Genomic DNA, 111,480 nt, shown 5'->3' on the forward strand with positions numbered 1-111,480 from the left:
CCGACACTCCTGGGGAGAGACTCCGACCAGACCCCCGACACTCATGGGGAGAGATTCAGACCAGACCCCCGACACTCATGGGGAGAGACTCAGACCAGACCCCTGACACTCCTGGGGAGAGATTCAGACCAGACCCCCGACACTCCTGGGGAGAGATTCAGACCAGACCCCCAACACTCCTGGGGAGAGACTCCGACCAGACCCCCGACACTTATGGGGAGAGATTCAGACCAGACCCCCGACACTCATGGGGAGAGACTCAGACCAGACCCCCGACACTCATGGGGAGACACGCTGACCAGACCCCCGACACTCATGGGGAGAGACTCCGACCAGACCCCCGACACTCATGGGGAGACACGCTGACCAGACCCCCGACACTCATGGGGAGACACGCTGACCAGACCCCCGACACTCATGGGGAGAGACTCCGACCAGACCCCCGACACTCATGGGAGGTCATCATCACCAAGCTCAAACACATCACCAAGTGTTAGAAGTAACTAGACTGACGTCTCAGCCTGGGTCACCAATCTCTCAGGGATTACAAGAGACACCAATAATAAAGAGTTACAAATACTATAATACACGAGTAAATTTTAAATATGTTATCAGAAAAAATGTCAATTAATTATACTTTTTTTAAAATTATAAGTTGTTTATGGAAAATTATGGAAAAGCAAATATCATACTACTTGCATGAATTACTATGCATCAAACATATATTCCTTTGAAGTAAAAGCTTAATTCTTGAGCATAAAAATCACAGATCACCCCCCCCCCAACACACAACTTCCTTCATTCGCATGTCCTTCTCCCCAGTCCCAGTCCTTACGCCACGCCCCCAGAGGACTCGTCATTCCACCTCCCCTTCCAGCACAGTTCCCAGTTAGCCCATTTACCCCAGCTGCTTCACACTCTCCCCTGTGCTTGGTATTGGGGTTTGTCCTGGCTAGAGCTACTTCCATTTTCGCTACGATTTACTACTTCGTTTTTGGCTTCCTGACCCCGGTTTGTTCTCGGACTACGTCTCCTGGTTTTGGGTTTTGGTACTTTGGTTATCGTTCTGGTTTCGACTCTCGGCTTCCTCGCGGCTGACGGCTCCACTTCTGGTTTTGTACTTGTTTCCCTACGGCTTTCGGGCTTCGGATTGTTCTATCGACGACGCCTCTGGAGATCCTTCTGGTTTTCTGCATAGGGTCCTCTCTGCTGTTCCCTAACACCCAGCTGCTGATGCTCACCCAGCCACAGCATCGGTCTGCGCCTCATTCACAGCCCCTGGGGTCCCCAGTGTCTGCGGGGTCCCCCTGCCCCACTGGCGTCCAATCAGTGGACTTCTTCACCCTGTGGCTTTTACACACAGCCCCAGCCGAGACCCTCTCAGACGTGCTGAATCCCTACTCGGCCTCAAGGACCACTGCTGTAGCCTGAAACCCACCCCCAGCGGGTTCAGCTGCAGCAGACGGACAAGACAGGCCAGGGCGCGTCCATTCTGTACGTCGAGCTCGGCTCCACCAGCAGCCCTGCACATCTCCGTTCTCACGAAGTTCCTAAACTACCCCCTCCCTGGGTTCGGCACAGCCAGCCACAGCCACATGTGTTCAGGATACTACTTCCAGGTCAGTGTGAGCCTAGGCACAGCAGCCATCTTGGAATCCCAGTCTCTGCCAATCAAACCTGGGACCGGCGTTCCTCCGAACCACTGCACAAGTGGAAACGTCCCGCTCAGCCATTAACTAGCGCTCTCTGACACAAGCTCTGTCTTTGAATTATTCTGCATCAATGTTAGGGGGTTCCCTTTACCTCTTTCTGGGGTCTTATCCGCCTTGACCTTATAGTCAGAGTGCCATTACTGCAGCCAGGCGAGTTAGGCCAAATTCAAATAGGGTATCCATACAAACTCCATCATCTTGCTGTGTTACTTAAGATATAACCAATTCTGACCCCTACCGAAATACATCTTGACCTTTCTAAGAAGGTCTAGAAAAGCCTTCCTCTAATATAATATAATAATATATAATTGGTGGTTTACACATATAGCTCCCTCTACTGGGCGAGACAGTAAGAGCAAGTGAACAGGAGCGGTAACAGAAGACAGGAAGTCTCCAGTTCTCAACACCGTGGATGACTCCCAGTCTTTATTAATACTGTGGCTAATGTTTTTAAGGCCAGTCAGAAAACATGGTTTAAATAAAACAAAAAAAAAGGTTCAAATGATGTGATTCTGCACGTGCAAACCCTGCGGCAGAACGAGATATTTCCGCGAGTAAGGAAGCAGATGTTTAATATTGAGCAAATTTAGTGTAAAAACAAAACAGACGGAGACCTAGTTTTATTTTTACCAAACAAAATCTGATTAACACCTGCAGTTAACGAGTTCATTATTTTAACTATTTAAACCTAGAGAAAAACAAAAGAAACTAAATATACCTAAATATGTAATCAGTTCAAAGTTACTAATGATCAGTTTAGTGCTATCGAACAAATGCCTTGTAGTCACAAGATAAAAGTATTCTAAATCGAAAGAGAAAACTAAAATCATCAGGAAACACTTATTTCCATATGTATCCTCATTGCTTTAAGCGGCGAGATTGTTTCTACTAGGAATAAATCATTACACCGAGGCAGCAAAAGCAAAGTATGAAATAATTACAAACAATCCAAGTTCGCGAGATCTCTATCAAACACCTGTGTGCGTGTTATATCAAGGTGGAAAGAAACTGACCAGATTTAGAGTAAGAATTCCATAACTAAACCTGTAACATTAACATAGATGGCAAAGTGTTCAGATGAAGACACGGCCAAATGCAAAGGTTATTATTGGAGCATCAGTATTAAGAATAAGAGACTGATATGAGTACAGTACACAGTGAAAGAATCTGTTCTGCCTCTGTAGACAGATTGAAGTATCATTCAGTCAAAAGACTCGCTTCAAACAGCTTCCAATGTTTTACTGCTCGGACAATGAAGCAGATTGCCAAATTCGTGAGATCTTTCAAGACTGGCTTCCACAATCAAGAGAACCCGAATTTTATTTATCAAACTCTTTGACTGAACATTTACATGGGTGAAATTGGTTGTGCAGGCGATACGATCATGTGGGCAAAGGATGTTTATCCTCTAACATCCATTGAATTCTTAACACTTGCTGGTTTGACGTGACAGGAGCCGTTATATACAGTACTGTATAACCAATACGCTTAATTCAAATATTTAAAAATAACACTCACTTTTCAAATTGAAAGGCACGTGTAAGGCCTCTTATTGCTATTCTGTTTTTATTCTTGTATGTTGTTGTTGTTTTTGCACTTTCAACCGTTCAGAGACAATAATGAGAAAATGTTCAATAAGATAGGTTCCGAGAAACAACACCAGCTGTATTCCTAATCTCTTATCAAATAAACAGTTCAGAACTGACTAAGAAAAGCCTCGTTAAATGAGTTATCTGACACCGTCCGTTTGTACTGGAAATCCCCCCCAAAAAAAAAATTAATAGACTGAAAATAGATCGAAAGCCAACTTTGTCTTCTCTGTGAGCCTCGGGCAGTAGTACTCCATCTCTGTGCTGTGAAGCCCAATGCAGTTGTAGGCTCATATCTTTGTAATAAAACCTTGTTCACACCGTTATTTCCTCTCGAGGGCTAAACGCCTGTAATTGCACTGTAGGTACGAGCACGTGAAATTAAAACTAATGATTTAAGGCGGACGTCAGCGCGGGAAAGGCTGTTAAATACCATTTTTAACGGGCCCTGGGTTGTTTTTTTGTGTGTAAACTGATACTCGGGTCATAAACCACTGGAGAAAAGTATTCCTCTCCAGTGTCCGGCCTGCTGTCCTAGGTCTCTTCTAATTATAAATTCATGTTCATTACCTATGCGGCATATTGCGCCTTCAGTACACCTTTCACGACGCAGTTCGGTCACAATATCAGACTTTGCCAGCCCTGTGAGTTCTGTTCATGTCCTGGCGGTCCCTCTCCGAGCTGAAGCCTTTTCATGTTCACGAGTCACTTTCTATTTGAATTGACGGCCCAGTATAACGTTTTTGCTTAACATCGGATAACGAATACTGTATAATGGCGTCTCACCGGGTCGTTGTGGTGCTTTAAGCAATCTACAACGACACAAAGCTGCCGACTAAAAAAAAAAGAAATTTACGGAACACCAAAACACAGATCAATAACACAGACAGACAGACAGACAGACAGACATTAATTGACAGGCTTTTTTTTTTTAATTACCCAGCAATTATGCTGCGGTTGTGGAGATACAAAGCCTACAAATAGCTTGTACAGTCTTCGTTTGTCACTAGTCCTATTAAACTAGATCTAGGAATTGGAGCACCTTGTAACAAAAAATGTCATTAGGGTAACGGTGTAAAACACAACGGCCTTGTTTACCGTGGAGAATAAAATTTTTGCGTGTTAAACAATAAGGGGCTAGGTGACAAAAAAATATATATTTTTTTTTTAGTTCCGATAAAAGAATTTCCACTTCTGTGCCTCAGTTCCTAATTGTGCTAAGCCACAACAGGTGCGCGCAGACCCTCAAATCAGCGTCGCGGTACATCCAGCCCTGAGAGGCGGATTGCGAGCACATTTCAGCTAATGAAAACAGGCTGCACGTGTAAGGCCAGCTGTTTTCCACTCGAACCCAATTATTGAGGAAAGGAGGTTGCCATCTGTATTGGTTGGGGTTTTGTTGTTGTTGTTGTTGTTGTTTCTATAATATCTGTGTCAATATAAATGCAGGAATACGTGTGTTAACAGTTTTTTTTTGGCTGTCAAAAAAAAAAACAATGAAATTGAAATCGAATGCGTTGCGTGTTTTTAACCCTTGCAATTAGAGTAATTTGTAAGTTTCAATGAATATGAAATGTTCGTCGAGAAAAATAAAGCGTTATGAGCGCCAATTAATATAGAATGTCAGTTCATCGCTCGCCCGGCTGCCTGCGCGGTGAACACGGTTATTTTACTTACTGCTTTCGGCTTTCTCTGAGTCATTTCCGCCGTACTTGTACTTTAATAACCCAACAGGCAGGGCTGCTTACAACTACTCACAGAAAGTGTGATAAAAATGTAACTAATATACATTAACTACTTCTTAACGCACTGAAATAGCAGTCCCGTCGTGAAAGGCAATTAGTTTCGCGTGACGTGACGCGCCTCCAGGGCCAGTATACTGGCGACCAAATATTCAAGTGGCCTTCGCAAATCACCTGCTGCATTCTGATATGTCCCAACCAGCTATCGATCACCCTTCAGAAGTGACAGGAAATGATTTCACGTCAGAGTGACCAATAGCCTTCAGAGAGAGCTGGGCATTGTTATATACTGAGCGACATGCAGGACCCAGTCAGTATTCACGCGTCCATGCAATTACTGTCGTTCAGAGCAAATCATGTTTAAGAGGAGAAACAGCTTTTTAATTTTATTCCACAGCATAGATTCTGGTGTTTTTTGTCATTCATGAAACAATATCACGATTCAGAAGAATGAACGGGATTTATTGATGTAAGTGAGACCCGTTGAGCTATTTGTTAGCTATAATTATTTTATATTTTATATACTGTTATTCTGAAATTATGCGATTCTTTGCCTTATTTTTCTGTAATAGTTTTGTGTTTTGTAGTAATGAAAAATTAATGGGTAATGTTGTGGCGCATTGGATCTGCAGTAGTGCTCCCAGTGTTTCCACTAGTGTTAACATAATATACTGTTTTGCTACCTCGAATTTTAATATCCGGATTTTTAATTTAGGGCAGTGACCTGATTATTCAAAAAGTGTGTTTGTTTAGTCATGGTTCAGACTAAAGCTGGGTTATTATTGTTTTTGAGCAAGAGGTACGTTACTTATTGGAAAACAAAAATCTGGTTTGACTATTGTTTCCACAGGAAGCGGACGGTTTAAAAATACGAGTGACAAACCGCGATAAGGGAGGTGGTGGCTGCTGACGTCAGAGGTGTGTTTTCCGCCCGGGCCGGCTGCGCGGGCCAGACGTGCCGACAGGAAGCTCGTGGGAGGCCTGCGGGGGGGAATATAGTGCAGGGCACGCAGCACGCGGCAAGACTCTGCAGCTGAGGTGCCTGCAGGAGCCGGAAGCGCAGGCACGCTCTCATTGCAACTCCTCTGCGTGCATTCGGCTGCACTGTGCATTCGAGCCGTGACAAGTGTTTATTCCCTGACTGCTGTACAGAATCCACATGGTCCTAATAGTGTAACTAAGTATACAGCCAAGTATTGCAATATATGTTTCAAATACAGCATATTGTCACTGCAAAGTCTCAGTGTGCATTCTTCCACACTTTCCAGTAGAGCTATGGCACAGCATATGGTCATTGCAATTCTTCTGTGTGCATTCATCTACACTTTCCATTACAGCCCTGACAAGTATTTATTCCCTGACTACTGTACTGGATCCACATGTTCATAAGAGTGTAACTAAGTATGCAGCAAAGTATTGCAATATCCTGGTTGAAAATGCAGCATATTGTCACTGCAAAGTCTCAGTGTGCATTCTTCCACACTTTCCAGCACAGCTAGGGCAAGTATTTATTCTCTGACTGCTATACAGGATCCACGTCTTCATAATAGTGCAATAAAGTGTACAGCCAAATATTGCAATAGATGTTGCAAATACAGCGCATTCTCATCGCCACTCCTCTGTGTGCGTTCATCTACGCTTTCCATTAGAGCTGTGACGAGAATTTACTCCCTGACCCTATACAGACGGGTATACACCCTGACCTTCTGAGAAAGACCTACAGTTAGAAATAGCTTTCGTTTTTCAAGCAATTTATACGTATTCATATAACACGTCTAATTAAGTGTTGAAACCGTGTCGTTGGGACCTAGTCGAGAGAATTAGTGTGCAGTTCTACACTAGTGGATCTGAACTCAATCTTGCATTTTGCAATATCTCAAGAAGGAGCAGCAAAGTGTATTTCTCTGAATATTGTTTTATGGTAAAGTACTACTTAATGGCACATATCACAAAATCGTTTGCCTTCCAACAAAATGGAGAAGAACCAACCCAAATAAGACTCATCTGGCTCCCTGACGCTTGAGGTGTAGAAAGGCTGGAGGTCTTCATTTCGTTGAGCTTTACTGACCTCTACCGGCGGATAAATATATTGCGACAGTACCGCTGGGGCGTGGATGTCTTTGTGACAGGTCTTAGGCTGCCATCTAGTGGCGCTGTACCAACATTATTGCAATAATAATAATAATAAAAATAATTTCCTACATTTATATAGCGCTTTTCTGGACACTCCACTCAGAGCGATTTACAGGTAATGGGGATCCCCTCCTCCACCTCCAGTGTGCAGCCCCACCTGGATGATGCAACAGCAGCCATAGTGCACCAGTACACTCCCCACACACCAGCTCTCAGAGGGATGAAGCCAGTTCAGAGACGGGGATTAGCTGGAGGCCATGATTGTTAAAGGCTAGGGGGAAACACTCGGGTGGTGTGAAGCTGAGACGGGTGAAGAGAGGTGCGAGGTCAAAACCCGCAAACGAATAGAGAGGATTAGAAGGGAACGAGTCTGTCATTGAGAGAAGGGGGAAGGTGTGATCCTGGTGTTTAGGATCATTTTGGTGATAATTTTGGTGGACACCCGAGTATCCACTCTGCTTCTCTCCTGCTCCCTCCTCCTCTCCACTCCCGGCTTCTGTCCTCTCCTGCTTCATCAACTGCCGGTTTTCCTCTCTCCCTCACACCTGAAGACTCCACAGCCCAAACGTTGTGTCTCTTCTCTTTTCAGCAGGGAATAAACCTTCACTTGCTCCTTTGCAGCCTACGCCTGCTGCCACAGCCACCTACATGAACTACTTCATCATCATAATCAAACTCTCTGCAAACAATGTATTCATTGTTCACCAGTCGAATGCCTTTAGGCATAAAGGAAGTAAATGCTCTCTTAGTCTTTATACAGAGGATCTGGTAGCTCCTCCAGAGGGGAGGAGAGTGGATGAGAGGGGTCATCTAAGATCTTACTTGCACGATTAATAACATATCGCTCCATTAGACGTTACTAGTCCAAGAGTGCACCAGTAGTCTTGCCACCAGTCCTGATCACCTTGTTCAACTTGTTTTTGTTCTGAAAGGATAAGGCACCTCCCCAGCTCCGAATACACAAGGCTAGAGATGCTGTGAGTAAAACACTTGTCATCAGTGTGCTGTCTACATTAAAACTCCTTAACGTCCTTAAAAAACTCATCCTTTGTTGAGCCTTCGGAAAAGTTGCCTCTGTATTGGTGGTCCCAGTCAATTTACAAGGGTTTTATATTCGTTTCCTGTCTGGGTGTCGGTTCCATTGAAGGTTATTGATAAGCACCGGGGGCAGGTGCATGTGGTCTAGACGGCGATGTGAACAGTCAACAGCAGAGGGCGCCAGAGACATGCCGAGGCCTGTGAGCTGTCCACAGCACCGTGAGTTTACAACTGCTTGAAGCTGAGCACAGCACAAACATCGGCTCGTGGTATCCATTCTGTTTTTTACAGAAACATATTGCTCCGTAATTATTATGTAATAAATATGTAATTAAAAAAATAACGCTGATCATTTGACTGTAAGATCAAGCTGTTCCATTGTGCAAGGACAGCACTTCCAGGCTACCAATTACTCAGCTGGAACTGTGGGTTAAGTGTTCCTGTCAATGTGCAGCTGTCCACAGAAGGACTTTCTGCTGGGGTTTGTTCATGATGAAATGCTAATAGTAATAATTAATAATAATTCCTTACGCTCATTTAGCGCTTTTCTGGACACTCCACTCAGAGCGTTTAACAGGTCATGGGGATTCCTACCACCAGTGTGCAGCCCCACCTGGATGATGCAACAGCAGCCATAGTGCACCAGTACACTCCCTACACACCAGCTCTCAGAGGGATGAAGCCAGTTCAGAGACGGGGATTAGCTGGAGGCCATGATTTGTTAAGGCCAGGGGGAAATTTAACCAGAACACCCCTACTCTTTTCGAGAAATGCCCTGTGATTTTTAATGACCATGGAGAGTCAGGATCTCGGTTTTACATCTCATCCGAAGGACGGCGGCATTTTTACAACACGGCGTACCCACCGCTATACTGGGGCATTAGGACCCACACAGACCACAGGGGGAGCGCCTCCTACTGGCCCCACTAACAGCTCTTCCAGCAGCAGCCTCAGCTTTCCCAGGAGTCTCTCATCCAGGTACTGGCCAGTCTCACACCTGCTGAGCTGCAGTGGGCTGTCAGCTGGGAGCTGCTGAAATGTGACAGTCTGTACCTCACGTGAAGGCAGTTTTAACCACGGGGACACTCGCACATATATTTAATCCAGAGCAAGAGTGTCATGCCATCGATTCAAATTGAAAGTCAGATTACGATAATGTGTTGCGAGACAGCTGTGCGATCGCATGATGATCACACCAAGTACACAAGAATGTGCTAGCTCGTAATTTCTAAATAATTCTCTTTCTCATGATAATGAGATAAATCAGGATTTTGTCCTTGATGACAGCAATGGACCTCCGTAGCTCTTTTTGGTATATTAACACTTTATCACCTCTGGAAAGAGAGTCAGTTTCTGCCTCGTTTAAAGTCCCCTCAAACGGTTTGGAATATCTCTGGGAGTGTCTACAGTAGAAGCCTGGTTTATGGTTTAAATTCAGTCTAAGGATGTCTAATGGAATGACGTCTCTCAGCCCCCAATACCATGTTGAAGGAGAACAGTCTCGTGCTTTTACAAACCAGCAGTCATGCTACTTTGGGTTCCTGATCCTTTTAATCTTACTTTTTAGCTCTGATCTTTGGTATCAGGATGAGTACTTCATTTGTTCAGTTGGTAATAACCACTGAGTACTGTTTGGTAGTGTTCTAATTGGATCGCACAGAAAAAAGGCTTAAAAACCATTCTCACTCACTGGAATTATTTTGTTTTAGGCTATGTTGATGCGTAGCTATTGGAATATAGGTCCTGGTATTTGCAATACTATTTATCGAGTTGACAAATATATACTGATAATATATTGGTAGTTCTGAATGAAAATACATACTTTCCATGGGTTAAAACATTGACTAAAGGTTATTTAAATTATATCTCACTGGGTAATGCAGATATTTGAGTTGTTATTGCTGTAAATCTGTGTGCATTTAAAATGATCCCTTGTTATTTTTACACTCCTGAAGTCTTTGCATAATCTCTATGTCATCAGGGAATATGGGGAACACCAGCAAGTGTCAGTGATATCACAGGAAGATCCTACCATCTTATCGAGGCTTGAAGATGTCTTCCTCCTGAAATAAGGAACATCTGTGTGAAATGAAGATGCTGTATATAAGCTTTAACAGAGCTGTTTTATTTTTCTGTCCAACACTATAATGTGTACCGTGCATTATAGAGCTGTTGAGGTCTATATTCAGGGACATTAGTCAGGTGCCTGGGCCTGCTAAGGGACTCAGTATTGCCTTTAGCAGGGTTTTTTAATGCTTACTCAGTCTTTTACAGAATTGTACTGCAGACACAGGCTGTATTATTCCCACCAATAATTTTTCTCTCGTCTCTAACTGCTGGGCTGTGGGCTTGAGTGCCTGCTGCAGAGCTCGAGCGAGGTCTGTAGGGTTTTCCTGTGTGCTGCAGAAGCAGACACGCTGTGGTCTTCACAGAAGGACTCGACAGCTCAGAAGAGTGAGGCCTATTGTTGTCTCACAACCATGGGAATCTGTAGAAAGATCAAAAGGCTAACTTTAAATACACTGGCCCTAAGAGGCCTGCTTCTCCGAATGGCATTTAGATCATTGAAGGAGGTGTAATAGATATACCTGTATATGGTGCCAGTGAACAAGAGTACGCAGAGGGAACAAGGGTCCAAGAGAGAAGGTGAAAGGTTGGTCTGATCTCCGGGTCTCTGTGTTACAAATTAAACCTCTTTTCAAACTTGTTAGCTGTGACTCCCATTATCCCTGCAGTACTGATCCCAGTGGCTCCAGTCCACCCAGCTGGGTGAACAAGGAGCAGCAGTATCCCAGCGATTGGATCACGGGATTATGCAAGTACTCCCGACAATGGATTGGCACCTGTTGTTAAATTTTCTGTCCCCCATCAGCAAAGCACAGCTCCGCACAGCCCTGAGCTCTGCTGTCTTTAATCATAAGAATCATCACACCTTTTTTTTAAAAAACCAGCAACTTGGGCCTGAGCGGGTTGGGGGGGGGGGAGTCGTTTACAATATAAATGTGTTCATTTTAAGATGCTCTGACTTGTGATCTAAAAATAAACATCTTGAGAGTTCTACAGTATATATATATACAGCAGGGCTCCACTATATCAGATGCAGACCTGCTGTTAAGATCTCACTAGTCTCTTCTCTGCACAGCTCCCTGTAAGGTATGTGACGCACCAAGAGCTGATTTATTTTGAAAACTATGTAAGGAAAATCGCTTTGTTCTCTAATGTTTTTTTAATTGCAGTTTTTTGTAAAACAATTGTAATTGAGAGTCTGTCCTTCAATGACACAGTAGATGTTTCAATATTGACTGTATTCAGGAATCATCAGCAGTCTGGAGTATATGACTTGGAGCATCACTATTGTTACATACTGGAACAGTATCTGATCTGTATCTGTTTTGTTAAGGGTAATACAGGGTGACGCAGTGGTTAGCATTGCTGCCTCACAGCGCTGGGTTACGGGTTCAATTCTGGACCTGGGGTGCAATCTGTGTGGAGTCTGCATGTTCCCACCAAGTTTGCATAGGTTTCCTCCAGGTGTTCTGGTTTCTTCCCACAAGCCAAAGGCATGCTGGGATTTTAATGGGCTTTTGGGAAAGCCGGCCATGGTGGCGAGTGTGCCCTGTGAAGGACTAGTGTCCCGTCCACGGTGTATCTGGCTTGCTCCCCCTGCGACCCTGCATTGGATAAGGAGGTTAGAAAATGAGTAGAGGGATCACAACAAAATAAAAAAAACAGCCAATTAACAAAACTACCGAGTCAAAACATAGATGTTCAAGTAGGCAGCTCTATCGAACTATCGAATCCAGTCTGCCTTGGCACATGCAAACTATTAGAAGAATTTTACTTTCTGCATTACATGAAATGCACACATCACATCCAATATAGTAATTGCTGGATTGAAGGTATTGATCTTCGTTTTTAAACCATCAGTGTAAGATGTCTTATTGACAAATTTAATATGATTTTGTCCCTCGCTTCAACATACTGATCCCCGAGGACAGATCTGTGAAATTGATTCACTGCGCACAACTGGTAGGTAGGCAGCTGTGCTTTTGTAATAGGGCAAAGTGGCCACAAAGCCTGCCTCAGCGCCTGTATGAGAGCTCTGACCGATGTACAGTATTCAGCACACAGAGCAGAGTGTGCGAGCGCCTGTCACTGCAAGGTTGTGCGGACAGCTAATCAAGGTTCTGTTTCTTGTAGAGGTTCTAGCTTAGTAGCAGGTCTACATCGGTGCATTTACTATCCACTTCATCCAATTCAAGGTCGCTGGGGAGCCAGGGCCTAAACTGGCATACAACGGGCACAAGGCAGGGTATTCCCTGGCTGGGATGCCAGTCCATTACAAGGAACACACAGACACGCACTCTAACACACACTCACACCAGGGCCAGTTTTCCCACTAGCCAGTTAACGTACCAGCATGTGTTTGGACTGGTAATCGGACAGTCTGGAGGAAATGGAGCACCCAACAGGAAACCCATGCAAACATGGGGAGAGCATACGAAATTCCACGCAGACCGCACCCCAGGACTGGAACACAGGGCTCCAGCAGAGCGAGGCAGCAGTGCTAACCACTGTGCCATCGCGCCGCCCCCAGACCTCCACCCATCTTCACTGAAGTCTAGTTACAGGTTCAAAAACCCTTCTCTCTTTTTGGCACCACATACTGAACTATTGTGGAAATATTTCTTCTTGTTGTCCAGATCGTTCCCCTGCCGTACAGGATGTGGCAATTTCTTCTGCCGTTTTGGGCCCTCTCTCTCTCTTCTCGGCCGGGCACCTTCGCCAGGGAGTTGGCGGGCACACCCGCCGAGTGCGAGACGGCCGAATTCGTGCCGGGCTACAACCTGGCGGGCGAGGGCTTTGACATTGTAACGATGCAGCGCAAGGGGGCCTACGTGGTCAACATGGAAGACTGGAAGAAGGCCAACGGCTCCTGTAACCTGAGGCAGAACCGATACCTAAAGGGGAAGAAGCAGAAGATCCCCTTGGCCATAGTGGACTGGAGAACCCTCCCCAACTGCAAGAGGCAACTCTCCAGCACCATCTATGAGTCCAGCGAATCCCTCGTGAACGACAGCACCTCTAGCGTGGAAAACAACTGGAAGGTTGGCCTGGATCTCAACGTCAACCCCAACGTCCAAGTAGGGGCGGCTCTTGGGGGCACCCACTCCCGGGACGCCACTTACGCCACGCAGAAGTCGAAGCAAGACAAATACAGCTTCACCAGCCATGAGGTCAGCTGCAAATTCTACAGGTACAGAGCAGCAACATTGTCAAAGGTTTCCCTCTTTTCTGAGCTTCCAGAGTCTGTATATCATTCCCACACAACTAATCCTGAGGCACAAATCATTTATTTCATTAGAATTATTTCTGTATATGTCAGTCAAGAAATATTAGTTAGATTGGACATCTGATGAAATAAAGAACAAGATATGATCAGCTTTTAAGAGGGCTAGACATTTCTGATGGAAGCAGTAATGATTCGGGGATCTTATCTCAAAGTGAATGTTTATTACCAGGCAGAGATGCGGTTCACTTTCTTTAAAACACCGCCGTCACAATACGGTTTCAGAAGGAAGCACAAAAACCCACTACTGCATGTCAAAGCGCTGAAGCTCGTTCATGACATGGACCTGTACCCAAACATGCAAGTTTTTCAACTGCGTGGAGGACAAACAAAAAATATTGTGTCCATGGAAATAGTCCATCCAATAGTTCATCCATGCTGCTACTACAAAAACATTCTCAACCTGCATCATGTAGTGTAAGGTAGGTGCATTTAGAATCGCATAATAGGATCTTTTATATTTTCAGAAATGTTAACTTAAAAACATTTTTAAAAAGCTTCATATTCTTAGCTTCAAAAATATTTATTTTATGTGAGCACATTTTGGTTTAAGACATCTTTGGGAAGTGAAAACAATATAGCATGGGTGTTTTCTACCCTGAAATAAATGCATCAAAAAGACAGACAGCTGTGAAAACTGTGTTGATGTGGGTATACATTTACCTGAAGGTGTGGTATTTCTAGGTATCATGGCAGACTTCTTTGAAGGACAGCATGAAACAATGAAAGCTTCAGCTGTTAGCTATACTTGACTCCTTTTAAACAAGATACAATGTAGTGATCTGAGAAATTATTGTTTCCTCACAAGTTCTATTCTGTTTCTAGTTTAAATAATAAAGTTAATTTATATATATATGGAACTATATCTCACTTTTTGATATCTTTGTATTTGAAGAAATATTATAATGGAAAGATGTCACATTTAATACTACAAACTTGGAGTAGCAGTTAATGAAATGTTACTTCAGCAGTAGGTAAAATCTGAGGCAAGCTTATGTTCTCTGACACAGCTCTGGTGAGATAGTAACAAAATCACAGAGTCAACACTCGAACAAGAAGAACAAGACTCGAACATCATTTGCAGAATTACACATACTGTTTATTCAAGCACGTTTCTGTGCTTCAGAGACGTACATCCTGCAGTCCCAGAAACCATAGCTCTGGATCCGGCAACACAGTACAACACTTGAACACTCCAACTGAGAAGAAACTGCACTGAACAAATACTAAAAAAAGGAATATGCCTCGGAACTAAAACTCCCTCCCAGTTACATGGAAGTGCCCAAAGTAAATGGGAGTCAACATTCCTGTCCTGAAAATGCATCGTCAAACTAGGAGAGAATGTTTTTAGCCTGAGGATTCCATAACACAGGAAATCAGGATTTCCTCAAATAAATAGGACAGCAAACTCTCTGTAACAAGGTAACACCTGGATTGTAACGATAACATACAAAGAATCCTATAAAATGCTTGCAAAATGTCCATTTCAGGTGACTGAATGCAAAATAAAACAACAGTATAAAGGGAAAGATTTTTAAGCCCTGTGAAACTTTCTGAAGAAAAACTTCCAGGTAAATCTTCCAGGTCAAACCATGCTCAACTCAATTTCATTTCTTTCACTGTTTGCATTTTCCAGGTATAGGCTGGTTACAAAGCCGCCAGTCCACACCGAGTTCCTCGAGTCCCTCAAGATGCTCCCCCAGAAGTACACCTGTGACACAAGGGAGCAGTACCGCGGTCTGATCAACACTTATGGCACCCACTTCATCAGGCAAGTCAGCCTGGGAGGGAAGGTGAAGAGCATCACCTCCATCAAGTCCTGCCAAGCCACCATGAACGGGCTGACGGACACGGCGGTGAAGGACTGCCTCGATGTGGAGGCCTCTGCCACTATTGGGACGGTTGCCACGGTGAAGACCGAGTTCCATCGCTGTGAAAGTCTGAAGAAGAAAATGAATTCGGCGCAGAGCTTCAGCAGCATGTTCAGCGACCGCCAGACCGAAATCATCGGAGGGCAGATCGACGCAGCTGATCTCTTCTTTTCTGGGGCGTCGGATCCCAGCGCGTACAAGCAGTGGCTCGAAACCTTGAAGACCGTCCCGGATGTGGTGTCCTACTCTCTGGAGCCCCTACACAAGCTGATGCCTCCCAACGACCCCAGGGCGAGACAGCTACAGCGGGCGCTGGGAGACTACGTCCTGGAGAACGCCCTCTTGAAGAAATGCTCGGAGCCGTGCCAGGTCGGGGACAGGGTGAGCGCCAGGGACTGCTGCGCCTGCGTCTGCAATGGCAACAACAACGTCAAGTCCAACTGCTGCCCAGCGGGGAAGGGCCTGGCGCAGCTGCAGGTGTACGGGCTAAAGGCAAAGCAACTGTACGGAGACCGATGGACCAAAACCGACGGTTCTGTTAAGGTTACGTTTGGTGAGAAATCAAGACGGACTGAAGTTATCAATGAAAACGACAATCCTGTTTGGCCTGAAAAATTTGAGTTTGGAAACATTGTGATAAACATGGCGACTAAGCTCCAGTTTGGAGTCTACGATGCCGATAGCAGATGGAACAGCGACCTGCTGGGAGAGTGCTCTTTTGCTCTGAAGAGTGGAACCAATAAGGACGTGTGCTATTTTAAGTACGGCACCTTCTTTTTCTCCTATACAGTGGAGTGCGCCCCCAGCCTGGGTGGCCCGCAGTGCAATGATTACGTCCCCTCTTCCATGAGTCCCAGCCTGGCAATGCAGTTCCACTCGAGGAACGGAGTTCTGGCCTCGGAGAGCTGGGTGGCAGAGTTCCGTAAAAATCAAGCCAAGAGCCGGAATCTGAAACGCAACTCCAGCGCCAGCCACGAGGAAGAGATCGAGTACAGCATGTGCCATGGTTAGATCCCAGGAGGCTTCCAAGAGGAAATGGCCACCTCCACGCTTCGCTTCCTTGTCCTTATCCAGCTCACAGCACGCTGGAGACACTACTAGCTTCAGCGCTTTGAATGCACCTCCTCAGGTTTCATCATTTCACATTTCTTCAAATTCTAGTCCAGATGAAGTGCATCATCATGATCATCATCATAAACACCTTATGAAAATAATCCAAAAAGGGTAACGGTTAATATACACAGTTTTCGTTAAGGACTCTTCTCCGTTTGAAATGAACACAGACTCCAATGTTTAATACAGCCTGTAATGAGAATTTTGTGGTGTTTGATACCCCATTAGGGGAAACAAAGGCATTAAAACCCATTTTTTGTTTGCTATAAAGTTGCAAGTTAAGTTTGTAAGTGGAAAAGGTCTACTGAACATAAAAAGAACAATGATAGATTATAATTGCAATCAAGAAAATATTATAATACAACATTTCCTAGATGAAAATATGAGTTTTATGCAATTGCACAGAAGTCTTTTTATAATATTTCCTCAAAACTACTGTTAGAAAATGGATATACAGCAGTGGTACAACTACACTGTTCCAGTCTCATTTTGTCACATTTTGCAGACAATATCAAATCGTATATAATATAATATTGAAACCAATTCTCTCTGTACAGACTGGCCGCCTGCACAGTGGAGACCACAGAGCCTTTGCCCTGGAGGACAAGGGTACTTATCCACTAAGATTAAAACTGTTTTTATACTCCCCGGGTTTATTCGGTTGTAATAATGATTTGCATTTACAGTACTGTTTATAGTTCTTTTCATCTCATCAGATTTAAATGTGCTTTGTATATAGGAAGGGACCAAATGAGAAATGACCCCATTAAGTGAATGAAAGGGAAAGTTTAGGCAGTCAGACACAGAATGGAATTTAGCCAGAGGACCTGGGCTAACAGAGTCATCTTTAATCACCAGTTAGTCAGAACCACGATTTAACATCCCATCCAAAGTGCAGCAAATCACACAGTACTTAGTCCCCTGTACTGTTTACTGGTTTGAAAAGACTGCTCTAGGGGGAGTGGGCATGAGCGCCCTAGTGGTCACTTGAGGGATCAGTACCACCTACTGGTCCACCAACACCACCAGCACCCTGGTATCCATCCCAGTACTGATCAGCCCATGCATGCCTGCCTTCTGATACAGGCTGTGGGAGGAACGAGACACTAGTGTTGCAGTAACTCCTTCCACTGCTGTCGTGTGGCAGAAGAACAGGACTGTCTTCTTTGCATTTTGCTGCATGAGCTATATGCCTTAAGTCACACAATAAAGCATTTTAAAATGACAACATTCCACTGTGTCCACATTTCTTTCAGTAAAGGATATTACTTCAGAAAAGGGGGATTCCAGAGTAAAGAAACACAGAAATTGAGTTGGGAATCGAGCTCCAGTCAAATCACCAGCCTGACGTGTCTGGGACTTGCCAAGCAGTAATGTACAATAGACTTGAAGCAGTGCAGACAGTAGGGGTTGGTATGGGGTTGGTTACTGGACAATGAAGACTTGAAGCAGTGCAGACAGTAGGGGTTGGTATGGGGTTGGTTACTGGACAATGAAGACTTGAAGCAGTGCTGACAGTAGGGTTTGGTTACTAGACTTGAAGCACAGCGAGTGTGAGATATGACGCCAGTCCTCACCCAGTCCTCCCAGAGGGTGGGTGCTGAAAGGAGCACAGGTGTGTGGGGAGATCAGTGGAGCACAGTGCAAGTGAAAACAATGAATTAAAGAGGCCAGGACTTCACTGGTGATGATATCTGCTTGGTTAAAGGGGATAAGTGTAGAGACAGGCAGTTATGAGACAGGGTTGCGGCCTCTGCCCCGTCTCCCTAGTCAAGACCAGATTGCTATTTTCAAGGCACCTTGAAACCCAGTCTCCTACGACAAATCTGACATCCGTTACAGCAGAACTCCAGCCCTGCCACTCACTGCAGGCTAACGGGAGTCCAGGCAGAGACGTTCCCTCAGCAGCCCCATCTTACCCTGAGTGCTGTTTCACCTACAGCCCACTATCAGTGGAGCCAGTCACCAGCCCGCTAATATCCCCGGCCTTTAGGAGCCATTTATTAATTAGTTAAGACATCTTGAAGGCCTGGTGTTTGACCTGAGCTTAAAGACAAGATTGTAAAAACAAAATGCAACGTGGGCAGGTGGTGTCTGCTTTTGTTTAAAGCCCGAGCTGGAAAGCTGAATTATTCTGCAGAGTTACAGGCAGGGCAGTGTGCATGAACTGAGGTCAACGTGCAGATCCCATATGGTCAAGGCTTTGTTTACTGGGCCTGGCTTTGGGAGCTCTGGCAGGAAACGGGGGTGACTCAGCCCTCACACCCCAGCGACGTGACAGCTACAGCTTTCACCCGCAGGAGAACCAACCCCAACCCGGAGCCACAGGAGGAGGCTTCGCGCCTGGTTCTTCTTCCTCTCCGTCCCCAGGCGGAGACACAAGGTCACACATCAGCCCCACAGCGTTGGCCATGGACCAAGACAAGTCCATAGCCAGAAGGACAGGAAGATTTCAATCAATCAATGGGTTGTTCTCTTAGATCGTGTCTTTCAATCCAGAGCACTCTTCAGACAGTTGACTTTTACGGTTTACAATTAAAGAACAGTACATCATCGTTATCTAGAAACTGCTGATCTGATTCCATTCCTTCAGCACTGAGGGCTCATTCTGAATTGAAGCCAATCGCTTTTTACCAGTCTGGTGCAGCATGTCAGTCAAATTCAACTCCCATAGTCAGTAGCATCCCAATAGAACTGCCTGCCAAAAAACAGAAGGCACCAAGGGACATGAAGCACCGGACTGTGGATCAAAGCGTGAACTGGCTTGTTCATTTTAAAATCAGACACAGGAATCTTTTCCCCCCCAGCCAAAAGCACCTACTTTCTCCTTAATGCATTTGTCCGTTTCTTTTGTCCTCTCCCCTGCTTCCACTTGCTCACTGCAGAGTGAAAACCACTGGTTTTCGCATTAATGCGAGACGACGAGGTGTGAAAACCAGTCTTTAGAAGAACCCCACCCAACAAGACAGCTGACTTCTTGCGAGAAGAACCTCAGGCAGCCACACACTGCATGAGACCCCGAGCTACGTAGCCATGTTTCCTGCTGGTCACCTTTCCTGTCAGAATGATCACGCACATCTAATCAGCGTAGCACCCAGGCTGCCGAACTCTCAATGTACAGTACAGTGGAGTTAATTTAGCACCACAGCAGATACCCACTGCCGTAGTTTAACCCTGATTAAATAAAGGCACAGACAGTACGTAGTCAGGAAAAACAGAAAAGAGGGGAAGAATAGTTATAAAGTTCTGTCTGATATGAATCATAATGTGGAGATATGGTGGCGCTGCACTCAGTGTTGCTGCTTCACAGCACTGGGGCCCTGGGTTCGATTCCAAACCTGGGGTGCTCCATCCAGGTCGCTCCAGTTTCCTCCCACGGTGCAAAGACAGGCTGGTGGGTTAATTGGAAGATAATCCTATGTGCAAGTGTGTGTCTACGTCCGTGTCCTGCTTTGAGCCTGTTGCTTGCTGGGATAGAGCGCCCCTGCAGCCCTGAACTGTAAGAAGTAGTTAGAAAACGGATGACGAATGGATATGAATCATAATGCAGTCTTAAATGACAGAATGAGAGATGTACAGTGCCAGTCAAATATTTCTTATTGCCCCCACTGAGTTTCCACTATACATACAGCCCTACTGTGCATGTGATACAGAAGTAGACCCGGTAAAAGAGCATATGACATGTCAGCCAGAGGTCACCATGTGTCTAAACATGGGGCTTGCTGGAAGAGAGTTGTCCTGACCAATTTCCCCCCTCCAACATAATATTCTAGATGTATTAGACTTTAAAAACCAAAGTGGAGAAAAATGTCAGCATTTTTTTTTAAGTGGTCTATGGAAACTTGTGAGAACCCTGCCTTGATCAGTGGGCTCTGGTGTCCCAGGGGTAGCTGACCCCTCATTAGGCATGGTCAGACTCCCACTGACGTTCCTTTTCTTCCTTAGGTCTTACACACCTTCTCTCCACCCAGAGTGGCGATCACACTGACCCCCCCTCACCGGGGTAACGGGACACAAGTGCACATTCTGTTACTCCTGGGCTCTTCGTCTTCACAATCCCAGGTTCATCCTGTTGTCCTCACTGCTAGGAGCCTCCTGCTCCCAGACACCATCACGGAGCCTCCTGCTCCTGCTCCATTAGGCTACTGTTTCACACACACAACCAGTGCCTCGGCCTCCCATGTCCACCTCCAGCCCTGACGTCCTCTTCCTCGACGCCACCAGGTTGGGCTCACAAACACACACACTACCTACATCACCGAGTCTCTTTGGCACTACACACCATGCCGAGACCCAACACACTGTCCCTCTCTAGCACACTCTCACACCCTTAGGCTGTGAACTCACAGCTGCCAGCGCGCCTCACATCGTGCCCAGCCTCCACCACACCATCTCCCAGAGGGTGTAGCTAGACAGACCCCACTCGCTTCCCTGATATCACGTATTGCCAGGGAGAGCCGATTTTTAAGAACTTTATTTTCTTTTCACAAAAAAGTACAGGGCATCACAATTTAGAAAGCTTTACATTAATATACATACTTAAAACAGTATATATGATCACATCTCATTACATTTGACACGGTACCAGTTACATAGCAACAATTTCTTTTTTTCTGGTGCAAATCACATTCTTTACTTAAACATGATAATGTTTTTCACAGTTTCTTGAGATATTGACCTATGCTCTCTATTTCCCACAGATTTTCTGCTTCCTCCCTCCCTTCTCTCCACAGATCTCTGAGGTAATAGTTCTCTCGGGTGATGAACAGGGCCAGGCTACCTGCTGCCTTGACTGGGACCTCGATGCCTTTGAACAGCCCCATGTTCCTCACTCTCCACAGGGCGTCTTTCCCGCTGTTCACCACGGCCCAGATCCTGTCAAACACGTCAGGAGGAAGTTTGACAGGAGAGATGCCGTATATGACGAAAGCAGCGGTCAGGGTAAATTGGGGCGAGAGAGCTTGCAACCAATCTTCAAACTGTGCCCAGAAGGCCTTAGCAAAAAAGCAGGACCACAGGAGATGGGTCACAGTCTCCTCCTCGCCGCAGCCCACCCTAACGCAGCGAGGGCTGGGGGTGAGGCCCCTACGGTACAAGAAAGTTCGTACCGGTAAGCACTGGTGGACGACACTCCAGGCTAAATCTCTGTGAATGTTGCACAGAAACTTAGAGGATGTGTGTTTCCACACCTTCCTTGTTTGGGCTGATGTTAAAATGCCCACAGGGGTCTGCCTATTGTTCTGGGGTGCAACAAAATCTTCCAGTTTTTGGACGCTGACATCTCGGAGGGGAATATGGCCAATTGGGTGAGATCTTAGAAAACTTTTAACTGTCCCATAAATTGCAGGGCATGTGTCAGAGAGTGGGACATCCAGCTTGGGTCTGACACCCCACACTCTGAACACCTCCCTACCTATCCAGAGCCTGGAAAAATAAGTCCAGGTACGCGCTGCAGGTGCTGTTGCAAAGCCTCTCAGCACAGAGGCCAGGAAAATGCACAGCAGCTTCGTAGCAATATCTGGGACAGACTTCCCCCCTGAGGGTAGCGGCCTGTACATTATTTCCCTTCTGAGTCTTTCCTGCTTCCCACCCCATAGAAATTGAAACATCAATCTCCTCAGCACCGCCGCAACACGGTGTGGGATTGGGAAGGTAGAAGCCAGAAAATTCAAGATAGGCAAGAGCTCAGCTTTGATGACCAGCACCTTCCCTGTCATGGTGAGGTCTCGGTCCTTCCATTGCATCAGTTTTTTGTTTAAGATTGGCAATTTGTTCTGCCAATTTACTGTTCCCATCTCTTCTCCAAAATACACCCCCAGGACCTTAATTCTCTTCTCTTGCAGCCTGAGATCATGTCCTTCTTTTGGCTCCCTCCAGTTCTGATAAAAAATCTCACTCTTAGATTTGTTAATTTTTGCAGAGGAAGCCAAAGAGAAACGATCACAGCACTGCAGAGCTCTGCTAATTGAGGCATTGTCAGAGAGGAGCAGGGTGACGTCATCCATGTATAGAGACGTCTTTACCTCTCCTCCCCCACTTCCAGGCACTGGTATCCCATTAATGGCCTGATCCTGGCGCAAGGCACAGGCTAAGGGCTCCATAGCCAAAACAAATAACAAGGGGGATAATGGGCAGCCCTGCCTCACCCCTGAACAGACTTCAAAGGGGCGTGATCTATTGCCATTAACCATTACTCTGCTGTTGCTACCTGTGTACAGCAGGTTAATCCACTTTCTCATGATGGGGCCAAACTTCATGTGCTCAAGTACCGATGTTAAGTACTGCCGGTTTAGGCGGTCAAAGGCCTTTTCTAGGTCTACACCTAAAATGCACAGAGGGAGGGAGCGATCCTCCGAGTACAGACAGACATCCCTCAACAAGGCCAGGTTGTCGCTCATCAGGCGTCCTGCTATCCCACAAGTCTGTTCTTTCCCTACCAGTGAGGCCACTACATTTTGTAGGCGCAGGAAAAGGGCTTTGGACAGGATCTTAGTGTCCACGCCTAACAGGCTGAGGGGTCTCCAGTTCTTTATGTCATTCTTTGCTCCTTTCTTAAACAAGAGAGAGATAGTGCCTTCTCTTAAGGAGTCAGGCAGCAATTCTGTCTTATAGCTTTCCTCGAATAGGAGCAGTAGCGGATCCTGAAGCAGGTCCCAAAAGGTGCAATAAAATTCTTTAGGGAGCCCGTCAGCACCCGGAGTTTTTCCCTTCTGTAAGCTCTCCATAGCCTGTCTCAGCTCTTCTACTGTCAAATCCCTCTCTAGTACTTCCCTATCTTCTTCACTCAAAACGTTTTCTAGCTTTGAGGTGAAAAAAAGAATTTCTTCATCCTTTACCTCTGTAGAGCTGTACAGTCTTGAGTAGAAGGCCTCGGTGCAGGAGAGGATAGCACTCGGCTCTGTTCTCTCTCGTCCCTCCTCATCAACTACACTTTCCATGACAGACTTGGAGCCTACCACTTTCCTGAAAAAGAAGCGAGTGCACTTCTCATTTTCTTCTAAGAACTGCACTCTGCTTCTTAACAGCACTCCTCGACTACTTTCTTCGGCTATGCTCCGGATGTCCTTTTTTAAAAGGGTGATATCCTCGAGCACATCGAAGCCACTGTGCAGCATCGTGTAGAGGCGCTGCAGCTGCCTCTGTTTCCTGGCTAGCACTCCTCTCCGTCTGGCAGCAGCCTTCCTTCCCTCAGCCATGAAAAAGGCCTTTGTCCTCACCTTCACCTCCTCCCACCACTCTCCTACTGACCCGTACAGACACTGCAAGGACAGCCACTGTGATAGTTTCTCCTTGTAGCGGGATACTACCCCCTCGTTATCTAGCAGCTTTGTGTTGAGTTTCCAGAGGCCTGGGCCAAAGACAGTCCCGCCCTGGAGTTCCACTCTACACCCTAAAGCCTGATGATCTGAGAAGAAGACAGGCTGAAGAGTGACCCCAACAACTTTCACTCTCGCTGAGACAAAGCAATAGTCAATTCTGGAGCTGCTATTCCTCCCTGACCATGTATATCCTGCTGTTGTGGGATATATACATCTATATGTGTCTGAGAGTTTAAAGTCTTGAACTAAGTTTTGCAGGGCCAGTGAGCTGGAATCCAATTTTATCGGAGAGCTAGACTGCCTGTCTGTGTGCTCTAAGATACAATTAAAATCCCCTCCCACTATCACGTCTGTGCTACATAACAATAGGGGAGAGAGTGCCTTGAGTAGCTCCACCCTTCCTCCCACGTCAGTAGGACAATACACATTGATTAGCCGCAGGTTAACGGTCCCCCATTCCACATCCACACACAGCAACCTGCCATCTATGACCCTCTGAATACTTTTCAATTTGAAAGCCCATCCTTTGAAAAGAATGGCCACGCCAGAGGCTCTGTTGTTATTGTCCCCTGACCAAACAGAAGGCCCTTTATCCCACCTATCTTCAAAGCTTTTATACCTCTCTTGATAGGCTAAAGCACACTCCTGCAACATCAACACATCTCCCTCTCTCTGCTGGAGGTAATCAAAGACAGACTGACATTTAACTCTGTCATTGATACCTCTGGTGTTAAGAGAAATTATGTTTAGAGCCATATTACATAAGAAAGTGCCAGGGAGAGGGTCCCTCTATCACACGACCCACTCCGGTCCACACACACACACTCACAACTCGCTCCTACAGCGGACGCGACAGCCCTGCTCTCGCACCCATGGGAGGACGCTGTCCCTTTAAATCTTTCGGCGATCTCATAGAGCTCCGTTTCTCCCGTCAGTCTCCTTCCAAACTGACATTCTCACTTCTCCTCGCAAGCTATTCCTCTCACAATCCCCTCCGGAATTGTCCTTCTTCCCCACCCGCTCACGGGGTTGTTACTACAGCGAGCTAATCAAGTCTTTGTTCACTCATCCGCCCCGACTAGTAGCGCCTCACACCCGCTACCTGCATGCTTCAGCCTGGCTCTCTCACCACTACAGCCACACCCAAACTGGGGTCCCGCTGCATCTGCCCCTGCAGGACGTCTTCAGGCTGGTTTTAAACCCCTTCTCCACCTGCCGTTCATTCCGCTTACTCACGTCAGGTGTGGTTTCCACGCCAACGCGTCTCCCTTAATCCGGGGCTCCGCCCCTCCACACCAGACACTCCCTGCATTGCGCCACAAGGCCTTAAAATTCGTCCTTAAACACGCCTTAAACAATAATAGGCTTGAATTGTGTCTTAAACAGGCTTTGAACAGGGCTCCAGGGCTGGAGACCTTGAGTGGTGACTCCATTAACCCTGCAATTACACATGTTAATTCTGAACAGGTTTACCTACCAGGCGGCAGTGAAAACGGCCTGGGTGATGTGTTGTTCTCTTGTTGGTAGAACACAATCAATCCTTATCATGCAAGCCTGTTTACAACGTTGTAGCTTTCTGACTATTTTCTTTTTAAGAAACATTACAGTAACGCTTAAAAACTGAACAGTGGTGTGATTAAAAAAACTGTAAAAATAGTTAGGGCTACATACAGTACTATTTACAGAAGCGCATTGCTGCTACCAGGGAAAAAAATTAATATGTTTCATGTAATTACATTATATGATAGTTGATCATTATGTCATTATGTGATGCCAATTATAATCTGAGTGTATGAAAGTGACACGTTCTGTAAACCATCACAGTACCTCCTTCAGTAGAGTCTTGTTTAATATTCGTGAGTGTCTCAATGCTTATAACGATTCTGTTAATGTGAGCTGGACACTGTAACATTTCATCGCAGGACTGGGAGCTGTTCTGGTTCTGAGAGGTGTGGGAACTCAGGGATCAGTGTCTATGTCCAGGCTGTGGTCACTGAGCCTGTCCTCTCAGAACAGCCAGGTCTGTCTGTGTCCAGTGTCTATGTCCAGGCTGTGGTCACTGAGCCTGTCCTCTCAGAACAGCCAGGTCTGACTGTGTCCAGTTTCTCTGTCCAGGCTGTGGTCACTGAGCCTGTCCTCTCAGAACAGCCAGGTCTGTCTGTGTCCAGTTTCTCTGTCCAGGCTGTGGTCACTGAGCCTGTCCTCTCAGAACAGCCAGGTCTGTCTGTGTCCAGTTTCTCTGTCCAGGCTGTGGTCACTGAGCCTGTCCTCTCAGAACAGCCAGGTCTGTCTGTGTCCAGTTTCTATGTCCAAGCTGTGGTCAGTGAGTCTGTACTTCCTCAGGGACTGTTTCTCTTTCTTGTTTTTTACCCTGGTCAGATGTGTGTGCTGGTCAGCCTGTAGCTGTGCGTTGTCCTTCAGGCTTCTCTTGGTTGCTGTGGAAACTCTCTCCTCCGCCTGCTGCGGAAGATCAGCGGACGCACTTCAGTGCGAACTTTAAAGCAGCCCTCGATAGACTCGTGTGTAACTGCCGCCACCCAGTGGCCATGTATCGGAAGTGTCACACTCTACTGGATAGACGGTTAAATCGACGAAAACACGTAATTCCCGTTGATCAAATACAGCGCGGTTTTCTTACGTTTTCATCTTAATGTACAAAGCTTTCTGTAAAAAAAAAAAGATTTTCTCGAAGGTAAAACTATTATTTTCATCATTTTAAATATCTGGCGTGTCATCAGAAGTCGTCCCCAGTCTACACAGCGGACCGTAACAACATGGCTGCCTGGTGGCCGTTTCCTTAAGCCTATCTTGTCTGTTTTGAAATATCTATGGACTAGCAATTCTGTCTCGTGAACGGGGTTGGCAGACGGGAGCAGAAGCCAATCCGATGTCCGAGATTGATGGAAACCGGAACATGATTGGTCCAGTGGCGGGGCTAAAGTGTGATTGACAGCCCCCCCCCCGTCTCGTTACGAGAGGACGCGATTCTGACGTATTTCCGGTGCTCTGTGAAGTTTCCGGCAGAGCGGTGTCGCCGGAGAAGGTGAAAGAGAAGGTGATGAGATTCGCTGTCTTTATTTTTGCATCGGATTTGTTGTGCTTTTAATGCAATCGCGAAGAGAGGCGAGGGGTCGAGCTGCGTGAGCCACACGAAAGCGGGTGCGTTCATAAAGTTTGATAGCTCTCTTCTGTAAGTAGTGCTGATAAGCAGTCCAATAGCGGGTTAATTCCGTGAATAATTATCTAATTCGTTATGGGGGTTTTTTTCGCACGCTTGGTTCTGGTTCCGTGACGTGTGATATCAGTGCACTGCTGGGTCTGGTCTGCAGGCCGGTACTGATTCGGTTACACAAGTCTGTTACCAAACCCAGACTCACGTGGGTATTGTTATGAAACCTGTTCCTGTTAGATAATTTAGCTCAAAGACGACAGCGGCCTCCTGGAGTCGCTGATGTTCACCTGTATGCAGTTACCTTCTTCTCTCTCCGTAGACTGGTATTCGTGAGCTTGTCTTTCTCTCTGGTGTCTGTATTTCTGTCTGTCTCACTTGCTGTAGGCTGGTGTTCATGAACTTGTCTGTCTCTCAGTGTCAGTGAGCTGGTGTCTGTATTTCTGTCTGTCTCACTGGCTGTAGGCTGGTATTGATGAACTTGTCTGTCTCTCAGTGTCAGTGAGCTGGTGTCTGTATTTCTGTCTGTCTCACTGGCTGTAGGCTGGTATTGATGAACTTGTCTCTCTCTCAGTGTCAGTGAGCTGGTGTCTGTATTTCTGTCTGTCTCACTGGCTGTAGGCTGGTATTGATGAACTTGTCTGTCTCTCAGTGTCAGTGAGCTGGTGTCTGTATTTCTGTCTGTCTCACTGGCTGTAGGCTGGTATTGATGAACTTGTCTGTCTCTCAGTGTCAGTGAGCTGGTGTCTGTATTTCTGTCTGTCTCACTGGCTGTAGGCTGGTATTGATGAACTTGTCTCTCTGCCAGCAGTGCTTATTAAGTGTATCCGTCTCTCTTGCAGCTGTAACGATGCTGTCCCTGTCTCGACTGGTTCTGAGCTCCGGATCGCGCTCCCAGGCTGCAGTGAGTCAGTGTGGCTCTGTGGTTCTGACCCGCTTCACCAGCACAGCAGCCGCGCAGGTACAGTACCCATAAGATGTGATCCAGTGGCCCGGAAAGCTGCGCTGATCCGAGTGTCATTGTCTGCCTTAAGACCACAGCTGGTCGGGTGGCGTCAAAGGGGCCAATCCTGGACTACCTAGAGGGCCGGGACCCCTGTAATCGGGGCAGAATGGAGAATGCTGAAGCCCATCAGATAGAGGTTATTAATACCACAGGGGTATCGCTGGGGGGTTGAGCCTGACTTTCGCACCAGGTGGATATGGTCCCCAGTCCTGGTGACCCACACACCTTCATGAGGTCATTGAAGCCTTGCCTGACCTCAGTTCAGTTTAATATTTGCATTTTGTTTCTGGTTGCAAGTCTGGGATTGTATTGCACTTTAAGAATACAAGGGTTGAAGCTCCAGCATGTGTTGGAGCTGGGAGCAAACAGTTCACACTGATCTTCCTGCTGGTGAGTCAAGGAAGGGCTTGAGTGTGTGACTGAGGGCTCGGCTGGGTGTGTGGGTCACCAGGACCAGGACCGGGAGACGCTGGTGTCACCTGCATGGGTTCGCAGCCCAGTCCGAGACCAGCCCGCCACGCTCTGGGGCTGGGATAGAGACTCAGCGCTGGAGCCCTGGCGGACCGCGCCCCTCGGAATGCGGCCGGGTGCCGTGTCTCTTCCTGTTGCCCAGCGCCCACGACGGCCGAGAGAAACATTCCTGCAGCTTCGCCTGCAGCCGAAACGCCCACTGGTGCTGTTCGACTGTGGGCAGGAAACTCAGTGTGTTGATCTGCTGCCCATGACCAGAGTCTCCTGTCCAAAAGGAATCACTTCTGTCTACCTTTCGTTTAAGGAGAAGCCGAAGAAAACGAAATATGGACCTCTGAGTGACCAGGACCGCATCTTCACCAACCTCTATGGCCGACATGACTGGAGGTAGAGTTACAGGGCAGTGTAGTGGCCTAGCACTCATGCTGTGTGATGCACTCATGCCATCTTGTAGTTTATCTGAACTCTGTTATACTGCCCAGTGCAGTGTTAATGTACTGGAGTGTCCAGTCAGTGTGTCTGTATGAACCCCTCTCTCTCAGTGCAGTGTTAATGTACTGGAGTGTCCAGTCAGTGTGTCTGTATGAACCCCTCTCTCTCTCAGTGCAGTGTTAATGTACTGGAGTGTCCAGTCAGTCAGTGTGTCTGTATGAACCCCTCTCTCTCTCAGTGCAGTGTTAATGTACTGGAGTGTCCAGTCAGTGTGTCTGTATTAACCCCTCTCTCTCAGTGCAGTGTTAATGTACTGGAGTGTCCAGTCAGTGTGTCTGTATGAACCCCTCTCTCTCAGTGCAGTGTTAATGTACTGGAGTGTCCAGTCAGTGTGTCTGTATGAACCCCTCTCTCTCTCAGTGCAGTGTTAATGTACTGGAGTGTCCAGTCAGTCAGTGTGTCTGTATGAACCCCTCTCTCTCTCAGTGCAGTGTTAATGTACTGGAGTGTCCAGTCAGTGTGTCTGTATTAACCCCTCTCTCTCAGTGCAGTGTTAATGTACTGGAGTGTCCAGTCAGTGTGTCTGTATTAACCCCTCTCTCTCAGTGCAGTGTTAATGTACTGGAGTGTCCAGTCAGTCAGTGTGTCTGTATGAACCCCTCTCTCTCAGTGCAGTGTTAATGTACTGGAGTGTCCAGTCAGTGTGTCTGTATTAACCCCTCTCTCTCTCAGTGCAGTGTTAATGTACTGGAGTGTCCAGTCAGTGTGTCTGTATTAACCCCTCTCTCTCTCAGTGCAGTGTTAATGTACTGGAGTGTCCAGTCAGTCAGTGTGTCTGTATGAACCCCTCTATCTCAGTGCAATGTTAATGTACTGGAGTGTCCAGTCAGTCAGTGTGTCTGTATGAACCCCTCTCTCTCAGGCTCAAGGGGGCTCTCAGTCGGGGTGACTGGTTCAAGACAAAGGAGATCCTGCTGAAGGGAGCAGACTGGATCCTCAACGAGGTCAAAGTGTCTGGACTGCGGGGTCGAGGGGGCGCCGGCTTCCCCACCGGCATGAAGTGGGGCTTCATGAACAAGCCCAGCGATGGCAGGTGTGCGCCTCAGAACCGCTTTGTACCCCAGTAACACACTGATGAATAATGCTGTACTGCAGTAGAATGGAGTTCATTTTTCTTTTTCATGTTTAATAATACAGTGGATCATGACACTCCCTCTGTCCATGAAACAGTGTATATATAGCCCATACACTGACACCTTACAGCCTAGTAATACTGCTGTTTTACACAAGCAGTCCACAGGCCCTGGGACAAGTGTTAGCCACGCTGCTCAGTGCCAGGGTGAAGTGCTGGGATGTGGGGTGCTGTAGTGACCCCCTGCTCTTTCCTCCCTCAGGCCGAAGTATCTGGTGGTGAACGCGGACGAAGGGGAGCCGGGGACGTGCAAGGATCGCGAGATCATGAGGCATGACCCCCACAAGCTGGTGGAGGGGTGTCTCATCGCTGGCAGGGCCATGGGGGCCAGAGCCGCCTACATCTACATCCGGGGGGAGTTCTACAACGAGTCTTCCAACCTGCAGGTGTCGCCCCGCCCTCCACCCTCCACCCCCTGCAGCCTTGCACAGTGGTCCAGTCCAGTGCGGTCAGACTCCCAGTGCACTGTGGATCTGATCCACTCCAGGTTTCACAATTGAATCGGACTCCCAGTGCACTGGGGGTCTGATCCACTCCAGGTTTCACAATTGAATCGGACTCCCAGTGCACTGGGGGTCTGATCCACTCCAGGTTTCACAGTGTGGTTAGACACCCAGTGCACTGTGGATCTGATCCATTCCGGGTTTTGCAATTGAATCGGACTCCCAGTGCACTGTGGGTCTGATCCACTCCAGGTTTCACAGTGTGATCAGATTCCCAGTGCACAGCAGTGAAATCCAAGCCAACATCATGTCCAGCTGTGTGGTGTTGCTGGGTCTGCACTCCTCCTGCTGGGCCTCAGTACAGGAGGCAGGTCTGCAGTTTCTCTTCTAACGGCAGTTTCTCTCTGTGCCCTGCAGGTGGCGATAAATGAGGCCTACGCAGCAGGGCTGATTGGGCGCAATGCCTGCAGCTCAGGGTACGATTTCGACGTGTATGTGACGAGGGGGGCGGGGGCGTACATCTGTGGAGAGGAGACGGCGCTGATCGAGTCCATCGAGGGCAAGCAGGGCAAGCCGAGGCTGAAGCCCCCTTTCCCAGCCGATGTGGGTGAGTGCGCCCTCTGGTGCCCCCCCCCCCCCCCCACACTGCAGCCGGGGCGCGGCGTTCTCCCGAAACTCACTGTACCTTCCTGTGCCTGCCAGGGGTCTTTGGCTGCCCGACAACGGTCGCCAACGTAGAGACCGTTTCCGTGGCGCCCGCGATCTGTCGTCGGGGGGGCACCTGGTTCGCCGGGTTTGGGAGAGAGAGGAATTCTGGGACGAAGCTGTTCAACATTTCGGGTCACGTCAATCACCCCTGCACTGTGGAGGAGGAGATGTCCGTCCCCCTGAAGGAGCTGATCGAGAGGCACGCAGGTACGGTCCGGCGCACACTCTGGGTCTGTCCGTCCTCTCCCTGAGGGGGCTCTCCCGGGACCTCCTGACCCTCTGGCCCTGTGCTTCAGGTGGAGTGAGGGGAGGCTGGGACAACCTGCTGGCGGTCATCCCGGGGGGCTCGTCCACGCCTCTGATCCCCAGGTCTGTGTGCGAGGACGTGATGATGGACTTTGACGCGCTGATCCAGGCCCAGACCGGCCTGGGCACCGCCGCCATCATCGTCATGGACAAATCGGTACGTTGCAATGTGGCCAAGAGGTTCCAAACACGAGCAGGCTGTTCCGCACACGGCCGAGTGGTCGCATGATCCTGTCCAGCTGTTTCCTAAAAGCATTGAAGACCAGGCTGAGCGCTAGGGCCAGGCTGCTGCTGATGATCCGTCCTTCGGATGAGACGCAAAACCGAGGTCCTGACTCTCTGCGGTCATTAAAAATCCCAGAGCGTTTCTCGAAAAGAGTAGGGGTGTAACCCCGGTGCCCTGGCCAGACTTCCCCCCTGGCCTTTATCAATCATGGCCTCCTGATAATCCCCGTCTATGAATTATGATTATGGTTATTAATAATGGAGGCTTTCCAAACCCAAGGATGCTGAACCAGAAACCAGTGGGATTCATGTGTAGAAAAGTCTCCAGTTCTCAGTTCTGCCTTCACACTTGAATCCTTGAACCCTTCTTTATTTCTGAGTGAACTGGGAATGTACATTTTCAGTCATTTTAAAAACATGACTGGTGCATTCTTTAGTTTGTATTAGTTTAGGCTAGTTTGTGGGACGTGGTTTAGCATTCAAGTTTGACCATTTGTTTTATCCCTCAATGTGTGGTGATTTTAACAAACTCCCGTCTGCCCATTTCAATCAGCCGGTTCAGGACAACAGTGCTCCTGCACTCTGGGGGTGGCGGGGGCATGCCTGTGCACTGTGCACTGTACGAGAACAGCTCTTGACCTGCAGTGACACTGTCTTCTGTTTCAGACCGACATCATCAAAGCCATTGCTCGCCTCATTGAGTTCTACAAACACGAGAGCTGTGGACAGTGCACCCCCTGCAGGGAAGGTGAGGTAGTGCACAGTGCGGAAATCAGTACATTCTGCTCTATTACTCTGCTGCAAAGCTCACTCAGTGTGTCTGCAGTCTGATTTTCTAAGCACATCTTCTGCTAGCCGTCTGGCTCACAGATGCAGGTCCTCTTAAAGACGTGCGACCCAAAGCTTTTAAAACCAATTTGTTCCATTTGTTTTAATTGTATTTATTTCATATGTTAAGTAGTAGTAGTACAACCATCTTCTAACCCCTTTATCCAGTTTAGGGCTGCAGGGGAGCTGGAGCCTGTCCCAGCAAGAAAAGTGCACAAGGCCAGGTACACCCTGGACGGGACGCCAGTCCATCGCAGGGCAGAAACACAGACACACACACTCACACCAGGGCCAGTTTTCCCAGAAGCCAATTATCCTACCAGTATGACTTTGGTCAGATGGAAGAAAGCCACACAAACCTGGTGAGAACATGCAACCTCCACACAGATAGTAGCCCAAGGCCCCAGTGCTAAACACTGTGCTGCCCCCTGAAATGTCTTCTCCTACTGAGCCGGCGCAGTGCTGGCCAAGCAGACACTACTGTCCAGCAGCACCTTCTGTGCAGCTAGTGCCTCTGAACGGCATTCTCTTTGTCCTCCTAGGGGTGGACTGGATGAACAAGATGATGTGGCGGTTTGTCCAGGGTGACGCCCGCGTGTCCGAGATCGATATGATCTGGGAAATCAGCAAACAGATCGAGGGACACACCATCTGCGCCCTGGGGGATGGAGCAGCCTGGCCCGTACAGGTAATCACAGCACAGGAAAAAGCAGAGCTGGTACAAGGGGCATGCTTAATACTAGAGCTCTCTCTCTGAGGCCCGCCACACTGGGAAGGTGCATCTAGTCAGTGTTATCTGCAACGTTCCTGCATCGCAGTCAGTCGGTCTCGTCTTTCTCCTTCCGCCAGGGGCTGATCAGACACTTCCGGCCGGAGATGGAAAGCAGGATCGCCCAGTTCCAGCAGCAGCAGCAGCAGGCCAGAGCCTGAAGAGCTCAGCCCCTCTCTTCCTTCCCTGCTTTTGATCACTGATGTTCTTGCTGCATGTTGTCAAGGGTCTATAATAAACGTGAAACTGAAGCACCGTAAAGCATCATTCCCATTTCTTGTTTCTGAGCAGCGGGCAGCCTCGTCCACCCTTGCTCACGGTTAGGCACAGGTTGGGAAGGCCTGCACGTGTATTGACCTGGTGGACACTACAGTGAGCTGGGCTGTATCTGTCTCAGCCCAGGGGGAGAGACTGAGAGCCTAGAGACCATGTGTGCTACCACTCTTAGTGTTTCATCAGCACCAGTTTCACGTCTGGTGTATAGAAAAGGCAACTTAGATAAATACAATTTATAGAAATGCACTTTCATCTGATGGGACCTTGCCGGAATACATGTATAAAGGTTGATTGTGAAACTACAAATCAGAACTGTCTGGAAGTCCTACAGATCCTCCCTACTCCTGCCTTTCTAGAAGTGGGACTTGAGCGAGGCTCTAGAAAAGAAGAGGACTAGATAGTTTGCCACCTCTGAAAGCACAGTTGTCTCAGGACAGGGATGCGATTTCTCCAGATCTGCTACAGCCTGCTTTTGGGCTTCCTCGGCAGTGTTCAGACCAAACCAGGTGAGACCAGAGCCCGTCAGGACCTGTATCTGGCCCAGGGTTAGCTAGCTCATGGATTCTACAGCAACGACAGACAAGAGTTGAACATTTCTTTTTTTTTTAATGATATTTCGGGGAACAAAATGCAGTCTCTCCACCAGGGCTCTCATATTCTCTCTCTGGGACCCCCAACTTCATCTTCCTTGCTCACGGTGACATACGACGGGAACCCCAACCCCGATAGCCAGCCCCCCCCAGATCTCCCTTCTCATCTGAGCTCCGGCAACAATGCACGCCCTCCCACCCCCCCACCCCGTACATCCGAAAGAACAATGTTAAAAAACCATTCAAGAATAAACGTATGTACAAAAATATGCATATCGGTTAATAACACAGATTAAAGATCCTTAAACAATGCAAACACTGCTGGTCAAGACCCCATCGCGCAGAGAACCCAGGACAGCAGGGCTGCAGCAGCAGCCTTGCTCGGGCCCAAGGCCGCGCAGCCGGAGGGAGCCGAACCCGCGGAGGATCAAGATGTATCCCACAGTCCTTTACAGCAGGCGGACCCGTTACGTCTCTCCCGCACAGCGTTTCTCCAAACCTCCTGCCTCGCCTCAGGGGGAAATCGGGGTAACCGGGACGCCTGGCGGGGCGCTGGCGCGATGCTCTCCGCCAGCCGGGGGGGGGGCGCGGTGAGGGCGTGCCCAGCCACCCCTCCCACCCCGCGCTGAGAAGCGCTACAGTAAGGGCATGCAGTGTGTGAAAGGGAGCAGGGCCAGGGCGTGGAGGACGACGACAGATTCAAAACCAAGGAAAGGAAAAGGCTTCTTGCAGTCCGGATCCGGCGCGATCCCAGGGTCAGGGTGCCATCCAGAAGGGCATCTGCTGCTGAGGCGTGGGCTTAGTCCTGGGGTTCTGGGGGGCGCCGCGGTACCCCGAGCTCCAGGACGCCTGGGCAAAGCTACCTGCGTTTTTACTGGCCGCGTGGTCCTCCTCTTCGTCGGAGGAGTCGCCGGTGTAGGCCACCAGGCCGCTCCCCTTGGGCGCCGTCTTCGCCCGCTTGGCTTGGGGCTCTGCAAGAGAGAGGGGGGAGAAAGAGAGGGAGAGAGAGGCGAAAAGGACAGGACGGCAGCCACAGGAATCCCAGCCATGTCATAAAACAAGTTAGTGACGCGTGTCGATGTTGCCAGAGAGGCATGTTCGGGACAGAGAGAGGGGGAGAAGGGGGGGGGGGGGGTGCAAAGTTGGTCCCATCGCAAGCCAGCGGTGTCGGGATGGCGCCATGATAGCAGCCCGCCCATCCGTCCGTCCGCAGTGCCAGGGGAGGGCAGGGATCGCGCCCCGGAGACATGGAAAAGAACAAAAAACAGAGAGAGAGAGAGAGAAAAAACACAAAAGAGAGAAGAGGCTCGTTAGCTGGGGGGAGTGGAAGCCGTGACGCATCTGCTTTCCGTCCCGACGCCGGCCTGGCTGCGCCACGCTCTGGGGCTCGCGGGCCGGCCGGCCCCCGGCCTTCCTCCTGCCCTCACGCTGCAGGAACAGAGCCCGGCCAGGGGGGGTCAGCGCACCCTCCCGCTCTCCCAGCAGCACCGGAGAGGGGGGTGGGGGGGGGGAAAGGGGTGACCCAGCAGTCACTGTGCCGAGTGCCGCCAAGTTCTGCCGCCCAAGGGGCCAGGCAGGGGGGTTTGGGGGCGCAGGGAATGACGCTACAGGGGGTGGTGACTCACCCAGCGAGGCGGCGGCCGCCCTCCTCTCCTCCATCTCCGGACGGGACCCGTTCACTGGCAGGGCTGGCGGGGGCATCAGCTGCCTGCATGGTGCGATGGTGCAAAAGAGAGAGCAGAATCACCTTTCCTCTCCATTGTGGTGTCACATCATAACGTACATTAATACCCAATAATCACAACTAATAATATCCTTGCACTAAGATAGCGCTTTTCTGGACACTGCACTTTAAAGCGCTTTACTGGTAACAGGGAATCCCACTACCGCCACCAATGCGTAGCCCTGTGATGCGCCAGTACACTCACCACACAGTGGGAAGGAGAACAGAGTGATAAAACCAGTTCAGAGATGGGGATTATCAGGAGACCATGACTGGTAAAGGATAGGGACATCCCTACTCTTTTCGAGAAACGCCCCAGGATTTTAAATGACCATGGGGAGTCAGGACTTCTGTTTTATATCTCATTTGAAGGATGGCACCTTTTTTTTTTTTTACTGTATAGTGTTCCCATCACTACACTGGGGCATTAGGACCCACACAGACTGCAGGGGGAGCGCCCCCTATTGGTCCCACTAACAGCAGCAGCCTCAGCTTTCCCAGGAGGTCTCCCATCCAGGCACTGGCCAGGCTCACACCTGCTGAGCTGCAGAGTGACACAGCTGCTCAGACTGCCTCCAACACAGCGGGTGCAGCCAGGACGACTGAAGTTACCTGTCCCTCTCCCTCTGCACGCCAGGAGAGCTGCTCGCAGCGGGTCCTGATCCGTCAGAGCTGCCCACGGAGTAGCCTGCACCTAAATTAGTCATATGAATGGGTCCATGCTATGAGCAGAAAAACACAACTGCATTAGCTGGCATCCTAAACCCACGTCCACTCTCTCTCTACTCCTGCAGCTCACGGCCGCCCCCCTCCCCCCTCCCGCCTGTCTGACACTGTCGCCCCCCCCCCCCCCCCCGTGCAGCGAACAGTGGCCAGGAGACCACACATCCGCTCGTCTTAACACATCAATAAGGAAATGCTTCTTCTAAAAAAAAAAAAGAATCAAATGCCACATCAGACAATGAGATCGAGTAACACGCTAGCTTTCATTTAGTTCCTCCCCTGCAAAGCCACCTGGGAAACGGGCACAGAAGTTAAGCACAGGTCTTCTAGGGGAGTCTGACGGAGCTGCCAGGTGTCCAGGTGTCATTGTGGATGTCAAACAACAGCCTGATGAAGAGTTAGGAGCTGGAGGCTGACCCCCCCCTGCCCTGATCCTCCTACATAACTCTGTCCCAGCAGGCAAGATGAATCAGGGCATCACTACAAGCAGTTAGAAATACAAGGACTCTGCTTATCTCCCTATTGGCTTGACACTGGCATGGCAGGCCATGTGGAAGTCACGACGGTCGAGCTGACACGGTGCCGCCGCGAGAGTGGGCGCAGGAGAACACGGGGGCGAAGGGAAAAGAGCGTTTCGTCCACCTGGTATCCCAGCAGGCCGCCGTCCCTCTCCTCCGGCACCTCCTCCGTGAAGCGTCTCTTCTGGGGGGGGTTGGCGCTGGGGGCCCCGGCCTGCAGGCTCAGTTTCGGCTGGACCGGAGCTGGAGGGGCAAAGGGGCCCTGCAGGAGAGGCTACAGGGAAGCCAGCAGAGGGAGAGAAGGGTCAGGCTGCCCGTACAGGAGCGGTCCGTCAGGAATGCACGGACTGACTGTCCACTCCAGAGACAGCACCGCACTGACTGACGGACCACATCACAGGCAGGGCCTGTACAGGACCAGTCAGTCAGGCCTGCACTGATAGTCCACGCCAGAGTCAGGTTGTGTACAGGAACAGTAAAGTCAGGGCTGCACCGACTGTCCACTCTACAGCCAACACTGCACTGATTAACTGTCCACTCCAGAGTCAGGCCTAGAGTCAGAGTCTGTACAGGACAAGTCAGTCAGGACCACACCGCCTGTCCACTCCTGAGTCAGGGCCTGTATAAGACTGGTCAGTCAGGACTGTCCACTCCAGAGGCAGGACCGCACTGGTAGTGCCAGCTGTACCTGGGGCAGCGACTCCGGGGCAGCGGAGACAGAGTACTGTGTGCTGGGGGGCATCACCGTGGTAGAGGCTGGAGGTACAGGTGGTGGAAGAGAGCTGGGCACTCCATAGGGGGGAATCCCAGACTGTGGGGGTGGCACAGGCATGTTATAGCTGGGCTGGTACCCACTGGGAGGGTAGTATGGTGGCTGAGGGGGCATCCCATTCAGGGCAGGCGGCTGGATGAAGCCTGCAGAACAGAGAAGAGCCTTTTTCCTTATTTTGTCCCAGAAAATATTTTATATTATCAAACATTTTTGGGAGTCCCAGTCAACACACATTTTCCCTACCCTTTACTCCAACTTTTTAGCCAATCAACACAGAAACGTCACCAGACCTTCCTCAGTTTAACTGATAAATGCCACTCTGATTGAGTAGGTGCCGAGAACGCGACTGTGCATCCCTGCAGGGCCTACGGCCCCCTGGGGCGTTCCTGCAGTGCATGCACCTACCTGGGGTGGGCATCATGGCACTCATCTGGCTGAGGAAACGGGAGTACTCAGCGTGGACCTGAAACACAGGAAGCAACCATGCACTCAGCCTGAAGGGGGCGGCACTCGTCTCTGACCCACTCGCTGTGTGTCGATATAAGACACTGCCGTGCTCCCTCCCCTGCACAGCAGCCATGCAGAGCGGACAGAGGGCTCACCGTCTGCAGCAGGTTCTCACACAGCCTCTTGGCCGCCGCCAGGCCCTCTGGTTTGGGATGGCTGTGGAGGGAGAGGAAATTACTCAGTCACACCTCCGCTTAGAGGCCACCCGCTCTGGAAATGCCCGTTGTTTTTAAGAGAGAAATGCCAACAAATTAAGATTAAGGTGTATTACAAATCAAGGTGTATTATAAAACAGTACTGCAATAAAAGATATTAAACAAATATAAAACCAAGAATACGAGTTTCTCTTATTGCGGTCACAACCGTGGCACCAACCTGGCCCGTCTGGTTGCCAGTAGCTGAGCTACTCCAGCAGCTCCTGGAGAAAAGCCAGGGTCTCAGCTTCCAACAACATAGACGGACAGACCATTCCATACCCCCGCCACTCTTTGTGTAAAGGAGCTCTCAATTTAAATGCACTTCCCCCGTAGTTTCATGCATGCCCTCTGGTTACTGTTTCACGAAGAAGAAGAAGTCCACTGGGTTATCTTTCTGAACGCCACTGTGAATTCTGATTATTTGAATATGGTTTCCCTTGTAATTCTTTTTTGTTCAAAACTCAGTTTTTTTAGCATTCCTTTGACCCCAGTACTAGATCTGGTTGACTGTTTCTTTTCCAATTCTATAGCAGGGACATCTTTTTTGTCATGTATCACCCAGATGTCAATTCGAACACGAGCGATTCTCCGTGTAAATGTGTGTTTCCTGGCACCAGGGAGAGATCCAGCTCGCAGAGACTTTGCGGACTTACTTGATGTAGATGTACATGGGCTCAAACGCCTCCCTCCCGGACGCAGGTTCGAGACAGCCGGAGCCCTTGCCCCGCAGGAAGACCTTGGCGCCCGTCTCGCTCTGGATGTGCTGCAGGTACGAGCAGCCCGGCCCCTCCACCTTCTCCTTCACATTGAAGCTGGGAATGGCGTGCTCCAGCCCCACGAACAGCTTGTCCTGGACATAGTGCATCTGAAAGGCAGGGCCCATTTCACACACATCTATCCTCCAGCCTCCCTTCTTCAGACAGCAGGATATAAATCCTGCTCGGACTCCGTACTCCACTCTTCTGGAGCGTTCGGCTTCACTCCTGTCCAGCCTCGTGTTTTGATTCCCAGGCCACATCACAGCCTAACTCTGACCCAATACCCGGCCTGGTTCCTGGGTCCAGCCCCAAGGTGTACTAGCCCAGTTCCAGAACGAACCCCCCTGTCCCCCATCCACAGCCCGGTCCCAGACCCGAAATCCAGCCCAAACCAAATCCCCCAGCCCAGCAACCCCATCAGATCCACGGTCTCGCCCCTGAACCGCCCGGATGCCTCTCTCACCCCTGACTGAAACTGTGGCTTCTGCCCCAGGGGAGGCATGGCGGGGGCGGCAGGGGCGGGCTGGTGGTACACGGTCACCGTCGCGCCGTTGAAGGTGGGGCTGGAGCTGGTGGCGGCTTTCACCACCCCGTTGGTGATGATCTCCTTAATTCTGTTCACAGCCCCTAGGAGAACCGAAACCCACGGGCGTCAGCGCTGGTGTCGTTTCTTGGTCAGTCAGCGCTTGCATCACACAACGTGATCGCAGGGCAGCATGAACACCAGCACAGCGTCACTGTTGTTAGGGAGCTAGACTAGACTGAACAGGCAGCCCTTTCACAGGGATGGGGGAATACAACAGAGACAACACCACATACAGAAACTAGCACGACTTGCACGACAATAGCACTGTAACATGACTAGCACAAGAAGCAGGACAAGTACTTGAGCACTCTAACACGACTTGCACTCCTGCACGTTTCCAGCAGGACTTGCACTCGTGCACATAGGACAGCCTGCTGGAGCGACGGAGCTCCGTGTCTCTGCCCTGACGAGATCCAGCGTGGAGAGAACGGTACTCACGGTCCACGAGGTCTCTGGTCTGGCCCTGCACGTGCAGGTAGAGCGGCCGGTCCCTGGACAAAAACACACACAGTTACTCAGCCGCGCAGAGGAGCAGCACAGGCCCGCGGCGCCAAGCCAACGCCCTGCACTCAGGGCGGCTTCGCGAAACAAAAGAGCCGGAGGCGACGGAAAGGAGGAGAAGGACAGCGAGGAAACGCAGACGGAGAGGGAGAAGAATAAATGGCGCGAGACGGGTTGGCGCATCACAGGCAGAGGCAGACGCAAGACTCACCCGGGCCCTGCCTTCAGCTTCTCCTCCGAGGTCATGTAGCGCCCCCTGGTGGACACAGCCGCGCCACTCACCCTGCTGATCTGCACCACGGAAAAACACTCCAGTCACGGCTCTGGGCAGGTCAGAAACCCCCCCCCCCACCTCACAAAGGACAGTTTTCCTTTTCCACAGAGCTGCCAACCTCTTGACATTTGGAAACCACAAAGAACAGCCACTCTGGGCTTTTCCACAAATTCTACAAGAGGAGGGATTGCCTGGATTCTACACAGCTTATGCTTTTTATATAGTGCTTTTCACAATGAAGAATCCCAAGGCAGTTTACAAATGGGAGGGGACCCACTTTATCCCTCGGTGAAGTGCAGCTCCCAGCTCACTACACTGCACATCACGCGAATAGTTCCTGCTTGCTGCCCCAGTATGGCAGAAATCAACACACACAAAGCAAAAACTGTATTTACAGCACAAGCAGCACTTGCCTTCATGCCTCATCTGAGAATTTTAGTACAAGAGCTCCGCAGCAGGTGAAACAAGGAGTGGATCAGGTTGCTGTGCACTGGGAGTCTGACTGACCTCACTAAAATCCTGACTGGATCAGACTGCTGTGCACCAGGAGCTAGACTGTCCCTGCTACAGAAACCCTCACCTCGTCCTGGGTCTGCCCGCGGGTCAGCAGGTTGCGGCAGGTCAGCGGCACATCGTTGATCTCCACCTCGGCCACCACCAGGTCATCTTTCGTCTTGGCCGGAGTCGGCACCTTCCCGGCGCCCGCCACCTGCGCCCCACAGCACACAAGAGCTCAGAGCCAGAGCCAGAGCCTCCCCCCGCCCCCTTCACCACTCTGTTCCTCCTCATCATCATCCTTCTCTCTCTCCTCGACCCCCTCCCTCCTCATCCTTCTCTCTCAACTACCTCCCTCCTCATCCTTCTCTCCCTCCCCGACTCCCTCCCTTCAGATCCTCATCCTTCTCCCCCCCCCGACTCCCTCCCCCCCCCATCCTTCTCCCTCCCTTCTGATCCTCATCCTTCTCCCCCCCCCCCGACTCCCTCCCCCCCCATCCTTCTCCCTCCCTGACACAGTGGTTGAGTGGGGGAGACACCTTGTCCGACGGCCCTGAGGCACCGATCTGCGAGGGCTTCAGCTTGCCCTTGGCCACCAGCATGGCGTTGATCTTGGCGGCGACGGCGGCGGCAGCGTCGAGGGCCCCAGAGGGGGCGCTCATGCCCTCGCCGCCCATCTCCAGCTGGGCCAGGGAGCCAGGAGTCAGGGCGGGGGCGGGCTGGTCCCACTTACTGCGCCGCCTGTGGAGAGGACAGAGAGCAGGCCTGGTGGAACCCGGGGAACCTTAACCGCCGAACCCTGTGCTTCTTCTTTCTACTTTTCAGCACTGAACTGACCCTGACTGTTCCTTTACAGCCAACACCAGCAGACACAGCTGCCCCCTAAATTGTAGTTATGATGTATTCATCATTACGGAGAGCATCAGACTGCTGTGCACTAGGAGTCTAACTCACTCTAGGTTTTACAGTGCTGTCAATCACACTACTGAATACTGAAGGACTGACTGTAAATTCAATTCTGGAATGGATGAAACTGCTATGTACTGCACTGTGAGAATGCCAGTCCCTGCTTATGCCCGTCTCAATAAGAACCGGGCATTCTGCGATGTATTTAATTATCCGAATTCCTCCGACTGGGTGAGCTGGAGTTACGTTAGTATATAGCAACGAATGGAGTTCATCTGGCAGTCTTTATACGCAGGCCCAGCCACCGAAGGCGAGGTTTATTAGCTACGAGGAGGTGACTGGCAAGCGGTCATCCTAAACTTTTCTCTGGAAGTCGGAACACCCACAAACCCGAAATACCCACACGAAGCCAGAGCGACACATCACTCTGTCTGATCTGATGGCAACGACCGCCTGGCAGCTACTACATTCCCAGCCCGTGTGCGTGTGCCGATGGCTGCAAGCATCCCTACGTAATACTTGTACATTTCTAATAATATCTCTGTCCGCCGACTCCCAGCCAACTCGCCTGTCCGGGGCCGCCATGTTGTGCCGACCCCAGTAAGCGAAACACGGCGAGTCTCCTCCCTTACCCGCCGCTCTGTGCGCCTCCCGACGACATCACTTCGCCTTTTTGTTCCTCGCCTCCTTGTTGTGTTTTTAAAAGCTTTAAAAAATTCGCTATTCTTGCTACTCAAACCCGCAGTCTTGTAAGCAGTGAGTCCGGAACCTGGCAACGAACTACTTCCGGGGTCACCGGGGCGACCGGACTGAGTCTGCGTCACCTGCAGCAGCGCTGGGGAGCGCAGTCCCTCGGCCGGAAGTGGCAGGAGCTCTGTGCCATTTTGTACTGATAAACCAAAGTCTTTTTGTTGTTGTTGTTGTTGTTGTTTTTATTTAAACACCAGAAATACAAAAAAAGTAGGCAGAATATTAAAATAGATACAGCCAGAGGAATTCACAATTACAAAAGCTGAAAATGATACTTTTTACATATTTTCATTGTATGTCTTGCCTTTTGATTCTTTACATTTCTAATGGAATTTAAATAAAAAAGGAATTCTACCTGAAAAGCATTAATAGGGGGAGTAGTATGAGACCATTTACTTTTGTGGATGAAGTATTTCGCCAAAGTAATCAACAGATTAATAATAAAAACATCCTTTATCCAAAGTTACGAAAGTCTTGCCATGGTGATTTTAAAAAAAGGCCCTGGCTAAGAAGTTAGTTTTCGCACACCTAATCCCCCAAGCTCTTGGAAAAGGAACCCCAGACGACGAGATGTCTTTCGCAGGCGTGAGGCGGTTTATCGGCACTAAAAATAAAAATAAAAAAATAAAGCTCAAAGTGCGTTCAGGATTGGCGATCAGACAACGAGACATTTCTCGGGAGTGGGGAGGCTCTACGCCAGTGGTTTCTGTGTTGTTTCAGACTTTTTATGTTTGAACGAATATTTCAGACATCTTTCGATGTCAAAACAGTGGCACTTTGAGTACAATACGGAAACATCACTTGATCATAACAGGATTCTCTTTTAAACTTTTTATCGCAACAACAAAAAAAGTACATACAATACACACAATATTACAAATAACAGCACCAAGGGTACATAATACAGTTGCTTTTGACAAAAAAGAAGATTAAATGAGGTAAATTAAGATAAGGTAGTCACAGCTTTCATGTTCTTTTACATTTTTAAATGAATTCTGGAGATGCCCGTACGTCTGTTTTGAATTGTTCAGATGTAGGTCTCTTCCCAGACCATTTCTGTTTTAGAGTTCGCTGTCAAAGCGGAGATACATGACCTTGCTCAATTCGGCTACAGTGGGGTCAGCCCTATTGTAATCCTTTCCACGAGGGGGCGCTACACTCCCATACTACTTAAGCAGCCGGCGATTCTAACAGTCAAGACAGGCTGGTCTTGTGAGCCCTTTTGAACTAAATACATTTGAAATACGTTGACTTTAGTTTGTTTTTATTATTAACTACACGTTACTGTGTGACTAAAACATATCATTAAAAGTAATAACTAACGTTTGCAGCTCATCTCTGGCATTATGAATAAACCTTACAGGTCCGCTTTCGAAAGTGTGCTCATGTGTGGTAGCACAGTGTGGTTTGGCTGCAGCTCGTTGTCTGACTGGAAGGCATTACAGGGGGTGATCAGGTCAGCCCAGTCCATCACTGGAGTACAGCTCCCCTCTATTTCAGACATTTTTACTACTCGCTGCCTCGGGAAGGCTGGAAGTATCACTATGGATACCAGCCATCCTGGTTTTTCACTTTTCTCCCCCCTTCCCTCTGGGAAGCGTTATAGGAGCATAAATGCACGAAACCCCAGATTCAGAGGCAGTTTCTTCCCGTAAGCTTTTTTTAAATTGTGTGTTATTTAACTCATTGTTGCTGCTGCTGTTCTGTCTTTATGCTGTACTGTGTTGATGGTTTTTGGTGTTTCCTTAATGTCTTTGTATTGGAGCGTACATGCAAATAAGCATTTCATTGCACCTGTGCATGTGACAATAAACTGAACTGAAAAAACTGAAACTGAAAACATCTTGAGCCGTTTGCATGAGGTCTCTCCTGCACATGGCCATGGTTTCTGTAACCCATTTCATGATGAGTGTCATTAGAATTGCTTTGCCTCACATTTACTGTTCATCCCAAAGGAACCCAGTTTTTACCCTGATCTCACTGCGCTTTACTGCACTGGACTGTGCTTTTACCCTGATCTCACTGGGCTTTACTGCACTGGACTGTGCTTTTACCCTGATCTCCCTGGGCTTTACTGCACTGTACTGTACTTTTACCCTGATCTCACTGGGCTTTACTGCACTGTACTGTGCTTTTACCCTGATCTCACTGACCTTTACTGCACTGGACTGTGCTTTTACCCTGATCTCCCTGGGCTTTACTGCACTGTACTGTACTTTTACCCTGATCTCACTGGGCTTTACTGCACTGTACTGTGCTTTTACCCTGATCTCACTGGCCTTTACTGCACTGGACTGTGCTTTTACCCTGATCTCCCTGGGCTTTACTGCACTGTACTGTATTTTTACCCTGATCTCACTGGCCTTTACTGCACTGGACTGTGCTTTTACCCTGATCTCCCTGGGCTTTACTGCACTGTACTGTACTTTTACCCTGATCTCACTGGGCTTTACTGCACTGTACTGTGCTTTTACCCTGATCTCACTGGCCTTTACTGCACTGTACTGTACTTTTACCCTGATCTCACTGGGCTTTACTGCACTGTACTGTGCTTTTACCCTGATCTCACTGGCCTTTACTGCACTGGACTGTGCTTTTACCCTGATCTCACTGGCCTTTACTGCACTGGACTGTGCTTTTACCCTCCTCTCACTGCACTACTGCACTTTACTGTACTGTACTTCCACCCTGACCTCACCAGGCCTTCCTGTACTGTACATCTGTGCTTTTCTGTACTGTGCCTCTAGCCCTGTTTGCCACAGTTTAGCACTGCAGGGTTTGTGAGAGCTGGCTGTGCAGCCCTGTGAGCGTATGTGTGAATCTCTGCAGGCTGTTGGTGTTTGCCCGCACGCCTGTGTGCACTTGTAGGTGTGTGTAACACAGTAGCTGACGAGCACCTCACCACAGCGCGCCGAGCACAGATTGCAGGGGTTTGGGTGGGTGGGCTGGGTCGGGCTCGGCAGACCACACCGCGCTATAAATAGCCCCCCCAGAGCCCCCCGATTCCTGCGTGGAGGCAAGCTGGGGGTGGAGAGGTTTGAGGGGGAGGCGACAGGAAAGGAGACAGAGACACACGACAGCAGCTCCAGTTCCTCTGCAGAAACCACATCAAACAGGAAGTGTCTCGGAGCGGGGTCGCGTCGCCCCTGGAGAGCAGAGCAGCGGGGTGGGTGCTGGGCAGGGGGAGGGGGGAGGGATGATGCAGAGAGACTCACAGCAGCCGTTTCCTAGACTGCTACACCACCCCCTGCAGCACAAACCCCTGCACTGGGCCCGAAAGACGCTGGAAAACTACTACTTATAATTATGTGAATTCCTTACACTGGTATAGTGCTTTACTCCACTCCAAGTGCTTTACAGGTGATGGGGACTCCTCTCCACCACCAATAAGTAGCCCTATGATGCACCAGTCCACACCCCAGCCCTCAGTGGGGAGGACAGCAGAGGGATGGAGCCAGTTCAGAGAGGGGGATTATTAGGAGGCCATGACTGGTAAAAGGCCAGGTGGACATTTGGCCAGGACACCATGATAACACCCCTACTCTTTTCGAAAAACACCCTGGGATTTGTAATGACCACAGAGAGTCAGGAATTCGGTTTTATGTCTCATCCGAAGGACGGTGCCTTTTTTTACAATACAGCTGTCACCCTTACAGCACAGAGACACACAGACACTGCTGTCACCCTCACAGCACAGAGACACACAGACACTGCTGTTACCCTCACAGCACAGAGACACACAGACACTGCTGTCACCCTCACAGCACAGAGACACACAGACACTGCTGTTACCCTCACAGCACAGAGACACTGCTGTCACCTCACTGCCCAGACACTACTGTCACCCTCACAGCTCAGAGACACACAGACACTGCTGTCACCCTCACAGCACAGAGACACACAGACACTGCTGTTACCCTCACAGCACAGAGACACTGCTGTCACCCTCACTGTACAGAGACACTACTCTCACCCTCACAGCAGAGAGACACTTCTGTCACCTCACTGCCCAGACACTACTGTCACCCTCACAGCTCAGAGACACACAGACACTGCTGTCACCCTCACTGCATAGAGACACTGCTGTCACCTCACTGCCCAGACACTACTGTCACCCTCACAGCTCAGAGACACACAGACACTGCTGTCACCCTCACAGCACAGAGACACTACTCTCACCCTCACAGCACAGAGACACTGCTGTCACCCTCACTGCCCAGAGACAAAGAGACACTACTGTCACCCTCACAGCACAGAGACACAGAAACACTGCTGTCACCCTCACTGCCCAGAGACAAAGAGACACTACTGTCACCCTCACAGCACAGAGACACAGAGACACTGCTGTCACCCTCACTGCCCAGAGACAAAGAGACACTACTGTCACCCTCACAGCACAGAGACACAGAAACACTGCTGTCACCCTCACTGCCCAGAGACAAAGAGACACTACTGTCACCCTCACAGCACAGAGACACAGAAACACCGCGGTCACCCTCACAGCACAGAGACAAAGAGACACTACTGTCACCATCACAGCACAGAGACACTACTGTCACCCTCACCGCACAAGCAATGGGAGTAAGGCAGGATACACCCTGGATGGGACACCAGTCCATCACAGGGCACACAAACACAGACACACACCAGGGCCAATTATCCCAAGAGCCAATAAACCTACCAGCAGATCTTTGGACTGTTTGAGAAAACCTGAGCTCCAAAAGGTAAGCCGTGCGAACACAGAGAGAACATACAAACTCCACACAGACAGCACCCCTGGTCTGGAATTGAACCCTGAGCCCCAGCACTGGGAGGTAGCAAAGCATCACTGTGCCACCCGGGAACATGAAATGGTCAAACTTGAGTCTTAGTGCAGACCGTTTTTCACCTCCTCCAGTGGAGAGAGAGTCTCAGATAACGCCGTGGCAGCAACATTTCGGCACGAGATCACAATCTGACTGCTTGGAGGAGTGTGAACGTGCCCCAGTGCTCGCTGAGAGGACAGACAGGGCCCCACAGCTCTCACAGGTCTCTCGCACTGCTCAGGCTTGCCTGTGCGTAGACTGCTGTCTTCACCTCTTACTCCACAGGGCAGTCCAGTCCATTCCTGTCATGGAAAACCGTCCATACCAGCGTATTTCAGAAGACTGCTGGGAGGAATATAGCAGGAGACCTCTGCTGTAGCTGAATACAGGAACCAAACACTGACTGTAAGAGTCTAGAGCCCTGTGACTGGGCTGTGTCAGTGGACTGTAAGAGTCTAGAGCCCTGTGACTGGGCTGTGTCAGTGGACTGTAAGAGTCTAGAGCCCTGTGACTGGGCTGTGTCAGTGTCCCGGACTCCACAGGGACTGTAAGAGTCTAGAGCCCTGTGACTGGGCTGTGTCAGTGCTGTAAGAGTCTAGAGCCCTGTGACTGGGCTGTGTCAGTGTACCGGACTCCACAGGGACTGTAAGAGTCTAGAGCCCTGTGACTGGGCTGTGTCAGTGTACTGGACTCCACAGGGACTGTAAGAGTCTAGAGCCCTGTGACTGGGCTGTGTCAGTGTCCTGGACTCCACAGGGACTGTAAGAGTCTAGAGCCCTGTGACTGGGCTGTGTCAGTGCTGTAAGAGTCTAGAGCCCTGTGACTGGGCTGTGTCAGTGTACTGGACTCCACAGGGACTGTAAGAGTCTAGAGCCCTGTGACTGGGCTGTGTGAGTGTCCCGGACTCCACAGGGACTATAAGAGTCTAGAGCCCTGTGACTGGGCTGTGTCAGTGTACCGGACTCCACAGGGACTGTAAGAGTCTAGAGCCCTGTGACTGGGCTGTGTCAGTGTACTGGACTCCACAGGGACTGTAAGAGTCTAGAGCCCTGTGACTGGGCTGTGTCAGTGTCCTGGAATCCACAGGGACTGTAAGAGTCTAGAGCCCTGTGACTGGGCTGTGTCAGTGTACTGTAAGAGTCTAGAGCCCTGTGACTGGGCTGTGTCAGTGTCCTGGACTCCACAGGGACTGTAAGAGTCTAGAGCCCTGTGACTGGGCTGTGTCAGTGTACCGGACTCCACAGGGACTGTAAGAGTCTAGAGCCCTGTGAATGGGCTGTGTCAGTGTACCGGACTCCACAGGGACTGTAAGAGTCTAGAGCCCTGTGACTGGGCTGTGTCAGTGTACCGGACTCCACAGGGACTGTAAGAGTCTAGAGCCTGTGACTGGGCTGTGTCAGGGTCCCGGACTCCACAGGGACTGTAAGAGTCTAGAGCCCTGTGACTGGGCTGTGTCAGTGTCCCGGACTCCACAGGGACTGTAAGAGTCTAGAGCCCCGTGACTGGGCTGTGTGAGTGTCCCGGACTCCACAGGGACTGTAAGTCTAGAGCCCTGTGACTGGGCTGTGTCAGTGTACTGTAAGAGTCTAGAGCCCTGTGACTGGGCTGTGTGAGTGTACCGGACCCCACAGGGACTGTAAGAGTCTAGAGCCCTGTGACTGGGCTGTGTCAGTGGACTGTAAGAGTCTAGAGCCCTGTGACTGGGCTGTGTCAGTGGACTGTAAGAGTCTAGAGCCCTGTGACTGGGCTGTGTGAGTGTACCGGACCCCACAGGGACTGTAAGAGTCTAGAGCCCTGTGACTGGGCTGTGTCAGTGTGCCGGACTCCACAGGGAATGTAAGAGTCTAGAGCCCTGTGACTGGGCTGTGTCAGTGTCCCGGACTCCACAGGGACTGTAAGGGTCTAGAGCCCTGTGACTGGGCTGTGTCAGTGTACTGTAAGAGTCTAGAGCCCTGTGACTGGGCTGTGTCAGTGGACTGTAAGAGTCTAGAGCCCTGTGACTGGGCTGTGTCAGTGTCCTGGACTCCACAGGGACTGTAAGAGTCTAGAGCCCTGTGACTGGGCTGTGTCAGTGTCCCGGACTCCACAGGGACTGTAAGAGTAGCAGCCAAGTACATTGTAATCACTGTAATGCACACTCAGCCGAGGTAAAGTCATGAATGACACAAACTTTGCAGAAATCATGTCAAAGCAAAGTAAATACTGCAAGCACAGTAAACCTGGAGCCAAAAGTAGTGTAAACTGGTCATTTCAGCATCCTGCCAACAGGCAAATCACCACCCCCCTTAATTTGTATGAACAGGAAGAGTTTAGAGCCACTCAGCCCTATCATAGCAAGAGAATCAGAAAGCACAGAGCTTGCCTGCACAACAAAGACTAAGAGCACAAATTTCACCTGCACAGCACAAGGACACAGCACACGGCTGTTAACAGCCCAGAGGCACAGAGAGACTGCTGTCACCCTCACTGCCCAGAGACACCGCTGTCATCCTCACAGCACAGAGACACAGCCGTCACCCCCACAGCACAGAGACATAGAAACACTGCTGTCACCCTCACAGCACCGAGACACACAGACACTGCTGTTACCCGACAGACTGTAATAAAAAGGGATTTACATAGGAAGACTGTTGTCCGGACTGTAGATACACTGGAGGTTCTGACTGTAATAAAAGGGGAAATTATGTAGGAAGACTGCCTTGTGTGGACTGTAGATGCGCTGGGAGCTGAGACTGTAATAAAACAGGATATTATCTAGGAAGATCACCTTGTCTGATCTATAGATGCACTGGGGGCTCTGACTGTAATAAAAGTGACTTTACGTAGGAAGACTATCTCTTCCAGTCTGTAGATGTGCTGGTGGCTCTGGGAGATACAGTGTACCTGTGATGGGGGGTAAATGAGTCCCAGCACCCTCTTAATTGCTAAGTGGTGTAGTCAACTACAGAGCTAACATTTATCAGATTAAATGTTGCAGTCATCCGTGGCAATTCGTCATTGAGGAGATGTTTTTGTCCGAAGCAGCTCGCAGACGCGACAGCGGCTGCACTACTGCCGGCGGCAGCACCGGGCTCGGGAACTCGCGCCGGGAGCCGACTTCTGCGCGAAGCCATAATTTTCCCGAGCCGGGGCAAGATTAGCGCTGCGGGAAAGGAGCAGGCTGGAGCCGCTGTGGGGGGGGGGTCAAAAGGGGGTCAAAGTTAGCAGCGGAGCCCAAGAAGAGGTGAAAGACGTTCAAGTCCCTCACGGCTCCAGGGCAGACACCGCACGCAGAGCGACCTCTGGCGGCCATCAGCGGCGTGACCCGGCGAACGGCGGCGGACCGCAAGCGTGTCATGAGCAGAGCAGACTACAGCGCAGGACCGACGCCTCGCCGACCAGCCGGACAAGCTGCCTCGGCGCGAACTGACCGCACTGGTGTCACCGCGGCGGGACGGGCTCTGGGGGAGGGCAGGAGGCTCTTCCGCACGCCGCCCGGCACCCCTCCGCTCCGGGGGAGCGGGCTGGAACTGACGGACGGACAGCCAGGCTGGGGGCTCGGCTGTCGCAGCGGGAGAGGCTGAGCTCAGAGGAGGACGTGTCCCCTGTGGGAAAGCGGGGCGTTGGGGAAGGCGGTGTAGGCGCTGCACATCCCGCAGCCGGAGAGGAACGCCGACCCTCTCCTCTCCTCTTCTCGCCGAGACGTACCTGCTTCAGAGCTACCTGCCGCGGTACCGACCGCGCAGCGCCCCGAGCAGACGCAGCCCCGTCGCAGACTCGCCTCCGAAATCCTGCCGGCGGCTCCGGGGAGCGCTATTTCTGAGGGTCTCCGCCCAGGGTGTCTGTTGTGGGCTGCTCCGACCCGGACAGGCGACTCTTTCCGCTGAGCCCCCCGGCCGCTGGAAGGAGGGGAGGAGGAGGAGGGAGGACGAGGGAGGCGGGCAGGTCATGGTGCGCGCGTGTGTTCACCTGTCGCGGCGCGCCCCTCGCTCGCCCCCCTGGGCGCGTCGCGCACCCGCCGCCGGAGGGGGGGGGGACGAGCGCGACACCGGCCCCACCTCTGAGGGCGCGCCCACCTTAACGCCGCGCGATCCCGAGGGAACCTGTTGCCGGCCGGAGCGCACCCCCCCCCCCCGAAAGCGACAGCGCCGGCGACCAATAGCGACGCGCCGGGGGTTTCCCAGGGCCCACCGTCCCGGCGGCTCCGCCAATCCGCTGTTTGGAATAAGTAGGACAGCCGCTTCCTGGTTGAGAATTAAGGAGGAGCTGGATGGGGAGAAGTAGCGGGGAGGGAGGGGGGTGTTATTGAGAGCTGACGGGTCCGCAGGGAGATGTGAGAGAGCGAGTGAGACCAGGAAACGGCTCTGCACGGCGAAAACACCCCCGGACAGCGGCGCGCAGAGGCACGGGAATGAGCCGGTGACGGACCCGCGGAGCTGGACGGGGCAGGCGGACAGAGAGCCTGTTGCCCGCCGCAGTTCAGCCCCGGCGGGGGGGGGGGGAGACGGGAGTGCGTGTCAGGATCCAGGAAGTACGCGGGGATCAGGTAGACAGCTCAGGTGAGTCCCTCCGCGACAGCCCGTGCTTCAGGTCGCCACCCGCTGCCCCGTGTGCCCCCTTCCTCTCCCCGCCGGGACCCTGTGCAGTGGCCGGGGGCTCTCGGCCGGGGTGTCCCCGCCTCACCCCCCGAGCCGGGCGCCGCCGCCGCCGCCGCCGCACGGGTCACGGCGGAAGACCACCCACGTCACCGGTGTCCATAACTGCCTCTGGCGTCACAGCCTACCTGTCTCGCCTTCCAGGTCCTCCGGTTTCCCCTCCGCGACCCACGCAACCTCCATATCTACCACACGCGCGGCTGCGAGCGCTTCAGCTGGGGAGTCGCTGGGAAGTCCAGCGGGGAGGACGGACGGATATCGCCGTGCGGGGGCGGGGGCTGGGGGGGTCGTCTCGTCGCCGGAGCCCGACGGGCTCGGTTCAGGTGGCGGCTCACCTGAGGAGCTATTTATAGCCGCCGAGGTCAGGAGTCGCTGGCCCGGGAGGTCGTTATAGCTGTTTTAACGGGCTTGGTGGCGGTCAGCCTTCTCCCCCGGGGGGGGCTGCGGTGCCTGTTTCTGTCCCTGACGCGACCGGTTCCACCCGCCCCCCCCCCCAGCGCCGCGCACGAAGCGCGCACGCGTGTGGGGTCGCAGCTGCGTGGTGCCGCGCCGAGCTGCGTGGAGGCCCCTTCCTCAGGCGCGAGCTGCTGTGGGACACGGGTCCGGCGAGCCCACTCGCCCCTTGTTCCGCGTGGGAAGGGGCGCTGTGAACCGTGAACAGCGAACAGCCAGCCAGGGGTGTGTGTGGCGCTGTCCCAGCCCACCCGTGACCGGGAGTGACGGGCGCCCAGCCTCAGAAACCTGCTCCCGTCGCTTGAGCTGGGAAGAGACTTCAGTTCTGTACCCTGTGAGGTGTGATGCTTATTACTGGTGTAGTTTTAAAGTGAGGCTTTTAAAGACCAGAGGCGCGGGGGTGGGGGGAGAAGGTTTGTCTCTGTGAAATCAGGCGCTGTCCTGCTGCCTGAGTGCGCATGTGCGCGCTGGGGACCAGCAGGCTGGCTGGGGTTTCAGCTAGGGGTACCCTGTTGCTCTCCGAGCGACCCCGAGAAACACCCGTTTCTCCCCTGTGCCAGGGCCCTGGGGTCTCGGTCGAGCCGGTGTCTCGCTGACCCTGGGCCCTCTGAGGTCAGCGGCCTGTCCTCCTCACCCCCGTGCTAGCCTCCCCGCAGCGGCTCCCAGCACGGTTTTGAACTGCCGTGTGAGTGTTTTCCCACCGGGTTCGTTACTGTCGTGCTGTTCGTTCTGGTGGCTGAACCGGGACAGCGGGGGACGTGGTGCCGGGGGGGGACTCAGTCCCAAATCCCGATTGGGAAGCTCGCGCCGCACGCGGATCAGGAGTGAAACTGCCCACAGTGTGCCTGGCACTGGGGGAGAGACGCCCTGGGCTGCGGGCTGGTCTGCCGGCTGCTGCCATGGCCACCAGCTGGTAAACACTGGGCACTATCCTTTGGGGATTGTGGGAGCTCGGTGCCGGCGCAGGGTACAGGCAGTGGATGCCCCCCCCCGCCCTGCGGCGCCAGCGCTGGTCAGAGGGGAGGGGGTCTGAGTGGCGCTGCTGGGAGACTCTGCTTGCTCAGACCTCTGCGGCGGTTTCTTCTGTAATTGCTGTTTGCTTCTGGGATGACGTGATCAGAAGGTGTGCCACATCCCCCCCCCGCCTTCCCTCTCCCTGCCCTGTCAGTTGTGCAACTGAGCTACGCCCTGCCCCTCGTGCCCCAGGCTCTCCTGGCACAGAGCCGCCCTTGGCACCCGCGCGTGAGCTCGGCAGAGACTCCCCGATCCCCCCGCGGCTCAGGTGGCTCTGCCAGGACTCTGCTGCGTCCGCGTCCTGCCCTGCCTCGCCCGGATTCTCGCGCCAGCCTGAACCCCACACCCCCCCTGCTGTGCACAGCCACCCCATCTGCACCCCCACAGCCCCCTGCTGTGCACAGCCAGCCCGTCTGCACCCCCACACCCCCTCAGAGGAACACACACACCCTGCCTGCACCCCCACACTCCCCCACTGTACACAGACACCCCACCTGCACCCCCACATCCCTCCTCTGCACAGAGCCACCCCACCAGCACCGCCACACTCCCCCACTGTACACAGACACCCCACCTGCACCCCCACACTCCCCCACTGCACACAGACACCCCGCCTGCACCCCCACCCCATGTCTGTGTTTTGTTGGCCTTGTGGTCGGCGCTGTGCGCAGGGCCCTGCTTGGGCGGTGCTGGCCCTCACTGCGTCGTAATTCCCTGCCTGCACCCCCACACCCCCCGCTGTACACAGATACCCCGCCTGCCCCCCTCACTGTGTCCTAATGCCCTGCCGGTCCCCCCCGCAGCTCCGCCGACGGAAGACCGGCCCGCCACAGACAGAGACCCGCTGCCGCCACCGCCGCCCTCCTGGGGTTCATGGACCGGAGGCGAGAGGGGTGAGTTCGCCGTTCCGCTGAGCCCGGGGGGCAGCAGTCCAGGGAGGTCAGCGGGCCTCTGGATCGGCCCGGGGGGGTGGCTCGGCTGAGCTTGCACCGCAGCAGGTCTGCCGCGAGGGGAGCCCCGCTCCCTGCCAGACGTTCTCCTTGCCCGTGTCGGAGCGCAGCCCATCGGCAGGCAGGCTGGGCAGCCCAGCTCCATGTGTGCCCGCGGTGCCCGCGGCGTGTGGCCGGCGCGGCGCTGCCGCTGCAGTGCACCTTGGGAAGGCTCCCTGCCGGCGGCCCCAGGCAGCGCCTGGCCCCCCGCGAGGTCTCGGCGTCACATGTCGGGGCATGTGTGAGCCTAGTTCCCCTTCTCGCCTGGTGTCGTAGCTCTGCTCGCTTCCAGGAGCGCTGAGCTTGCGGTTTCAGTGCCTGTCTCGTCTCCTCCGCGCTCTTGGGTCAGCAGTTTCTCTGAAGCCCCCCCGGGGCGCGGTGCGCCTGTGGTGGGCGCTTCCTGTGGCGCTGCGGTTACAGTTCTGCACAGAGCGCCACTGCTGGGCTCGGCAGCGTGAAACTGAGACGCCGCGCAGCCCTCCCCCAGCCAGCCGGGTGCTGCTGAATCACCTCGCGGGGACCGGGCTTGAGCTGTGCTAGGGCTGGGACCGGGTCAGAACCGGGCTGGATATGAGCCCAGCAGCAAAATGACTGAACGGGGGAGGAGAGTTCAAATTAGTGTTCAAAGATTGTTACACCGGGAGGACAGCTGGTCCAGTGGTGAAGACACAGGGCTGTTACACCAGGAGGACAGCTGGTCCAGTGGTAAAGACACAGGGCTGTTACACAGGGAGGACAGCTGGTCCAGTGGTAAAGACACAGGGCTGTTACACAGGGAGGACAGCTGGTCCAGTGGTAAAGAGACAGGGCTGTTACACAGGGAGGACAGCTGGTCCAGTGGTAAAGACACAGGGCTGTTACACCAGGAGGACAGCCGGTCCAGTGGTTAAGGCACAGGGCTGTTACACCAGGAGGACAGCTGGTCCAGTGGTTGAGGCACAGGGCTGTTACACCAGGAGGACAGCTGGTCCAGTGGTGAAGACACAGGGCTGTTACACAGGGAGGACAGCTGGTCCAGTGGTAAAGACACAGGGCTGTTACACCAGGAGGACAGCCGGTCCAGTGGTTAAGGCACAGGGCTGTTACACCAGGAGGACAGCTGGTCCAGTGGTTGAGGCACAGGGCTGTTACACCAGGAAGACAGCTGGTCCAGTGGTTGAGGCACAGGGCTGTTACACCAGGAGGACAGCTGGTCCAGTGGTTGAGGCACAGGGCTGTTACACCGGGAGGACAGCTGGTCCAGTGGTTGAGTCACAGGGCAGTTACACCGGGAGGACAGCTGGCCAAGTGGTTAAGGCACAGGGCTGTTACACCAGGAGGACAGCTGGCCCACTGGTTGAGGCACAGGGCTGTTACACCGGGAGGACAGCTGGTCCAGTGGTTGAGTCACAGGGCAGTTACACCGGGAGGACAGCTGGCCAAGTGGTTAAGGCACAGGGCTGTTACACCAGGAGGACAGCTGGCCCACTGGTTGAGGCACAGGGCTGTTACACCGGGAGGACAGCTGGCCAAGTGGTTGAGGCACAGGGTTGTTACACCAGGAGGACAGCTGGCCCACTGGTTGAGGCACAGAGCTGTTACACCGGGAGGACAGCTGGTCCATTCCTCTTGCTCATCTGTGTCAGTGGCCTTGGAGACAAGTGTGTGTCAGATGACATGGTGCCGCAATAGGTGACAGTACAACTCCGGACAGCAGCGCCCCCGCAGGCAGCTCCTGGTTAGCCCGGGAGGGCCAAATTGCTGAGAGTTGCGCAGTCGCGCTCCCCCGGCCCCTGCAGGACGGGTTGTCTCCCTGTACTGTGTGTCCAGGGCCTGAGTAACGCTGAAGTGCACAGTGACGGGCAGCAGGGCCGGGAAAGGGCAGGGGGTGCGTGGGGGAGTATAGTGACGGGCAGAAGGGAAAGGGCAGCCGGGAAAGGGCAGGGGTTGTTGGGGGGAGGGGGGGGGGGGTACAGTGACGGGCAGCAGGGAAAGGGCAGCCGGGAAAGGGCAGGGGGTGTTGGGAGGAGGGGGGGTACAGTGACTGGCAGCAGGGAAAGGGCAGCCGGGAAAGGGCAGGGGGTGTTGGGGGGGTACAGTGACGGGCAGTAGGACCGGGAAGGGGCAGGGGGGAGTGTAGGCGGAGCGCAGGAATGGTGGAGTGCAAACATCAACAGGGGGATTTCTAGCTCGCGATGGGTGAGCCATCAGCCTGCTTTCCCCGAAAGCGAAACCCCGGTGAAGCGTCCCGCGGCTCAGAAGGGGAAACCTGGGGCGGGTGTCAGTCGCACCCACGGCCGCGCGGGGAGGCTTGGTGTCATGCGTCCTAATTTAGCAGCACATTCCAGTAATGTTGCCGTTTCTGCAGGGTGATTCACTCGCCAGCGTGAATCACTTGAGCTGGGGTCGCTCGTTTCCCCTGAAGCCCTTGCAGCAGGGCTGCTGCTGTCTCTCTCTCGCTCTCACCTGCAGGTCTCGTCTCCGCGGGGTCTGAATGAGCAGGTCCCCTCGCTCGCTGGCCCCCCCGCCTGCTCTGCTGCAGGGAGCGGTGAGGAAGCCGCAGTATCGCGCAGAGCGCTGCCGTACTGTACGTGCACGCCCGGTCCCTGGAGCGCCCGCACTGCTGCCCTTTCTGTTCATGGGGCTGGGGCTGGGCGGGGTGATTAAGACACTTAGCAGGCTACGTGAACCTTAGTATTAAGGCACACGCACACAGGTGTGCACACTCACACTCACGCCTGCACACACACTAACGCAGGTGTGCACACGCACACTCACGCCTGCACACGCACTAACACAGGTGTGCACACGCACACTCACGCCTGCACACGCACTAACACAGGTGTGCACACTCACACTCACGCCTGCACACGCACTAACACAGGTGTGCACGCACACTCATGCCTGTACACGCACTAACACAGGTGTGCACGCACACTCACGCCTGCACACGCACTAACACAGGTGTGCACACACACGCCTGCACACGCACTAACACAGGTGCGCACACACTCACACTCACGCCTGCACACACACTAACGCAGGTGTGCACACGCACACTCACGCCTGCACACGTACTAACACAGGTGTGCACACGCACACTCACGCCTGCACACGCACTAACACAGGTGTGCACACTCACACTCACGCCTGCACACGCACTAACACAGGTGTGCACACTCACACTCACGCCTGCACACGCACTAACACAGGTGTGCACGCACACTCACGCCTGTACACGCACTAACACAGGTGTGCACGCACACTCACGCCTGCACACGCACTAACACAGGTGTGCACACACACACACTCACGCCTGCACACGCACTAACACAGGTGCGCACACACACACACTCACGCCTGCACACGCACTAACACAGGTGTGCACACTCACACGCCTGCACACGCACTAACACAGGTATGCACACACTTACACCTGCACACACACTCAAACATGCACACGCACTAACACAGATATACACACATTCACACCTGCACACACTAACACAGATATGTACACACTAACACCTGCACATGCACAAACACAGGGGTGAGCATTCAATCACAAGCACAGAGTCACATACAGAAGTAGGAACACAAGGGGCACACACAGACTCGTACAAACGTGCACACATGCACACTATCTTTGTGGGAAATTCCAATTTACTCCTACAAAATGTTTTTATTTACACTTCTATACGGGTGAAAACAGACCCAGAAATGAGATGTTTTACCACATTTAGATTTTAAAAGAAGATGCCATTTATAAAAAACCTTGTGGGGATGAGCACAGAGGAGTTACTGTGGCTGTAGGCATATTCTGTCAGATTACACACTAACAGATGCACACTCATACACGCTAACACCAACAGGTGCACACTCATGCTGACACCACCTGTTGCACACTCACTCACACACACCACCTGGTGCACACTCACACACACTACCTTATTTGCGCGCTCACACATGCTGACACCACCTGGTGCACACTTACTCACGCTGTCACTAATTGGTGCACACTCACTCACACACTATAACTAACTCATACGCACTCGCACACTGACACGCAGGCTCACACACTCGCACGATGACACACACGTGGCTCCTCGGTTCCAAAGCCACCCGATTCACTGTGTTAAATGCTGAGGCCTGAGGCCTATGGCTCTGCAGGTGTCACTCAGGTGGCAGTTCAGAGCCCCTCCCCCAGTCACTCTTCGGATCCGGTCTTATCTGCGTCCAGATCAGCGTCACCACTGTTATGCAACGCCTGAGCTCTTGACACACAGCGGGGTGTGAGGAAGGAAGACGCTGCATCTCTGACCTCCTTACAGTCACCCGAGAGCCCACTATCTACAAACTCCACGCTCTCTAAGTGTGTCTCCTTGATCTCCCTCGCGCTGTCACTCCTCTTCCTCTCAGCACGACCTCTCTCCGCGGCAGCAGCTGATCATCTCAGTGAGGCGCCAAATATCCCCGACACAGTGCTGCGCCAGTGTGCCTCTTCTCCATGTTGTGGTGTGTGGTGTCAGGGCTCTGAGCTGTGCTCTGCGCCAGGGAGCTGTGATCCCTGGTTGTTGTGCTGCATCTGTGTCAGGGCTCTGAGCTGTGCTCTGTGCCAGGGATCACAGCTCCCTGGTTGTTGTGCTGCGTCTGTGTCAGGGCTCTGAGCTGTGCTCTGCGCCAGGGAGCTGTGATCCCTGGTTGTTGTGCTGCGTCTGTGTCAGGGCTCTGAGCTGTGCTCTGCGCCAGGGAGCTGTGATCCCTGGCTGTTGTGCTGCGTCTGTGTCAGGGCTCTGAGCTGTGCTCTGCGCCAGGGAGCTGTGATCCCTGGTTGTTGTGCTGCGTCTGTGTCAGGGCTCTGAGCTGTGCTCTGCGCCAGGGAGCTGTGATCCCTGGGTGTTGTGCTGCGTCTGTGTCAGGGCTCTGAGCTGTGCTCTGCGCCAGGGAGCTGTGATCCCTGGTTGTTGTGCTGCGTCTGTGTCAGGGCTCTGAGCTGTGCTCTGCGCCAGGGAGCTGTGATCCCTGGTTGTTGTGCTGCGTCTGTCAGGGCTCTGAGCTGTGCTCTGCGCCAGGGAGCTGTGATCCCTGGTTGTTGTGCTGCGTCTGTGTCAGGGCTCTGAGCTGTGCTCTGCGCCAGGGAGCTGTGATCCCTGGTTGTTGTGCTGCGTCTGTGTCAGGGCTCTGAGCTGTGCTCTGCGCCAGGGAGCTGTGATCCCTGGGTGTTGTGCTGCGTCTGTGTCAGGGCTCTGAGCTGTGCTCTGCGCCAGGGAGCTGTGATCCCTGGGTGTTGTGCTGCGTCTGTGTCAGGGCTCTGAGCTGTGCTCTGCGCCAGGGAGCTGTGATCCCTGGTTGTTGTGCTGCGTCTGTGTCAGGGCTCTGAGCTGTGCTCTGCGCCAGGGAGCTGTGATCCCTGGTTGTTGTGCTGCGTCTGTCAGGGCTCTGAGCTGTGCTCTGCGCCAGGGAGCTGTGATCCCTGGTTGTTGTGCTGCGTCTGTGTCAGGGCTCTGAGCTGTGCTCTGCGCCAGGGAGCTGTGATCCCTGGTTGTTGTGCTGCGTCTGTGTCAGGGCTCTGAGCTGTGCTCTGCGCCAGGGAGCTGTGATCCCTGGGTGTTGTGCTGCGTCTGTGTCAGGGCTCTGAGCTGTGCTCTGCGCCAGGGAGCTGTGATCCCTGGTTGTTGTGCTGCGTCTGTGTCAGGGCTCTGAGCTGTGCTCTGCGCCAGGGAGCTGTGATCCCTGGGTGTTGTGCTGTGTGTCAGGGCTCTGAGCTCTGAGAGGTGAAATGTCACCTCTGGGCTTTGTGACTCAGTGCCAGAGTTAGCGATAACTGTTATTGCAGGAACTCTGTGTCCCAGGACACTGTATGCTCTCCTCTTACACCCACACATAGCCAGCTCTGACACACACAAACACATACATGTGCACGGGCACCCAGCCAGCATTGTCACACACACCCTCATACACCTGAGCCAGCAGAGCCCTCAGCAGCCAAAGGCATAGTGACAGGGCGGTTTGTCCTAAAACACCCTGTAAAGTGATCTCTGTATCTCCCTGCTCTCTCATACTGTCTGTAGCTTTCCTTCCCTTTTCACAGAGACTCTCTCTGTGCCTCTGTTCACCCTCTCCCTCTCTCTCTGTGCCTCTGTTCACCCTCTCCCTCTCTCTCTGTGCCTCTGTTCACCCTCTCCCTCTCTCTCTGTGCCCGTGTTCACCCTCTCTCCCTCTCTGTGCTCGTGTTCACCCTCTCCGTCTCTCTCTCTGTGCCCGTGTTCACCCTCTCTCTCTCTCTGTGCCCGTGTTCACCCTCTCCGTCTCTCTTTCTGTGCCTCTGTTAACCCTCTCTCTCTCGGTGCCTGTGTTCACCCTCTCTCTCTGTGCCTCTGTTCACCCTCTCCCTCCCTCTCTGTGCCCCAGCCTGACCGCGCAGTGTGGGTGGCTCTTTGCAGCTCCTCTCTCTTTTAGAGGCACAGATTTTTTGAATCCGATTTTCCTCTCAGATTAAAACCCACACCTGCCATGTGTGTGTATCAAAGAAGTGGAGTTTTCTGTTTTTCTAAGAATATGTTTTCATTATAAAAAAAACTTATGACAGCGCTGCTCTCCCTGTACTGCTGCTCTCCCTGCGCGCCTGTCTGTCCCTCAGACCCGCTGCCTCTCCCTGCGCGCCTGTCTGTCCCTCAGACCCGCTGCCTCCCCCTGCGCGCCTGTCTGTCCCTCAGACCCGCAGCCTCCCCCTGCGCGCCTGTCTGTCCCTCAGACCCGCAGCCTCTCCCTGCGCTCCTGTCTGTCCCTCAGACCCGCTGCCTCTCCCTGCGCGCCTGTCTGTCCCTCAGACCCGCTGCCTCTCCCTGCGCGCCTGTCTGTCCCTCAGACCCGCAGCCTCTCCCTGCGCGCCTGTCTGTCCCTCAGACCCGCTGCCTCTCCCTGCGCGCCTGTCTGTCCCTCAGACCCGCTGCCTCTCCCTGCGCGCCTGTCTGTCCCTCAGACCCGCTGCCTCTCCCTGCGCGCCTGTCTGTCCCTCAGACCCGCTGCCTCTCCCTGCGCGCCTGTCTGTCCCTCAGACCCGCAGCCTCTCCCTGCGCGCCTGTCTGTCCCTCAGACCCGCTGCCTCTCCCTGCGCGCCTGTCTGTCCCTCAGACCCGCTGCCTCTCCCTGCGCGCCTGTCTGTCCCTCAGACCCGCTGCCTCTCCCTGCGCGCCTGTCTGTCCCTCAGACCCGCAGCCTCTCCCTGCGCGCCTGTCTGTCCCTCAGACCCGCTGCCTCTCCCTGCGCGCCTGTCTGTCCCTCAGACCCGCTGCCTCTCCCTGCGCGCCTGTCTGTCCCTCAGACCCGCTGCCTCTCCCTGCGCGCCTGTCTGTCCCTCAGACCCGCTGCCTCTCCCTGCGCGCCTGTCTGTCCCTCAGACCCGCTGCCTCCCCCTGCGCGCCTGTCTGTCCCTCAGACCCGCAGCCTCTCCCTGCGCGCCTGTCTGTCCCTCAGACCCGCTGCCTCTCCCTGCGCGCCTGTCTGTCCCTCAGACCCGCTGCCTCTCTCTGCGCGCCTGTCTGTCCCTCAGACCCGCTGCCTCACCCTGCGCGCCTGTCTGTCCCTCAGACCTGCTGCCTCTCCCTGCGCGCCTGTCTGTCCCTCAGACCCGCTGCCTCTCCCTGCGTGCCTCTCTGTCCCTCAGCCTCCTCTATCTCTGGATGGGTTGTTGCAGATGGTTCCTGTACACATCTGGCTTGTGTACACATTGTATCTGCTGCATGGGCAGTGTGTCCCTCCTCAGAATGAAATCAAACTGTATTTGCCCATCTAGCCGCCCACACCAGAGAAGTCCGCCTGCACTCACTTCATCACTGCTGGGCACCAGGGTCCGAGCAGGAGAGAGCCACCACCTCCAATTGAACCCGAGTCACCGGTTACCAGCCTGGGCTGGGCTCGGCAGGGGTGGGCTCCTTCCTCCTCTGCAGGGGGAGCTGTTCCGCCCCGCGGCGGGAGGGAGCGAGGGGCGCGGGGGCGTGGGGGAGGGACCCGGAGTCGTGTGTGACGCTGCTCTCTCTCCCCTCCCCTCCCAGCATCAGCAGGAGAACACACCCCCCCCGGGCGCGCTGCAGCCCCAGAGTCAGACACCTGCCTGTGAAGACGCAGAGACGCCGAGAGACACAGCCATCTCCCGCGGGGTGCCACAGGTACGGCCGCCGGCTCTTTCCCTCCGCTCCGCGGCGCGGCGCGGCGCGGCGTGCGTGTGTGTGTGTGTTTGTGCGTGTGTGTCTTCTCCTCCCGCCCTGTTCCTGCCTCCCCTCACCGGCGGCGGGCAGGGAGAGCCGGGCACGGCCGCTGGCGTGGCGTGGCCCGTGTGTGTGTGTGTGTGTGTGTGTGTGTGTGCACTCCGGCCCTGGGGGGGGGGGGCGCACCGGGGACCACATTGAGATCTGGGGCTTAAAACTGGGGAGAAGAGCCGAACTCGGGATAGACAGGGGCGCCTCCGTCTTCCGCCCTGGTTTCTTGAACTCGATCTTGAGATGAGTGGCGTAGCTGCGCTGTGGGGCGCGCACACACGTGTGTGTGTGTGTGTGTGGTCCTCTCGGCTCATGCCCGGGGGTGTCTGAGCGGACTGTGGGTGTGAGGTCAGTGGAGGGCAGGGGGTCGATGCAAAGCTCGTGTCTAACTGGGCTGGGATCGGTGTGTTTCTGATCCGCTGCCCCGTAAGCCCCAGCGCTGACCTGCTGCCCTGCCTTCCTGTGCACAGGCTGGGCCGAGCTCTGGTCAGCGCTGGCCGTCTCTGGCGCTCAAACACTGCTGCGTTCAGGGGGCTGATGTGTGGACACACAAGTGCAGAGGGTGACATGCAAGGTAATACAGCCCGCAGACATCAGGAGAGAACCGCTGAGCCTGAAGCAGCTGCTCCTGAGAGAGACTGAGGGATCTGTGTGGCTCCGTCTTCCAGACACAGTGGGGAACAGAGAGAAGAGAAACCGGGGCGTGGTGCTGTGTGACAGGTGTACAGGGCTCTAGCACTGGGGACAGTAACGAGTGCTGAGGGGCCGGTGATACACCGGGGAGTGCATTGAAATCTGAGAACAGGAGGCGCTTCTTTACACAAAGAGTGGTGGGAGGCTGGAACAGGCTGCCCAGCCATGGTGTTGAAGCCGATGCTCTGACTCCTTTCAAGAGACGGGTGGATGAGGTCTTTGGATCAGGCAGTCAGTATGAACCAAGCGAGCGAGACGGGCTGAATGGGCCTCTCTCGTCTGTGAGCTCTTTGATGTTGTGGGTGAGCGTCGTTTCGTTTCGGCAGCGAGCTCTGCGGGGCCCTGTTCTGATCACTGCCTCCTAAAGGCCGCGCACACCCCAGAGCGCCCCGCCCAGAGTCCCGCGGCGTTTCTGGGACTGGCTCTCCCATCGCTGCCCGTCGGGAGTGCGGAGGTGTAGCCCTGCCCGGCCGCGGTGGCGTCTCCCGCGTCTGAGCCAGGCCTGTGCCGTCAGGCGCTCGTCTTTCAGGTTTGTCCGGGAGTGGTTGCAGGGCTGGGCAGCCTTGGCAGAGCGGGGGAGGGGGGTAGGGAGCACCCACTGAGCCGCGGTGGCGCTGTTCCTCCTGGCGCACTCCCTGCGCCCTGTTCTCCGGCTCTGGACCCCCGAGTAAGGAGGTTTAAAGATCCCAGCTGACCCCGTTTTTTAAATCGAGGCGCCGTGTTTGCTCAGGTTGGCCCGTGCCCACGCTGTGCCTGGGGCTGTTTCAGCTTGGAGCCAGCGACGCACTCGTATCCTGAATTGTATATTCCGAAGTTCAGGTGAGACCAGGTGAGCCTTGCACATGCCGTGCCCTGTTAGTCCTCGGTCTCTCTGCGCGGCCCGAGGCGGCTTGATCTCTGGGGGGACGGGCTCGAGTTCAGGGGTCCCTGGGGTGCCTTGATCTCGGGGGGCTCTGCTCTTTGGGGAGTCTCGATCTCGGGGGTTCTCATCGCTCTGGAGCACCTTGATCTCACGGGGGGAGGGTCTGCTGAGCCCAACCCGTCTCAGAGTGTGTGGGCTCTGTGTAGGTGGCGGTGCCTTGATCTTAGGGGGTCCGTGCAGATGAAGGCACTTTGATTTCGGGGGGGTCCATAGGGGGGTGTTCTGAGCTGCCTGTTTCTTGACTGCTGTGGTTCCTGAGCCCCACTCTGCCCTCCGTTCCAGTCTGAATGACCATGGTCTGCCAATGGACCTGCGTCACTGATGAGGCAAAACTGCTAAATCCCAGAGTCCGGGCCGGGCCGGACTGGCCCACAGGGCCACAGAGGGGTCTGGGCCGGGCTGGACTGGACCAGGCTGTGCCGCAGAGGGGTCTGGGCCCGGCCAGAGCTTGGCTCAAAGGCCCCAAACTGAGGGACAACAGTGCAGGCTGCTGCCGGGCTCAGCTAAATACAGTTCATCAAGAACAAGTGGAGCTCTTAAGAGCTCTGAAGCTCTTTCCTTCTTTGCCAACGAAGGGAGACCGGCCCATCGCTGCCCCGCGCTGGAGCTGACCGCTCCGGCCTCTCCAGGGGCTCGTGGGAAGGCGGCTCAGAGTCCGGTTGCAGAGCCGGGCGGTGGTCCGCTCTGGGCTGTGCCGCTCTCTGGAGCGTCTGGGCTCAGCGTGTGTCTTCCGCTGCTCTGTAGGTACAAGTGATTGGGGGCTCCCCCCCCACCACCACCACCACCCTCTGTGACCTGGGGAGCTCACTCTGCCCTCACCCCGACACGCAGGTGTAGCTCCGTGCCCTCCCGGCCCGATCAGCTCCGGGTGCCGCCTCTCTTTCCTGCATGGAGTTACTGGAAAGGTGGGAGGGGGGGAGGGGAGGGGAAACCGGCAATTCCCAGAAGTGTGGAGTCGGCGTGCGTGCATGGCGGCGAGGCAGCGGGTGGGGGGGAGGTGAGGGTGTTATCGCTCTTGTTGTCGCGCTGCTCGGCTCGATGACAAACATAGGAAAAATGCGGCCCGGCGGGGTCGGAGCGCCGAGCCGGAGCAGGAATCGGCGTTTTTCCGCCCCAGCGGGGTGGGGGGGTTGTGGTGAGGATCGGGGTGATGTCACGTCCTGTAACGGCTCCTCTCCTCTCCCTGTGATCTCTGATCTCTTGATCTCTGATCTGTGTGCGGCGAGAGGCAGGGAGACGGGCGTCACGGCAACCTCTTTCCACCCGTGGCGGCCCTGACGTCTCTTGGCTCGCCTCAAAGGTTAAGGGGTGACATTTAAGAACTCTGCACCCCCCCCCCCCCCCAACCTCGGGTCTCCCTGTTCCAGACTCGCGCACTCGCGTGGAGGAGCAGTCTGTAGAGTCCTCCGCAGGTCCGTAGACATCCGATCTCTCGTGCGGAATGGAGCGGTCGAAGCACAGAAATGCATCATTTAATTCTGCTTCCCTCCTGCTCGGTGTTGCTTTTACCTGGCGTGAAATCTCAGCCCCCTGGTGTTGCTTCTGTATTAGGGCTCGGCAGCGGCCGGTAAGCCCTGGAGCGGACAGCGCACTGCTATGCACTGGCCTTATCTCAGGTGATAGCTCGCCTTGTTTTTGGCTGAGCTGGACTGGACTGGACTGGACTGGACTGGACTGGACTGGGCTAGGCTGAATTGATCTAAGTTGGGTTGGGCTGGGATGAGCTGAACTGGGCTAGGCTGGACAGGGGCTGGGCTAGGCTGAATTCAGCTGAGCTGAGCCGGGCTGGGCTGAGCCGGACTGGTCTGAGCTGAGCCAGGCTGGACTGGACTGGGCTGAGCTGGACTGGTCTGAGCTGAGCCAGGCTGGGCTGAACTGGGCTGAGCTGGACTGGTCTGAGCTGAGCCAGGCTGGGCTGAACTGGGCTGAATTGAGCGGAGCCAGGCTGGGCAGTGTTCATCTTGTCGGTGATGTGAGCTATTTGTCTATGGTGTCTGTGATGGAGAGTGAGTTGGCGCTATGGTGCGAGTTTTAGCTTCTCAGTGCCGTCCGGTCTCCCGGAGTGCTGCAGGGACAGAGCAGCGGTGTTCAGGCCAGCAGCCTGGCTGTGTGTCTGCCCCCGGGCCGTGTGGGCCACAGTAACGGCAGCGGCGGCTCTGCTGGTGTCTGCGGTGAGGATTTGTTTTTGAAGTACCTGATGTCATTGTGGTCGGGCAGGAGGGAGGCTGGTGGGGGAGGGGGGAGTCTCGGCTTCTTGCTTTTCTCGCTCAGTTCGGCGGCCGGTGGCGCTGACCGTGCGTCTGTCCACCAGACCACAGGGGGGGGGTTGTCTCCGTCTCTCACTATAATCGCGTTCGGTGGCCAAGCAGGCGAGCGGCCCTGACCACACGTCCATCTAACGGGCCGCAGGTAGCGGGGGGGCTGGTGCTCCCAGGCGGTGGGCCGAAACAAGATGGCCTCTTGTGTTTCAGGGGGCGACCCAGTGACAGACGCCATCTCGGACAGAGGCGCAGAGCCCAGAAACCCTAGGCCCAGTCGGGCCTAGCCTGGAGGAAGGTTCAAGATCCGCAGAGCGGCTCTCGGGCTCGATGAACGCTGGGTGTATTTTCCACTTTCAGATGTTCATTTGGTTTTGTGTGTGGAGTCTTTTCTTCAAAAGGCTGCGCTCAGACTAGAACAGCGATGATTCAGCGGTTCTGGGAATCACTCAAACAGCTTTGCATAGACAGAAATTGAGTGTGTCTGCGAGGACAGACGGTTTCTGGAAGCTGATAAAGTTTAACTGTTGATTTCTCCTGTCGGCATGGTTATTTCCCGTGTTCCTGTGGAAGAGATCGTTCTAACGTACTGCGCTGCTAGATCACCTCTTCCTGACTAATTATATATTTACTGTAAGCCTGCCACACCACCCATTGGAAACAACATCTGTTTGTCAGTGTGGAACTATTTATCACGGACAAAGTTTTTAAACAGCACACAGCCGTCTGCTGAGTCTTGGGAGGTGGGCTTCTGGCTCGCTGGGCTGTCTGGAGCTTCGGAAGGTGGAAGCCGTGAGTCATGTTTTGTCAAGTAATGATTAAAACTTTGTAGAGCTGTAGGAGTCCCTGTGTCTCACCCCTGACACAAAGGAGGGCTCCGGGCGCACAGACACTCTCAGTCAGTGACAAGAGGAGCCCGCGATCATAAACCACTTCATTAGCAAAAGTGACTCCGTGTGAAATGCGCTGTCTCTTCGGGTTTACCTTTTCTGTCTCTAATTATTTCATGAACCTGCTGAATACTGGGACTCAGCAGTGTCTCCTGTCCAGTCAGGTGTGTGTCAGTGTTAATTCTGGGTGAGAGGAGAGGGGCAGCAGTGTCTCCAGTCCAGCCAGGTGTGTGTCAGTGTGTGAATTCCCACCGATAGTGAGAGAAGAGGGCACCTCTTTATACAAAGGGTGGTGGGAGTGTGGAGCAGGCCGCCTAGCCAAGCTATTAAAGCTGAAGGCCTGGCTTCTTTCCAGATCCATCCTGTCAGGTGTGGGAGGATCCAGTAGAGAGAGAGGCCCGACCGGGAGAGGAAACGACTTCGTCCTTTGCCCTTAAACAGAATTTTCAGAAATGATCTTTTCTCTCTTCTGGGAGTCCAGAAAAAGAGGCGCAGTTTGATCACTGGAGCCGGATCTCCGGCCTCAGCCAAAACCAGGCCCGCTCTCTCTCTGCCCGCAGGCAAACGGCTGCAGATTTTCCAAAACTCCTCTGAGCTCAAAAACAGGCAGCTGCTCCCTGGCCTACGCACTCACACTGGTGATGCGCACGACCTGACGCCGGTGAGAAATCACCGTGTGAATTTCCAGGTGCGGCTTCGCAGAAGTGATCCCGGCTCCGGCGCCGGCCGGTGCTGAAGGAGGGGGGGGGGGGGGGGTAGGGCGACGAGGAAGTCGGCGCTGTCGGTTTGCCCGTGGGCGGTTCTGTTCCGAAGCGCTACCTGTTCTCGTGCGAGCAGAGGAAGTCTCCTCCGCAGTGGGTTCGCAAAAAAACACGCCAGCGAGGCAGAGAACGCACGGAGCTCGGGACGCGCTTTTCCGCTGAGTCAGGACGGCTCCATCCCGGGCGGGCGGAATGAGGGGAGACGCCCAGGTCCGGCAGCGCATGGCGGTCCGGAGCCTGGTGTGGCGAGTCCTGGGCTCCCCTCCAGGCTCGGCCCGGTCGGCACCGCGAGATCCACTCGCTCCCCCGAGTTCAAGAGAGACGTCTAGACCGCTGCACCCCCCCTCTCCCAGCCCCCATTCAGAACCCCCCCGAGCAGGACTGGACCTGGAGCCGCGCGCACGCGCAAATCTAGAACTCTTTCCAGATCCTGGACTTCCTGGGCCCAGATCCAGACAGGCCAGTCCAGACTTCCTGGGTCCAAACCCGAACCCGAACCCAAACCTGGACCTGTACTGTTCTGTGCTTTAAACTGCCTGCAGCTCCTGGGCTCTTTCCAGACCCTGGCCTTCCTGGGCCAGAACTGGGTCAAATCCCTCAGACCACTTCCACCCCGTGGACTCCTTTCGTACCGGCCTTCCTGGGCCAGAACCCGGGCCTGGACTGGTCAGTCCTTGGAGCCGCTGGGCTGCAGGGCATGCGATGGTGTGATGATGATGAAGCCTGTGCGTTTTAAAACTCCCTCTCTGGCTGCCTCACCGTTGCCAGAGAACAGACTGCAACAGCGTGTTTTATTTTTTGTAGTTTTTGTGAACTATTTCAGAGTTTTGATTTGAGGTTAGCGTAGGAAAAATCCCAAGAAATATTCATGTTCCACCTTCTGTTCCTCCTAAGGCCTTTTATAAAGCTGGCTGTTCTGCAGAATTCCTGTTGGAAGACCAAAGGTGCTTGTCAGGGGCTGTACTGTGATCTCACTGGGCTTGTCTGCGCTGGACAGTGCTTTTACCCTGATCTCACTGGGCTTCACTGCGAACTCTGGAATCTGACGGAGTAAACCAGGAGCTGCAGGCATGCCTCCTGGGTATTTACCCTGACGTCCTCTCTGACGAGGCAAGAGAGCCGGGTTTTTACCCTGTGGCCATTCCCTTGGTCAGATGAGTGGGCTGGGTTTTTCCCCCAGCGCCGTGCCTGACGAGGCAACCGAACTGATTCTCGGTCCCTCGGCAGCTTCCTGGAGACCGGCAGACCTTTGGTTTTCTGAGTCCAGCCATTCAGCCGACTCGGCGCAGACTTGAGGAGATGGGGGGGGGGGGAAGCTGAGGGTAGCGAGATTCTCTTTCTGTTCCGTCAGCCTCTTCATCTGATCACAGCCAGAATGAGATAACGCCCCAGTTTCCTGCCCTTGTCAGCGGTGATGTTACCCCGGGCTCTGTGTGCAGGAGGCCAAGCTGGGGGTGACATCGCAGCCTCTGATGTTCCGGACAGTGTCCAAGCACATGGCCTCCTCTGGGGATCTGGCCTGCCTGTAGAGTGAGCTGCAGAGTTTCAGGGTGGGCAGGTATATCCCCCTCGTACTTTGCCTGAAAATCATTACCCTTGTTCTTTGGCTGGAGATTATACCCTAGGCGTATAGAAAAGAGAGAGATCGAATGCTGTGATGCTGTGTTGAGGAGCGATGCAGTGTGGCCTGAGCACTCTGTCCTCGTGCAGCGCTGAGGAGCGATGCTGTGTGGCCTGAGCACTCTGTCCTTGTGCAGCGCTGAGTAGCGATGCAGTGTGGCCTGAGCACTCTGTCCTTGTGTAGTGCTGAGGAGCGATGCTGTGTGGCCTGAGCACTCTGTCCTTGTGCAGCGCTGAGTAGCGATGCAGTGTGGCCTGAGCACTCTGTCCTTGTGTAGTGCTGAGGAGCGATGCAGTGTTGAGGAATGTTGATGCGGTGCTGAGGAGCGATGCTGAGCGGAAGCGTGATGCAGTGCTGAGGAGCGATGCTGCGTTGAGGAGTGTTGATGCACGGCTAAGCAGCGATGCGGTGCTGAGGAACGATGCAGTACTGAGCAGTGATGCAGTGCTGAGGAATGTTGATGAGGTGCTGAGGAACGATGCAGTGATGGGGGGCTGAGGAACGATGCACTGATGCGGGACTGAGGAACGATGCAGTGCTGAAGTGTGTTTGTTTAGAATGTAGGGCAGCTCCCTAAGCTGCCCTTTGAGGTGGGGGGGGGGGCACTTCCTCTCCTGACCTCCCTTCTTGTCACACAGGAGGTCAGGAGGCAGAGACCTCTGAGAAACCTCTGAAACAGCAACAGTGCTGAAATAACAAAGAGCTTTCGACTCCCACAGCCTGCTTCTTCATGTGTGACTTCCTCTCTGTACCGAGAGAGAGTGGGCTGTGGTGTTATACGAGCACTGGGGTTTCATTGCTGGGAGAGGACCGAGTGCACGTCTCTCTGAAAGTACAGTTCCTGTTGGGGGAAGGTCAGGGTGAGAGATCAAGTGCTTCTCAGTGTCCAGCACTGACCCCCCAGTGTACTGCTAACCACTCGTGCCGCTGGCCGCTCCGAGATTTCTGATGGTGACTTTCAAATCCTCCAAGAAACAGAGGTAAAACCCCCCGTGCCTCCAAGAGCACTCCCTCTCACACACGAGCAGTCAGCCACAGCGCCATCGAGAGAGCAGGGTTACTTACTGCGCTCTCCAGTCTCGTTTCCACCCACCGAGGTGGGGTCAGCGCCACAGCCTCAGCTTGGCCTGCCTGCATCCGTCTCTGGGTCTGCTTGGTTCTCCTTGATCGTGCATGCTCCTCTGGTGCTCCTTAGGAGGGGGACAGGACCCCGAAAATCTCTCTCTCTCTCCCCCTTTTTCCCCACTCGCCAAAGATTTTAAAATACCGTCCATCCGTTTTCTACCCGGTTCAGAGTCTCGGGGGAGCCGGGAGTCTATCCCTGCAAGCAACAGGCGCAAGGCAGGACACACCCTGGATGGGACGCCAGTCCATCACGGGACAGAGACAGACACGCACTCACACCAGCGCCAGTTATTCCATAAACCAGTAGACCTACCAGCATGCCTTTGAGCTGTGGGGGAAACCGGAGCATCCGGAGAACATCCATGTGAACACTGGGAGAACATACAAACTCCACACAGACAGCACTCCAGGAACTGAACCCAGGGCTCCAGTGCCACTATGGGGCAGCAGCACTAACCACTGTGCCAGCATGCTGCCCATTCTAAAATACCAGTTGCCACTGTCTTGATGGCAGGTGTTTGTGGCCAGCTCATTTCTCTCGGTCGCCGGCGCGATCAGTGGGTGATTTTGATTATTTCAAGGCGAAGTGATATTACTCATTTATTCTAGAAGGAGATTGGTAGCTGGAAGATCTTCACTTTTGAAATTGCAGTACTAAAGCAGATTCTAACACACGCAGCTTATTCAGTCAGGCTGGGGATCGGAGCCGTACAGGTGTGAGCAAAGGGGGCTCTGGCTTTGCCCCGGCTGCTCGTTCGGAGGGGGTTTCGGGGTACCCTGCGTGAGGACACTGTTCCCCAGCACTGCAAGCTGCAGCTGTTCTGCGTGCAGGAAAGCGCTGGTCGGGGAGAGAGGTGGTTTGTGCAGAGCTGCGTGCTGTCTTATCGCTGTCGGAGATCAGCCCCGGGTCTCTGCAGGCAGTGGGAGTTTACCAGCAGGGCGCGGACTGCTCCTCCTAGCCGAGTCTGTGGCTGCCGGTCCCTCCAGAACCGGGGGCCGGTGTTCACGGGGGCGAGACCGTGTGAAGGGGCTCGGACCGGATTTCTGATCCACACAGAATCTCGGATCCGTTTTGAAATGCGATTGCGCGTCTGTGTGTATGTTTGTACAGTACATAGCAAACCTGTGTGTGTTTCATCATTGAAGCCAGAGAAATGTCAGTCCAGGAGGGGAGATGGAATTGGAAATTGAGAATTTTGGGGGGGTTTCAAATCGCAAACCTTTGAGATGAAAACGTGTACAGTAGCATCTCTTTCTGAACCACGTTTCACAAGCCATTCAGTCTTGAGGTTTGTTTCCTGAAAGCTGCAGAGCTCAGCCTGACCTCTTTCACACTCGAGTGCTGATTTCTTTTCTGCTTTAAGCTGGGGGAGTCACAGATTTCAGTGCCAAGTCACCAGTACAGTCAGCCTCGAACCCAGCTGAGCAGGGCTCGGATCCGAGGGGCTCAGATTGTGGGGTGTGTACTGTAGGAGCAGGGGACCCCAAGATCGTAGAGTGTGTACCATAGGAGCAGAGAAGTCACAGAATTCAGTGGCGTGTAATCACTGAATCAAGCTGAGCAGGGCTCTGATCTGAGGGGTGACAGAGGAACCAGACTCAGATTGTGAGGTCTGTACTGTAGGAGCAGGGGATCCCCAAGATTGTAGAGTGTGTACTGTAGGAGAGGGGTGCCCCATGATTGTCGAGTGTGTGCTGTATGTACTGTAGGAGCTGGGTACCCCAAGATGGCAGAGTGTAATTGCAGGCCATGTGCGAAGGGAGAAGAGGGAGGCAGACAAGGGGTGGAGCGCTGTGATCACACACACACACACGCGCGCGCGCACTCTTATCTCCCCACTTCCTCCGGCAGGCTCTCGGGCTCCCAGGCAGGCGTGCGCGGTGTGCAGCGCACAGCGCACAGTGCTCGTGACCTCACCAGGCCTGTCCTTCCCTGAGACCTCGGCCCCCTGCTGCTCTTGGGTTGCTGGGTACCCACCTGCGAGTGAGAGAGAGGACGTGCAGGTGTACTGAGTGCCCGAGACACCACTAGTTTTTGGGGAGACAGAGGGGATTCAGAGCAGGGGGTTTTGACAGCTGTTGTAGGTTTATAGTGTGTTTGTAGATAGATAGTGCGATTGTGTGATTGTCGATGGAGATGGATGTGCCAGGAGTGAAGATCCAGGCGAAAGGTTGTTGGGAGCTCGGGAGCCCTTCCTCTGCCTGCTCTGTTCCGGACAGGAGCACCGGGCAACTCAGGGAGCAGGTGAGAGGCGAGGGGGTGGACACTGTGTCCCGTGCGGAGAGGGGGTGGACGCTGTGTCCCGTGCGGAGAGGGGGTGGACGCTGTGTCCCGTGCGGAGAGGGGGTGGACGCTGTGTCCTGTGGGGACCAGACATGTGAAGGAGAGGTTGGAGTGGAGACGATTTGCTTGCCTAAGCAGTAAGGGTGACCCCGAGCCCGGGGAGCCCAGAAGTAGTCCCCTCCCCCCTGGGAGATTCCCGGCCTCTTCTGGGGAAAGAGTCCTCCTCTCCCACACAGCCCCCTGAAACCAGACCCGATCTGCACGCCCTGCAGCCACTCGCATGACGAGAATCTGAGCAGCCAGCGTCGCGAGAGCAGGGTCGCGCACACGCACACGGGCGTCCTCGCTGGACAGCTGGCCACCCTCCTGCACAGTCTCGGGAAACTGCGTGGCAGTGGGAAGGATCCCACTGAGCGCGCACTGTCCTTCTGTATGGTGCCCTGTGCTGGAATGGAAGCCTGGAGTGGATCAGACTGCTGTGCCCTCGGAATCTGACAACACTGTAAAAACCAGGAGTGGAATGAAGACTGCTGTGCACTGGGAGGCTGGGTGCCCGACCTGTTTCAACCCGTGACGCTCACAGCAGCCGCAGTCTTGCGTGAAAGAAGAAAGTCCAGAGCCAGCTTGTCAGCGCGGGTCTAATCCGAGCCCTGGAGCAGGGAGGAGGGCGGTGGGAAGAACCGGAAGGGCAGGATCCAGGAGGTGGGCTCTAGGGCTGCCAGGTCCTCTCTGGCCGCCAGGTGCGCGTCACAGCTCCGCTGTCTTCGCTGGAAATGAAACTCGGCGCGTCAGCAGGGAGGGAGCTGAGGCAGCAGCTGGGGACAGAAACTTCGCCCACCTCCTTTCAGACAAAACAACTGAGAGAGAGAGAGAGAGCGCCGCACTCAGCAGCGTCTGGACAGAAAACAGCACCGTGCTATCGGAGCGATCGCTTCCTCTGTGCGACAGCCTGGTAACTATCATCTCCGCCAAAATCTGCGAGTCGCAGTCCGGGCGCTGTAGACGTGCAGGGGAAAGGAGAGCAGCAGAGGACGTGAGCGCACCCCGCCGTCCTGCTCGAGACCCTTTCACCGCGACGCCGTCATTTTCACAACCTACCAAACCCTGCGCGGACGGGGGCGTCCGAAAGTGTGCTGCTCGCTGATCCTGTCGTTTCAGGGGGACAGATGGGTTAGGACACAGGGACTTGGTTGTCCATGGTCGAAGGCGTGCCGGTGCCTTTGGTTGCACATAAAAAACACATCAGCAGCCCTAAATAATTCTTGCGCTCGCTGTGCCACCCACGTGCCATTGAAAAACTTCCTTTGCTCTGTTCCTGAAGGAGGGTTAGCGAATGTCCTGTCAGCTGTGGAGTTGCACACTGGGCTCTGACCCTGTAGGGCCTGCGGCTCTCACTCTCGTCTGTCTGGGGGGGTTTGGGTCAGAACCCAAGACTGCGCGAGGACGGGCACAGCGGCCGCAGGACAGCAGGACAGCAGGACAGCAGGACAGCAGGCAAGCGTTCAGAGGAGGGCCACGGATGTCTAGCGCTGGCACTCTTCTTAAAGCGATCCAGCAGTGCAGCCCTGAAGGAAAGGTTTTCAATGTTAAGAAAACGTTTTGATTTTTTTAAAAAACGAGATATCGTAAGTGAAACATATATTTGACTCAAAGCCATGCAGCGGTTTCGGGGACACGGGATTTTGGGAACTAAAAGCAACAGGACGATGGATCAGAGGGACCCGCAGACGAGCGCAGGGCTGGGGGAAGCTCCGTTTCCTTCAGCACATCTGGGCAAAGGCCTCAGAACTGACAGGCTGGGTCAGAGGGCGGGTTCTGGTTCTGGTGGCTCCCCAGCCTCTGCAGGAAGAGCCCCCTCAGGTCCTGCATCGTGCTTGGGCTCGGCTCAGGGGCAGGTGTCAGGCGGACAGGCGGACAGCCCTCAGCGTGGCTGGAGGGGAGGGGAGGGGGGGTGAGTGACAGGCTGGCAGGCCTGAGGGCTGCCGGCGGCAGTGGTGGTGGTGGTGGTGGTGGTGGGGGTTGTCCAACCAGATTCTCTGAAGACTATTTCCCAGACACCGTGTGCGTGTGAGAGAGAAAGAGAGAGAGAGTGCACCATCACCATGTTTCTGAAAGGTGAGAATCGACTGAAACCCCCAGCCTACACACTTCTATATACAGAAGCTCAGCCAGAAACCAAGGAGGCCTTAACATTTAGCTCCAGAGTGCGTGCGCGTGCAGGAAGACAAGGCAGAGCGCAGAGCACGCCAGGGTGGCGGTTCTCTCTGAGCTTCGCCGTTTCCAGTCAGCGCTCTCGCTGGGCGCGTGGGCGGCGGGAGCCATCGAGCCCAACAGATCTGCGACTCCTCCGATCCGCCACCTTTCCGGGCAGAAGACCAGGGCCTCGGAATTCCAGCCCCGGGGGGGGGGGGGGGCTCCGGAGAGCCGTCAGGGACAGGAGACCCTGGGGCCGCGGCATCGCGATCGCCCGCTCAGAAGCACGTCGGCGGCCGAGCCCTCTGGAGTGGAAACGAGCCTGCTTCCTTGGCGTCTGTCTGAAGCAAGCCGCCGAGCGCACCGCCACCCCAGGAGCTCCGGGCCAGACCCGAACGCCCGCCTTCAGTCTGATACTCACGCCTGAAATTGTGCGTTCGATTTTGTAAAGATCCAGTTCCTCCCTCTGTCGCCGTGGCCTTTTCCTTGGGCTAAACCATACGGAAAAAACCCAGAAACCGAAAACGGTTGACGTTCTTCCTGCTCTCCTGCCAGACCTGAACACCTCCTGAGGCCGTCGGGAAGCTTGAACGCTTGTGACAGGAGGACCAGATGTGGCTGCATTTCGGCAGCTCAACACAAAAAAAGAGTTGAAAACCAGCTCGCGTCAGGTTTGCGAACCGGTTGGCGTGCCTCCTCAGAGACAGTTAGAAAACCCCGTTTCGCTGGCGTGCCGGCGGAGAAGACTCGGCTCCTTCCTGTCGGGCCCTGAGGTTCGCTCTTTTCATTTCGCCGCAGAAAATGTCACCGAGTTTCCAACGGCTCCTCGGGTCGTGGAAAATCTGTCTCGTCTTTCCCCAACGGGAGCTGGAGGTGCCGTTTCTAAAAGAAAAAAAAAGAACCATTTCAGCAGAAATGAAAATGTGCTGCTGTAGGAGCAGCTCTGCCGGTCTGGGGTGCCTTGCAGACCCTGTACTGCTGTCGGGGGCCCGGTTGGGCCCGGTTGGGCCCGCCCTGCTGTGTCGTTTCAGTGGAGCTGCAAGTCCTGTAGTGTCATGCCCCGCCGGGCCCCAATTCTGCTTCTCATGGCTCTGAGCTGGGCCGTAGAACCAGGCCGGTTCTGCAGAAGGCTCACAGCGGGCCTGGGCCTGTGTTAGACAGTGGGTTGGGTTCGAGGCTTGTCTGGGGTACCGCAGTGCCGGGGGGGGGGGGACAGAGAACGTGGGCGAACCGGGGAGCTTGGGAAATTGGCGAGGGGGGTGGGGGGGGGGGGCTTTCGTCTTTGTCAGGTTGAACCACTTTTTTTTCTTAAAAACAGGAAGAGACGGTGAGAGAGAAAGACAGAGCAGAGAGAGAGCGAGCGAGTGAGCGAACGGAGTCAAGAGAGCGAGAGAGAGTGGAGGAGAGGAAGAGGTCGAAGGAAACAGAGCTGTCCCGGCGCTCGGTCGCGGCGGCGGATGAGCTGTCAGAGGAGGGAAGAAAGTAGAGAACCGCGGGTGTCGGGTTCGAATGGCCGAGGGTGTCGCGATACGGGCAGGCTCAGAGGGTCACCGGGCTTCACCCCAGATCTGGCTGAGAGTGGCCAAGGTAGGGTGGAACTGGGTGGGCCGGGCCTGGCCGGGCCTGGGGGACAGAGGCGGGGTCGTGGCGCAGTGTGTGTGTGTGTGTGTGTGTGAGGCTGGGGGAGCAGAGCGGTCAAGCCACACTCTGGAGTACTGTCTCAGTGCCCTTCTCGGGCTGAGGGTTCAAGGGTTCAACAGCGAGTCGTTGGACTTCAGCGAGTTCTTTCATCTCCCTGGCCAGGAAACCTTCCCACGATCCTTCAGTCTGCTGCCCGCTGCCCGCCTGCGTCGCTCGGCAGCCCGTCTCTGACCCGCTGCCTCTGCTGGGCCTCGCGGGATCGTTCCCCAGATCTGGAGAACGTGGCACCCTGTTTCCTCTTCTTCCTCAGATCCCCTCCGGATCCGGAATGTCGGCTCCCTGTGCCGCAGACCCGCCGTCGTACGCCCGCGCGGTTTTCCTGCTGGAAAGACTGCGCCTCCGCGATCTCTTTCTTTCCTCTCTTATTTTGGTTCTTCTGAGGCGGCGTCGAAGCGACCGGAGAAAAAGGTTGTGACCTTTCCGGAGCGCGGGGACGGCGCTCGCTGGCTCCTGTGGTTGGCTTTGCGGTTCGATCGCTTTAGAGGGCCGCTGGGGCGGAAGCAGCCGATTCCTCTGTCCTGGGACAGAAGGGACAGGGTGGGGGTACAGTCGGGGAGCGGGGTGGGGGTACAGTGGGGGAGCGGGGTGGGGATACAGTCGGGGAGTTGGATGCGAAGATGGAGCAGGATGGGGATACAGTTAGCAAGACGAGGACACAGTCGGGCAGCGGGATGGGGGTACAGTCGGGGAGCGGGGTGGGGATACAGTCGGGGAGTTGGATGCGAAGATGGAGCAGGATGGGGATACAGTTAGCAAGACGAGGACACAGTCGGGCAGCGGGATGGGGAGACAGTCGGGCAGCGGGATGGGGACACAGTCGGGGAGCGGGGTGGGGATACAGGGAGGAGGATGCAGATACAGTCGGAGAGCAGGACAGGTAGGAAGACATTGATGTGGACACAGACAGCAGTTTAGTGCAATTGTTGAGCGGTGTGCGGTGCTGTACGGTTGTTGAGCGGTGTGCGGTGCTGTACGGTTGTTGAGCGGTGTGCGGTGCTGTACGGTTGTTGAGAGGTGTGCGGTGCTGTACGGTTGTTGAGGGCTGTGGGGTGCTGTACGGTTTTTTAGCGGTGTGCTGTGCTGCACGGCTGTTGAGGTGCTGTACGGTTCAGTGCAGTTATTAACTGCCTCTCTAAGCAGTCTGTAGGGGTGTGTGAGGGAGCTCCTGGCCTGTCACCGAGCAGGTTTGTCAGGTCTGGAGAACGTGCTGATTGTCATGCAGTCCCCCAGGGTGATAGTGGGGAATTGTGGGACAGGCAGGTGGTCAGGAGTGACTAGGCGAGGTGTTCTCAGGTCTGCTGGACTGAGCAGGCAGAGGCAAACATACCGCAGCCTCAGGGAGACACGCCACACTCCCAGTGCCCCACAGCCAGCAGGTGCAGGAGCTTCAAGCTTGTTGTCTTAGTGTGAGGGAGTTTGCAGTCAAAACATTTTTCCTCTTCCATCCAGTTTGAGATGGATCTGACTGCTGTGCTTTGGGAATCTGGTGTCTTTCCTGGAAAGGGGGGAAGTCTGGTGGTGGTGGTGGGGGGTGGGGGAGCGTGCCAGTCCCCCTAGGAATATCCAACCAGCAGATGGAGCAACTGGGTGCGAGTCCTGCCTCGCGCTCCGGGTTTTTTTTTCCGAAAACGAGCCGCAGCTCCGAGGTCTCGGTTCATGGCGTCTTTGGAAATGCCGTTCGTGACTCACCGCCCGACTTTCCGGTTTCGTCTTCAGCTTCTGCGCGGCGGAGTCGTGCCGTCTCGCCTCTTGCTCTCCAGGAAGGCCGACGCGTTTCTCTGCGAGAGCCCAGTGGAAAGAAAGCAGGTTGACGAGCTCAGCAGCTGGCCGTTATCTGCGGGAGAGGGAGAGAGATCTCCCGGCCGCCGGGCCGCGCGCCCAGGGCCGCGGAGTCGCAGCCCGCCCGAGAGAGACATCCGCGCGGGCTAACCACCAGAGCCTCTGCAGATGCTGCTGATAAGGATGTGTGATGAAATGGAAAAAGAGAAAAGAACGAGCTGAGACAATGGCAAAAACAACAAAAAAAAAAAGACAAACGCATTCTCTTTTGTGGCTGTCGAGAGAGCGCGGCGCGGAGATCCAGGTGAGGGGGCGCCTCCCTCTCTCCGCTCGAGAAAAGCCGGGAGTGTCAGGCCCACGAGCCCCCGGTTCTGCGCCCCTGGCCGGAGTCCTGGTCCCGCGGGCGACCCTGTCCCGGCCCCGCGCTGCCGCAGCTCCTCTGGGGTGTGTGATGACGGCAGGCAGCTTGTTCTCCCACGAGCCGGGCTGGGTGGGCACGTAGCTCAGGCGTTCGCAAGCCACACTGGGGTCTCGGGCAAGAACCAGGCGTGAGGCGTCTCAGATTAGAGGATCGTGGGAAGATTCGTGCCGCCGGGGCTCGATTCGTCCCCCCCCCCTCCCCCCAACGCGGCTCACGGTAGCAGCGCACTAACGTCTGCCCTCTGTCCCCCCCCCCCCCTCCGTCGGGATGCAGGTTGCCATGGGGACAGCGGAGGACGGCCTGATCGGGATCCCCTTCCCGGACCACAGCAGCGACATCCTGTGCTGCCTGAACGAGCAGAGGCGCTCCGGCCTGCTGTGCGACGTCACCATCAAGACGCAGGGCCTGGAGTACCGCACGCACCGCGCCGTGCTGGCCGCCGTCAGCCAGTACTTCCGCAAGCTCTTCACGGGCGGCGGCGGCGGGGGCCCGGCGGCCGACCCCGGCGGGGGCCCCGGGGTGGGGGCGGGGTGCAGCGTGTGCCAGCTGGACTGCGTGCACCCCGAGGCGCTGGCCGCCCTGCTGGAGTTCGCCTACACCGCCACGCTGACCATCCGCAGCTCGGGCATGCGGGAGGTGCTGAGGGCCGCGCGGCTGCTGGAGATCCAGTGCGTGACGGACGCCTGCCTGGACATCCTGCGGAGCAGCGGGCGGGAGGAGGAGGAGGGGGGAGAGGAGGAGATGGAGGAGGAAGAGGAGCTGCTGCAGCTGCAGCAGCAGCAGCAGCAGCAGCAGCAGGAGGAAGAGGAGGAGGAGGAAGAGGAGGAAGTGGACGGAGAGGACCAGGAGGAAGAGGAGGAGAGGGAGGCGCGGCCGGAGCTGGGCCGCCGGGGGGCGGGGCAGTACCTGCTCCATCCGCGGGAGCCCCCCCTCTCACTGCTGGCGTGCAACGGCGCCCCGTCCCCCCCGGCCCTGCACGAGCCGGGGCCCGTTTCCATGGTGATCCGCAGCGCAGGGCGCGACAGCCCGCGCCGGCCCCGCAAGAGGGCCAGGAGGCCTCCCCTGCAGCCCCGGCCCCCCCCAGCCCTCCCCGACCTGCCCCTGGACTACCGGCTGCGCGCGGCCGAGGAGCCCCTCGAGATGGGCTGGAGGGGGGCGAACGGCACCCCACCCTGGGCCAGCAGGGGGCACTACGTCCCGTGCCAGCCAGAGGACCGCCTGTCGGAGGAGGAAGGGGCGGAGGGGGAGGCCGCGGCCCCCCGAGCCGGAGTCCTGGTGCTGGAGCCCTCCCCGTCGGCCAGCCCGCCCCTCTTGGAGAAGCCAGGCGGGCGGAAGAGGAAGTCGCAGACGCCGCAGCAGTGCCCCGTGTGCCAGAAGATCATCCACGGCGCCGGCAAGCTGCCGCGGCACATGAGGACCCACACCGGGGAGAAGCCCTTCCAGTGCAGCACCTGCGGAGTGCGCTTCACACGGTAACACACTCCCTTCCCACACTGTCACGCAAAGTTCACATCCCTACAGGCGAGGGGGCTCACAGGTGATGGGGCTGACGGGCGAGGGAGTTGACTGGCGGGGCGATGGGAGCTGACAGGCGAGGGAGTTGGGAACTGATGGGCGAGGGAGCTGACAGGTGAGGGGAGATGGGGGTGACAGGCATGGGAACTGACAGGCGAGGGAGTTGACTGGCAAGGCAATGGGAGCTGACAGGCGAGGGAGTTGGGAACTGATGGGCGAGGGAGCTGACAGGTGAGGGGAGATGGGGGTGACAGGCATGGGAACTGATGGGCGAGGGAGCTGACAGGTGAGGGGAGATGGGGGTGACAGGCATGGGAACTGATGGGCGAGGGAGCTGACAGGTGAGGGGAGATGGGGGTGACAGGCATGGGAACTGACGGGCGAGGGAGCTGACAGGTGAGGGGAGATGGGGGTGACAGGCATGGGAACTGATGGGCGAGGGAGCTGACAGGTGAGGGGAGATGGGGGTGACAGGCATGGGAACTGACAGGCGAGGGAGTTGACTGGCAAGGCAATGGGAGCTGACAGGCGAGGGAGTTGGGAACTGATGGGCGAGGGAGCTGACAGGTGAGGGGAGATGGGGGTGACAGGCATGGGAACTGATGGGCGAGGGAGCTGACAGGTGAGGGGAGATGGGGGTGACAGGCATGGGAACTGACGGGCGAGGGAGCTGACAGGTGAGGGGAGATGGGGGTGACAGGCATGGGAACTGACGGGCGAGGGAGCTGACAGGTGAGGGGAGATGGGGGTGACAGGCATGGGAACTGACGGGCGAGGGAGCTGACAGGTGAGGGGAGATGGGGGTGACAGGCATGGGAACTGACGGGCGAGGGAGCTGACAGGTGAGGGGAGATGGGGGTGACAGGCATGGGAACTGACGGGCGAGGGAGCTGACAGGTGAGGGGAGATGGGGGTGACAGGCATGGGAACTGACGGGCGAGGGAGCTGACAGGCGAGGGGAGATGGGGGTGACAGGCATGGGAACTGACGGGCGAGGGAGCTGACAGGCGAGGGGAGATGGGGGTGACAGGCATGGGAACTGATGGGCGAGGGAGCTGACAGGTGAGGGGAGATGGGGGTGACAGGCATGGGAACTGACGGGCGAGGGAGCTGACAGGCGAGGGGAGATGGGGGTGACAGGCATGGGAACTGACGGGCGAGGGAGCTGACAGGCGAGGGGAGATGGGGGTGACAGGCATGGGAACTGATGGGCGAGGGAGCTGACAGGTGAGGGGAGATGGGGGTGACAGGCATGGGAACTGACAGGCGAGGGAGTTGACTGGCAAGGCAATGGGAGCTGACAGGCGAGGGAGTTGGGAACTGATGGGCGAGGGAGCTGACAGGCGAGGGGAGATGGGGGTGACAGGCATGGGAACTGATGGGCGAGGGAGCTGACAGGTGAGGGGAGATGGGGGTGACAGGCATGGGAACTGATGGGCGAGGGAGCTGACAGGTGAGGGGAGATGGGGGTGACAGGCATGGGAACTGATGGGCGAGGGAGCTGACAGGTGAGGGGAGATGGGGGTGACAGGCATGGGAACTGACGGGCGAGGGAGCTGACAGGTGAGGGGAGATGGGGGTGACAGGCATGGGAACTGATGGGCGAGGGAGCTGACAGGTGAGGGGAGATGGGGGTGACAGGCATGGGAACTGACGGGCGAGGGAGCTGACAGGTGAGGGGAGATGGGGGTGACAGGCATGGGAACTGACGGGCGAGGGAGCTGACAGGTGAGGGGAGATGGGGGTGACAGGCATGGGAACTGACGGGCGAGGGAGCTGACAGGTGAGGGGAGATGGGGGTGACAGGCATGGGAACTGATGGGCGAGGGAGCTGACAGGTGAGGGGATATGGGGGTGACAGGCATGGGAACTGACGGGCGAGGGAGCTGACAGGTGAGGGGAGATGGGGGTGACAGGCATGGGAACTGACGGGCGAGGGAGCTGACAGGTGAGGGGAGATGGGGGTGACAGGCATGGGAACTGACGGGCGAGGGAGCTGACAGGTGAGGGGAGATGGGGGTGACAGGCATGGGAACTGACGGGCGAGGGAGCTGACAGGTGAGGGGAGATGGGGGTGACAGGCATGGGAACTGACGGGCGAGGGAGCTGACAGGTGAGGGGAGATGGGGGTGACAGGCATGGGAACTGACGGGCGAGGGAGCTGACAGGTGAGGGGAGATGGGGGTGACAGGCATGGGAACTGACGGGCGAGGGAGCTGACAGGTGAGGGGAGATGGGGGTGACAGGCATGGGAACTGATGGGCGAGGGAGCTGACAGGTGAGGGGATATGGGGGTGACAGGCATGGGAACTGACGGGCGAGGGAGCTGACAGGTGAGGGGAGATGGGGGTGACAGGCATGGGAACTGATGGGCGAGGGAGCTGACAGGTGAGGGGAGATGGGGGTGACAGGCATGGGAACTGACGGGCGAGGGAGTTGACGGGTAAAGGGGCTGACAGGCGAAGGAGCTGACGGCTGACAGGTGACAGAAGTGACAGTTCCAGGAGCTCACGGATGTCTTTGCCCGTCTCCCTGCAGCAATGACAAGCTGAAGATCCACATGCGCAAGCACACGGGGGAGCGCCCGTACAGCTGCCCGCACTGCCCGGCCCGCTTCCTGCACAGCTACGACCTGAAGAACCACCTGTCCCTGCACAGCGGAGACCGCCCCTTCGAGTGCCCGCTGTGCCACAAGGCCTTCGCCCGCGACGACCACCTGCAGCGCCACCTCAAGGGCCAGAACTGCCTGGAGGTGCGCACCCGCCGGCCACGCCGCGGGCCGGGGGACCCCGCCCTCCCGCTGGAGCCGGGGCTGGCGCCCCCGCTGATGGCCCCCCACCCGCTCCTGTACGGCCGGCCCGACAGCCCGCCCCTCTCCCTCCTGGGGCGCCACTCCTACGGGGGCTTCATCTGGGGGAGGGGGGCCGAGTCCACGACGCCCCCCTCGCCGGCCGCCGACGGCCCCCCCTCCTGGGAAGGCCAAGACTCCTCCGAGGAGCTGTGACCCCCCCCCCCCCCCATCTCCGTGGCGCTGAGGGGCTAAGGGGGGCCCCACTCAGGGAAAGACGGGGTACCTGAGACTGTGCCGCAGTCGTCACCTGGGCAGGCTCTGTGTTGTTTGCAGCTTGTTTCTTTGCTTTAATCTAATTCTTCTGAACCTAATTACTGTAAGGATCATGGTTTTGGTTTAGAAAATGGCAATAATATTGTTCTCTTTGTTGTTTTTTTTATTTTTGGAGTTTAGGTTTAAGGTACAGGAGGGGGTGTCTGCCATCACTATGCAAAACAGTTAGAAACCCCCCCCCAAAAGCCAGCGGCGGGAGAGAAGGGGAGCCTGCGGGGCTGCAGACCAGCGGGTCTCTCTCCTGCCCCCTCCTGCCCCGGGGGGGTCCCTGTTGGGCCTGCTGGTGGTGCTCCTGTCTGCTGGTGTCGGGGGGGCGAAGGGGTCCCCAGCACTCTGCTCTGCAGGTGCGCCTGGACGATCAGTGTGTCCCGGGTGGGGATGTGGGTCTTCAGGGGACAAAAACCTTCTGTCCGGTTGAAAGAAATCGCTCTGCTCCGGTTGCACACGCTTGGTGCTCATAGTGAAGCAAAAGCAGAGACCGCCACCTGGTGTCCAAACTGTGATATGACATACGGTTCTGTCTGTGAGCATCTCGGCACGTCTCGAAGGCACTATAGTTGAAACACCAAAGTGATGAGCTGAAAATAGCTGTTTACTAGATTTCCTTTTCACAAACCTACAGTCCAGGTGTTCCTCAGACCAGGGTTCAAGGGTAACTATTGCATTATACAACTTTAAGTATCCTGCAGTCCTTCTCCTATGCAATTGCTCTGATACTTACGTTTAAGGACCAAAATGGCCAGCTGGATTTTTCCCCAGTTCCAGGCTGGGATTCTCCTGCTTAAACAGGCGTCTGTCTGAGGTTTCAGGCAGTCCAGGACCAATCAACCAGACGATCAATAATTCAGTCCCACCAGCTCTCGGATGACAGAGGACTGCAGGATCAATGAATGAATGAATGTACACAAGTTCACAAGTACCTGTCTGTAAATAATTCACAGATATTTGCACTTAGCTCAGACGAGGCGGGGGGGGGGGGAAACTTGAAAGCAGTTCTGTGCAATAAGAACACGCCGGGGGCCTGTCCGCAGCCGGCAGCGGGCTCGGACCCGTGTCTGAACAGGACAGCCGGGCCAGCCCGAGGAGGCGGGGAGATAACTCCCAAGCGCAAATCAAATTCTGGACTCGGTTTCCAATTCTCCGCCGGCTCCCGCGCACGCCCCGAACGCCAGCGCCCCCTAGCGTCTAGCACAGCGGGAGCAGCGGTCGCTCCGCCAAGGGCCGCTCACCTGAGAACGGCCGAGTGAGAACTGTCTTCTCCTTCGTCTTCTGATGCCTTTAAGGAAAGGGCCCTCCGGCGGCGCGGTGCGCGGTCCGTTACGCCAGGGTGGTTCTCCAGCAGGGCGGCGCTGCTGCAGGCCTTTCTCACGCCGTGGGCTTGGCAGCTGGCTGCCGTGTTTCCGGAGGGCCTGTGTGTTGGTGTGTGTTGGTGTGTGTTGGGTGGGTGGGTGGGTGGGTGTGGTGTGGGTGTAGGGGAAGGATTTCTTGAACAGAAGGCTGTAAATGAGACTCTCGCTGGCTGTCCCTGTTAGTCACTTTTCCTGTTCGGACACAAGTCCCAGTCTTTTCACTCCCACAATCCCAGCTCCCACATTCCCACTACCCCCAACTCCTGCACTCCCACATTCCCACTACCCCCAACTCCTGCACTCCCACATTCCCACTACCCCCAACTCCTGCACTCCCACATTCCCACTACCCCTAAAATGAATGGTGTGATACAGTACTCCCAGCCTCCCAAAATTCCAGGTGCTGCACTCCCAGCGGGACACGGTTCTCCCAGCCCCTGCGCTCGCTGTGTCCCCCCCCTCTCCATTCCCAGGGCAATACCAGGAGAGCCATGACGTTTCAGGCTCACTCACAGACTCACAGAGTCTTCTTTACTCCTTCTGTTTTAATTTTTTTTATTTATTTATCTGTATTTATTTTCTTAATTATTTCCTTTATTAAATAATTTTTCCTTTATTTTCAGAAAAAAAAATTAAATGGAAATTTGTGTTCAAACATGGAGCTTGAAAAGAATATCCCCTCACCAGATCCTGACTCCCTGCTGGGACTGATGCCCTCTCTCCTGGGAAGGGTTACTGGTAAAGCACAGTAAAGTCCAGTGAAATCAGGGTAAAAGCACAGTACAGTGCAGTAAAGCCCAGTGAGATCAGGGTAAAAGCACAGTACAGTGCAGTACAGCCCAGTGAGATTGTGGTAAAAGCACAGTACAGTGCAGTACAGCCCAGTGAGATCAGGGTAAAAGTACAGTACAATAAAGCCCAGGGAGATCAGGGTAAAAGCACAGTACAGTGCAGTGAAGCCCAGTGAGATCAGGGTAAAAGTATAGTACAATAAAGCCCAGGGAGATCAGGGTAAAAGCACATTACAGTGCAGTGAAGCCCAGGTAGATCAGGGTAAACGCACAGTACAGTGCAGTAAAGCCCAGGGAGATCAGGGTAAAAGCATTGGGAGGTATGGTAAATTAAAGAACAATGTGGTACAGCCACATCAATCTGTGGTCCAGGAATGGAAAGCCTGCAGTCAGGCTGTGCAGATTTACTGCAGTCAGGCTGGCTACATCACAGCCCAGCCTCAGGGGTGTAGAAAGACAGGATCCACTAGATTTGCACTAAGTTGTGATGCTTGTCCCCTCCACCGTAGCTGTACATAGAATCATTCTGATAGTGAAATTTAATATATATTTAAATAGATGCTTTTCTTTCCACTTTTTTTTTGATGGGGGTTCATGAGAATTTTTTTTCTTCCTTTTGCAAACTATCCTCAGGAAAACTTGAGCAATGCACTAAAAAATATGCAAAAAATGGAGTAAATGTTCGGTGAAAAGAAGCGAGAAGATGTAGATGTACACGTTTGTATATAGATATTTTTGTCATGTGTGCTTGGACTGGGGTCAGGGGTCACATTCAGGGTTCAAGGATGTCTGACCCAGAGCCTTCTGGGAAGAGTCCCTTCTCTGCTTGGTGGTTGTTTTTGTGAAATGTTTTCAGTTGTTGATTTCTGTCACTTATTTCCAATATTAAAAGAGAAGATTTATCTATTTAAATAGACTTTGCTGTGTTTCTTGAAAACCAGGAAGACTTAATAGGGATGTTAAAATGGGTCTCCTGACTACTGGTCACTACAGACCCCAGGACACTGTCAGTAAGAGTGGGGTGTTGACCCTGGTGTCCTGACTACTGGTCACTACAGACCCCAGGACACTGTCAGGAAGAGTGGGGTGTTGACCCTGGTGTCCTGACTACTGGTCACTACAGATCCCAGGACACTGTCAGTAAGAGTGGGTCCTGACTGCTGGTCACTAAAGACCCCAGGACACTGTCAGTAAGAGTGGGTCCTGACTGCTGGTCACTACAGACCCCAGGACACTGTCAGTAAGAGTGGGGTGTTGGCCATGCTGGCCTGGCTAAACTCCACTCTGTGCTTGAACTCCTGTCCTCCCTACAAATCTCCCTTTATCCAACAGGCACAGCAGTTTCTCTCTTGTGCCCTGACCTGTGTGCAGGGGTGCTGCACATCAGTGTGCGATGCTGTGGGTCTACTCCCTCCTGCAGGTCAAGAGAAGCGGAAATGCATGATTATAATTCCATCCTCGGAAACGTCATCATTGCACGGCTCTTTCACGGCTGTCTCCCATCCTGCGATACCTCACACTGCCACCAGGTGGCACCGCGTTCGACAGAAATATTTCCCTTTCAGGACGTGATACAAAGGGCGACAGCTACCCTGTGGTGTTGCTGTCACCCTTCAGGGGCGTTTGTCTTCCCTGTCGCGTCCTCTCTGAATTGAAAGGGTGTCTTACTGGCTTAATTAAATCGGCATTACCCCTGAAGGACCTCAAGACCGTATTATCATAATGCAGGAGTCACCTGCGGCGAGCAAATCGATGTTTCACTGCGGAGGAGCTTTGTGAAACCAGAGCACAGAAAGATATAAACACCTTCAGTTCAATTAAAAATAGAGAACATTTCCGTTCTTTTCATTGCGATTCAGGGAATGGTAAAGGAAAACTGCAGCGAGACTCTGGGAGAGAACAGCTGAGGACTACTAGTCCCAGAGAGCATTGCGCGCCCCCCCGGGGCCTGACAGAAAGGGGCTGCGGTCCATCTGATTGGCCGCCCGCGGTTGCCTGGGTGCCGTCGCCAGGCAACCACCCTCCGCCTCCCCTCCGAGGCGCAGCATCAGCACCAGAGCCGGGGAGACTGCGGCCACACTGGAGCCGCCTGCGGTCCCACCCGGGGACGTGTCCGAGGCGCTGTTGTCGCGCTTGTCCGCGAACACCTGTCCTCACCCCCACGCCGGGACAGCTCCCACACACACACACATTCTTGTAGAGAGCCCCGGGCAGACGGGCGCGGAGCGGGGGTTCGAGGCGCGGTGCGGGGGGAGGTGGGGCGGAGAGAGACGCAGCAGAGGGAGGGCCGAGCAGGAGAGGGGATGGGAGGCACTGCGTGTGGAGAGGGGAGGCTGGGGCGCCGGTGACGTGGCGGCGCAGTGAGGTGAAGGTCCGGAGACCTGACGGTGCAGCGCGTGCAGGACCGGAGATCCGCGTGACTAGCGAAGGGGTGGGGGGGGGGGGTGCACATCTCCACGCCGCGTCCCACTAAAACAACACCCGCGCACGGAGACGCCGCGCAGCCAGGGCGCTGCGATACAGATAAAGGGGGTCCGGATTGTTGTGCTGGGGGGGAGCAGCCCGTGTCGCTCGGGTCCGGATTGTTGTGCTGTCGCTGCGCTCGTCCTGCGGATTCGCCTGCGTCTGCAGCTCCTGACGCGGACCTGACAGGAGCCGGCTCTGTGTATCACACCCGGTCCGGAGAGGCACCCCTGCCCCGCGGAGGGGTGAGCAGTACCGGCCCGGGTCTCGGCGGGCCGTGCAGGGCTGAGCGGGACCGGGAGAGTTGGGGGGGACGAGGAGGAGGAGGGGGAGGAAGGGCGGGGGTATCTGCTGCATGCGGCTCTCCGAGAGCGAGAGCGGGCTGCTGGCGCGTGAGTGCAGGGGCTGCGCCGGTCGCTCCCACACGCGATGAGCTCTCGGTGAGGAACCCCGATCTCGCCGCGCGCGTTTCGGGGTGTTCCAATTCCGGTCTCGAGCCCCGGCCTGCGTGCGCGCGCACACACACACACACACACACACACCACATCCACACCGGCCGCGGGGCTCTTCCGTGTCACACGCGCCGTGGGTGTAGAGGGACAGGGGTCTATATACAGCACGTCAGGGGGGGTTCCGTGGACCCCCGTCTCTCCCGCTGGTGCTCTCAGTGAGGTCCACACGGACAGAACCGCTTCCTCTCCTCAGGGACTCGAGCCACTGCTGACAGGGGGGTTCCGCCGCTCCCCCCCCCACACTTCCTCCTGTTAAACTGCCGCTGAAACAGCCCGCAGGCCGGGTCTCCGTGTGGCACCTGAGCCCGAGCTATAAATACAGCTGCGGTACAGAGTCAAGGGGACAGGCGCAGGGCAAGACGGGGCTCAGCAGAACACGCAGCTGAGTCCGGGCAGGCAGCAGGTGTGAGAGGCGTCCTGTCCCAGGCACACTGCCCAGCCCCAGAGACACTCCTGTGCTGGACGCTACAAGCCAGTCCCGCCAGCTCGCTAACTGGGCCAGCAGCATCTCTGGCAATGGGCTTAGCGGCACATCGCTGGAAATGCTGCCAGCAGCAGTGATGTCGGACCGGCTGCGGTAAAGTTACCAGCACCAGCAACACTTCTGCAGCGGTATGAGCAGGTGCAGCACTGCTAGCCGTAGGTTTACCATGGTAAATCATATCAGCATTGGGATCATCAGTAACATCATTACAAACAGTGGGGTTAACACTGCTTGAATTCCGAACAGTGGGATTAACACTACTAGCATCACTAACAGCAGGGTTAGCACCAGTAACATTATTACCAGTGGGATTGACACTGGTGACATTACCAACACTGGGATTAGTACCAGTAACATTACTGTGGGATTAATACAGGTAACATTACTAGCGGTAGCATCAATCATAGTCACAGATGCGCAGATTTTAAATCTGCTCTCTACGGTCGACCTCCGGTCCGCAGCTCCTGACGCGGACCTGACAGGAGCCGGCTCTGTGTATCACACCCGGATACTATGGAGAGTGCAGTCATACCGGACTGATCCCAGCGGGTTCTGACACGGAGACTCGGCACATTCTGGGCTCAGCCTCTCTGTGCTGAGATTGGACTGCAGGAAGGTCGGCCTGGTTCTGGAGTGTCTGGGCTGCGGAGGTGAAGTGGGGGCCCACAGACAGCCGGGTCCTAAAGGTCACTGGACTCCGATGAGAGGATCTGGGTCATCGGAGAGCTCCGGAGTTCTGGGCCCAGTTCTGCTTCAAAAGCTGTCTCCGGGCTTCTGCTAGCCGCACCTGGGCCGAGACTGGCAAGTTCTGAAAAGGCCCAAGCGTTGTTCTGTCGGATCACCGGCCGGGCTTTCCGGAAATCTCCCCCGAATGAAACTTCGGGGGGCATCGTTCTGAAATTGCAACTGGGCCAGGTCCAGCCCGGAGCCGCTGGTACCAGAGGGGAAGACAAGAAGTTAAAAACTGGACAGCCTGCTGGCCCAGGCCCGGCTCTGCGGCCAGGGCGGCGTGGCCTGCCGTCGGATCAGAACCAAGGCCCCGCGTGAGCGGATCGGCTCGGCGTGGTTGGATCGGAGACGGACTGCGTGGACCGGGACCGGGCCCGTGCGATCCCAGAGGTTCCGGGACCGGGGGGACAGACGTCGCCTCCTCCCCCCCGCGGGCCAGGATGCCCTCCCAGTCGGACTCCAGCCGCTCCCTCAGCCTGGGGGGGCGTGGCGGGCGGCTGTCCCGGCTGGGCGTGGCCTGGGAGCGCGCCCAGCTCCTGCTGGCCAGCGGCTTGGTCCAGATGGGCCTGGGCGCCATGCTGCTGGCCGTCAGCTTCGTCTCCGTGACCTTCACCACCTCGGCCCGGGTGCGCCACTCCTGCCCCTTCTGGGCCGGATTCTTCGTGAGTCCATCTCTTTCTCAGCCAGACGGCGACCCCCTCCATCTATAAGCCAGCGCAGGGTTACCCCCCCCCTCTCTCTTTCTCCCCCTGCAGGTGGTGGCGTCAGGGCTGGTGGGAGTGATTTCCTGGAGAAGACCCCTGACGTTAGTGGTGAGCACTTCCTGTTCTCCCTCACCGTCACACGAGGGGAGAGAGGAGCAGGCAGGGACAGGATTAGGGTGAGAAGTCCTTACACTTGTATGGCACTCCTCTGGACACTCCACAGCACTTTACTGGCAATGGGGAATCCCACTCTCACCACCAGTGTGCAGCCCCACCTGAGGGGTGATGGCAGTCAGAGTGGGCCAGTACACTCCCCACACACCAGCTCTCAGTGGGGAGGAGAGCAGAGTGATGAGGCCAGTTCAGACATGGGGATTATTAGGAGGCCATGACTGGTAAAGGCCAGGGGCAAATTTGGCCAGGATGCCAGGGTAACACCCCAACTCTTTTCGAGAAACTCCTTGAGATTTTTAACGACCACAGAGCCAGGACCTTGGTTTCATGTCCCATCCAAAGGATGGTGCCTTTTTTACAGTATAATGTCCCCATCACTATACTGGGGTATTAGGACTCACACAGACTGCAGGGTGAGCACCCCCTGCTGCTCCCACTAACACCTCTTCCAGCAGCAACCTTAGCTTTCCCAGGAGGTCTCCTGTCCAGGTACTAGCCTGCAGGGTTAGGTTTAGGGGCAGAGAGGCAGAGAGGCAGCTGTGTTCTCGTTCCTGCTCTCTGACACTGTGGCGTGTCCTCTGCGTGTGAGCTGTTGTTCCTCTCCCGCCCTGCAGGTGTCACTCTTCATGCTGTTGTCAGCAGTCTGTGTGATCCTTAGCCTGGCTGGGTCTATCCTGTCCTGCCAGAATGCCCAGCTTGTGAAGTCACTGGAGGTGTGTCAGGTAAAGACACTGAGACAGATCCAGAGTATCTATGATATCTATGATATATATTCTGCAAGTGTACAGAGTGTATATACCCTGGGTGTGCTGTACATACCCCAGGAGTGCAGTGTATATACCCTGTGTGTGCTGTACATACCCCAGGAGTGCAGTGTATATACCCTGCGTGTGCTGTACATACCCCAGGAGTGCAGTGTATATACCCTGTGTGCACTGTATATACCCCAGGTATGCAGCGTATATACCCTGTGTGCACTGTACCTACCCCAGGTGTATATACAGTATAACCTGTGTATACAGTGTGGATGGTGTATTTGCCCTGTGTGTACAGCACATATAACCCAGGTACATTGTAATAGCAGTTAATGACTCAGTTGCTCATCGGGAGGCTGAAGAGAGCGCAGTGCTGTAATTCCAGTAGTTACAGGCCAGACTGCGGTGCTGCTGTCCCGGCTGGCGGGCCTGATCAGTCTGTGTGTCTCAGGTGGAGGAGGGCGTGTGCTCCTGCTGCCAGTCCGTGGCCCGTCCCGCCGGCAGCTGCTCCCTGAGCGAGGACACGCTGACCCTGTACCTGTACCGGGACTGCCACACCGTGCGCCTGGCGCTCAAGGTCTGTCGCGCGCCGCCTCTGCGCTCTGTGTGTGCGTGGTGCTATAAACCGGGAGTCTCGCTGTCTGTGTGTGTTTGCAGGATCTGCTGTTCAGTGCGTGTGGCCTGAGCATTCTGTCCACCATCATCTGCACCCTGTCTACTGTCACCTGCTGCATCCACATCTTCTCTCTGGACCTGCTGCAGCTGGTGAGTCTGCAACACCCACGCTACACAACACAACACACACGCTACACAACACCCTGTCTCCTGTCACCTGCTGCATCCACATCTTCTCTCTGGACCTGCTGCAGCTGGTGAGTCTGCAACACCCACGCTACACAACACAACACACACGCTACACAACACCCTGTCTCCTGTCACCTGCTGCATCCACATCTTCTCTCTGGGCCTGCTGCAGCTGGTGAGTCTGCAACACCCACGCTACACAACACAACACACACGCTACACAACACCCTGTCTCCTGTCACCTGCTGCATCCACATCTTCTCTCTGGACCTGCTGCAGCTGGTGAGTCTGCAACACCCACGCTACACAACACAACACACACGCTACACAACACCCTGTCTCCTGTCACCTGCTGCATCCACATCTTCTCTCTGGACCTGCTGCAGCTGGTGAGTCTGCAACACCCACGCTACACAACACAACACACACGCTACACAACACCCTGTCTCCTGTCACCTGCTGCATGCACATCATCTCTCTGGACCTGCTGCAGCTGGTGAGTCTGCAACACCCACGCTCCACAACACAACACACATGCTACACAACACCCTGACTACTGTCACCTGCTGCATGCACATCATCTCTCTGGACCTGCTGCAGCTGGTGAGTCTGCAACACCCACGCTACACAACACACACAACACAACACACACGCTACACAACACACACACAACACAATACACATGCTACACAACACACACTACACAACAGACACTCTACACAACACCCTGTCTACTATCACCACATCTTATTTGTGGACCTGCTGCAGCTGGTGAGTCTACCAGTCACCTCTCTCTTCTGTTTCTGTCTCTCTCAGATGGCTCCCCACCGTTCTCGATCCGTCAACCCAGAGTGCACCACTCCGCAGGATGCCTTCCTCAGCAACATGCTGGACTTTGAGGAGTTTGTGCCCCCAGTCCCTCCCCCACCATACTACCCCCCAGAGTACACCTGCAGCTCCGAGACCGATGCCCAGAGGTGTCTGACTGACCGCAGAGTAGTTATAGGGTTAGGGTTAGAGCTGGGTGTGGGGGAAGGGTTAGCATTAAAGCAGGGGGTAGGGTTAGGACTAGCGTTAGAACTGGGGTAGGATGAGGGTGAGGGTGGGGTTGGGATTGGGACTAGCATTTGAGCTAGGGGTAGGGTTAGAACTGGGGTTAGGACTAGCGTTAGAACTGGGGTAGGATGAGGGTGAGGGTGGGGTTGGGATTGGGACTAGCATTTGAGCTAGGGGTAGGGTTAGAACTGGGGTTAGGACTAGCGTTAGAACTGGGGTAGGATGAGGGTGAGGGTGGGGTTGGGATTGGGACTAGCATTTGAGCTAGGGGTAGGGTTAGAACTGGGGTTAGGACTAGCGTTAGAACTGGGGTAGGATGAGGGTGAGGGTGGGGTTGGGATTGGGACTAGCATTTGAGCTAGGGGTAGGGTAAGAACTGGGGTTAGGACTAGCGTTAGAACTGGGGTAGGATGAGGGTGAGGGTGGGGTTGGGATTGGGACTAGCATTTGAGCTAGGGGTAGGGTTATGGTTAGAGCTGGGGATAGAGGTAGGGTTAGTGTTAGAGCTAGGGGTAGGGTTAGATTTATGGTTAGGATCAGAGCTGGGGTTTGAGGTAGGGTTATTGGTGAGAACTGGGTTTAGGGTTAGAGTTAGGGTTCTAGATGGATGTAGGGCTGGGGCTTATGTAAATCAGGGATTAGGGCCAGTGTGACCTGCTGCCATATACTGACTGACCTCTCCTCCCACAGCATCACCTACAACGGCTCGATAGGGAGCCCTGTGCCCCTCTACCCCACCGACTTCCCCCCCCCGTACGAGGCGGTGATGGGGCAGCGTGCTGGCAGCCAGGTGGGACGCTGAACCTGCAGCTGTCTGTGTGTCTGTCCCCCTCTCTCTCCTTCAGTGTCTGCCTGTCTCCCTCTCTGTCCCACGGGGAGCATGTCTCTGTGCTCGTCTGTGGTCTCTAACCCCCTCTGCTCTTGCCTAGGCCACAGTGTTTGATGCTCACGTGAATGAGCTGTCATGTGACAGAGTCACGTCTACGGTCTTCAGCGGTGAAGGTGAGCTTCCCCCACAGGCCCACTGATACAGTGATACACACTGCTAGACACTGCTACACACTGATTCATAGTGACACACACTGACATGTACTGATACACTGACATACACTGCTACACACTGATGCACAGTGACGCACACTGCTAGACACAGAAACACACTGATACATAGTGACACACACTGCTACACACTGATGCATAGTGACACACACTGCTAGATGCTGATATCTTAGTGCCGGAGCTCAGTGTCGCTGTGTCCTGTCTCCTGTTGCTGTGTGCTTCCTCCCCCAGTGTCCATGGACAGTGGCTCTCTGCTGATGTCCGAGATAGTGGACATCCCAGATGACAGCTCCCCCTCCGAGGACTCCTGTCTCCTGGAAGTGGGGGCGGGGGGTTCCATGCAATCTGTGGAGTGTGCCACATTCCGCCATCACCCCCAGGGACCCCCTGACTCCGGCCCAGACGCCCCAGCCAGCCCGCGGGCCCCCCCCGCCACCCCCATAGCCCTCAGCCACCGGCACTACTTCAGGGCGGAGCGGTCCAACTCCTGCTCCTCCCCCAGCAGCTCCACTGATGCCCCCTACAGGTGAGGCTCTCGCACACAGACCAGCTCTGTGCTCTTAGACAGCTAGGTTAGATCAGCAGCAGTGTAGCTCCCCCTACAGGTGGGGCTCTAAGAGGGCAGCCAGCTCTCACACACAGACCAGCTCGGTGCTCTATGACAGGGAGTTGGAGGGCTGATCTGATCCCATCTCCTCTGAAACAGGACTTTTTACATCGGGCCCTTGTTCAGCAAGGCTCAGAGCGAGAGACAAGTCTGCCTGCCCCCTGAGTCTCCTGGAGAACCTGTATCTCACCCCCCTCTGTCTCTCCAGGTCTCCAGTGCTGCGCCATCAGGCCGTGCTGGCCAGCAGCTGTACCCGCTTGGAGCTGCTAGGGGCCGCCGCTTCTCAGCGCATACCAGAGATCAGGGTGCGCCCCTGCACCCCCTCCCGCTGCGGCTCTGACGGGGGGTCTCCCAGCCCCCAGAGCTCCCCCCGCCCCCTCCTGCCCCCCCAGCGGCGCCATAGCGACCAGTCCCGCCCCCCCACGCCCCCCCGAGGCCTGGCGCCACACCCCCTGATGAGGTCGCACAGTGACCCCGGCTTGACGTCATCCACAGACACAGGTGAGAGAGAGAGAGAGAGAGGGGGGTGGAGGAGGAGGAGAGGAAGAGAGAGAGGGAGGGTGAGAAACCTTCATTTCGCTGTCCCTCTCCCCCCAGGTGAGCTCAGTGCCTCGCTGCGCAGTAAGGGAGTCAGCGATGACGTCTCCCAGACCTCCTCAGACACGGGTGAGAAAAATGACAAAACAGCTTCAGTCCTGTCCGCTGCTTGAGAGCGCATTAGAAATCCCTCGTCTGCCTTCCCTTCTCCACCTCTCCCTCTTTCGCCTCTCCCTAATTTCTGTCCCATCTCTCCCTTTCTTCTCTCCCCCTCTGTCCCCCCCCAGGTCCCTCCTCCGAAGCCTGTCTGTTGCCCCGCAACTCTCTGGCGCCCTCTGGTGCCCTACCCAGGAAGTGCAGCGTGAAGAGTGGCGGCCAGCTGCCCAGCAAGGCCCCACCCCCCGCCTTGCTGCGCCTGCCCAAGGACTGTGCCCGTTCGCTGGGCGACCTCAAGGTCACGCGGGTCCTCGTCGCCCGCTTCCTGCAGCGCTCCAAACGCAACCTGGCCCCCAGCACCACTGCTGCCGCTGAGCATGCTGGGAACAGCCGCCAAGTGCACAAGAGAAGAGCGGAGGCCAGTGGGGGAAACCCCTTCGAACAGGTGAGGCTGGCACACCTGTCTGTGCCAGAGTACATAACACCCACACAGGTGAGCGCTGGGCTGTACTACCTGTCACACAGGTGAGCGCTGAGCTGTACTACCTGTCACACAGGTGAGGGCTGAGCTGTACTACCTGTCTCACAGGTGAGCGCTGAGCTGTACTACCTGTCACACAGGTGAGCGCTGGGCTGTACTACCTGTCACACAGGTGAGCGCTGAGCTGTACTACCTGTCACACAGGTGAGCGCTGGGCTGTACTACCTGTCACACAGGTGAGGGCTGGGCTGTACTAGCTGTCTCACAGGTGAGCGCTGGGCTGTAAGGAACAGGGGGGATGGGATGTACCGAGAGAGAGAAAAGGAGAAGAAAGCTGTTGCCAGGAGACTGGAATAACTGGCTGCACCTCTGCGTGTGTTTCTCCATCTGTGTGCCAGGTTCTGCGCGGCTCGTGGAGCTCCAGCAGGGGGCGCCGGCAGGAGAGCATCCACCTGCGCAGCTGCGGCGACCTGAGCTCCTCCTCGCCCCTGCGCCGGCTGCTGTCGCCAGGGAGACTGGAGCACAGCCGCCCCCAGAGCCTGGGCGGAGTGTACCGCGAGTCTGCGCTGTGAGGGCAGGAGCGGGCGGGGGGAGAACTGACACTGTCACCTCTGGACTCCCCCCCCCCCGCGGTCAAGGACAGAAACCACCGCGCTGCGACACAGAGCCCCCAGCGATCAGCCGGTCTCCCTACCCCCCCCCCCCGGCGCTCAGGAAGGAGCAGTCCTGCCAGGCCGGAGCAGGGGGCGTCGGCGGATACTGGGAAGGGGGACAAGCTCTCAGACTGGAACCTGACTGACAGACACTGGGGACGACTGGGACACACTGGGAGAGGGAGAGAGGGGGGCTGCTGGCTGTCAGACCTGCTAACCCCCTCCAGGGTCTCCTGGCCTTCTGACCTCTTGAGCAGCGCTTGGACAGCAGCAGCAGCAGTCCTGATCTCCTGCTCCCCTTCAATCACTCAGGACAGACACTCTTCTGGTTTTCTTCTGGGTGTGTAACCCAGGCCTCTCCATGCACTCTGAGGTGAAAGGGCTGTGAGCTCATTGGTGTAACACCCAGAGCGAAGCTCAGCGTGCAGCCTGTGCACGGTGATGCTCAGGTTCTGCGGCACACGTATGCACTCTATCTACCACAGACACACGCGCGTAATCACGCCGTCTCACACTTTCATAGCCACACAGACGCTCGCACGTTGCAAAAACACATGCAGTCTCACGCTCGTACCTCACACTCATACACAAACACACCCTGTCTCACACTCATACCTCACACTCGTACACAAACAAAGCCAGTGTCACACTCGTACCTCACACTCATACACAAACACACCCTGTCTCACACTCATACCTCACACTTGTACACAAACACACCCAGTGTCACACTCGTACCTCACACTCATACACAAACACACCCTGTCTCACACTCATACCTCACACTCGTACACAAACAAAGCCAGTGTCACACTCGTACCTCACACTCATACACAAACACACCCTGTCTCACACTCATACCTCACACTCGTACACAAAGCCAGTGTCACACTCGTACCTCACACTCATACACAAACACAGTCTCACACTTGTAGCTCACACTTGTGTACAAACACTCCCAGTCTCACACTCGTACCTCTCACAGCCAGTCTCACACTCGTACACAAAGCCAGTGTCACACTCGAACCTCACACTCATACACAAACACACTCAGTCTCACACTCGTACACAAACAAAGCCAGTGTCACACTCGTACCTCACACTCATACACAAACACACCCTGTCTCACACTCATACCTCACACTTGTACACAAACACACCCAGTGTCACACTCGTACCTCTCACAGCCAGTCTCACACTCATACCTCACACTCGTACACAAAGCCAGTGTCACACTCGAACCTCACACTCATACACAAACACACTCAGTCTCACACTCGTAGCTCACACTTGTGTACAAACACTCCCAGTCTCACACTCATACACAAATACACTCTCACACTCTCAAGTTCCAGCATGAAACTTCACTCCACGTCTTCCATCTCCAAAAATGCACAAATTCCAAAGGCTGAAGCTTAAGTGAAAAATTAAAAAAAAATCAGATTATTCCTTTCCTACATTTAAGACGTATGTTTATAGTTTTCCACCTTTAAATAAAACTTTACCTTTATAGTGATCTTGAGAGAAACAGCAGGAGTGAATTTTCTCTGGAGCAAAAAATAAACACTCGGAAAATGACGCTGACAGTGTGACCCACAAACTCGCCGATGTCTTCCATGTCCAAACGCTGTCACGGGCCGCCTCTGTCTGTCTCTGCTGTGGCCAACACACTGCCTTCATCCCGCACTCCTTGCAGGAGAAGAGCACACTGTTGCCATGGAAACTCCGGACCGTTTCTATGGGAATACAGTGACCCATTGATGGTTTCCATAGAAACTCGCATAATTCTGGACTGTTGGGATGGAACCAGGAAAAAATACAGCAGTGGTTTTCACAGAAACCATCTGGACCGTCACTATGGGAAGAGCATGCCTAGGGATGATATCCATGGAAACAATGGTATGCAATGCTGTCTCCATGGGAACAGGACAGTGATGGACATACAAACAAGGAACTGTCTCTCTGGTAATCAGATAATTGCAGTTTTTTATAAAAACAGGCTTACTGGGGGCTATGCTGTATATTGTCTTGGGAAGAGTATACTGTCCCTACAGCATCCTACAATTTCTCCACACTGGGCCTTTGTGACTACGCCTGTTTCACCTCAGTACTGCATCCTTGATCCCACACTGTGGTCATGCTGGAGACCTGTCATTGAGCAGTTCTCGATAAAGTACCACTGCCTGCACTGCCGGGACTGCACTGATGCTGTAACAGGTGCCTGCCCCCAGAAGCTGTTTGTCAGAGCTGATATTCATCGACACAGACAGCAGACATGTGCCTATTGAAGAACAATGCAGTGGAGTAATGAAGGACAGGACCCTGCTGCAGCACCAGGGTGAGACAGGCAGTAGACAGACAGGCCCTGGGAGAGAGCGAAGAGAGGGCTGTTCTGTACGGCCCTCAGTGAGACGTCCTAACCTTGCTTCTGTGATTATCATAGTGGCCAGATTTTAACGTCTGATGGCCCCACAGATCAAATTGGACAGTGGGTATCATTGCGTCCGTCGTCTTTTTCTGCCCTGATTGCTTGTGCTGGAGCTTTAACGCTTGAGGGATGCGACAGTGGTTACTGTGGGCTGCGCTCTAGGCTGCACAGGAAGCTGGCTGGCAAGCCAGACTGTGATGTCACTTCCTCTGCAGAGCGTTGTTCATCCAGAGCTGCCCAAATTTGTTGCTTTCTGTTTGGGCTTCCTACCTTCCTCGGTTAGCTAATTATGAACTCAATTGGCCTTCGTCACCATCTTTTCCGTGATGTGGTGGTGGCTTTCAAAGACTGGTCACTCATGTGAAGGAACTTAAATCCCAATTAAGATAAACAATTAGGTCAATTAAGCAATTAGCAACATGGGATAGGGCAGAGCAGTCCTAACAGCTGTACACATTGTGAAGGTGAGCCCCACTCCCCGATGGGACACCCCTTGATACCACAAGGGGGGATCCACATCCCCCCCGCTGGCCCTCAGCAGCCCGATTCCCTGTAATAGCTCCCCCTGGAGGCAGACAGGAGCATTGCGCCACAGCGAGAGAGACGGGGATGACAAGAAGCTGTTGTGTTTCTACCTCCTTCCACAGCTCCCCGCTGTTCTCTGATTGTCACACGTTACTGAGTCCAGGACAAAGAACAGAGCTGGCATCAACCAAATTAACTGTATGATTGTCAGCAAGGGTTTTAAAAGGGTTTTGATTTGAGAACTTTTAATGCAAGTTATGTACTGACTATATATGCCATATGTATGCAGGTTATGTATATGCACCTATAAATACACTAGTCCAGAGGGATGTGTGTCCTGTGGTTTATAATCGGAGTTTTGAGAGCTGCAGCACCAGGAGCTGGTCCTGAGCGAACTGCTCCATTCACTGATTTTATTTTTCTCGTTTAACGGAATTGATTGCGTTATAGCGGTTACTGACAGTGACTGTTTCTCAGCAGAACACAAGACGAACAAAGCAGAGGAGCCTTTCAGCCCACCTGACCTGTTTGGTGGTGTAGTAACTAGCTGAGCCCAGGTTCTCTTCCAGCTGTTTCTTGAAAGGAGTCAGGGCATCAGCTTCAACAAAAAGGCTGGGGAGACTGTTATACACTCTCACCATCCTTTGTGTACAGAAGTGACTCCCGTTATCAGATTTAAATGCATTTCCACAAGGTTTCCACCTGTGCTCTGTGGTTTGTGTTTCACTGTTGATCCTGGAGATGTCCCCTGGGTTGACAGTCCCACTCCCTTCAGACTGAAGAGACTCAGTTCCCCCAGCCCGTCAGTGTGGGACACTCCCTTCAGACTGAAGAGACTCAGTTCCCCCAGCCCGTCAGTGTGGGACACTCCCTTCAGACTGAAGAGACTCAGTTCCCCCAGCCCGTCGGTGTGGGACACTCCCTTCAGACTGAAGAGACTCAGTTCCCCCAGCCCGTCGGTGTGGGACACTCCCTTCAGACTGAAGAGACTCAGTTCCTCCAGCCCATCGGTGTGGGACACTCCCTTCAGACTGAAGAGACTCAGTTCCCCCAGCCCGTCGGTGTGGGACACTCCCTTCAGACTGAAGAGACTGAAAATATTTAGTTTTAAATGTTTATCTTTTTAGCTTTTAAATAAAAGGGAACCCTTTATCCAATGCACTCATAATAAACGCCAGGACGATCGAATATTTAAATGTAAATCTGAAAACATGTGTTTCGGGCCAAACTGAAGCGATACAAATATGCAAATTCTTTAATATACAAATACAAAATCCTTTCGGACGGCTTGTTTCTATGGTAGCACGACATTCACCTCAGATGGGTCCACTCTGCTGAGATCCGCCCCCCTCGCGTTTTCATTGGCTACTCTCTTCAAGTCCCATCCTGGTTCGATGAGAGTAACCAATCAGAGAGGCCGATGTCATATGAAGACCCATGGACCACGCCTCCTGGCGAGACACTGAAGTCCGCCTGGAGATGGTGCATGGGAGTTGTAGGTCTTCTGTGCTTGAGAGTTTAACCCATCCCTACTTTGAGAAGGTGTCGACAAAAACTACAGCACCCAGAAGGCCTTGAGCGGGCTCGGTCTAGTTTTTCTGCTTGCGAGCTTGAATGTTGGGACTTCGGTAAAATCAGAAGCAGGGTGCAGGGTGAAGTCAACGTGATGGTAAGTGTTTGCATTTTTTTCTGTGAGCTACATTTTTCACATGCTAGCCCTTAAGTCTTTTAATATGTTAGCTGTTTGTCAACAATAACGCACCGGAGACACGTCATTAAGCGGGGCTCCAGTAATCTGAGACGGGAAACAGCGAGGCGTCACGAAAGAGTTGTGACACGGTTGTGTCTTAATAAGGTCTTTACTCATTAGTAATTGTTACGGCGCCGAGAGATCAGACTCGGCTGGTGAATCTATCCCCAGCTCTCGGGCGAGCCTTTCAACCTGCTTTATCGGCGTGACAGATGAAGGACACTTGCCGAAGCGGTAATAGCAGGCTGTTCACAGCAGTGACATGGCATCATCCATATTTGAGAGAGTCAGTCGCTGTTCCTCAGCTCTGTGACAGGAGATCACGCACTGGGCTGCAGCTCGAGTGAGTTTCCTCTCCCAGTAGGACTGGGAGCTGCTCTGGTTCTGACAGGTGTGGGAACTCGGGGATTAGATTGGTTATTTTTAGGGAAGAATGTTTGTCTAATCCCAGAGTATTTCTCCCAGTGCAGCAGAAAGTGCGTCTCTGTCTCTGCTTCTCCCTGCTGGCAGTGGGAGCACAGCCTGTCCTCTCTGGACAGCCAGGTCTGCCTGTGTCCAGTGTCTGTCTCCAGGCTGTGGTCACTGTGCCTGTCCTCTCTGGACTGCCAGGTCTGCCTGTGTCCAGTTTCTATGTCCAGGCTGTGGTCACTGAGCCTGTCCTCTCTGGACTGCCAGGTCTGCCTGTGTCCAGTTTCTGTGTCCAGGCTGTGGTCACTGAGCCTCTCCTCTCTGGACTGCCAGGTCTGCCTGTGTCCAGTTTTTACGACCAGGCTGTGGTCACTGAGCCTGTCCTCTCTGGACAGCCAGGTCTGCCTGTGTCCAGTGTCTGTCTCCAGGCTGTGGTCACTGAGCCTGTCCTCTCTGGACTGCCAGGTCTGCCTGTGTCCAGTTTCTATGTCCAGGCTGTGGTCACTGAGCCTGTCCTCTCTGGACTGCCAGGTCTGCCTGTGTCCAGTTTCTGTGTCCAGGCTGTGGTCACTGAGCCTCTCCTCTCTGGACTGCCAGGTCTGCCTGTGTCCAGTTTTTACGACCAGGCTGTGGTCACTGAGCCTGTCCTCTCTGGACAGCCAGGTCTGCCTGTGTCCAGTGTCTGTGTCCAGGCTGTGGTCACTGTGCCTGTCCTCTCTGGACTGCCAGGTCTGCCTGTGTCCAGTTTCTATGTCCAGGCTGTGGTCACTGAGCCTGTCCTCTCTGGACTGCCAGGTCTGCCTGTGTCCAGTTTCTGTGTCCAGGCTGTGGTCACTGAGCCTCTCCTCTCTGGACTGCCAGGTCTGCCTGTGTCCAGTTTTTACGACCAGGCTGTGGTCACTGAGCCTGTCCTCTCTGGACAGCCAGGTCTGCCTGTGTCCAGTTTCTGTGTCCAGGCTGTGGTCACTGAGCCTGTCCTCTCTGGACTGCCAGGTCTGCCTCTGTCCAGTTTCTGTGTCCAGGCTGTGGTCACTGTGCCTGTCCTCTCTGGACTGCCAGGTCTGCCTGTGTCCAGTTTCTATGTCCAGGCTGTGGTCACTGAGCCTGTCCTCTCTGGACAGCCAGACTGTAGTTGTCTCTTGCCCTGTTCAAGTGCCCAATCAGTACAGATTGGAGATTTTTTGAGGCCTGATATCTTCTTCTCTCCTCTCTCCTCTGTCTGTCCCTCCTCCCTCTCTCCTCTCTCCACTGTCTGTCCCTTCTCCCTCTCTCCTCTCTCCTCTGTCTGTCCCTCCTCCCTCTCTCCTCTCTCCACTGTCTGTCGCTCCTCCCTCTCTCCTCTCTCCTGTCTGGTCATACTCGCCCTCTCTCTTTGCAGGGTGACAGCATGTGCAGCTCAGATCCGAAGCAGCAGGGGGTGCTGGACGCGCAGGCGTTTGACGCGCAGTTTATGGACATAGTCAGAGACGTCACTGAGCATGATATCACTGACCCTGCCGTCACCGATGCCCTTCACAGACTCAAACAGGTAAAGTGAAACTGTACAGAGAGAGAGACAGGTACTGCATACAGAGAGAGAGACAGTGGGCACTGCAGAGAGAAAGACAGGTACTGCATACAGAGAGAGAGACAGTGGGCACTGCAGAGAGAGAGACAGGTACTACATACAGAGAGAGAGACAGTGGGCACTGCAGAGAGAAAGACAGGTACTGCATACAGAGAGAGAGACAGTGGGCACTGCAGAGAGAGAGAGAGACAGAGGGCATTGCCCAGAGAGAGAGACGGGTATTACACAGGGAGACGGGCACTGCCCAGAGAGAGAGAGGACACTGCAGAGAGAGGGACAGGTACTGCCCAGAGAGACGGAGGACACTGCAGAGAGAGGGACAGGTACTGCCCAGAGAGACAGAGGACACTGCAGAGAGAGGGACAGGTACTGCCCAGAGAGACGGAGGACACTGCAAAGAGAGGGACAGGTACTGCCCAGAGAGACGGAGGACACTGCAGAGAGAGGGACAGGTACTGCCCAGAGAGACAGAGGACACTGCAGAGAGAGGGACAGGTACTGCCCAGAGAGACAGAGGACACTGCAGAGAGAGGGACAGGTACTGCCAAGAGAGAGAGAGGACACTGCAGAGAGAGGGACAGGTACTGCCCGGAGAGACAGAGGACACTGCAGAGAGAGGGACAGGTACTGCCCGGAGAGACAGAGGACACTGCAGAGAGAGGGACAGGTACTGCCCGGAGAGACAGACACTGTGGGGCTGGTGTGTTAGAGCAGACGTGACTCGCTCTGTTGCTCAGGTGATGGAGTACAACGCCCCTGGAGGCAAGAGGAATCGTGGCCTGTCTGTGATTGGGTCCCTGCGTGAACTTGCGGCGCCTTCCGAGCTGACCCCAGAGGCAGTGCAGCGCGCCCTGGTGGTGGGCTGGTGCATCGAGATGGTGAGCACCGAACCGGAACGTGTGCTGCCACAGCCTGCGTTCCCGATCGCACTGTTACTCTGCTCTGCGCTGTGCGTCATACCACCCTCTTCCTCAGCTGTCCCTGCTCTTCCTCTCTCCAGCTCCAGGCCTTCTTCCTGGTGGCCGACGACATCATGGATGCGTCGCTGACTCGGCGAGGACAGGCCTGCTGGTACAAGAAGGTGAGAGATGTCCACAATGGGTGTGTGTGTAAGGGGTGTGGGTGTGTGCGTCATGTGCACAGTGTGTGTGTGTGGGGGGGGTGTGTAAGTGGTGTGTGGGGGGTAGTTATGTGCACAGTGTGTGTGTGTGTGTGTGTGTGTGTGTGTAAGTAGTGTTTCGGGGGTGTGTAAGGGGTGTGGGTGTGTGTGTCATGTGCACTGTGTGTGTGTGGGGGGTGTTATGTGCACAGTGTGTGTGTAAGGGGTGTGTGGGGGGTGTCATGTGCACAGTGTGTGTGTGTGGGGGGTGTGTAAGGGGTGTGGGTGTGTGTGTCATGTGCACAGTGTGTGTGTGTGTGGGGGGTGTTATGTGCACAGTGTGTGTGTAGGGGGTGTGTGGGGGGTGTCGTGCACGGGGTGTGTAAGTGGTGTGTGGGGGGTGTGTAAGGGGTGTGGGTGTGTGTGTCATGTGCACAGTGTGTGTGTGGGGGGGGTGTAAGGGGGGTGTGGGGGGTGTCATGTGCACACAGTGTGTGTGTGTGTGTGTGTGTGTGTGTGTGTGTGTGTGTGTGTGTCTTGGCTCTCCAGTTTTCTGCAGTGTCCTCAGTGCTCTGAGAGCTGAGGCTGGAGGAGAGGGCTCTGGGAGGCTCTGTGTGGTTCAGGGTTCAAGGCCTCTCTTCCCTGGCCTGTCCCGCAGGACGGAGTGGGGCTGGATGCCATCAATGACGCGTTCCTCCTGGAGGGGGTGATATACCGGCTGCTGCGGCGACACTGTCGAGGGGAGAAGTACTACACCCAGCTGCTGGAGCTCTTCCTGGAGGTCAGGGGCCGGGGGCCGGGGGCCTCAGGGTCCTTCCCATTGCACAGCAGGCTGATCCGCTCCAGGTTTTGCTCTCAGCTGAGGGGCTTCTGCAAAGAGCGACGCTGGGGGCTGGAGATCTCAAGCCTGAGAACTTCCTGTTGAGTCATTGTGCCTGTGGGCTTCAGTAGAGCCGTTTATACAAGAGCTGTGCTGCAGATAAGACCTGCAGCGGATCAGACTGGACTGGACCGGGCTGGGACTCAACCTGCGTTGTAACCAGCCTCTGTCTCCCTCTCTGTTGCTCAGACGTCTTTCCAGACAGAGCTGGGTCAAGCTCTGGACCTGATGACGGCTCAGGCGGACCTGGTCAACCTGACCCGCTTCACTGAGGAGAGGTGAGAGCCCCCAGCACACTGGACTGACCGCTGCACCTTGATCCACACTGACTGACCGCCACGCCCTGATCCACACTGACTGACCACTGCAGGCTGATCCACACTGACTGACCACCACACTCTGATCCACACTGACTGACCGCCATGCCCTGATCCACATACACTGACCACTGCAGGCTGATCCACACTGACTGACCACTGCAGGCTGATCCACACTGACTGACCTCCGCACTCTGATCCACACTGACTGACCACCGCACTCTGATCCACACTGACTGACCGCCACGCCCTGATCCACATACACTGACCACTGCAGGCTGATCCACACTGACTGACCACCGCACTCTGATCCACACTGAATGACCGCTGTAGGCTGATCCACACTGACTGACCACTGCTGACTGACCACAGGTTGAGCTGTGTGTCTTTGCCCCTCAGGTACAGAGCCATTGTGAAGTACAAGACAGCCTTTTACTCCTTCTACCTGCCTGTGGCTGCTGCCATGTACATGGTGAGTCGGTCAGGGTCCCTGTGTCCCCCTGTGTGTCCCCATCCCTGTCTCATGTGTCCCTCTCTCTCAGTGTGCCTCAGTATCTCTCTCTCTGTTCCTCTCGCTCTCTCTCAGTGTGTCTCTCCCCCTGTGGCTGTCTCTCTCTCAGTGTGCCTCAGTATCTCTCTCTCTGTTCCTCTCACTCTCTCTCTCAGTGTGTCCCTCTCTCTCTGTGTCCCTCTCTCTCAGTGTGCCTCAGTGTCTCTCTCTCTGTTCCCCTCTCTCCCCCTGTGGCTGTCTCTCTCTCAGTGTGCCTCAGTGTCTCTCTCTCAGGCTGTGTCTCTCCCCGGGCAGGCTGGGATTGACAGTGAGGAAGAGCACAGCAATGCCAAGGCCATCCTGCTGGAGATGGGGGAGTTCTTCCAGATACAGGTACGGAGGGGGAGGAGGGGAGGGAGAGGAGGAGAGCTGTGCTCCGGGCTGTAGGGTGTGACGCCTCTGTGCCCTGGCAGGATGATTATCTGGATTGCTATGGCGACCCAGCGGTGACAGGGAAGATCGGGATGGACATCGAGGACAACAAGTGCAGCTGGCTGGTGGTGCAGGCACTGAGCCGCGTCTCTCCGGAGCAGAGAGCCCTGCTGGAGGTGAGCTGGGTACATGAGACCAGTGGGTGTGCAGTGACCCCTCTCTCTCTCTGGAGTGCTATAGACAGACAGACAGCTGTGGAGTGTGCAGTAACCCCCCCCCTCTCTCTCAGGAGTGCTATAGACAGACAGACAGCTGTGGAGTGTGCAGTGACCCCTCTCTCTCTCAAGAGTGCTATCGACAGACAGACAGCTGTGGAGTGTGCAGTAACCCCCCTCTCTCTCAGGAGTGCTATAGACAGACAGATAGCTGTGGAGTGTGCAGTGACCCCCCTCTCTCTCAGGAGTGCTATAGACAGACAGATAGCTGTGGAGTGTGCAGTGACCCCTCTCTCTCTCAGGAGTGCTGTAGACAGACTGACAGCTGTGGAGTGTGCAGTGACCCCTCTCTCTCTCTCAGGAGTGCTATAGACAGACAGACAGACAGACAGACAGACAGACAGCTGTGGAGTGTGCAGTGACCCCTCTCTCTCTCAGGAGTGCTATAGACACACAGACAGCTGTGGAGTGTGCAGTGACCCCTCTCTCTCTCAGGAGTGCTACGGTCAGAAGGACAGCGCCAGCGTGTCTCGGGTCAAGCAGCTCTACGCCGAGCTGGACATGCCCGGGCTGTTCACGCGTCACGAGGAGGAGAGCTACCGGCGCCTGACCGCGCTGATCCACCGGCACGCCAGCACGCTGCCCCACGCCGTCTTCCTGTCCTTCGCCCAGAAGATCTACAAGAGGAGGAAGTAGGGGGCCAGGGGTCAGTGCTCTCCCGGCCCTGAAGACGGACACTGGAGGAGTGATCCGGGGAATCGCTGTACGCAGAAGATGCGTATCGGGGAGCTGAAATTAGAATCACTGTTCGGACTACTCAGGTGCTAAATTATCAGTTAATTTAAGACTTAAAGTAAGAACCAGAGAGCGGAGGCCCAGCATCGGCTGGTGTCCAGAACCGGAGCCGCAGTGCCGGGCCTCAGGCTGGTCCGCTGGCATCTGGAACCGGAGCCGCAGTGCCGAGCCTCAGGCTGGTCCGCTGGCATCCGGAACCAGAGCCGCAGTGCCGGGCCTCAGGCTGGTCCGGTGGTATCTGAAACTGGAACTACAGTGCCGGGCCTCAGTCTGGTCCGCTGCCGTCCGGAATCAGAAGCCCAGTATCGGACGGACCTCAGGCCAGTCCGCTGGTGTCCAGAACCGGAGCCGCAGTGCCGGGCCTCAGGCTGGTCCGCTGGCATCCGGAACCGGAGCCGCAGTGCCGGGCCTCAGGCTGGTCCAGTGGCATCCAGAACCGGAACCACAGTGCCGGGCCTCAGGCCTGTCCACTTGTGTCCAGAACCAGAAGCCCAGTATCGGGCCTCAGCCCAGAAACTCCATAGCTGCTCCTCACAGGATGGATTGTCAATAAAAACGTTTACAAAATGCCAGAGAACGTTTGTCTCGTTGCACGAAGAAGAGTTTTTTATTATTGTTCCCCAGTATACTGCTGCTGTGCCAGCAGACCCAGCAGACACAGGGGGTGTAGCACTGGTCTGTCAGCACAGCACACCCCTAGCTGACGCACTCCGGACAGAACCAGAGTTTCTCTGCTGTCGACAGCGAGTACAGGAGTCGCTAGTCTGCACGTTATTCTTCAAAACGGCAGAATTCACCAAATAAAAGTATCAATGAGTTATAAATATTATTAAAGTACACTTAGTATGTGTACTTTAATAATAGTTAATACTAAGTGTACGCATACACGCTTTCATGTGAAATACGTATATATGTAAGATTACACCATACTTAATACATTTACCAAAAAATAACAGTAATGTACTGTACACTAAAATGACACAAATACAGTATGCAAGAGATCCCAGAAAATATAGACATACTAAAACCAATAACATCTCGTGTACAACATACCTTTCAAGAGGTCAAAGAGGCAGGAGGTATCAGTGCTACCCTAGAGTGCTGGGGTGTTTGTGTTTGTATACTTTAGTGCATTTTGAAAAAGCAGTGGTTTTACAAAATACACAAAAATTCTAACAACACAGAAAAGCTCTGCAATATGCACAAATAATCAAGGAAAAGTAAATACCACAATTGTTTAAAATTTAGGAACAGCAATACTGCCCTATAGGGACAGGTCTGTTGCTTATGATGGCTGATGTCTGTGTTTCGTATGCTATAGCGAATTTTATACAGGATATATTTATTACTCCTGAAATGGAGAGCTGGTCTATCAATGATAAAAACAGAGAGGATTGTCATCGACAGTTTATTGCAAATGTTAAAAAAATCAAAGGTTTCAAAATGGCACATTACAGTATATACAGATTTTTTTGCATGATAGTTTTTGAGCTGAAAAAACGTCATTTATGATTTAACAGACATTCGGCATTAACACACACTCCTCTATTAGTCCATTAAACTGAGGGCTCGCTGTGCTCAGGAATCAGGAGCCACAGGATGAGTCTCTTAGCATTGATCAGACCCCCTGTGTGTGTGTCAGTTTTCGGTGTTTAGTGTGTCAGTGTACCAGTGTATCAGTATCGGAGTGCGTCAGTGTCAGAGTGTGAACACTGCAAGGCCAGCGTGCTCTGTGGGTGTGTTCAGGAGGCCCTGTGAGCTCTGGTGTGCTTCGATTCCGCAGTGACTGTAATTTCCCAACCTGTCTGTGGGTGCTGGTGAAGATCGAACAGGTCAGTGGGTCAGGAGAGCCAGACCCAGACACCTGGAGCACAGGCACAGCCTGAGCCAGACACCTGGAGCACAGGAGATAGCCCTGTCACCTGGAGCACAGGCACGGCCGGAGCCAGACACCTGGAGCACAGGGAGAGCAGCCCTGTCACCTGGAGCACAGGCACGGCCTGAGCCAGACACCTGGAGCACAGGGAGAGCAGCCCTGTCATTTGGAGCACAGGCACGGCCTGACCCAGACACCTGGAGCACAGGGAGAGCAGCCCTGTCATTTGGAGCACAGGCACGGCCTGACCCAGACACCTGGAGCACAGGGAGAGCAGCCCTGTCACCTGGAGCACAGGCACGGCCTGACCCAGACACCTGGAGCACAGGGAGAGCAGCCCTGTCACCTGGAGCACAGGCACGGCCTGAGCCAGACACCTGGAGCACAGGGAGAGCAGCCCTGTCACCTGGAGCACAGGCACAGCCTGAGCCAGACACCTGGAGCACAGGGAGAGCAGCCCTGTCACCTGGAGCACAGGGAGAGCAGCCCTGTCACCTGGAGCACAGGCACGGCCTGACCCAGACACCTGGAGCACAGGAGAGCAGCCCTGTCACCTGGAGCACAGGGAGAGCAGCCCTGTCACCTGGAGCACAGGCACGGCCTGAGCCAGACACCTGGAGCACAGGGAGAGCAGCCCTGTCACCTGGAGCACAGGCACGGCCTGAGCCAGACACCTGGAGCACAGGAGAGCAGCCCTGTCACCTGGAGCACAGGGAGAGCAGCCCTGTCACCTGGAGCACAGGCACGGCCTGAGCCAGACACTTGGACTGTGAGGGGGATGAGCTTTCAGACTGGTGAGGATAAACCAGAGAGAAAGAGCAATGTGGACTGGGAGAGGAGGAGGGATACTGGGAGATCAGGCGTGATACTGGGAGAGAAGGGGACATACTGAGAGATCAGGAGATAAACTAGAAGAGGAGGAAAGATACTGGGAGATCAGGAGAGATACTGGGAGAGGAGGGGGGATATTGGA

The 111,480-nt window shown here is 54.5% G+C and overlaps 6 protein-coding genes across 14 annotated transcripts; 5 read left to right on the forward strand and 1 right to left on the reverse strand.

Moving 5' to 3' along the window:
• Positions 1 to 12,938: 12,938 nt before the first annotated feature.
• LOC148815142 (perforin-1-like) lies at positions 12,939 to 16,550 on the forward strand. The gene is made up of 2 exons (XM_088905356.1): positions 12,939 to 13,471; positions 15,201 to 16,550. The coding sequence occupies exons 1-2, from the start codon at positions 12,939 to 12,941 to the stop codon at positions 16,444 to 16,446; spliced, it is 1,779 nt and encodes a 592-aa protein (XP_088761482.1). The 3' UTR covers positions 16,447 to 16,550.
• Positions 16,551 to 26,838: 10,288 nt separating this feature from the next.
• Positions 26,839 to 33,677, forward strand: ndufv1 (NADH:ubiquinone oxidoreductase core subunit V1). 3 transcript variants are annotated; one of them, XM_088905362.1, is made up of 11 exons: positions 26,839 to 26,922; positions 27,879 to 27,997; positions 28,818 to 28,900; positions 29,868 to 30,038; positions 30,340 to 30,523; positions 30,998 to 31,187; positions 31,283 to 31,495; positions 31,585 to 31,751; positions 32,486 to 32,567; positions 33,190 to 33,335; positions 33,497 to 33,677. In XM_088905362.1, the coding sequence occupies exons 2-11, from the start codon at positions 27,887 to 27,889 to the stop codon at positions 33,575 to 33,577; spliced, it is 1,428 nt and encodes a 475-aa protein (XP_088761488.1). In that variant the 5' UTR covers positions 26,839 to 26,922; positions 27,879 to 27,886; the 3' UTR covers positions 33,578 to 33,677. The 3 variants fall into 3 exon arrangements, with proteins under 3 accessions (XP_088761488.1, XP_088761487.1, XP_088761489.1); XM_088905361.1 differs by having other exon boundaries at positions 26,862 to 27,026; XM_088905363.1 differs by having other exon boundaries at positions 26,868 to 27,057.
• Positions 33,678 to 34,281: 604 nt separating this feature from the next.
• Positions 34,282 to 43,063, reverse strand: khdc4 (KH domain containing 4, pre-mRNA splicing factor). Of its 5 annotated transcripts, none has more exons than XR_016086071.1 (14): positions 42,646 to 42,829; positions 41,876 to 42,077; positions 41,422 to 41,550; positions 40,779 to 40,858; positions 40,505 to 40,557; positions 39,944 to 40,107; positions 39,376 to 39,587; positions 38,621 to 38,681; positions 38,424 to 38,481; positions 37,935 to 38,161; positions 37,371 to 37,520; positions 36,618 to 36,699; positions 35,908 to 35,990; positions 34,282 to 35,253 (listed from the first exon to the last, which is right to left on the reverse strand). XR_016086071.1 is itself a non-coding variant. In XM_088905355.1 (14 exons), exons 1-14 carry the CDS (start codon positions 42,901 to 42,903, stop codon positions 35,039 to 35,041), a joined length of 1,773 nt encoding a protein of 590 aa, XP_088761481.1. In that variant the 5' UTR covers positions 42,904 to 43,063; the 3' UTR covers positions 34,282 to 35,038. The 5 variants fall into 5 exon arrangements, 4 of the variants coding, with proteins under 4 accessions (XP_088761481.1, XP_088761480.1, XP_088761478.1 ...); XM_088905355.1 differs by lacking the exon at positions 42,646 to 42,829 and adding an exon at positions 42,875 to 43,063 and having other exon boundaries at positions 36,618 to 36,727; XM_088905354.1 differs by having other exon boundaries at positions 36,618 to 36,727; positions 42,646 to 42,827.
• An 8,858-nt stretch (positions 43,064 to 51,921) lies between these two features.
• Positions 51,922 to 87,457, forward strand: LOC148815145 (zinc finger and BTB domain-containing protein 7B-like). Of its 3 annotated transcripts, XM_088905358.1 has the most exons (5): positions 51,922 to 52,335; positions 54,702 to 54,791; positions 62,921 to 63,034; positions 80,046 to 81,244; positions 83,826 to 87,457. In XM_088905358.1, the coding sequence occupies exons 4-5, from the start codon at positions 80,052 to 80,054 to the stop codon at positions 84,289 to 84,291; spliced, it is 1,659 nt and encodes a 552-aa protein (XP_088761484.1). In that variant the 5' UTR covers positions 51,922 to 52,335; positions 54,702 to 54,791; positions 62,921 to 63,034; positions 80,046 to 80,051; the 3' UTR covers positions 84,292 to 87,457. The 3 variants fall into 3 exon arrangements, with proteins under 3 accessions (XP_088761484.1, XP_088761486.1, XP_088761483.1); XM_088905360.1 differs by lacking the exons at positions 51,922 to 52,335; positions 54,702 to 54,791; positions 62,921 to 63,034 and adding an exon at positions 64,566 to 64,636; XM_088905357.1 differs by lacking the exons at positions 51,922 to 52,335; positions 54,702 to 54,791; positions 62,921 to 63,034 and adding an exon at positions 77,305 to 77,458.
• Positions 87,458 to 91,179: 3,722 nt separating this feature from the next.
• Positions 91,180 to 97,797, forward strand: entrep3 (endosomal transmembrane epsin interactor 3). Its single transcript, XM_088905364.1, has 13 exons — positions 91,180 to 91,401; positions 91,495 to 91,551; positions 92,232 to 92,339; positions 92,824 to 92,949; positions 93,030 to 93,137; positions 93,993 to 94,153; positions 94,923 to 95,022; positions 95,162 to 95,234; positions 95,523 to 95,817; positions 96,107 to 96,399; positions 96,496 to 96,564; positions 96,723 to 97,036; positions 97,471 to 97,797. Exons 1-13 carry the CDS (start codon positions 91,180 to 91,182, stop codon positions 97,642 to 97,644), a joined length of 2,100 nt encoding a protein of 699 aa, XP_088761490.1. The 3' UTR covers positions 97,645 to 97,797.
• A 4,366-nt stretch (positions 97,798 to 102,163) lies between these two features.
• fdps (farnesyl diphosphate synthase (farnesyl pyrophosphate synthetase, dimethylallyltranstransferase, geranyltranstransferase)) lies at positions 102,164 to 109,203 on the forward strand. Its single transcript, XM_088905133.1, has 10 exons — positions 102,164 to 102,347; positions 104,215 to 104,364; positions 105,141 to 105,281; positions 105,404 to 105,484; positions 106,161 to 106,283; positions 106,572 to 106,660; positions 107,099 to 107,171; positions 107,505 to 107,582; positions 107,663 to 107,797; positions 108,332 to 109,203. Exons 1-10 carry the CDS (start codon positions 102,345 to 102,347, stop codon positions 108,530 to 108,532), a joined length of 1,074 nt encoding a protein of 357 aa, XP_088761259.1. The 5' UTR covers positions 102,164 to 102,344; the 3' UTR covers positions 108,533 to 109,203.
• Positions 109,204 to 111,480: the final 2,277 nt, after the last annotated feature.

The sequence above is a fragment of the Atractosteus spatula genome, chromosome 25, assembly GCF_055471065.1.
Source record: "Atractosteus spatula isolate fAtrSpa1 chromosome 25, fAtrSpa1.hap1, whole genome shotgun sequence".
In the NCBI taxonomy this organism is placed as follows: Eukaryota; Metazoa; Chordata; class Actinopteri; order Semionotiformes; family Lepisosteidae; genus Atractosteus; species Atractosteus spatula.

Bases quoted from the DNA above. Each gene is read 5' to 3' on its own strand.
- LOC148815142 (XM_088905356.1), top strand. From the start codon at position 12,939: ATGTGGCAATTTCTTCTGCCGTTTTGGGCCCTCTCTCTCTCTTCTCGG. The intron at 13,472-15,200 runs GTACAGAGCAGC...TGCATTTTCCAG, and splicing joins GTCAGCTGCAAATTCTACAG to GTATAGGCTGGTTACAAAGC.
- ndufv1 (XM_088905362.1), top strand. From the start codon at position 27,887: ATGCTGTCCCTGTCTCGACTGGTTCTGAGCTCCGGATCGCGCTCCCAG. The intron at 27,998-28,817 runs GTACAGTACCCA...CTTTCGTTTAAG, and splicing joins CCAGCACAGCAGCCGCGCAG to GAGAAGCCGAAGAAAACGAA. The intron at 31,188-31,282 runs GTGAGTGCGCCC...TGTGCCTGCCAG, and splicing joins CCCTTTCCCAGCCGATGTGG to GGGTCTTTGGCTGCCCGACA.
- khdc4 (XM_088905352.1), bottom strand. From the start codon at position 42,903: ATGTCGTCGGGAGGCGCACAGAGCGGCGG. The intron at 39,588-39,943 runs GTGAGAGAGGCA...CCTGCCTTTCAG, and splicing joins AGCCACAGTTTCAGTCAGGG to ATGCACTATGTCCAGGACAA. The intron at 37,521-37,934 runs GTACAGCTGGCA...GCTTCCCTGTAG, and splicing joins CCCCGGAGTCGCTGCCCCAG to CCTCTCCTGCAGGGCCCCTT.
- LOC148815145 (XM_088905357.1), top strand. From the start codon at position 77,381: ATGGCCGAGGGTGTCGCGATACGGGCAGGCTCAGAGGGTCACCGGGCT. The intron at 77,459-80,045 runs GTAGGGTGGAAC...GTCGGGATGCAG, and splicing joins TCTGGCTGAGAGTGGCCAAG to GTTGCCATGGGGACAGCGGA. The intron at 81,245-83,825 runs GTAACACACTCC...GTCTCCCTGCAG, and splicing joins TGCGGAGTGCGCTTCACACG to CAATGACAAGCTGAAGATCC.
- entrep3 (XM_088905364.1), top strand. From the start codon at position 91,180: ATGCCCTCCCAGTCGGACTCCAGCCGCTCCCTCAGCCTGGGGGGGCGT. The intron at 95,235-95,522 runs GTGAGCTTCCCC...TTCCTCCCCCAG, and splicing joins TACGGTCTTCAGCGGTGAAG to TGTCCATGGACAGTGGCTCT. The intron at 96,400-96,495 runs GTGAGAGAGAGA...CTCTCCCCCCAG, and splicing joins GACGTCATCCACAGACACAG to GTGAGCTCAGTGCCTCGCTG.
- fdps (XM_088905133.1), top strand. The intron at 105,282-105,403 runs GTGAGCACCGAA...TCCTCTCTCCAG, and splicing joins TGGGCTGGTGCATCGAGATG to CTCCAGGCCTTCTTCCTGGT. The intron at 106,661-107,098 runs GTGAGAGCCCCC...TTTGCCCCTCAG, and splicing joins ACCCGCTTCACTGAGGAGAG to GTACAGAGCCATTGTGAAGT.